This window comes from Leucopleurus acutus (genome assembly GCF_964270905.1).
Source record: "Leucopleurus acutus genome assembly, chromosome: 1".
In the NCBI taxonomy this organism is placed as follows: domain Eukaryota; kingdom Metazoa; phylum Chordata; class Mammalia; order Artiodactyla; family Delphinidae; genus Leucopleurus; species Leucopleurus acutus.
This window is the reverse complement of record NC_139142.1, coordinates 11,834,197-11,955,384: the sequence shown is the minus strand read 5'-3', so window position 1 is coordinate 11,955,384 and position 121,188 is coordinate 11,834,197. Positions and strand designations below refer to the sequence as shown.

General features: G+C 38.1%; 2 protein-coding genes across 7 annotated transcripts; both read right to left on the bottom strand.

The window, feature by feature from the left end:
- Positions 1-9,010: 9,010 nt before the first annotated feature.
- Positions 9,011-76,536, bottom strand: TRIP11 (thyroid hormone receptor interactor 11). 3 transcript variants are annotated; one of them, XM_082841847.1, is made up of 21 exons: positions 75,692-76,536; positions 70,444-70,505; positions 65,434-65,544; positions 62,181-62,459; positions 59,953-60,021; positions 57,946-58,111; positions 55,955-56,320; positions 53,188-53,228; positions 52,522-52,608; positions 48,986-49,198; positions 45,063-48,086; positions 41,777-41,917; positions 40,998-41,191; positions 37,361-37,524; positions 35,144-35,247; positions 29,558-29,657; positions 17,312-17,393; positions 16,391-16,505; positions 15,850-15,966; positions 14,535-14,679; positions 9,011-12,429 (listed from the first exon to the last, which is right to left on the bottom strand). In XM_082841847.1, exons 3-21 carry the CDS (start codon positions 65,464-65,466, stop codon positions 12,209-12,211), a joined length of 5,661 nt encoding a protein of 1,886 aa, XP_082697973.1. In that variant the 5' UTR covers positions 65,467-65,544; positions 70,444-70,505; positions 75,692-76,536; the 3' UTR covers positions 9,011-12,208. The 3 variants fall into 3 exon arrangements, with proteins under 3 accessions (XP_082697973.1, XP_082697971.1, XP_082697972.1); XM_082841845.1 differs by lacking the exon at positions 75,692-76,536 and adding an exon at positions 74,583-75,125; XM_082841846.1 differs by lacking the exon at positions 75,692-76,536 and adding an exon at positions 74,583-75,125 and having other exon boundaries at positions 70,444-70,502.
- A 6,654-nt stretch (positions 76,537-83,190) lies between these two features.
- On the bottom strand, positions 83,191-116,248 carry ATXN3 (ataxin 3). Of its 4 annotated transcripts, none has more exons than XM_082854173.1 (11): positions 116,200-116,248; positions 109,089-109,253; positions 108,817-108,861; positions 107,192-107,277; positions 106,700-106,766; positions 103,770-103,857; positions 98,231-98,363; positions 97,728-97,894; positions 96,332-96,428; positions 92,196-92,281; positions 83,191-87,755 (listed from the first exon to the last, which is right to left on the bottom strand). In XM_082854173.1, exons 1-11 carry the CDS (start codon positions 116,221-116,223, stop codon positions 87,661-87,663), a joined length of 1,053 nt encoding a protein of 350 aa, XP_082710299.1. In that variant the 5' UTR covers positions 116,224-116,248; the 3' UTR covers positions 83,191-87,660. The 4 variants fall into 4 exon arrangements, with proteins under 4 accessions (XP_082710299.1, XP_082710300.1, XP_082710302.1 ...); XM_082854174.1 differs by having other exon boundaries at positions 108,817-108,858; XM_082854175.1 differs by lacking the exon at positions 83,191-87,755 and adding an exon at positions 95,094-95,147 and having other exon boundaries at positions 92,223-92,281.
- Positions 116,249-121,188: the final 4,940 nt, after the last annotated feature.

Sequence of the window (121,188 nt, the reverse complement as noted above, 5' to 3'; positions counted from 1 at the left end):
GAGGACCTGTTGACCCTTTACTTCCCACCCGGGGAGGAGGTCCCCAGGCTGGGCGGTCGTGGCTGAGGCGGGGGTGGGGATCCAGAGCATCTGCACTTGGTCGTGGCATTGGGACACCCACGAAAGTTATTCCCCTCTGGGAGAGGAAGAACTTGAACTCATGACAAACACAGCGACAGGGACTAGAGTCTTTTGATTTATTGGGAAACCAGACCCAACGAAGCAGAGGCTTGGGGTAAGCGGCAGGAGACTCACGATTTTCCAGAAGAAGGGGTGGGGAGCCTGAGGGGATGGGAAAGAGGAGGAGGATGGAAATTGGCTGACACTTATTCAGGACGTCAGCTTGTGCAATGCAAACCTTGGGGAGGACACTCTCCCAGGCCCGCCCTCAGGCCCTGATTCTCGGGGGCCTGTTCTTGCTTTAAGAATTGTCCATGGACCGAATCAACATGTTGTACACCTTAAACTTACACAATGTTATATGTCAACGATATCTCAATAAAGCTGGACATTTTTAATTGAAAAAAAAATGTCCCTTGGCTTGAAAGTGATTTTAACAAGTAACAAGGTGATTTGAAAAGACAAAATGACAGTCAGGGAAACCAGAATGATGGATAAATAATAATAACAAAAGCTCTTTGGTAAGTCCTTTATATTTGTTGTATTGGTGGTTTCACACTATTTCTTTTTCTTTCTTTCTTTTCCTTTTTTTTAAAGCATTAGATCCCTTTTTATCAAATGAAATCTTACCAAAGACACTATTCTTTAAAAGATGAAAATGGATTGGCAGTAGTCCAGGCCCCTGCTTCCCCACCTGCACCTTCCTTTGGGCTCCACAACACAGCCCTACCTCCAGCTGGGAAAGCACTGGTGAGGTCCTTTCTCCTCATGATAGGAATTATTACCTCCATTGTACTGGAGGGGGTTAAGAGAGGTTAGGTAACTTCCCCATGGTCACACAGCTATTCACTGATTCTGCTGAGCCTCCAAAGTCTGCATATTTAGCCTTCCTAAAGGGCATTTTTTTTTGGAAAGTAAACGGAATCCTACTTATGAAAATACATTCAACGAGAAAGGCAAACTGTTGATAGTTGTTGAAGCTGAGTGTCTATTATACTATTCTATTTACTTTATATGTGTTGTACGTTTCCCATAATAAAATATTTTAAAAATATATTATATTTACAAGGTTATTCCTTGCTCCCATTGCTTGGAATAGCAAAGAGTATAAAGAGCCTTCTCATCCATCAATTAGGCATCGATAGGGTTAAAGTAAGGGACTTCCCAAAATAGACTATTGCGCAACCAATACAAAACAGTGGACATGTAAGAGGACATACTGGATGACACCTTTGATACAGAAGTCAAAATGAGGTAGTCACTGGGAGGGGGCACAAAGGACCTTCTGGGTGCTGGTAATATTCTAATTATTCATCTGGATGCTGGTTCCACAGGGGTGTGTACACTTAAGATTTGTGAAGTCTTATGTATGTTACACTTTATTTTAAAAAAGAAAAAGACTGAAGGAGTTCCTTATGGGCTGGTATTGAAAGACTTGCCATAAATTTTGTAGGTCAAAATTGTAGAATATCGGCAATTTCACATCGATCAAAGTAGCACATTAATAAGTGTAACAGTAAGTTGTAGGACTGTGTGTAAAGCATGCCACCGTTTGAGAATAATGTATATACACAAGTTCTTGCTTGCGTGTGTACAGAGAAGACCTCTCCAGAAGGATACAGGAGAAGCTGTTAGCATTGTTTGCCTCCTAGGAAGGAAACTGGGTAGGCGGCTGGGGAAGAGATGTGAGAGGAGAATTAGCCCTTCCCTGCTCACCTTTTACTATAATTTGAATTGTGTACCACGTACCATATTTTGTACCTATTCAAAATATGAGGTTAATTTAATAATATACTCTATTTGTGTACAGCTCTTTGGTGGGGTAAGGAAGAGGTATTTTTTGTTTGTTTTTTGGCGTTTTTAAAAAATATTTATTATTTATTTGGTTGTGCCGGGTCTTAGTTGCAGCTCGTGGGCTCCTTAGTTGTAGCATGGGCACTCTTAGTTGTGGCATGCATGTGGGATCTAGTTCCCCAACTGGGGATCGAACCCAGGTCCCCTGCATTGGGAGCACAGTCTTAACCACTGTGCCACCAGGGAAGTCCCTAGGAAGAGTTTTAAATGACTTAGTCCATTACTTCACTTATACTATCAACCCTTCTGAAGGATAAGGAGGGAGAGGAAATCAGTATGACTGTTCTCTGCATGAGCAAATGGAGAGCCTTGAAAGCAAAACTGTCCAGAGACCCATCTTGGACCAGAGATTGCTCCCACCTTAAAACTGTAGGGTTGGAAGAGGGGAGAGAATAAGAGTTCCAATAAAATTCTGAGTCTTGATTTTGCCACTTACCTGTTGGGTGACCTTGGACAAGTCACTTAACCTCTAGTCATCTCAGTTTCCTCACCTGCAAAATGCAGATACTATTTACCTCTCAGGGTAGCTGTGGGAATGAAATAAAAGTTAGTTATCCTCGTGATTGTCACTGTGTCTAAATTCCCACCCCTACACACTCCTGTCCCAAATATCTTTAATAACTGGTTAATTATCCACTTCTACGGACAAAACAGCCCCACTCACTGTTGAGCAGGTCAAATTGCTGGAAAAGTTCTGTCGTGTATTGAATCCAAATCTGCTTCCCTATGTGGAACTACCTTCCATGGATTCTAATTCTCCCCTCAGCAGCCACGGGCTAGTCCCTCTTCTACGACGCAACCAACTGCCTTTTCGTGAAAACAGTTCTACCCCTTGACCCGGCTGGTATCCTCTTCCCCAGGCTGAACAACGCCAACCCCAACCCTGCCCCGCCGGTGTCACGTGACCCTTGTGTCACGTGACCCCGCGGCAGCCTGGTCTGTCTCCTCCTCCCTGGGCTGCATCAGTTCTTGGTTTGCACTGAACTTGCACCAATGAAGCAACTTGGAGTCCACAGGCTGCTTAACACCATCTCCTCCATCCCACGGTTGGGTTGCAAATTCTTTTGAAGGGATAACAGGTTTTGCATGCATCCCTATTAAATTTTTGTTCACTGCACAAGATCTTTTTCAAGATGAATTCTCCTATCTAAAGTATTAAGTATCACTCCCAGCTTTAACAACTACAGATATGTTGACCTTGACTTCTGTGACTTTATCAGAGTTATCAATAAAAAATTTACTGGGACAGGCGCTGGAGTGAAGCACTTGGTCCAGGTTGGCACTGATCCACTTCTTTCTTCAACAATTTGGGGCCACTGCTGATTGTCTAATTCAGGGTGCCACCCACTCCACTCAGATCACATTTCCCCAACTTCTCCACAAAGACTGGGTGAGAGGCTTTGTCAACTGTCCTAACATCAAAATGCACGTTTTAATCGCATTCCCGATTTAGCAACTCTGTTTTAAAAAAGAAAATGCGATTTGTGAGCATGAACTACCAAGTGAGTCTGGTTAGTTTCTCAGCACTTCCCTTCCTAAGTTTTTTTTTGTTTGTGTTTTGGTTTTTAGTTGCAAAATAAGGATCCCAACCTCTGCCTCTTCTCCCAGCATCAGAATCAAATACAATACAACTAAAGAACGACTTACGACGTGTGAACTGTAGTAGAGGGAAAAGTTTTCAATCAGCAGTAATCGTGCCTCCGATAAACCTCGTTGGCTATGATACTGCCACTGTGCAAAGCTAAATTGCAGTATAAATGTTATCACCGGCTGAATGGGACTTTCCTGGCTCCAATGAAACTCAGTTTGCCCACAATGCCGTGGGTTGGAAGACAGATGGGCTATTTTTTTTTAAAAAGGTAATGCTTCTAATTGGAGGGAAAATTCACAAAATTCGACCTTTAATGATAGATTTTGACGATTAATATTAAATTTTTTCACTGTCCAAAAATAACTACATCGTAGTGCCTTTCTAGCAGTGAATGCAAAACGCGGAAGGGGACTATGAACTGTCTACGGTTATGCTGGTGTCTACACACACTCTCTCCTTTGACCCCCCACAATAACTCTGTCAAAGAGGAAACTCTCCATTTGGCAGAGGAAGAAACAGACCCAGAGAGATCAGAGCCACACCGACAATAAGCAGTCCAGATGGAAGCCCAAACCGAGCCTATCTGGTTCTGGAGCCCTCATTGCCTCCAGCTGGCCAAGCCTTGCTACCCCTGACTTACAAGGCTGGTTCCCGCCCTTCGTCTTAGCTCCTCAGGAACACTCCAGAACTCCCTGGGCCCTTCCATCATTACCTTCTCTTTCTACTTCCTCAGTACTAATAAAGTCTTTCACTTCTTATATTGTCCAAACTTGGCCCAAAGCAATCCGAAAACTAAAATGGCAGCCAACGCCGAAGAACGGTATCGGGCAGAAGCTCCACTACACAGGTCCTCCCACCCTAGAAGGCGGGAATTGTTGTCCTGATGCCCTAGCGGCTTCCACTGTCCTCCTCCCTCCATCAGGCCTCTCAGTGAGTATGTGTCAGTTACCACCTAGTCCCGCCTTAACCCTCTGAAATCTCACGATGTCCCCACCAGTCACCCAAGGTGGTGCTCCCTAAGTTTCCTAGTGATCTCATGGCCAAATACAATGCCCTTTACTCCATTCTAACTGTTCCTTTGTCTCTTTGAAGTGTTTGACCATTGATGACTCATCTTCTCTCTTGTGTCCATGACTGTTACCTTGTTTTTCCCCATGTGTCTGACTACATTTTCTCCAGCCCCTCCCCCATCCCCCACTGTTTCTCTTCCTCCCTGATAACCAGAGTCCCCCAAAGTTAGATCCAGCCTTTCTTTTTCATGTGGTTTTTGGTTTGGGGTTTTGAAGAGTGGTGGTTTGTGGTTTCTTTTTTTAATAGTAATAGCTCAACAGTTATGTTTGATGGCAAAATCATATATGTTCTCACACTACGTTCTGTTGGTTGGTGGTTAGGGCTAACTAGTATGGCAGCTGTCTCTTTAAGGTACCAGAGATTCAAGCTCCTTCCATCTTGTCGCTTGGCAGTCTCTAGACCTTCCTCTACCTAGTCCAAAATGGCACACCACAACCACACCCACAATTCAGGAGGCAGGATAGAAATTGACAGCTACACCTAGCTGCAAGGGATGCTGGGAGATGTAGTCTATGTTCTGAGAGATCATGAACCTACTTACCTAAAAATCTGGAGTTTACTTACTCTGAAAGCAGAGAATGGACATCAGAGGACAAGCAGCAACCTCTGCCAGAACCCTTAGGAGCATCAATTTCATGCTCAATTTCTCTTTCTTTTCCCATCTTTATTTCCATAGTGAGGATATTTCTCCATTGCCATTTATGTTGCAAATAGTTTCCTCAGTTTGTCTTTTGCCTTTTAATTTTGTTCACAACATTTTTGGAAACACACAGTTTTCATTTTTATGTATTTAGATGACTTAATACCATCCTTCAAGGTTTCTGCCTTCATTGTCATGCTTATGTTAAACATATAATGACCTTTAAAAATATTGGTTCTCGGAGACGCTTATGGGAATATATGTATACGTATAGCTGATTCACTTTGTTATACAGAAGAAACTAACACAACGTTATAAAGCAATTATACTCCAATAAAGACGTTAAAAACTATATATATATAGGTTCTGTTTCTCTGGAGAAGCCTGACAAATACAGGACCCTAAGCAAGTTTTTAACCTTGCTGGGCTTCAGGATGTCAGCTATAAAATGGGAGCAAAAATATATCATGGTGTTGTAACGGAGACAATATTCATAAAGCCCCTAGCAGGTGTCAAGACACAGTAGGCTCTCAGCAAAGGTTAGCGCGCTCTCTCTCTCTCTCTCTCTCTCTCTCTCTCTCTATCATGAGGCATTGACTGGTCAACAGTGCAAGTAGGTGTGCATAAGCCAAGGAAGGGCATAACATTGGTCAATTACCAGAGCCCCCAAATGGTTGTTTTTGACCATTTTAGTTTTTTTTTTTTTTTTTGCGGTACGCGGGCCTCTCACTGTTGTGGCCTCTCCCATTGCGGACGCGCAGGTTCAGCGGCCATGGCTCACGGGCCCAGCCTCTCCGCGGCATGTGGGATCTTCCCGGACCGGGGCATGAACCCGTGACCGCTGCATCGGCAGGCGGACTCTCAACCCCTGCGCCACCAGGGAAGCCCTGACCATTTTAGTTTTATACTTGTTTTTTGTAGGGAGGATTGACTGACCTCTTCACACTGCCCTGGCCGGAGGTCCCTCATAATATCCTTATTGTCTATTCTTAAATGTTTAAAACATTTCACATATACACACACACAAATTAAAGGATGGCGGCAGGGGTAAATACTTTTCACCCGCTAAAACTAATGTCTGAAGGGAAAAAAATAAAAGTGAAAAGACTTATAAAAATGGAAGTATTAATATCTCAAGTAGAAATTTTGTGGAGAATTGATGTTTACCATCATCAATATGTTTCAACACAGGAGCTACAGTTGGCAAGTGCAGTCCTAAAGGAAGCAACACAGTTTGAACGCCTGTATTCAGGCTACTCTAGTAGTAAATTTGCATGAGGCCCTGCAAATGCCTTAGAGAGATGACTTTGAAATGATTCCAAAATTTTTCCAAGACTGTGCATTCCATATAAGTTTTCAAAAATAAAAAATTACCTCATTAGTCTACAACTTGTAACTTTATTACCATCATTCCCTTTTTATTTGAGGAGAGTGCCTGAAAATGCCTTTTATAAAGGGACTAATGTGTTAGCTCCCATATAACACCGTGGTTCTTTAAATACAGCTAAATGGAAGGAGCTGCGTAGGAAACCTGAGCAAACTTATGTTACTTTCTTTCCAACTCTTTTCTTTAAATGAAATCATGATTCCCTTCACCACCTGGGATTGCCCTTGCCCTTTGGGAAATCTATGCGCTTTAAATACACACCCATTTACCCATGGGTCCATAAGGGCTTGAGACTGATTCACCATTGTTGGAGGAAACCTCCTCACAATATAATGTCTTTCAACATCTAAAATGCGTTATATTTTACAAAGTAGAATAATGTATCTTACATTCTTAACAGTCCAAGTATATCTAGAAAACTTTACCCAGCTCCTAAGTTACATTAGTTCACAAATATTTTCAATCACTGAGATTTAATTTTTGAGGGTCAGAAATAGTTCACTGAAGCCTAAGAATATTTGAGGTGAAAAGGAGAGTACTCTTGTAAAATAAAGTCACAGCTGAAAATTATCACGGTCATAACATCATTATAGGGCAAATTATTAATTTCTTAACCCGAGAAGGGCTAAAAGACGGATACACAGTAATAGCCAAGGCAGAAAACCAACTAAGGGTTCAAATATTTGCCTCAAGTGATCCATTTATTAACATTCTTAAATTTTTCTCTATCTCCAAAACAAATATTGTTGTAATTATAATGGATTAATAATTTACTGGATGTATTAAATTATGATAATAACATGCTGTAAAACTTTCAGATATATCGTATATTCACATGACCTAAATTCCAAGGACAGGAAAACAAGGTTCAGGTTAGTAATAATTTGTATTCCACTAGAACTGGTTAGAGCAAGACCTGTTTTTTACCTGACATTTACTTTGCTAGCTTGCTCCCTTCTAGGGTGTGCCAGTGGTACTTCCTCTGAGACGTGCTTAACCACCACGCCCCCCATCTGTCTGTCAGGCCTAAGTCAGGGCCCTCAGGCACTTGGCACGTGCCCACGAGCACTGCTCTAGTACCTGGACAAGCGTCTGTCTCTCCCATTTGACTGAATCCCTCAAGCCTCAGACCCTCCTCTCCCTCATCTGTAGCAGATAAAACTCCTTGCCAACCTCACAGAAGAAAATTTGCAGTTTTCTTGCTACCCGCATGTCCCCTTTCTTCTATCACTCCCGTCCTGGTAGGAGTCCTCCCTAACTGAGGCCAATCCCCCCATCTGTGTTCAGACTCTATCAGCTCCCCCCTCAGGAACTCTTCTCTCCACTCTTCAGCCTCCATCTAAATGTGTCCTTCGCACAAGCATTCACACGTGCTCAAGTCTCCCAGCGTGCAAGTGCCTCGACCCCAACTCTCCTCTCCTACTAACCCCTTTCCCCTTCACAACCTGATTTCTCAGAAGAGATGCCTATAAACACCATCACCACTTGCTCAGCACCTACTCGACCTACTTAACATGTTTTTTACTCCCACCATTCCACCGACACTTCTCTAGGTCACAGCCAACAACTTCCTGAGCCAGTTCCTAAATCCAACTGATTCTTCTTAAAACTCAGCCCACCAGAGCGGCAAGAACTTCAGGCGTTTGACCTCTCCTTACCTTTTCGAAATAACACTTGGATTCAGTAACATCCTGACATTCTTATCTACTTTTTGGCAGTAATTACCACAACTTCTAATATCTGTGTAGAACTATAGACTTTATAAAGCATTTCCACAAGTGGTACATTTATTCATTTAATAAATATTATGAATGAATGGGTCATTTCATCCCTATAACCCATAAGTTTAATAGGTGTGTGTTATTTCAGAGACAAGAAAAATCAGTCCCATAGTCAAAGTAATTTTGTTAAAGGTCACACAGAAAGGTTCAAAATCTGTACTCCAAACCATCTCTCAAATTTAAAACCCATGTTCCTTCCAATCCTACCACATGAACAGTTAAAAATATACAAGTTCCACATCTAAGAAAAAATGAATACATAACTGATTATTTTGCAGAAAAACAAAGAGCCCAATGATGCATAGTATCACCTCTGGAGAATAAAAAGGGCTGGCTAAACCTCTCAGATCCTCTTTTCACACGTAATCTTAAGCATCTATTAAATCGTTCATACTTAACATTTCCAAGGCTCAAACAGTATCCTAACAGACATCCGGTGAACATTTGAAGATATCAGCTTCAGTAGTTCATCAACTTCTGCTATAAACAACATGTGTAAGTCATTTCTCCCCCTTCTAAAGAAAAAGTCAGCAGCTGTTTGCTAAAAAGTTTTTTTTATTGTGGATGAAGACATTGCCAACTTACATATATCATTTTTATTTGGAGTAGTTTTTTTGCCTTGCAGTGCTCCTGAGAAATTCAGAAATGCATTGACTTTAGCTCTATAAAACACAACCCAATATTAAGGCTGGGCTGTAAATATCCCACTAGATATTTCCCTAAAAGTCAAAAGACAAATTATAAGTTTTAAGTAGAGAAACCTTAATAAGTTAAAAAGTAAAGACTGGCAAATAATCACAAATGTCAGATCATTAAAAGTACCATTATTTTTTCCATAGGAATATATAAATGTTATACTTAACTTGATATTTAAAAAACTAAAGATAAATTTTTGTTAAAGGAAGATGTCTTAAATAGTTTGATATATGAAAAACTTCATTAGCCTTAAAAATCAAATTTAAATGCCTTAAGTTTGACACATAATAGCTCTTTATCAATAATTCTTATTATATCTTGTCCCTGAAGCATAGTTGTTTTTTTTTTCCACCTACTGACTGGAAAAGTATTTTGACTTTTTCCCCCTTTCAATTACCCATTAAAAGGTTACAATAAACTAGAGGCTTTACTTGGGGGGGATATTTAGTATTTAGTTGGATGGTTTTAAGAAAGTCATTCCTTTTTCCCCCATGTTTTTGTCACTTAGTTTTGGTTTTGTTTTTTTCTTTCAACTCAATAATGGCAGGAACTAAAAACTCAACCATGAGATACAGTATTATACTAAAATCAAATCCAATGACTGGATGAATTTTCTACTACAATATAGCAGCTGAAAACCATTAGGAATGCTGTGAAAAACTGTGGCAGCTATGGAAAAATTCAACCACAAATTTTAGTAAGTTTATAGAGAAGTAAACAGCAAAATTACTGTAGTTAAAATACTGCAGTAAAATTAGTGTTAGCAATGTCCAACTGCTAACATTAGAAATACAAGCTTCTTCACTGTATGGTTCCTAAGAAGATTCTTTGAGCAGGTGTTTCATCTCTGACTCAACTTAGTTTCAGAAAAGCAGATGAGTTATGCCTGGTTTAGATCAACAAACACTTAGTATGCACACCAGTGAGCTATAGTTTCGATGAAGATACAACTGAAACATTAGGTACTACAGCTTTAGGACGAGGTCACGTACTTTTTAAAATAGCAGCCATGTAAGGTCATGTTGGGATGTTTAATATGCAATCCACCCATAACAGCTTTCCAACTTATGTTAAACTATGGGGTAATGGGGGGGGATAGGCTGTTTGGAGCAGGGGAGGAAATACTGAAAATGTCATAAAAGGCATTTAAAATATGATGACATGCTACTTATACCCACCATGCATCTCCTTTTCAAATTAAAAGAGGGAACTTTTTTCTATATTTCTTCAAAATGAAGGATCAAGTTGTCTTTTTTTTTTCTTTTTTTAACTTAGAAACTTTTATTTCGGATGCTCCACACTGAAAGAAAAATTCAATGGCAAGCAGCAAATAATTTAGGATGGTCAGTGAAAGTACCTTTTAAAGGACCTTATAAAACCTAAGAGTAATAATTTCGTAGAGAAACAATAATGGGCAAACCGGACAGGAGACAGTTGGATAGTTCTAATAAAGCACTTGTATGACAACTTCCTTTAAAGTATGCTAAATAAAGAATGGCAATATAAATAAATTAGCAAAGGAGACAGGGGATATTCTGAAGCAGCAATGTCTAAGTTACTAGATTTTTCAGAAAAACAAGTTTTATCCATCAACACATAAAGACTTCCAATCCTCTAAATACAGTACAAAGTATATAGTTAATCACAGCAAAATTTACAAACAACCAAATTTAGCCCTGGTCAGAGCCAGGTCTATTTACATATTTGGATTAGTATCGTTTTCACCTTTCCTTATTATACAGATGTTTCTATTTTAAAGGCATATCGAAATTTACAAAATTTGCAAAGAAATGTCTTTAAATGTACAACTTCAACAACTAATACAAACATGAGTGTCCCGACGTAATTAAATTCCAAGTCAGGAATTTTATGAGGGGTTTATAAAAAAATTAAAGGAATACTCCCTTCCCGCTAAGTTCCAAACACCTGGTGCTGGTGTCGTTGAAGTGATTTCACTACCCTCAGTGACCGTGAGGATGAGAATGGATGACTCCAAGGTGGCCGTACCTCTCATGTCAATACCTCAGATAGAGGCAGGAGGTGTCACGTCTAGTGATATTGCTAATTATAGTTATGTAAATGCAGCTGTAGAATTTAACACTTAGATGAAAGTTGTGAGTAGGTGTGTAGAAACAGTTTTAAGATGCTATCTTTAAAGAGACACCTTAGCTCTTAAAACTAAACCATATGTTCACAGTATGTACTCAACAGTAAAGAGGAACAAGTTTCCAATATATTCAGCGACTTAGAAGGATCTCAAGGGAATTATGCTGAGTGAAAAAAGCCAGTCTCAAAAGGTTACATACTGTAGGATTCCACCGAATGGCACTCTTGAAATGACAAAATTATAGAGAAGGAGTGTAGGGAGGGGTTTCCAGAGGTTAAGGAGACGGTAGGGAAGGAGGTGGCTATGATTGTGAAAGGGGAGCACAAGGGGTCCTTGACGAAACTGTTCTCTGTCTCTGCACTGTCATCACATGAATCTACACACGAGATGAAATTGCATAGTACCAAATACACACACCTTCCACCTTAGGACACCTGTGACCTCCCAGGGACAGCCTTGTTCTTAACCTGTCTACTCCACGTCCTCTTAAAGATGATTAATATATACTTTAGATCAATTTTTTGCACTACGCAGATAAGCCACCACTATTTTCTTCTTCCCTCTTTTTGGTAAATCTGTTGATTATCTTTAAAAGATAAACTACATGTCTCTAGCTTAAATGAGCTTGAAAAGGAAATAAAGAGCTGATATATAGCTACTAGTGTTTTCGTCTTTTAATTTTTCTTATTTTTGTAAATTAAAATTAAGAGTGAATATTTCTAGCTTAAGTTAGGTCAAATCAGACAGGGAAAAAAAGCAGATAATATAGCAAACACTTCCTCCTTTAACACCTGTAATTTCTAGAAGCATTAAGAATACTGCTATTAAATTTAGATAAAGTATAACTGTGAACAAATACATGACTTTTTCCAAAAGGCCACTTTGTGATAAACTACATACACATAGTGTTCACGGGGTTTTTTTAAAGTGCTATATATGTCATCTCTGGCTTGAGAATCACCTACTGCTTTAAAAGGTCTTTCAACACAACTCCGGCGCTGTTGTCAGGTAACACTGGCAAAGGCGTAAATGTGGGCAGTACGTCTGAGATGGGTTTCAAAAGGAGATGCCCAGGCCCTCCAGGTCCAAGTCCAGCTGGGTTAATGAGAGGCACAGCCGCAGAGCGGGGAGCTAGGAATGGATTCACATCTGTTCTTCTACCAGACCTGGGTTCGGTTGTATCTAAATGACAAAATATGAATGATTTAATCTCCCATATGTTATTTGGTCACTGTTATACATGTGTTTTAGGTTCCTAGATTTGGCCCCCAAATAAATTTAATTCATATGCTGCCGGGTTCTGGATCGGATAAACAGGTCTATGAAACACAGAAGGTGAAAGAGGATAAGGCAATAAATAGAGAAAGAAATGGAAGTGAGAAATATTTGTATGTAGAGCTAATACTTTATTAAACACATTAGTATTGTTGTCTTATACTTAATACCACTTATATAACTGATTAACGTCATTTACTATAACAACAGTTTTTTAAAAGATGTTTTCTATGTAACCAGGCAAACTCTATCTAACCACCTGAAAGATGGGAGGACTTGAGAACTTGTTTTGCCCAAATTATTATAATGGTCATGAAAAAAACCAGCATCCATATTGCAATGATAACAATCAGATTTAATATTAATTTACTAAAAGAAAAAACAACTTATGCATTACATTAAATGATCACCTTTTAGACGTTCAGAAGTCTGAAAATAATTCTCATTAGATTATTTCTCTGTAAAGTCAGGCTGAACAATTAAGTTTTTACTGGAACAGGCATTTGGTTTACGTACTCATTTCTTAGTGGGCAGAATTCTGCTTTATTACCCAAGATCATTAACAACTACATTGTTGAGAGACAAGCAACCTGTTGAAGGCACCCACTTCAGCAGTGGGAAACTCAAATAAAAGAGGCCTCCAAAACAAAGGGAGCATTGAGACAAATTCATCAAATCTTCTTATCATTGAGCACCCCTGGGTCCCCAAGTTGTACTTTCCTGTGAATGACAATTTTCCAAACTCTGAAAAAGCTTCTGGTGCTATGTGGTAAGCTCTGGCTTTTGTCTCTGATCAATACAAATGAAGCTGCACATGTGACTTGATAACTGAAGGTGGGGAGGTGTATGAAAGAGGAGGAGAGGGAAGAAGGGGAAGGAGTGGAGACAGGGGGAAGGAGGGAGAGGGAGGGGAGACCCTGCCAAAAGAAATTTTGGAATCAAAATTTAAATAATGTATATTTAAATAAAATTTAAATAAAATAAATTTAAATAGAATAAATTTTAGCTTCAAGATGCTAAAATCTAGTATAACAAGAAAAAGTGTTTTAGTATAGTCTACACATGTTAAAGTTGAGACTTTTCTAAAGACTAAATTTAGTAGACAAATCTTTTATCTAAAATAATTTTACCACTTTCTCTTTCTATAAAAGTTCAGGAAAACAGAAATATTCATCTAAATAAGAACTAAGGAAGTTATTTAAATTTCAGAATATAAATTCAGTATTTTATCCAAATTTAAGTATCTGGCATGTGACAAACTTGACAGTATACAATATGTTCCTTTACAGTCCAACTAGCAAACATGTTAGTCTGTATTAAAATATGAAGATTTCAGATAAAAGACAGACCTTCCAATAAAGAATTCATATATAGTCTAATGGATTATACTTTAATTTGAACTCAAGAAACTTTAGTACATGCCAATATAAGGGATATAAATAGCATAAGATCCTTACAACCTAGTGGGGTAGAAAACTATGTCCACATATTGATGAACCACCATACCATTTGGTTCCAGGCAGGCCTTTCAACATATAAGAACTCTTCATAATGTTCTTGGATGTGTAGGCCAGTTTACTAAACAGCTCTTGTACATATTATTAACACACTAACTTTGGTTTTTGAGTGTAACACTTAGATTATCATCACAGGGGAAAAATCTTTCTCTAACTATACACTACAATTCGAAAGGAAAATGTGTGAACAAGCAAAGGTTTACCAGTTCAACCACCGCTTCCACGAATAATTCAAGGTGTCTTATGCAGAGAGAGAAGAATTATTTCAATATATAAAGGGAAAATATTTCATATTGCTTAAATTAATCTAAGCTAATTAAATATCAGGTTGCTACAAGAATGTATGAAGCCAAAATCTAACGCCTTACTGGAATTTTCGAAAAGTCATTATTGCACATTTTCAAAAACACTAAAAATTTAGTTAATATCACTGTAAAACATAATTAAAAATTATCAATTTTTTAAATTGTAGAAAAAATAAGTATCTGATTTTACCTTTAAAACTTCCGGGTACACTTGTATCTAGTTTTCTCCTTCCTGGTGAATCTAGAGGTTTCATATCATGAACAGAAAGCTTGGGTGGTGGAATAGATGGATGAGATTCTGTTTCTAGAAATTTAACAAAAAGTTCTGAAAAAGACTAAGAAAAAATATTTGGGATATATTAGGCAGATAATAAAATTATATTCACTACAGCTAAGAAACTGTACCAGCTATTCTAATTAAATACTAAAAACTAGTCATGCTACCTGAATCATTTCTTTATGAACAAGCCTTATGAACAACTAAAAGTGCTAGCACTCTGATACACAGGTATCAATCAAAAACTTTAACAATTTAATCAATAATCTTTGATGACAACACTTGTTACAAACCTCATAATGAGAATTAGCCACCAGATAACAGATTTCTCACCATCAATGGCACTTAAGACATCAAGTCTTAAATCATTTTAGTAACCGTTTACATAGACATAAAAAAATTATATCAACAGAAAACAAGCATTAAAGTCCTATTTTTCTAGAGTAACACCCAATGAATGAGTACAGCAAAAGCTCACCAGTAATATTATCAGATTAAAATAATGTCATGTAGAACTTTCCTTTAAATTAAATTTTATGCCATCCAATTTGAGTTCTATCTTTCACCAGCTTTGGGTAAGTCACCTATCCTCAGTTTCCTCTTTAGTAAAAAAAAAATAAAATAAAGACGTAAACTCCACATTCTAACTCACAGTGCTACTCAATTCAATTAATACTCATCTTAAGCCTACTATATACCAGGCATCATATTTTCGTGTTTATTAACTGCCTCCTCCTACCAGAATGTAAGTTTGTTGAGGGAAAGCACTTTACCTATTTGGTTTGCACCTGCATCCTCAATGCTCAGAACAGTCTGGTACACAGCAGGTGCTCAATAAATATTCACTGGCTCAATGACTAGGTAGATACATACAGGCATAAAATAGAGCCTCTGTCTTCAAGAATCTCATAACTTAGTAGTAAGAGATAAATGATTGTGGGCTGATAGCAGCATGATCAAATACAAAGGAAGGAACAGTTAATGCTTTGAAAAATCAAAGTACCATGTAAACAAAATGTTAAAATAAAACCTACTGATATGTGCAATAAAATTATTAAAACTGGCTTATTATCCTTAAGTGAATCACCTCTCTGGATCTCAGTTTCCACAACCCCAAAATAAAAGGGCTGTATAAAATAACCTGAAAAAGAAGTCTAATTCTTTGCAAATGAATATGATGCATAATCATTTCACTGCTCATATCCAGCAGGAATAAATCAACTCTTACACTATTAAGCAGAGATTGCTGATTTGGTCTCAAAGGTGTGTTGGGAACACTTTTTGATCCTCCTCCAAGCCACCCAGTCATCCACCTGGTAACACCACCCTGATCTTCATTCAACAACTGAAAGATTATTTTAAAACAGAAAAATATTATCAACACAAGAAAAGAAAACAGAGCACTTTTACATGATTTCAGATGGTAGTAAACCATGTTTTCCAAGTCCAATTCCTAGTTTCCTACTGACAGAAGCTACATATACACTGTCATCCTAAGCACTATTTCAAATAAAATTTGAGGACTGTCATGTCTCAAACTTGAAGCATTCTGATATGAATGGCTGCATATAAGTTACAAAACATTTAAACTAATATTATACAAGCTGCACAAATCTGCTTCTTCTCTGTAGTATAACATGATTCCATTTCCACATTATTGAGAAAATTGCATTCAGCAAGTTATATAATACACAGTAAAAAAAAAATTTATATGATACCAAGCATTTTAGTTATAAATGTATTCAAAATGGCATTCAATATTCAGTTACCTGTTCCATTTCCTCCTTTTTGATACCTAGGATGCTTCCCATTAATCGTAACACTTCATGACGCTGATTTTTTGGTGTGTGGAAGTGTCCAGTGAAGAGGTTTCTCATTAGGACTCTATGAAAACGGAGGCAGAAACAGCTCAGGCTAACTCACCAGTTGTCTCAATATCTAGTGTATCCAAACAATAAACACTAAACATACAAATATTTAATCATATTTAAATAACAGTTATAAAAAACACTAAAATATTTTAAAGTAGCTTTAAAAATTTTTTGACAAGTCTAATTAAGAATATTGCAAACAACCCAAAATGTGTACCTTTAAAAACATCACTTACTAGTCACCAACTTTCTTCAACCAAATAATCAACTGAGATGGTACCTCATTAGTAATTCTCAGTGCCTGTCTGGGTTGATGTCTTAAGGAGACACTTCAGATTTTTCCCTCCGTATCCTAAATGGTGATGATAGTTCTTGTGCTTAACAGTTATGCTTATATTTCCTCATTCATTAAAAATTTGCTCATAATATCTAAATCTTTAAAATGTTAAAGATATACTACATGTATACCTAGGTTTCACACCTAATGCATTTGAGCAAGATATATCCACTTAAGGGCAGTAAAGAGAACAAAAAAGAATGGTAAGAATAAACTTTATATTTTCTAAGTACTTTATATTGTGGTGATGTTTTAACTCTTGCCTATGGTTTTAAGAAAAAGAATTTGAGCTGGGAAAGCCTATTTAAAAATCAAGAGAAGACAAGTTACTGACCCCTCATTAAAACTAACTGCAGTTCATCATTATGTAAGAAAAAGAAAAGGTTTTTTAAAACCTTAATCACATACATTTACATGTAGAAATTGTTTTTACCATAAAAGTGATCCCCATAAAGTACATAAAAGTAAAAGGCAGAGCATACTTGTCCACTTTTCCTTCTGTGCTATTTGCTAAATTCATCAATTTCTTTTGTACATCATCCAGCATTTCTTGTCGGAGCTCATCTGTTTTAAAATATGTGAATAAAGAGAGTCATTAACTGATTAAAATAGTCTGTATGAATATATAATGAGATTTATGACATCTTTAGTGATAATTTTGAATATATGTACTTATTCTAATACTCAATTGCATCCACCTCTTCTTTGGTTCAGGGAATTAGGTTCTCTGGTACAGAAATTACCTAGAAGCCAGAGTATGCATTAATTCACATTGTTTGCCCCCAATAAAATAATCAATTCTTTAACAGAACATTTAAAAACCAAAGGTTTTCTCATTCTCTTCAGAAACTTAACAACAAAGAAGAGATTTTTCACCACTGCTCCTTTGCACGAAACATCTCCAGAGCCACTCTTTAATGGGAAAATACCGGAAAGGACAATTTTAGATTTTCCTTTTTCCATTTTCCCGGCTGGAATCTTTTTTGGTGAGCTAAGAAGAGGAAGAGCAGCTAACGCAACCAAGACCATGGCTCAGAAGGCAGCTGATAGGGCAGAGTATCCTGGGGTAAATAAGCTGCCAGAAACACTTCAGATCACTCGTTCTCACACTAGGCAAGATACTATAGCTTATGACTGATTTAGAAAGATGTTTAGATTATTTTATTTTTAAATTCTTATTTATTTTAGAAGGAAGCAAAATCTGTAAAGTCTTGGCAGAATACTAGGAATGTGAACAGTACTAAAATCAAAGTCTAGAATTACAACAGGAGAGACCCTGTTCATAATCAACCATGCCATGGGACCATGGATTCCTAGACTAAGGAACTCTCAGCAAACCCATGGAGTTTACACCCGTTTCCTCAGAAATGGATAGTCTGAGCCGAAGGAGATGCTTATTAACATCAAGCTAGATTACAAATTTCATTCTGAAAGAAATTAGGAGAATGCTTTGCAGTACAGCTCAACTTTTCAAATCAAGAAACACTCACATCCCAACATGAGACAACTCTGACCTCTTTCCACAAACCTACTCTTTGAGTTATGCAGCATTTTCCTAGTGGTAGTGGGATACAGGTTTCCTTATCCAGTATACGACTTGCAAATATTTTCTCACACTCTGTGAGTTGTCATTTCACTTTCTTGATGGTATCCTTTGAAGCACAAAAGTTTTTAATTTTAATGAAGTCCAATTTAGTTTTTCTTTTGTTGCTTGCCCCTTTAGTGTCATATCTAAGAAGCCACTGCTTAACTCAACATCACAAAGATTTACTCCTATGTTTTCTTCTAAGAGTTTCACAGTTTTAACTCTAAAATGTACGTCTATGACCCACTTTGAGTTACTTTTTGTGCATGGTATGAGGTAAGGGTCCAACTTCGTTCGAGTACATGTGGATATCCAGTTGTTCTGGTACCATGTGTTGAAAAAACTATTCCTTTGGAATCCTTGTTGAAAATCAATTGACCAGAAATGTATGATTTATTTCTGAACTCTCAATTCCCACTGCAAGACCTCTGCAAACGTTTTTCCTTTTGCCTGGAAAGCTCTTTTCCTTCGGCACTGCCTATTAACTCCTCTTTACCATTCACATGTCAGTTCCCAAGTCCCTTCCTCAAAGAAGTTTTCTCTGAACCTTACAGATTAGGCCAGGTTCATCTGCTTTATGTTTTCATTCTGTCTGTACAGTACTAAAATTCTGATTTACAGTACTAAATGTATATACAAAATGTTCAGTTTAACTGTTTGCAATGGTTTGTGGTTTTTCCACATTGCAAAAATCTAAACTGCAAAATGTAATAGGCTAACTTTTACCAAAACAGAGATGGTTGTCATAACCATATTATAAAAGCAAGGTTTGTGTTTGGAAAATCTACTACAAACATTTCCTTTTCTGTCTTTCCAGGGAGGAATTTCAGCTTGGACATTAAGAGAGAGACAGACAGACACAGAAAGACAGACAGAGACAGAGAGAACAAGATTATTACTAAAGTCTGAGTCAGTAAAAGACATTTTTAGATTCTTAATGGGCACATATATACTACGAACCATGGTGCCACGTGGGCCTTTTCTAGTACTACCTTCTAAATTAAGTAGAACTCTTAATTATTCAGAGGAAGAACAGCAAGTAAGTTAATCTCTTGTTGATGTTCTGAATTAACCACCCCACTCATGAACTAAAGTAAGAGCTAGAGTAAAGATGGTCACAGTCTTCTCTTTCATCCTCCTCCACTTCTCTTCAAGGCTATACAAAGGTAGCAGAAGAAGAGGTCAAACTTAATCTATCCCCAACCTTCCGTTTCTCTGAGACTTCCCTTCTCCTAACTACTTTCTTCTAAAATTAATGATTTTTATATTGATTACATGTCAAAATGATAATATATTCTAGATACGCTGAGTTATATAAAATATATTATTAAAATTAATCTCCCTGTATCTTTTTACTTTTTAAACATGACTACTAAATTTATTTTTAATTATAAATGTGGCTTCCATTGCATTTTTATAGGATAGCACTGCTTTGGAGTATAACCAGGATATAACCATTATACTGTACTGTCTCTTATTAAAAAAAGAAAAGGAAGATAAAACTGAATGATAGATATCTTCAGAGTAAAATTCACAGAGCTGATTCTGATAAAAATGATTTTAGTAAAATTAATTGGAAAAATTTAACTTTGCTCCATGAAAAATTGATCAGGAAATCCATCTTAATAAAGTTCAAGTAGAAAATATTTTCTTGATGAAAATTCTTTAATATGGGTATAACTTTTATTAAAATCTCTGTGTTCTGAAAGGTCTGATCAAAACATCCTTAAGGCCAAAATAATAGGGTAAAATTTCTTAAACTCATTATCAGAATACAAGTTAGTCCTGAGCTAATGAGAAAGAGAACTGACAATGTGCATATCCTTGCAGACATGTAGAGGGCTATTTCAAATATGAGCAGTAGTTTAAATGGGTTCTGATATTTGAGTCTAGAAAACAACCTCAGAATTTGGGGGAAGGGACTGGAAGGATGGGTTAACTAGGAAAGATTTAGAAAAGAAAAGAAAGGCAAATACTGACTTTAAAGGTCCCTACAGATTTCTCTTTTTCCTCAGGCACACCTATTCTCCTCCCACAAAAGATTCTCAATATTTCTCCATAAAAACTGCACACTAATTCAAACCACAATTTGAAATCAGAATTATATTTATATGGGCAGGCAAAACATAGTTATTCAGAAATGGGGTTTTAGCCAAATACAATATCCCTGTGAAATAACCTAAAAACATGCCAAAATAATTGTCTGGAAGTTAGGCGGGAAAGAAAGGGCAGTGGGGGTACACTTTAAAGTTGAGCAATAAAGCAACTGAGGTTGGTCTAGTTTAGGGGAAGAGTTACTCTGAATATCTGACATCCTAAAACCATATCAGAGCCTCGTCTCTGTAATACCTAGAGATGGTACCATGATCTTCATCACTTGATTTAAAATCAAAATTTAACATAAAATGTAAGTGACTACAACAAATTAGTACATCATAATTTTACATTTTATTTGCAATTAGTAACACCGCACTATTAATACTGTCTTCACAGAGCATTGTACAGTGAGGTCACACTCCTTACAAAGTCATTGGCTATTTTATGACTAAGCTCCCTTGGACAAGATTCAAGTTTATTTAACAGTCACCTGACTGAGAAAAGAAAGATGGCTGGAGCAGGACTTGAGAGTCCGGAGACCTGCGTGTGAATTATGGTCTTGTCACAAGACCTGGATATGAATCATCGTCCTGTCACCAGGGCTGGACTCTGATGCCTATTTTGTAAAATGAGCATGCTTACCTCAAAGGATTTTGAGAGAAATCTACTGAGTGATTAAATGTGACATTTTTAACCAGTAAAGTTCTATATAAAGCATTAGTATTCATTCATCTGATTTTTTAAAATATCAGCTTTCAACCTAGCCCTAACCATTATCGATAATATGTACCACTTTGGTTAGCATTAACACTGATAACTTTTCCTCCATTTACCTTATTTGCCATCTTTACAAACTATGGCAAAGAAGTCAACGCAAGGAAAAAAGAATGTTAGAAATATGATTTTATTATAGATATGTCAGTAAATAAACTGGGTCTTGTGTCTTACTTGGACTGGCTACCTAAAAAATAAATTTAAATCTGATATATTAAATCTAATATAAGGAAATTTAGCCTCTTCAGTCAATTAAATATAATTAAAGCAAAGGCTAGAAATTTGACAGTCTTTTTATTACAGAATTTCAACTTATACAAGATCACTTTCATTATAACACCAAACGATTTTTTTTTTTTTTTTTTTTTCTAGCCCTGCCAAAGCAAGGCCTCAAAAAATTTACTGAACACTCAGATTTGTTTCTCTCCACGGAAATCTTTAGTAAAAGGCAAAAGATTTATTTGCTCTTGAGAGAAACCAGAGTATCCAAATGATATTTTTTAAAGGCACCTTGTATTTATTTATATTGGAAGTTAAGACATATTAGTGGGCTTCCCTGGTGGCACAGTGGTTAAGAATCTGCCTGCCAATGCAGGGGACATGGGTTCGAGCCCTGGTCTGGGAAGATCCCACATGCCACGGAGCAACTAAGCCCGTGCATGATAACTACTGAGTCTGCGCTCTAGAGCCCCACAAGCCGCAACTACTGAGCCCATGCACCATAACTACTGAAGACCACATGCCTAGAGCCTGTGCTTGCAACGAGAAGCCACTGCAATGAGAAGCCTGCGCACTGCAATAAAGAGTAGCCCCACCTTGCCGCAACTAGAGAAAGCCCACGTGCAGCAACGAAGACCCAACGCAGCCAAAATAAATAAACAAAAATAAATTAAAAAAAAAAGACATATTAACAACTGCTTTGTCTTTTAACTCAATTCCTTCCAACCATTTCAACGGAATTTTAAGGTCTAGAGTATATGGTGAATGCTTTCTTGTTCCATAATTATAATTATTAATTGCAGAGTAAAAAGTAATTTTTGAAACTCCACTTCCTAGCAATGAACTCACAGAAAAGAATTTTATTAATACAGTATAACCTCATTAACTTGAATTTCAATAGATTAGAATCTGTGATTAAACTGAAATATCAATGTTGAAGTCTACTGGATTATTTGTACAGTTAAATTAGAGTTACTATGTGCATATGAAAGAGATTTTATGTAAATATTTTTAATGTAACCAGATCAAATTTATTTTCCCTCTCCACCGTCCTCCCTGAATCCTTTAATACATTAGAATTCAGATAATTTGTACTGCATTTTTCCATATCAAAACAAATTTTCTTAAAGACTGAATATTATGAATCAAGTTTCTTTTTTTATTTTTAATTTTTTAACATTCTTTATTGGAGTATAATTGCTTTACAATGGTGTGTTAGTTTCTAGTTTATAACAAAGTGAATCAGTTTTACATATACACATGTCCCCATATCTTTTCCCTCCTGTATCTCCCCCTCCCTCCGACCCTCCCTTATCCCACCCCTCTAGGTGGTCACAAAGCACCAAACTGATCTCCTTGTGCTATGCAGCTGCTTCCCACTAGCTATCTATTTTACATTTGGTAGTGTATATATGTCCATGCCACTCTCTCACTTTGTCCCAGCTTACCCTTCCCCCTCCCCGTATCCTCAAGTCCATTCTCTAGTAGGTCTGTGTCTTTATTCCTGTCTTATCCCTAGGTTCTTCATGACCTTTTTTTTTTTTAGATTCCATATATATGTGCTAGCATACAGTATTTGTTTTACTCTTTCTGACTGACTTCACTCTGTATGACAGACTCTAGGTCCATCCACCTCACTACAAATAACTCAATTTCGTTTCTTTTTATGGCTGAGTGATATTCCATTGTATATATGTGCCACATCTTCTTTATCCATTCAACTTAGGTTGCTTCCATGTCCTGGCTATTGTAAATAGAGCTGCAATGAACATTTTGGTACATGACTCTTTTTGAATTATGGTTTTCTCAGGGTATATGCCCAGTAGTGGGACTGCTGGGTCGTATGGTAGTTCTATGTTTAGTTTTTTAAGGAACCTCCATACTGTTCTCCATAGTGGCCGTATGAATTTACATTCCCACCAACAGTGCAAGAGGGTTCCCTTTTTTCCACACCCTCTCCAGCATTTATTGTTTGTAGATTTTTTGATGATGGCCATTCTGACTGTTGTGAGGTGATAGCTCATTGTAGTTTTGATTTGCATTTCTCTAATGATTAGTGATGTTGAGCATCCTTTCATGTGTTTGTTGGCAATCTGTATATCTTCTTTGGAGAAATGTCTATTTAGGTCTTCTGCCCATTTTTGGATTGGGTTGTTTGTTTTTTTGATATTGAGCTGCATGAGCTGCTTGTAAATTTTGGAGATTAATCCTTTGTCAGTTGCTTATGAGTCAAGTTATATATTTAATTTTTAAAGGTTCACACAGACCTGCCATATCTCAAAAGAAAGGGCCACAATTGGGTCAGTGAGCAGTAAAGTCATTATAATAATTTTGCCACTTACTGAATATCATTATCACTATATACTTATACTGATATTTATTAATGACAAAGACTTTCTAGGCTACAGACTAAACCTCAACCCATTTCTGAAAGCTCACTGTTGCAAATTAGCACGGACTAAATCTGACACAAAGAAATGTTTTGTTCAGACCACACAGGGTTTTTTGAAAAACTTAAATTACACGTCACATTAAAAAACTGGAACATTTCACATAAGTCTACATTTTTGGTGACTCTTGAAAGACCTGAAGATCTGGCAACCCTGGACCCACATTCCTACACAACAACAGTTCAGTGAAGCTGAGAATTTGTTGCCCCCTATAAGAAGCTCTCCAATTCACCAGTCTCTACTTAGTCCTAATTGCTCCTTTATAATTTGGACCCCAGTTTACAATTTCTGTTTGTGATCCATACTTATAGTTTCATTTCTTCACACAGCAGCTCACTCCCACCTCTGCCTTCTCGGCACTCCACACCAATACAGCACACACACACACACACACACACACATGTTATTAGTCCACCAGATCTTCAGCCAGTTTCCAAATTATGACAGACAGTTTCATACGAATTCTTCCCTCTGTCTAGAATGTTCTTCCCGAACTCTTTGCCTGCTTCACTGTACGCATTCACCATTCAAGTGAGGGCAAGTATACCCTTCACTACCCTTTTTCTACCCTTCTATACCACCATCAAGAAGTAGAATGGATTGCTTCTTCCTTTTGAAATAGCTTGCTGCATGTATGTGACTACATGTAGTCTTCCCCTATTTCTGCTTGACTATAAACCTCCTGAAGGTAGAACTCTCGTCCCGTATCTTTGTATCTTTAGTACTTATTATAGTGCTTGGTACACAGCACAAAACAATGAATCTGTGATAAATGAAAGAATGCCTGACCTTTCTCTGGGAAGGGAGACTATCTGAGAATAGAACACAGGTCAGAAAAGAATAAATGATTTATATTATGAATTACTCATATTATTCATATGAGGAAAAATACACAAAACAAAGTCAAAAAATTCTCATATCTACATAATTTGCTTTTCCCTTTATATCTAGAAGAATTAATAAAATATACATTTAAAAGTACAACCATTAAGTTGAAAAGGGCCTAATTATTTACCTAATTGACATAGCTTTTTTCTTAACTAAAAGGTTGACATTTTCTAGTATACCCAGATGTTTATATCATCACAAATAATTTTTTAACTATTTATGGCAATTCAGAAAACTGCATCTGGTATTTCTTATATGTTTCCTCTAAAATCACCACTTCTGCCAAAAACATCTATAAAGAAATCCCTCAAAATGTTTGGGTAACAAAGCGTCTGGGAATGTATCTGGCCTATGTTCAACAGGACATTATATGTTTTCTTGTATAAATCGTGTCCTGGAAAACGGAATGTCTTTATTTAAAATAAAAACTCTACCATCCAACACCATAAAGGTGGTTCCATGAAAAACATTTTAAACTTCTTTTATATGTGTAGTTTTAAAATACATTTTTATGCTTCATATTACAGTTGGTTTACTGGGGCTTATTTTATACATTCTTCTAGATTTTCTTTAAAAAAACACTGTAAGGAAATTTTCCATTCTGAACTCATAGAAGACTTTTTTTTAAAAGCAGTCATCAAACCTTCTTAAAATAAGAAAAAATCAGTGATGGGGCCCTTTCAGATATGGCTATAAACTGGCACACAGACCAAAAGACTTCCCCAGTGCTAGAATCTAAACTTGTATTGCTTACGAAAATTTATTTTTCTTGGTGTACCATAAAATTTACCACCCTTTTGAAAAGTCATTATCGAAACAGTAACTCTTTTGTGCTTCCTATTTCAATTTTATCCAATCGTTTTCACTTAAGCAGGAATTTATCTCAAGGATGATGGTAGAGAATAATAAGCGAAAGAAAGAAAATGTTAAATTTGGCCATGAATATAGGAAGATAACATGTCTTTTCACGGTTCAGGTTTCCACAGGTAGTATATTTTCCCATGAACAACAATTCCATAGAAATTCTGCACTCTGATCAACTCAGAATAGTTAATGAAAGGCACTGTCCTATCTGCTTCATAGAGGACTAATGTCTTAAGTTTGAACAAAATCAATAAAATATAGGATGGCATGTGAAATAAGTCTTTGGAACTACACTGAAAAAGAAGACTTTCAGGTAAAATGTTGAAAGAATAACTTCTAAAAGGAAGGGAAGGAGTAATTCTTCTACCAGCCAACATTATCTATTAAAATATAGCACCAATAGGATCTTTTTTGTTTTTTTTTTTTAATTTTTGCCTTTGTTGGGTCTTTGTGGCTGCTCGCCAGCTTTCTCTAGTTGGCAGTGCGCAGGCTCCTCACTGTAGTGGCTTCTCTTGTTGCAGAGCATGGGCTCTAGGCGTGTGGGCTTCAGTAGTTGTGGCATGCGGGCTCAGCAGTTGTGGCACACGGGCTTAGTTGCTCCGTGGCATGCGGGATCTTCCTGGACCAGGGCTCGAACCCATGTCCCCTGTATTGGCAGGCAGATTCTTATCCACCGCGCCACCAGGGAAGCTCGTAGCACCTATAGGATCTTAGGGTTTCTTTTCATTGTTACTTTCCCTTGGTGTGTGGGTCAGGGGGGATGAGGGGGAGAAGACAAAGAACTACTTACATTTGGGGAGTAAAATCCTATTACTAGTTTAGAGCTCTGTCTGCTCAAGTTTCTTTCCTCCATGGAATGTCCCTAACCCTTCATGGGATTCTTGGAGAACTAAATATGCACTGTCTGACCAGAGTTGAGCACCACTGTCTTAAACTATGAACCTATGGTGTATCTATGTCATGTGTTACTTCGTTAACTAAGCTCCTTGAAAAAAAAGGGATCCTATCTAGTCTCTCACACAGCATCTAACATGAAGCCAAGTAGTTGGTTCTCATTAAGTATTTAATGCCTGATTAAGGCATCTTCATACTCTTCATACAAAGTCTGTAAATACTTGGAACTCAAAACCACAATTGCACATACACGGCACTGACAGTTATGGACTCTAAGAATGATTGAAATCATCGACAATTTACTATTTTAATACTGGTGTTATAAGCAATAACTCCCTTTTCCTAGGTTTGACCAGACTGAATCATCTCATCTCTGGTGGCAATTACATAATCAAGCATTTCAAATAAAATACCACTTTTTAAAATGAGTTTCCTAATATTGTTTAAATGTTGAAACTGCATATCAACTAATCATCGACAGTCTACAGATGCTTAGAAATAAAACAATACTTTGCCTCTACGATTCAAGTCTCTATGTACTTTCTAGCAACAAAAGCCAATCTGTCTTTTTCAAAATTGTTTCTCCTGGCAAATATTTTTGCTGTCTGGCCAAGTTTTGCATTAAAAATAAAGTACAGTATTACAACATCAATCAACATTTAAAGTACTTAAATGATCTATGAAAGAAAATATACAGTGATTCTTTTGAAACAACCAAGCCAATCAAAGTTTTATTTATATTATCAAATCAAGAGTGCAGCTTTGATAAAATAAAATCACATTTGTGTTTAGAGATCTAAAAGCAATATTAAGCACTTAGGTAATAAAAGAAAACAGACTGTTAAGAAGAGCTTAAATGGCAAGAATGACTTAAAGACATAACAGAACTGTCTGTCCTTTTACCCCCACTTCCTGTCTGTGCAACACTGGCCTCTCGTCTGCCCTTTCAAATACCAGTTGTATAAGCATAATTAGAGCTTTTTCTGTGGCTAATATTAACTTTACAAAATGAGTCCAAAGTTCCTATGTATTTACAATGAATTATTACTGGTAACTTTTTACATGAATAGGGGCCTAGGCCACCTAAGCCTTGCCATTTACAATCAAAATCTAAAAATATTCTACTACTGAGGATTTAAATGGGTGCCTAAACAACTTACTAAGTAGTGCAGGGACTCTGATAATATTTAGCAACTACAGTAAGTCATAGAATTTTTTATCTTACCATCATCTACTGGGAATGACACAGGTAGTTGTCTAAAAAGGTATGTGAACTTAAATATTACAGTAACATGACATATATAGCAACCTTGTCACAGACCAAGGAGTTGCTTCAGAATACTGCCTTTTTACCTTCATTAGTCTAGCCCTTCCCTAGGATATCAATTCCCTGGCTAAAACCTTGGGTGCTCAGTACGTCTCCTCCAGGTTGCCCGTATGTCTTCCAGATAATGTTGTAGTTACATTGGCTTTCAACCTAACTAGACTGTTTTCCCAACAAACACTGCCTGCGGGTAAGGGCAACCATTTCAATATTTAGGGCACAGCACAGTGGATACTGTCCTATCTTCAAAGGAGATATACAGAACAAAATACAAGTCAGATTATAAACAACTGTTTTCCTGACAAGAAGAAATACAGTAACATGGAAAGATTATGAACTTTGGTCAAGGATAAAAGATCAGTTTAAATCTCAGTTTCTTTAACTTATAAAATGGAACTAATACTACCTACTTTAGAGTTTCCTGTAAAGAGTAAATAAAATATGAGAAGACTAAATAATACAGTATATGTTATATAAAATGCCCATGATACTCAATATATAATTGTTTCCTTATTGTCCATTTCCAGCCCCTCTATTACATTTAGAGTTCTAAGGCTGGCCGAATCTTACAAAGCAGAGGACTTTTAGTTGGGCACTAATTTGCCGCAGAATCAAGTTTTCTTGAGGACAATACCTCACATGATCTTATTATTATTTTTTATTCCTAACAATCTCTCATCTCCTGTCTCCTGCTGGTTTTAGGCCAACTTCCTCAGCTTGTCCTTTGGTATCCACACTTCAGTGATTTGTCTACTTGCCTCCGTAATGTCCAAGTCACTGTTTTATTGTCTGATGGTATTTGTGCTGTACCATCTCCTACTTTTTCCTACTTCTAACTCTATTTCATGTTAGGGGGTACTTCTTAATTACTTCATTACGTGCCTTGGTACTATTGTGCCTAACCCAGACACCTAAAGTTGACACATTTCTAGGTTCCCATCACCTTTCCAATAACCTTTAATCATTATCTACTAAATGTAGCCCTAGAATAGCTTCAACTTCCTGGGGACTGTTACATCAGAGATTAAATGAGAGCATGCCATCTTTGTCAGCAGTTAAGAGTTAACAGAGCACTATGAACCACCTGATTATCTGAGGCCCAACTGATAATCCTAAACACAGGACTCACCCTCGGGAATTGACAGGGCCTATGAGATAATTTACAAGCATCAAAAAATACATGCCTGCATGGAAAGCACCATCTATAATCATAAACAGCTAGTTATAGCCAGACATTCATTCCACAAAAAGTTACTCTTTTACTTGAGAACACTGCCTTCTCTAGCATATCAGACAGCTTTAGGCAAGATGACCACGGACTGAACAGGGAAAAGTTATACCATGACAAGTCGAGTCAGTCGAATCAATCCCTTTGATGGTCAACAGGGTGACAGACAGCACAACTGGACTGCCTCAATATTCCGGAAAACTAACTGGACAGCCAGGGCCAACTTATGACTTTGGTTTCACTAGGACCAGATTGAAATCAAAGCAAACTGGTCATGGGAGATGGAAATGGAAGTCACAAACTAATGGCAGTTGGTCTCACTCGACTGTACCAATGCATGGGGGGAAACTACATCTGATTCAATACTAGCGTTGTAGGGGAAAAAGGAAAAGGAAAAGAACCTACTTTGTTTTTTAAGTTCTTCAATTTGTTCTTCCTTTAAATCTAACTGTTCTGTAAGTCTTGATGCTGAATCCAACGCAACATTTGCTTCATCCAAACGCTCCTGAGGAAGAAAAGTTCATTAAAAAGCAGCATGCAAAAACTATTTCACAAACTATAGGGCTGGAAGACATCTTAACGTCAATCAACCCCTTTCAGCTAAAGAAGCTGTATTTCTGTGACCTTGGGCAAGTTCATTTGATACTAATAAGTATCAAAGATAGAACCCACACTTCACAACACAATAATGTCTCTTTCAGAGAAACTAAATAAAAAAGAGAATGCTATTTAAAGACAACATGGTGACAAAAGTTTAAAAAATGACAATAATAAGAATAAAAACTACAAAAAAAATACAAAAAGTCAAGAAATATAGCAACAAATTTTTTTTTTTTTGCTGTGTTGGGTCTTCGTTGCTGCGCATGGGCTTTCTCTAGTTGAGGCAAGTGGGGGCTACTCTTCGTTGAGGTGCGTGGGCTTCTCATTGCGGTGGCTTCTCTTGCTGTGGAGCTCCGGCTCTAGGCGCACAGACTTAAGTAGTTGTGGCACGTGGGCTCTGTAGTTTGTGGCTTGTGGGCTCTAGAGCACAGGTTCAGTAGTTGTGGCACACGGGCTTAGTTGCTCCATGGCATGTGGGATCTTCCCGGACCAGGACTCGAACCCATGTCCCCTGCACTGGCAGGCGGATTCTTAACCACTGCACCACCAGGGAAGTCCCAACAAATGTTCTTTTTTAATTTTGGCAAGTCTGATGGGTATAAAGTGATGTTTCATTATTACTTTATTACTTTAATTTTTATTTCTCTAACTATAATACATACTAGTGAATTTGAGTAATTTTTCATGTTAATAGGACAGCTGGATCTGCTCTTGTGCAAAAATCTTTGCATATCTTGCCCATTTTTCCATTGAGCTGTCTTTCTCTCATCAGTTTGTAAGAGCACCTTATATAGTAGATATGAACCCTTTGTCATCAGCGCTACAAATACAGTCACACATGTCCTACTTTGATTCTTGAGTTTTAGTCTAGGTTAGGCTCCTCCCTGCCCTGAACTGCACACTTGGTTTTCTAGATTTTCTTGGAATGTATTTTTCTTTTTTAACATTTATATCTATAAAATAGTATTTCTCAGTAGGAGTTCTTTCAACATTCCTGGCCTCTGGCCACTAAACGCCAGAAGACCCACCCACAGTCACTGTAACAGCCAAAAAGACCCCCCAGATTTCCAGCACCACTCCCAGCTGAGAATCCTTGCTTTAATACAGTTGGAATTTACTTTTGTATATAGTGTAAGATAGGGGTCCAATTTCATTTTCTTCCATATAGACAGCCGGTTGTATCTACTGTTTATTAGATAACCTCCTACCCTTTTCCCCACTGAACTGAAAGTAGTTTAGGGTTTAGTTTTAAATTTAATTCTCAAATATAACCTGGGCTCCATTTCTGGATTCTCCTTCTGTTTCACTAATCTAGTCAATATGGTATTGATTTATGGCTCTATTTTGACATTTAGTAGGCAAGTCCCTCCTCATCATTATTCTTTCACACAATTTTCTTGGCTATTCTAGAGGATTCACCCACGTAAATGTCAGGTCAAGTTTCATCATCTTGAATCAGAGTGTGACAGCTTTTTTGATGTATCATCTTGGATAGGCTAGTCCCCAGTTATCCAGTCAAACTTAAGGTAGGTATTGCTGTGAAGGTATTTTGCAAATGTAATCAAAGCTCAAATCAGCTGAATTTAAGGAAGGCACATTATCCTGGATAATCAGGGCGGACCTAATTGAACCAGCTGAAATGCCTTGAAATCAGGACTGAGGTTTCTCCATAAAGAAGAAATTCCATCTGTGGACAGTAACTTCAGCCCATGCCCACAGAGTCCATCCTGCTTGTGATTTTTTTTCCTAACCACCTGTGGACAACAGCTTTGGCCCACGCCTATGAGTTCCAGCCTGCCTATGATGTGATCCTCCCATTTTGACTGCCAAACCTACCTAACTTGCTTAGCCAGGCCCCACAATGTTGCCAATTCCTTGTAACAAACCTCACAGGTATCCATATATGGTATATACATCAATGTATATGTGTATGTATATGTATGTGTGTATGTGTACATATGTGTACACACATACACATCCTACTGCTTCTGCTTCTCAGGTTGAACCTTAACTGATACAAAGAGAGACTGAAACAAAAAATTTTAAACAAAATCAACAAGATTAAATTTAGTGTAAAGGAAATTTAAATAAACTTTCAAATGACTTTGTTAACCTCATAGCATTTATATTTAAGAAATAAGTAAAGCTTAAAAAAACTACACTAAGACATTTTTGAAAATTAACGTTTAGATTTAATTATTCTTTCTACCACATTTTTGCTTTTTATTTCACTAATTTCAACTTTTACCTTTACTAATTCCCTTAGTTTCTTCTGATTTATTCTGTTGTTTTTCTAAATATATATTACATTAAAAAAATTTTTAAATAGAGCTAGTTTAAAAAGAAGATCTGGACTTCTAACAGTATGACCGGCTAGATATTTTGGCCCACTGAAAACAAGCACGTCAAATAAAATGTCTTTTTAATGTGTTAATGAGCTAATGAGAAAGTAAGCATAAATGGTGGAAAAACATATTAAAAGATGCTTGACCTCATTACTAGAAATGCAAATTAAAACCATAAGATAGCCCTTCCCACCTACCACACTGGCAAACACTTTAAAAAATTCTGATAATGCTAGCATTGCCAAGGATGTAGAACAAGAACTCTTAGTACCACTGGTAGGAGAAAATTAGCACAAGTGCTTTAGAAAACAATTTGCCCCCAAATCTAATAAAATTGAAATTGCCCATATATATCCCATGATTCAGCAATTCCAATCGAGATACACACCTGAAACTCTTATACATGTGCACCAGGAGATATAAACAAGGAAATTCATAACCACATTGTTTGTATGGCAGATAAGGGAAATGTCCTTTACCAGGAAAATGGGTAAATAAATTACATATTCACACAAGGAATACAGCAGTGAAAATAATGAAACTTCTAACACAGTAACTACACAGTTACGGCTGAAACTCATGAACATAATGCTAAGCAAAAAAAGCAAGCCTCAGAAGAATTCCATTTACATACAGTTCAGAATTCCATTCATACAGTTTAAAAATATGCAAAACCAAACAATGTACTGTAAAAAGATGCAAATCTATGTGATAAAACCATAAAGAAAAACAAGGGGGTAAAACACATAAAAGGTGGTAAGAAGGAGAGGAGATGTGGAGGGGTGCTTACGGAACTTCAAAGGGTGACAATCTTTTACCGGGTGGTGAGTACGTGGGTATTTGCTGTATTGCTATTCTTATATTTTATATGTATTATCTAAATATTGTTTTCCAGTCACTCAACATTTAGTAAAAATTTTAAAACATTATGGAAGTATGTCTTCAATTGTTTAGAATATTAATATGCCTAAACAGCATATTCACCTCTAACGACAGATACATAAATTTTATTACTTTCTACCAGCTATCACCAGAGTCTACTTATGACTCAGAAAAGTTTATCCTACATCAAACAGCAAGTCACTGTGGTGTCTCTTCATGGGGTTCATTTTATTTATTTCTTATATATAATATTTATAGGCATGAAATACAGCATAATAATAAAGAGAAAAATATTTTAAAGAATTAAGGTGCAATATGGTCACCTTATCTTTGATAAAGGAGGCAAGAGTATACAATTGAGAAAAGACAGCCTCTTCAGTAAGTGGTGCTGGGAAAACTGGACAGCTACATGTAAAAGAATGACATTAGAACACTTTCTAACACCATACACAAAAATAAACTCAAAATAGATTAAGGACCTAAGTGTAAGGCCAGACACTATAAAACTCTTAGAGGAAAACACAGGAAGAACACTCTGTGACATAAATCACAGCAAGATCCTTTTTGACCCACCTCCTAGAGAAATGGAAATAAAAACAAAAATAAACTAATGGGACCTAATGAAACTTCAAAGCTTTTGCACAGCAAAGGAAACCATAAACAAGACGAAAAGACAACCCTGAGAATCCGAGAAAATATTTGCAAATGAAGCAACTGACAAAGGATTAAGCTCCAAAATACACAAGCAGCTCATGCAGCTCAATATCAAACAAACAAAACAACCCAATCAAAAAATGGGCAGAAGACCTAAATCGACATTTCTCCAAAGAAGATATACAGATTGCCAACAAACATGAAAGGATGCTCAACATCACTAATCATCAGAGAAATGCAAATCAAAACTACAATGAGCTATCACCTCACACTGGTCAGAATGGCCATCATCAAAAAATCTACAAACAATAAATGCTGGAGAGGGTGTGGAGAAAAGGGAACCCTCTTGCACTGTTGGTGGTAATATAAATTGATACAGCCAATATGGAGAACAGTATGGAGGTTCTTTAAAAAACTAAACATAGAACTACCATATGACCCAGCAATCCCACTACTGGGCATATACCCTGAGAATACCGTAATTCAAAAAGAGTCACATACCACAATGTTCACTGCAGCACTATTCACAATAGCCAGGACATGGAAGCAACCTAAATGTCCATCGACAGATGAATGGATAAGGAAGATGTGGCACATATATACAATGGAATATTACTCAGCCATAAAAAGAAACAAAACTGAGTTATTTGTAGTGAGGTGGATGGACCTAGAGTCTGTCATACAGAGTGAATTAAGTCAGAAAGAGAAAAATACCATATGCTAACACATATATATGGAATCTAAAAAAAAGAAATGGTTTTGATGAACCTAGGGGCAGGACAGGAATAAAGACAGAGATGTAGAGAATGGGCTTGAGGACACGGGGAGGGGGAAGGGTAAGCTGGGACCAAGTGAGAGAGTAGCACTGACATATATACACTACCAAATGTAAAACAGATAGCTAGTGGGAAGCAGCCGCATAGCACAGGGAGATCAGCTAGGTGTTTTGTGACCACCTAGAGGGGTGGGATAAGGAGGGTGGGAGGGAGACACAAGAGGGAGGGGATATGGGGATATACATATGCATATAGCTGATTCACTTTGTTATACAGCATAAACTAACAACACTGTAAAGCAATTATACTCTGATAAAGATGTTAAAAAAAAAGATACAGCAAAAAAAAAAGAATTAAGGTGCAAAAGAAAAAGATCTAATGGGATAATACACATTATTTTAATCCATGTGAAATAAAATACCCAATATATTTTGTTGAAAACAGAAAATTATACAGTTAAAATTTTACACTAATTTTTTTTAGTGATCTCTAAAATGCCCACCTGTGCTAAAAATTTAAATCTCGTATTTGCTGTGTCTATTCTAAACTATAAGTAACATGAGGGAAATCCTGAATATCTTATTCACTGTTATGCCTCAGTGACAACATTTACTAAATTAACTGTTTAGAAAAAAAAAAATTAACTGTTTAGGAGATTATTTCCAAGACAAAAATTCTACAAGTAACTGTTTTGTGCATAATAAAATTTACAAGAGTAAATTATTTCAACCAACCTGTAATGATACAAGTTTTCCTTCCAGATTTTCTGCCTTTTTCTTCCATTCAGCAACAAGTTGGTTGTGTTTTTCTAGTTCAGCAGAATACATAGCTTTTTCTTCTAAAGAGGAAAAAAAAGTTATATTAGTATTTTGTAATTGTGTGATAAAATTAGAATTTTAAACCACTTGAAATTTTAATAATTCAACAAAAATAGTTCAAATGTCTTAACAAGAAAATTATATATGCCTTAGTGATGACGTTAACTGGAATTAAAGTAATGAGATCACTTTCCTCTGCTTAAATCCTTCTCCACCTTGTCCATCTTGCAAACTTTCCCTCCCTTCAGAACTCTACTCAAATATTTCCTCTTTAGCAAAGCTTTCTCTATGGCCTCAGTACCATACTATTTTGTACACATGTCTACTCTAGTATTATACAGAGCAGACCTAGAGAATTCTTACGTGTAAAATTCAAAATTTCAACCATAGGAGTAACCCTGACATGTACGTATGTACAAATGTAAAGTTTTGCTCAGGCACAAAACTGTAACTTCTTTTTTTTTTTTTTTTTTTTTTAACTGTAACTTCTTTAACTTCATTAGCCTCACATCCTCTAACCGCCTGCCCCTCACTAGCAGTTCATGCATTGCCAGTAATTACAGAATGTACGAGTTGACAAATGGATGGGTGAATGATCTAAAGGGGGTAAATCTGATGATGGGAGGTAGATGTGAAAAAGCATATTTGGTTATCGGGGTACGTGTGCTCTGGTCACTATTACTATGTGCCTAGAAGAGTACTTTCCACCTGAACTAGAAAAATGCAGTTACCTTCAAGTATAGATGAACAGCTAAGAACAAATTAATCAATACTTCAAAAGAGTAATTACTGATGATCAACTCTCTTTAGTGGATTCAACCTCCAACCAACATCTCAACACCTATCTTTTTTGTTCCTATGTGTGCCTCTCTCTTCCTTTGTATTCCCCTTTATCATGTGATCCTTACTATGTTACCCTCATACTTCCCTCACCTCTCGCCTTAACTAAAGTATCATAATATGACACTAAAATAATTTTTTTTAGTAATTAGTATATACAGTTTATGTTCTCTACTCTTAACTGTAAGAAAAGTCTAATTTGTTGATGGCTACTTATCTTCTCCCCCTACAAGTGGGTAAGCTTTCAAAGATTTCCCTATGCCTAATCTAAAACAGCACTCAAGTCAAAATTCCCAAAACTACAGCTGATCTGTGAACAACACAGGTTTGAACTGCATGGGTCCACCATATGTAGATTTTTTTCAGTAAATATACTGGAAACATTTTTTGGAGATTTGAGACAATTTGAAAAAGCAGATGAACCACATAGACTGGAAATATCAAAAACATTAAGAAAAAGGTTCTGTGACGAATGCTTGAAATACATATAGATACTAGTCTATCCTAACATAGGCAGAAGGTGAGTGATAATATAAATTTAACAATATGTTAGTTTTCTTACTGTTTTATAACTTTGCTTCCAAAGAATCACATTACCATAAGGTATGCCTCTCTCTCTTGTAATTGGAGAAACTGCATATCAGCCTATCATCACAAGTAAGCGGTTTTTTAAAAAAATGTAACGTTTCCAGTACTATATTACGAATATGACTATATTACTGTATACCATAAAAATTTTATAACCATTCATTAGTGTAAAGGTTAGGCTATCATAAAGCAATAATATTGCTACTTCTTCATTATCAATCACGAATCATTATACCTAAATATGAATTTCTTTTTCACACATTTCATTTTTGATGTCTAGTGTTAGTAATATGTATAATATCTACAGGGTTTTCTATCATATAAGAGAATACTGATGTAGGTACTAATAGACAAACAATTCATCTTGTAAACAGATGACATAAACTTATAGTATCAATAAATACAGTACAGTGAATGTATTTTCTCTTCCTTATGATTTTCTTAATAACATTTTCTTTTCTCTAGCTTCCTTTATTGTAAGAATACAGTATATCGTACATATAACATACAAAAAAATGTGTCAATTGACTATGTTATTAGCAAGGCTCCTGGTCAACAGTGGGCTATTAGGAGTTAAGTTCGGGGGAACTCAAGTTATGGGTTTTCAACTGCATGGGGGGTAGGCATCCATCCTAACCCATGCATTGTTCAAGGGTCAACCGTACAATAACTCTTCTTCAATGAAAGACTGGTCATACAACTGACCGTGCTGGAAATGCTCCAGGACCATCTGCAGGTTGGAGAGTGACAGAGCATACTGCTTTACTTGCTCCTGAGACATGGAAAGCTGTAGTGCAGTTTCATCCCTTTGCTTCGATGCCACATTCAACTGTTCCTGCAATGACTCTACCTGTAAATTGGCCTGATGGCTTTAAACAAAAAGAATAAAAGTCAAACTGTTTCTATCTATTTAGACACTTTGACAAGATGAAATACCTTCCCTACATTTTACTGCACTAAATGCAAGTTATATTCAAAGTATTTAGATACTTTAACAAGATGAAACCTCTTCCCTATGTTTTTTTTATTGTGGTAAAATACACATAACATTTACCATTTTAACCATTTTTATGTGTACAGTTCAGTGGTAGTAAGTACACTTGCATGGCTGTACAACCATTACGACCACTCATCTCTAGAACTTTTTCATCTTCCCAAGCCGAAACTCCACACCCATTAAACAATAACCCCCTCTCCGCCCAGTAACCACCATTCTACTTTCTGTCTCTATGAATCTGACCTTCCCTACATTTTATTGCATTAAATTCAAGTTAGATTTCAAAGAAACTTGAAGAGTTCCTCTGACCTTCGTCCTCCCTGCGTTTGTTAATTCAATCATCCTTCCTGTGAAGGTGACTTTGAACAAATGGTAGTCATTTTAAACACAGAACTGGGCTAAACAAGGTATGTCAGCTTAAGAAAAATTTAAAAATAGCCTGCAACTTTGTGTTTCGAGGCTAAAACTCTAAGACGTAATTTATCATAAACTTGTAAGTTGTAAGGGATCTTGGAAGTCATTTTGTCCAGCTCCAACCCAACAAGCAATGGATTCTGATACCCGCCTTGCTTTTGGCACTCACAATCCTAGTGAACTCACAACTTTCCAAAGGTTATCCCATCTTTTACTGTCATCTTTCTTTCTGCTTACATTAAATATAATAACCCCTACACCTGTCCCAAATCAGAGATCACTAAGAGAATTACAGAACATCTATCCAGGCTTATGTCACCGAGGTACTTCCTTAATGTACAATTATTACATACAAAATACTGCAATAGCCTTTCCTGGGTTTTTAATATCCAGTTAAGTTTTTATTCAGAGCAGGCCAATAAAACCCGTTAAGAGCAGCTCACTTTGAAGAAATTTTACCCAATAGCACCCTCTTTTGGAAAAGGCAGTAAACTGATAACCAGAGGACTTAACTCTCCCCTCTTATGTCCCTGGACTTTATTCAACTTTGCTGGTTAACAAATCACTCAAAGGGTGATTGTAAGGATGAAATGAACTGTGATGTCATTCACAAAGTTAATAAATACAACAAGATGTTACTATTGTTAAGGGCTCAAAACACCATAATCTGATTCTGTAGATTTGAGTTACTTATACACCAAATATTTACTGAACATCTATGAAACTATGTGTAAGAATGTATACTGTGGGAAGAGTGTGACATAAATGGCATCATTCCTACCCACTGGTGGCCTTACACTTTGTTGGGTGGGAGAAAGTGTAAAACAGCTCAACAATTACAAATACCCCTAAGAAAAATACAAGTGCCCTATGAAAGACTCAAAATATTATGCAGGTTCAAAGGAAAAACATCACACTAGGGATTGATTTTGGATTTGAGGAGTGGGGTGCTAAACAAATAATTCATCATGAAGTGCTATTTGAAGAATAGGTGGGATTAACAGAAAAACAGTGGGCCCAAATCATGACAGTCTAACCTGGTTTTGAAAAAAGGAGAAACAAGACCACAGCCCTACCTTCCGAAGGTTATTCTGCAGTTATTATGAATAGTAAACAAAAATAGGCAGAGATTAGAAACTATTTCAATTAGAGAAAATAAGGGCCTGAAAATTGAAAGGAAAGATGATCAATCTTATAGACTAAGGATGTTTTGCTATTTCTGCCAATGTGAAACACATACACAAACGTTCACTCACTGTTTTGATTCTCATTTTAAACAAGTTCTTCTGAGTCTGAAGGTACAATAATACATCCTACAAAGAGGGTAAGGAGTTCACCCTCAGAAATACTATCTCTACTGGCCTATAATCTCTTTGCAGAGATAATATCTACTATATCCTTATATTTCCCTCAGCACCATACAGTAAAAAGTAAAAAGATAAAAAGATGCACATACAACTAATGGGAAGATAAATGGACATGATTTTTTGGGAAGATTATTTGGCAGTACATTTCAAACGTTTTAAAAACAGCCTTTCAATCAGAATTTCCATTTCTCAAAATTTACACTAAGGAAATAATCTGTCATCAACACAAAAATACCTATTTTGGGTTATCAGAACAGCACTCTTGGGCTTCCCCGGTGGCGCAGTGCTTAAGAATCTGCCTGACAATGCAGGGGACACAGGTTTGAGCCCTGGTCCAGGAGGATCCCACATGCCACGGAGCAACTAAGCCCATGCGCTACAACTACTGAGCCTGCGCTCTAGAGCCCACGAGCCACAGCTACTGAGCACGCGTGCCACAACTACTGAAGCCCGCGTGCCTAGAGCCTGTGCTCTACAACAAGAGAAGCCACCGCAGTGAGAAGCCTGTGCACCACAACAAAGAGTAGCCCCCGCTCGCCACAACTAGAGAAAGCCCGCTCTCAGCAACGAAGACCCAATGCAGCCAAAAAGAAAACAAACTTATATAAAAAACAAAACAGCACTCTTAGTAATTCTGAAAAGTTCAAACACTCTAAATGTCCAATAATAAATGAGTGGGTTAAAGAAATTATGGCAAATCCAAATAATGGTATACTATGCAGCCACAAATGATATTGCAGGAACATATGGCTTAATGTGTACTCATATTCATATTATTAACTGATAGAAGCAGGTTACAAAACAGTATAAATAGTATGATCTCAATTTTGCTTTAAGAAAATAATATGTAATATATACACACATATACAGAAGCATACAAAGGCACAAAAAAAGATTATCTCTGGATGAGAGAGTCTGTGGCTTTATGTTCTTTTGGTTTATGTGAGTTTCCTGAAGTGGAAAATATGTTTTTGTAATAAGAAAAAAAACAACAACACATTTTATTGAGAGAAATAAAATTTAAAAATATATAAGCAGGGACCTGGTCACTCAAAAGTTCTAACAAGCCAAGAGTTAATTCACATTGACCTAGGCCTTTCCCTTGCTACTTCCTTTACTCTCTCCTTTATAATATCCAAACTTTGTTCAACCTTATATCACTTGATTAAAAATTAAATCACATAAATTAAATTAGTTCTTGGGGAACCTGGCAACGCTAATTAAATCAGTAAGAATTTAAGTCTAGCCTCCTAAAATGATGAGAAGCAATTATCTAGGATAACAATTAAGATCTGGAGGAACCTCAGTTTGAATGCCAGATCTGGATAAGGGTTACAAACCCAAGTGTGAAACCTACATGTGCACTTTGTGTGCCTGACCTTGGGAAGGTTATTAAACCTCTTTACCCTTAGTTTCTTAGTCTATAAAATGGAGATAATGAATTTTGTGAGAATAAAATAAGGTAGCATATGAAAAATTCTGAGTCTGACACTCAGGAAGTATTTAATTAACGCTAATACTAAAAAAAAAAAAAAAAAAGAAAAAAGAAAAAAGAAAAAGTTACCTTGCATTTTCCATTGCATTAGAGGATGAAACTAGCTTTTCCTCCAGTACTGTTACTTTCTTTCTTAGCTTAGCCTCTCTATCTTCTGCAGCCAAAACTTCACGGGTGTAAGAATCTTCTGATTCTAAAAGATGGTTACGCAATCTCTCTAGCTCCTGGTTTAAGCGTAATTCTTTGTCACGTAAATGTTGAACCTAGGTAGAGGATATTTCTTTTATTTTTCTTCCATAAAATGCTCCCCCTTTCCCCTCCTACAAGCCACTCTGTTATCAAGTCTTTCCCCATTATTGAAGTGTATTAATTGTATATTAATTTCTCATACTCCAAGATATATTTATGCTAAGAAAAAAGGCTCCTGAAATCATCTTAAATATTCATTTGGAAGGTTTACTTTGTAAGATCTCATTCCCTGTGGCTATAATAATTGTACAAAGTACTAGGCTTTTTGTGACAGGCCACTTTTTCAGTAAATCTCATTTTTTTCATACTTTGTTGGTAGGAAATTTTTCTTATATCCAAGATATGCCATCTTTTTCTTTTCTTGAGGTATAATTTAATTTCAGGTATAAAACATAATGATTAGATCATGGTTTTTGCTTGAAAACTGAAACAGGACGCACTTTGGGAGATCAAAATCCTACTAAAGCGCATCAGAGTAAGACTAAGAAAAAAATCACCTAAGAGAAATTCATTTTAATTGATAATCTTTATAGTTTTCTTATTTAAGAGTTATTAGACTTAAGTGTTTGAATCACTATTTCTTTAAAGTGAAAGTATACCTCATTCTGTACAGCAGTGTTTTCCATTTGTTTCTGTTTCAGGGCCAACATGACTTGATCTCTCTCCTGCTGAAAGATAACTGTCTTCTCCTGCATTGACTTAACTGCATTTAAAAGTTGATTTAACTCCCCAGTCTTGCCCTTTTGGAAAGAAATAACTTTAGCTTTAAAGAAAGACACATTTAAAAAAAGACATTTCTTCATTAAATAATTTAAAAATTCAGTTAACTATGTCAAGGTCATCCAAAACAAGGAAAGTCTGAGAAACCATCACAGTCTAAAGGAGCCTAAAGAGACAATGACAACTAACTATAATGTATCCTGGATGGGACCACGGAACAAGAAAAGGACATCTGCTAAAAAATTAAGATAATTCAAAGAAACTATTAATGTATCTATAAAGGTTCATTAGTTGTTGCCAATGTACCATAGTAACATAGTTGTTAAAAGGGAAACAGGGTGTGAGGTATATGGGAATGCTGTACTATCTTTCCAGCTTTTCTAATAATCTGAAAGTATTCTTAAAGGAAAAGTTTATTTAAAATGCTTTAAGAAGAACTCAAAAGACACAACCTCTTCAAACTTACCCTACACAACAAAGCATACACAAACCCCCAAATCACCCAAAAGTAAGAGAGAGAGAGAGAGAGAGGGAGAGAGGGAGAGAGGGAGAGAGGGAGAGAGGGAGAGAGGGAGAGAGGGAGAGAGGGAGAGAGGGAGAGAGGGAGAGGGAGGGGAGGGGGGGAGAGAGGGAGGGAGGGAGGGGGAGGGGGGGAGGGGGAGAGAGAGAGAGAGAGAGAGAGAGAGAGAGAGAGAGAGTGTGTGTGTGTGTGTGTGTGTGTGTGTGTGTCTTCATCAGGCATATGCAACTGTTGTTAGGGAAAGTAACAGTGTGGAGTTGCTGTCACAGGAGAAAAAGGAAAGTCATTTCACATGCACAGCCTATTTTAAAAGAACATTTTGGCAACAATTTAACGAAAGCAACTCTGGAATGTTATCTTTCTAAGACTGTTAGGAAAATTTATTCCTGAATGCCTTCCATGCAAGAACAATATATTAAAGCCGGCAGGAAAAAAAAGATAACCTTTCATTGCAGAAGTAGGGCCATGAATTTAAGATGACAGCTAGAATTCTAAAAAGCACAAAAAAGTGTCAGACTGTTTACAGCCAATTCTTTTCTGTGTTTGAGAAGTGCATATCGTCTGAATCTATTTATAGATTGGTATCATTTTTACATTTTCATGTAAACTTTCCATTTCTTTAAGAATATATAACACGTCCCCCAGGACAAATCATTGAAACCAAAACATAAAACCATCTGTTCCTTTTATCTCAACACCCCCTCCTGGAAAAGAAGGCCAATATCATCCAAACAGTTTTTCAGTTAAACATTTTTTTCATATCAGAGAAATGCTTGACAAATAAAGAGCTGAAGATCTCCTGTTGAGAACACTCCTGTCTCCCTAAAGAAAAATGCTGTTATACTCAAAATAAAGGTATTCTTCAATTATATAGAATATCATAAGAAATCAATTAGTTTATGCCAATTACCCTCAAGTAATACAATACTTAAGTACAACTTAACTAACTTAGGAAAGCTTCCTGAAAGGTAGGTGAGCCTTAATTAAATCTGCACACTTTGGATCTATAAATGTCAATGAAATAGAATTAGACTGTACAAGATGCTAAAACTACAATAGGAAAAAACATATAAAAAGAATACTTTATTGTCCTCCTCTCCTCCATTATACTCTTACAAGCCCTAAGATGCTACACCCAATTTTGGCTAGTGAGCAATAGAAAGCTTCTACCCTCTACCAGTCTTTTTTATACTGAATATATATCAGTACCATAAGAAGCTAAGAAGCTATTCCTGAAAGGAGGAGCACAACTCAATACATCAGTGTACCTATTTAATCAGATGACAAAGAAGGGGAAAATGAGGCAAGACTTTTCTTATCAAGCGAAAACTACATCAAGCATTCACAAACTTTAATCCGAGACTTTTAAAATAGAATTTAATTGGCAAAAGAAGTTAAATCATTTTGTAACTCGTGCCCTGCAGCATGTAAACACTCAAGAAGCAGTTGTTGGGGCTTCCCTGGTGGCGCAGTGGTTGAGAGTCCGCCTGCCGATGCAGGGGACACAGGTTCATGCCCTGGTCTGGGAAGATCCCACATGCCGCGGAGCGGCTGGGCCCGTGAGCCATGGCCGCTGAGCCTGTGCGTCCGGAGTCTGTGCTCCGCAGCGGGAGAGGCCACAACAGTGAGAGGCCCGCATACCACAAAAAAAAAAAAGAAAAGAAAAGAAGCAGTTGTTTAATATTCCATTGTTCTGCCTCATTTCTTTGCTAAATTTCCACCACTAAAAGTATAGAAATAAGAGTAAAAAGGCACTACATCAAAAGAGCCCATAGCTTTGATCACAGCATGATGTACTGGGTCTTCAAAACATTCTTATCAAAATCAAATATCAACTGAATGTAAACATTTAAATATATCAAAACTACTGACACTTTTAACCAATACAACCTTCCTTTTTATGGGTGAATAAACAAACCAATAAAGTCAAAACACACCCAAAGTCACACAATGACACAACTGGGATTAGAATATTTATTGAGTCTACTTATGTGAAAAGTACTATTCATAGCTAACACTTTTCAAATACCAGGCTGTGAATGATTCATAAAAATCAATTTAATGGGTCACCCAGCACTTCCTTCTTTTAAGAGAGCATCACATATAGTAAGGGTAATTTCTGATTCCTGAAACTTTTGTTTCAGTTTTACACACACACACACACACACACACACACACACACACAAGTGCTTATTGTGTCACAATGTAAAATGTATTTCGTACTTCAGATCATTGTCAAAGATGTAGCATGTATTTCACAGAGCTCCCCTTTATATATAAGAACCTCTAAAACCAGCAGTTACTGAAATATGCCTAAAATGTGATTAAACTGCAGTAACCTCAGAGTTCTTATATCACATTTCTATTTTCTAAAGAAAAACATTAACTGCTTCTAAACTTTTTCTACTTAGACTGTAAAAAAATTAATCTAGAACTAAAAATATTTGGAAATATCTAGTAATTTGGGGGAGAAACTTGCAGATGCCTCTGAGGAAAATTTATTTTGAATGAATCACAATACCTTGAAATAAATATTTCTAAATGAACAAATGCATCTTCCCCTTCAAAGAACATCAATAAAGTAGCACACTAAAAAATCTCCTCCACCCCAAACTTCCCTCCACAACACGCCATCCAGAACATACCTGCTCTTTTTCTTTCAGTAGATGCTCAAAAGCCAGAGCCTTCTCCTTCAATGAATGGCATTCAAACTCTTTTTCTCGAAGCATCATAGAAAACTTCGTATTAGTCTCCTGTAATGCTTGATATTCTGTTTCCTTTCCCCTGGATGTTTCTATTATTTTTTCATTTTCCCCCTTTAGTTTACAAATGTCCATTTCTAAGATTAATGTTCTCTCCTTCAGGTTTGTTACTGCCTGCCTCAAAAGTTCATTTTCATTCACCTTGTTAGTGAAATTTTCATTCAAAGCAAGTAACTGATCACTTTTGGCTTTGATTAAGAGGTCTTTTTCCTTAAGCGACTTTTGTAAGGTATCTTGTTTCTCCTTGAGCTGCTTAATTTCTGAATCAGTTTGTTCGTGTTCTTTTCTTTCTAGCTCTGAGGAAGCAGCAATCGAATCAGACAATCTGTGATTATTTTCCTGGAGAGTTCTAATTGTTGCATCTTTTTCCTGCAGTGATTTTCTTAGCTCTTCTATTTCTTGTTTAGAAGACTCACTCAATACATCAGACTTAATTGTTCTAAGAGACTCTGCTGACTGGGAAGTAAGCGACGATCCAGAAGAGAGCTGAGGTGAAATAATATCAAGTTTTCCTAAAAGAAGATCCTTGGTATTGCAAAGCTGCCCTATGCTGTGCTGAACTTGTGCTAATTCCTGCCCAAAATTTTTGAGTTTGGTTTCATTCTGCTCATAACTTTGGATCAGGCCAGTATAGTTCACTTGCAATTTAGAGTTGTTATCACTGTCAACCAGAACTTGTGCCTGAAGCTGATGAAGCTCCTCCTGGAGCTGGGCTGACTCGTGTTGCATATTTTGTACTGTAGTCATTACCTGCTGTTTCCACTCTTCCATTTTCTTTACTTGTTGTTTTAACTTATCGCGTTCCTGTAGAAGCTCCTCGAACTGATTACTATTAACACCTCCAACCTCATTTTCAGTGTTGGATGTTTGTAAAACTGTCAATAAGGTCTGACATTTCTGACTTAATGCATCTATTTCAATGTCTTTTTCTCGAATGATACGTGATAAATTCTGAATAGTTTCTCTAAACATATCTTGGCCACTACTTTCAAACCTCGTGGACAATTTTTTATTTTCATCTTGCAGCTTACTGAGAGCTGTTTCTTTTGCAGCAACTATATCCATCATCTTGTGATATTCTGTTTTTAGATGGCTATTCTCCCTAGTCTTCTCACTCAAAACAGCTAGTACCTGTTCTCGTTCCATAGCATAGGCCTGCAGCTGCTGTTGAAGGTAAACAACATCCTGGGGGTAGGAAGCTGCAGTAATTCGAGCATGAAGAGCTTGTATCTCCAAATCTTTCTGCTGGATAATCTGAGTTAGTTTACCAACCTCATCTCTGGAAAGCTGATCAATCTGTTTAGTTAGAGATATATTCTTTTCATTTAGAAGCTTAATCTCCAATTCTCGTTCTTTTATTCCTTTTACTAATCTTTCGGTTTCAGCTTTAGATAAATCATGCTTTTCACTTCCATTTTCTATATTAAGGCCCTGAACTTTTGTTTCTTGAAAAATAACAGAATTCTCTGTTTGAACGTCCTGTCTTTCTTCCTGCAACTGGGTTTTGATTTGTTCAATTGTTTTTTGCAAATTCTTAATTTCCTCATCTTTCTCTAAAAAGAGCTGGGTGTGTGTGGCGTTCATTTGCTCATGCTGGTATCTAAACTCATCCATTTCCTTCTTCTGCTCCTGTAAAGACTGAAGCAGCTGTATTTTACTCTGGTTTTGATCTTCAATTACCTTTTGATGATGTTTTATTTCCTCTTTAAGATTATCCTTTAATATATTCAGCTGATTCACCTCAGATTCTAGTTCTGTAATACTATCAAGGGTTTTAGGCTCAGCCACAGGTGCAGCTCGACTCTGCTGTTCCCTGAGTCGTTCCAACTCTTCTTTCAGATGATTGTTTTCTTCTTTCATGGATCCAAGACTTCTGTCTTTTTCCTCTATGGTTTGCCTTAAAATTTCATTTTTTCTTAAGGCCTGAGTATATTTATCTAATTCCTCCTGAAGCTCTGAACTTCTTGCTTTAAGTTTTTCAATAAAAATTTCGTTCTCATTTACAAGTTGGGTCAATTGCTTCTGCTCTTCTAAGCTAGATGACAAAATTTTCTTCGTTTCCTTATGATCAGTATCCATCTGCTTGATATTCTTTCTGAGTTCTGCTATTTCAAAGTCTTTCTCTTGACTGAGTTTAATTAAACGCTCATGGTCCAGCTGTAAAGCAGAGATACTCAAATTACGTGCATTGGACAGTTCTTCCATGGTTTGCTCATACTTGTTTGCTTCTTCCAACAGCCTCTTTTCAGCCCGACACAATTCTCCTTCTAACTGTTCCTTCTCGATTTTTAGAGCCTCCACAATAGCGTTTTTCTCCTGAGAAATCTGATTGTTACCAGCAATAGACTCTTCCAACTGATGTCTTACATTTTCACATGCTAAATTCAACTTTTCATTCTCCATTTTGAGATCAAAAGCAACTTTCTTTAAGTTTTCATTGAGCTGCTCTATTTCTGAAAGATTTTGCCTTAAGTCTCTCACTTCGGCTTCCCTTTCGTTAAGTAAGTCATCCTTAAAATTACTGTTAGAGTCTCGCTTAAGAGACTGCGTTATTAACTCATCCCTGACTCTAGAGAGCTCCTCCTCCTTTTGTTTAATATGTTCCTGAAGTTCAAAGTTCTCCTTCTGGATGTTTAAATTTTTTGTGTGCAATTTATTTAGCTGATCTACTAAATCTGCTACTTTATCCTCAAGCTTCTGCTTGGTTAAATGTAAATCACTTAGTACCAGTTCACTCTGAATTAACTTTTCTTTCTGCACGTCTAACTCTTTAGTAATGTTCATTTTATCATTTTCAAGTTGATGAACTCTCTTTTTTTCATCATTTAGATCTTTTTTCAGTTTACTGATGACATTATCTCCCTCGTTTTCTTGTTTTGATAGCTGATCTTTGATCAAAATCATGTGCTGGAAGAAAAATTAATTTGCATGAACTTTAAAACATTCTCTCATTTTAGTACCTAAAGGAAACTTTATAAAATGTCATACATAATACAAGAATAATCCTCAGACATTTCTAATCCTTCTAATTTTGTTGGGAACTTTTTAAAAATTCCCAACAAAATTATTTACTAATTATCTTACAGCAAATCTATTTAATTGTTTTAGAGATTAGAACTTAAAAGCAAATAAACACTGAAGCAGGGAGACAACAAGCTACAGCCCATGGGCCAAATAACACCTGCACCTGTTTTTGTAAGTAAATTCTTACTGGAACAGAGCCAGGCTCGTTCGTTTACATATGACAACAGCAGAGCTGAGTAGCTGCAACTGCAACTACAAGGCCTGCAAAGCCAAAGATATTTACTATCTAACACTTTACAAAAAAGTTTGCCAACCTCTACAACTTGAGCATCAATTAACTAAAATATTGATTAAATCACCGAAATTAAATCACGCCAGTTTTGCTTATTAATCCAGTGTTCAGTCTACTGAGTAGAACATGCTGCTGCACTGTCTTTAATATATCATAAAACAGGGCTTCCCTGGTGGCGCAGTGGTTGAGAATCCGCCTCCCAATGCAGGGGACACAGGTTCGAGCCCTGGTCCGGGAAGATCCCACATGCCGCAGAGCAACTAAGCCTGTGCACCACGACTACTGAGCCCACGCACCACAACTACTGAAGCCTGTGCACCTAGAGCCCGTGCTCCGCAACAAGAGAAGCCACCACAATGAGAAGCCTGCTCGCTGCAACTAGAGAAAGCCTGTGGGCAGCAATGAAGACACAACGCAGCCAAAAATAAAATAAATAAAATAAATTTAAATATATATATATATCATAAAATATAATTTAATATATTGTTACCTTTGTAGCCTCTTGGTTCTGTTTATCCAATTCTTCTAACTCAGCTATTAGTATTTCCTTTTCAGTAATGCTCTGATTGAGTTCTTGTTCCTTTGCCTCCAAATTACGTCTTAAATCACATAATTCTGAATCCAAATCCATGTCCCTTGCAGCTGTACTTTTAATTACTTCATATTCATTGTTCAATTTTGAAAGTGATATTTGCAGTTCTTCCTTAAATGAAAAAAGGGGAAAAAAACAACACATACTATCAATTGGAAGAAGAGACACCAAAAGTTTAAAAATATACATATATAAGCAAAACTTGGGAATGTATTTTTAGATGCTCTGTGTTGGAAACATTATTGAATAATACCTCAGCAATAATACATAAAATTGAACAAGCCACAGCCTTCATTCATGTACAATTTTATTTGCAGCTTCAAGTAAAACATTTCTATAGTCCTAGACAAGATGCAACAACTGTAAGTCTGTCCTCTAGCTCCAACTTCTTTACACAAAAACTTTCCCATTTGAGAGCCTTCCCACTCCCACTCCCACTGCTGCTTCCCTTCCATCTCCTCCTTCCCCCACACAACACACATAATTTTCAAAACATCCCGAGCCTTCCAGCTCCCTTCACTTCCATCCCTAACATCACCACCAACAGCCCCAGGCAAAAATGTAAGCTATCCATATTCATTTGCTCTGAAGTTTGTCCTCTCTAATTAGAAAATAAAAGGCTTCTTCTCCCTCATAAAAGTAATTTCCCTTATAACTGGCTTGTCAGAACATGAAACCTTTTCTTGACCCAAGAAAGAACGCTCCTTTCCTTCCTTTACCTTCTAACCTAAGCACAGACTAGGTTCCCCTCTCTCAGACCTAACATTCCTAAAGATACACCTGTATGTGATTTTTTAAAGCACATTCTATGTTCTGTTCTATTTGTATTTAATGCTTTTCCTCCAAAATCCCAGACATGGGACAGTTCTCTATGCTTCAACATTATTTCAACCTCTATCACTATGATGGTTGTGATAAACCCTCTATCACTGTAAAGACATCTTTCATTGACAGAGATTTTTTGGACCCGCAGGCTCAGCGGCCATGGCCCACAGGCCCAGCCGCTCTGCGGCATGTGGGATCTTCCCAGACCAGGGCACGAACCCGTGTCCCCCGCATCGGCAGGCGGACTCCCAACCAGTGTGCCACCAGGGAAGCCCGACAGAGATTTTTAAAAGCAAACTTCTATGGAATCTACTTTAAAGTAAATAAGAATCTCAAATTTTCATAAGTAGTCTAATATATACCTTACAAAAGAGACCAATGAAAACTATATTGGAACATCTGCCTTACAATTCTCATTCTCTTCCAATTCAAAAGTTTATTCTGAACCGCAAACGAAAGATGGAAATATCATTCTCTTATGCCTTTCTAGAGTTATCTGTTCAAGTAAGAGAACCACAGGGACTTCCCTGGTGACGCAGTGGTTAAGACTCCTCGCTCCCAATGCCAGGGGCCCAGGTTCGATCCCTGGTCAGGAAACTAGATCCCACATGCATGCCGCAACTAAGAGTTCACATGCCACAACTAAGGAGCCCGCCTGCCGCAACTAAGACCTGGCACAACCAAATAAATAAATATTTTTTAAAAATTAAAAAAAAAAAGAGAACCACAAAAGGGACTTCCCTGGTGGTCCAGTGGTTAAGACTGCGCTCCCTCTGCAGGCGGTGCAAGTTCCATCCCTGCTCAGGGAACTAAGATCCCACATGCCGTGGAGCGTGGCCAAAAATAAACAAATAAATAAATAAAATAAAATTCTAAGAAGAGAACCACAAAATTTTTTGTCATGTGGATCTTAAGAATACACATGACCAGGACTTCCCTGGTGGCGCAGTGGTTAAGAATCTGCCTGCCGATACAGGGGACACGGGTTCAATCCCTGATCCGGGAAGATCCCACATGCCATGGAGCAACTAAGCCTGTGCACCACAACTACTGAGCCTGTGCTCTTGAGCCCACAAGCCGCAACTACTGAGCGCAAGAGTCACAACTACTGAAGCCTGAGCACCTACAGCCCGTGCTCCACAACAAGAGAAGCCACCGCAACGAGAAGCCCGTGCACGGCAACCAAGAGTAGCCCCCGCTCGCCACAACTAGAGAAAGCCCGTGCACAGCAACAAAGACCCAACGCAGGCAAATAAATAAATAAATAAAATATTAAAAAAAAAAAGAATGCACATGACCTTGCAGGTATTTTTGGCATTCTTAACCAGTGAGCAGACCCATAGCAGACACAATTCAAGCAAGAGTTGCAATGGATTACCTAACATCAAAAGAAAGGAGATACAGCTAATCGGGAATAGCTACAGAATCCAAAATTATCATGAGGAGGTTACAGGCCCTATCAGAATACATGCAGAGATTTGCAAACTACAAAATACACTTAGACCAGTTAGAGAAAGGAATAACTGAATAAGCAGAATGCAGTCGAAGCAGAAAAGAACATAGGAAACATATAATATAGTAATTTAAAAATGACTGGGAGACACTACTGGCATTTAGTGGGTAGAAAAAGTGGGGCAAGGAACCTACAATGCAGAGCACACAACTAAGAATTCTCCCACCTGAATGCCAATAGTGCCCCTTTGAGAAACACTGCCTCTATACTAATGTGCAAGGATACTGAAAATATAATATTAAGGTATGTATGAACAGTATATATAGTATGCTAATATTTGTATTTTTTAAAGATATTTATATATATAAAATTATATATGCATAGATATAGTCTGGAAAGATACACAAGAAACTGGTAAGCAAGAACATGTCTGAGGAAGAGACCAACCAACAGAAGTGTGAAGGATACTATATTTGTACTGTCTGAAGTTTTTCAGGATGCATTACTGAATATATACATCAGGAAATATGTGTTACTTTTTTAAAAATTAAGATTTTAAATTGAGTTGAGACACTGGCCTGTAATAATAATAAATAACACCAGCTTACAACTGTTCTATATTTAAGAAGCTGCCTTAACCAAGGACTTACCCCCTAAATGGTACAAACATAAAAATACCTTTCCCCATTTCCAACATTGCATTACAGAATCTTATTCCATCCTTGCTACTAGTATACATATTTCTACCACTGAGAATGTCCCTCTTTACCTCTCACCATTAAGAAATTCCTGTCCATTACACCAGACATATTCTGGGGCATATAAGTAGTGCATAGTTACTACAGTATGCCACTCCAGACTCCCGACCCACCTGTGTATGTTGCTGCTGATAGGACCTCATCTGAAACCAAAACAGAGCTACTACCTATCTTTTCTGCTCATATCTGTATGCCTACTGGCTTATCTTTAAACGTAAACTCTGCCCAGCCTCTCATACTCTGAACCTTGCCCAAGTACTTCAACCTGGCCTGACCAGCATCAATGAGATCAGCTTTATCCTCAGGACTCTCAAGAAATAAATATTCCATTTTGATATAAACTGGCCCTTAGCTATGACCTACAATTTTAATTCTGCCTCCATATTTATTGTACCCACCTTTTCTTGATTCAGTAATGAATTCTCTTTTTCTAAAACTTGGACATGTGTTTTAAGTTTCAGATTGTCTTCAGCAAGATTGTTATCCTATAAAAATGTTAAAACACTGTGTTTTCAAATAACAAGAAATTTAAAGTTTACAAAAAAGCAGGCAAGCTATACAATTGTGCATTTCTACTCTTCAGTGATATATAAAAATTATAAGCATAAAACACTGGACCATCTAAAAACAATCATTTTATAGACATTCTTAAAGAGGATTTCTTTATTATATTTGAAAAAATATGTAAATATATTTACAAAATAACTTGTAATCATTTAAAAAATAAAAAAAGAAACTCCTTGAATTCTTTAAGGGAAATCAAAATGCATTCCTCACTTTGGTAGAGGATCTGCTTCCACTGTCTACACATACGTATCATTTGTCAAATTAACCTTCAAAGAAATATACTTGCATTTTTCAATTATGTACTTTTAAAACTATATCAATTTATGATGCAAAAAGATTCTGTTACTAATCAGCAAACATAAAATTACTAAGATGAAAGTTCCTTGGATAAGTTCACACGAATTGTAAAAAACACAAAATAAGTAATTATAAATAACCAAAATCCTTTTTCTTGGTAAACCGAAGACAAAAGCTTTCTCTCTTAAAAATTAGTTTACCTGGTTTAAATTACTCAGTCTCTTTATTTCATTTTCAGCATCTGTAAAAACAACAATGGATCTGACATTAAAATTCTTTAAAATAACTTAGTAATTATCTCCTATACTAAATTCACAAATGAAATCCAATTAAAATGTTATTTATAAGCATAATTAGCAAGCCCTAACAGTGAAACGTATTTTTGCTATTTTGTATTTCTATTTTGACTATACTGAAGAAGTCATAATATAAATGTCAGTCAGAAACTATGTTAAAATCCAATTCTATGGACTAGTATAAGAAAGAATGTATAACTGTATTCTGGATGAGTCATAAGTTCTTGCCTGGATAAAAACATTAACAACAACTGCATTTCAAAATGAGCTGATTAGTCTGTGTATCAGGAAATAGTATAAGGACTAAGATTAGAAAAAAGAAAAAACAATGTATATTATACCACAATATGTTATACCACATATTGGTATGTTATACCCCAATATGCTATATGTATGTTATACCACAATAATAAAATAATCTCTCAATTTTCTAAAGTGACTTAGACATGACTACTAATAAAAAGACCATTCAATCTGGTATTAGAGATAGATCCACAAATAGAAGTAGTTCTAGAAGAAGAACACAAAGACAAAATACCATGAGTTCAGCTGAAGTAATTCATTCAATGTTCACTCAAGAAATATTGTGAGTTGCTAAACAAGATGGAAAAATTTAGTCCATGCTTGCTCTCAAGAAGCTTACAATTTAGAGGGGAAGATAAAAAAGGAAGCACATGAGAACAGTACAGTGTGATATAGGGAGCACAGGTGCTACCAGAGCAAAAGGGCCAAACAACTCATCCAAACTAGGAGGGCCGGGGGAGTGGGGTGAATGGGGTCAGGGAAGCAGCAGTGCTAGGTACCTCCCGGTGGATGCAACACCTCTATTGAAGCTTAATATACTAAGAGTTAGTGGGGGGAAAAAACAGAGACACTCCACACAGAAAAAGCAACAAATGCAAAGGCAACAGAGCTTAGAGACAACATTGCTGGCTTTAAGGAGCTATAGAGAAAGTTCAACACGGCTAAAGCTTAGAATGTTAGGAAAATGGGAAGAGTTGAAACTGCAGAGGTAGACAGAGACCAGATCATGAAAGACACCGTATGTCCAACTAAGATGTTTAGACTGTATCCTGAAATCCACAGGGAGCCACAAAGTACTAAAATCAGGGAAGTGACCTGCTTTACATTTCTGAAAAATCATTCTGGCTGCAGAAAGAAAACATATTGATTGAAGAAGGAATCATGGACACCAGAGAATAATAGGTAACACTTTTATAATGCTTATTATGGGCTAGACACTGTTCTAGAGAGAACTTTGCAGCTAGTAACTCATAAAATCCTACTACTACAACCACGAATGAGATAGTATTATTATCCCAACCATAGAGATGAAAAACCCAAAGTATAGGGATGTTAACTGTCCAAGGTCAGTTAGTTAGTGCTGGAGTTGGATTTCAACCTAGTCATGTTCTTAACCACTATGCTATTCTGCTCTACTAAGAGACTGCTATAGTTAAACAGGCAAAAAGAAATTATAATTGGCTGAAGTTATTCAGTGGCAGTGGAAATGGAGAAAAGGGGAAGGACTAGGGCAGCAGGTTTGTTTTTAAAGCAAATCAACTCATATGGATCACCCAATATATTAAGAAAATAAATTTATTTTGAGAAGAACAGAGCTACTCTGAAGTCAAATGACAAAGTCATCCAGAACCCCACCACACAGCCTTCCCTTTGTCTTCATGGCAGTGCCAAGACTGAGGCACCTATGAGAAACCCTAGAGCTCCTCTGGGACACAATCCTGAAATAGCACTGAGCCAGAGAGAAGTCAAGGAAATAGAACCTATAGGACTTGCAAGGTGATAACTTCAAGTTTTCTGTTTTGGGAGAGTGGTAAATGCTACCAATCACCAAGGTAGGGAAAGGAAGAGGGGAGGAAGAGGGTCACTCTACTTTGAACCTAACTCTAAATTTACTCCAGGTCAGGAGCTCACGATAAACAACTAAGTAAGGAACACAGAAGGGGCAGGCAGGGGGTATCACAAGCACATAAGGGCTAGAAACCTCTAGAGCAGGAATGAGTTCATAAAGTGAAAGTTCATATTGTGAGAAGAGGACAGAGTGAAAAATAAAATGCATCTTTTCAGTGGAAGAGCTCCCATTATGTTTTCCTGGCATAAATAAATGCTGGTGTTAGGCCTATTTCATTCAATATTTTTTTTTTGTAAGCTACACCACTGGTACGGTAACTAAATATCATCTTGAGCACAGTAAGTGGTGGAAGACCTACGGCTCTTATTATTCTTAGGTCTGCTTAGGTACAGATCATTTTGAAAGGTAATATAGACTTTTGAAGAAGATAGACTGCATTCTCTAACTGGAGGGTCTGGGCCCTAACGAGTTACAGGAAGTACTTGGTAACCTCCTCCCAACAAATGTTTACATAAACATTTCTCAGAAATCTACATAGCCTCCTAAGTCAATGAGTTCCATGTAAATACTTAAAGGATGAAGAAGGGAGGCTGAAAGAAACCTAGCCGATTCTTAACCCTTTTAGTAGAAATATCCTATTTGTGATCTATTAATTATGGCACTGAATCCAAAGCAAGCAATTCTATTCAAATTCCACATAGTCATTTCCATAGTGTTCAATTATTCAAGTGTTTGTCTCTGAAAACAACTAGTATGAAATGAAACACCAATCAGAAATAAGTTCCAAACATTTTATACCAGACAGTGCTTGTTGCAATCTGAACACTTCTTCTTCTACTGAAGAACTGTGTGGAAGAATTATTTCCTTTTCTGTCACAGTATCACTTTGCTTCGCAGCATAAGGCTGCAATTTACTACATTCCAGTTTCAAGCTTTCACATTCTTCAAGTAATTGTCTGTTTTCCACACTTAGTCGTTCTTGTTCCTTCTTCAAAACACCTCTGTCATTTTCTGCAGAAGATAATTTTTTATTTATGCCTTTTATTTTATTCTCAAGTTCTTCAATTTTTTTTGTAGACTCTACTTTTTCAGCTTGTAGAACTTGAATAGTTTTTTGCATCTCATGGATTTTAGAGTGATCAGTTACTGCAATTCCTGAGCCACCTAGAACATAAACATAAAATCAGGGACACATCAAATGTCAAGTACCAAGAGACAAATAGCCTGCTGTATACAACTGAAGATTTAACAGACTTCAGAACTTGGAAGGCTTAAAAAGAAAAGCTAAAATAACAGTGAGATAAAACTACTCATTAGAATGTCCAAAATCCAGACACTAACACCACCAAATGCTGGTAAGGAGGTGGAGCAACAGGAACTTTCATTCACTGCTGGTGGGAATGCAAAATGATACAGCCAGTTTGGAAGAGTTTAATGATTTCTTTCAAAATTAACAAATATGATACTCTTATCATATGATCCAGCAATCATACTGCTTAGTATTTACCCAAAGGAGCAGGAAGCAAATCCACACAAAAACCTGAACAAGAATGTTTATAGCAGCTTTATTCATAATTGCCAAAACTTGGAAACAACTGAGATGTCCTTCAGTAGGTGAATGGATAAAAAAACTGTGGCACATCCAAACAATGGAATATTATTCAGCGCTTAAAAAGAAATGAGCTATCAAGCCATGAAAAAACATGGAGGAAGTGTACACCTGAAACTTATATAATATTGTACATCAACTACACCTCAATAGGGACTTCCCTGGTGGCCAGTGGGTAAGACTCCGTGCTCCTAATGCAGGGAGCCCAGGTTCGATCCCTGGTTGGGGAACTAGATCCCACATGCATGCTGCAACTAAGAAGCCCACATGCCGCAACTAAGGAGTCCACATGCTGCAACAAAGATCCCGTGTGTGCAACTAAGCTAAAATAAATAAATATTAAAAAAAAAAAACTACACCTCAATAAAAAATAAATTAAAAAAAAACATGGAGGAAACTTGAATGCATATTACTAAGTGAAAGAAGTCCATCTGAAAAGGCTACATACTATATGGTTCCAAGTATATGACAATTTTGGAAAAGGCAAAACAATGAAGATAATAAAAAGATCAGTGGTTTTAAGGGTGGGATGGGGGGAATGAATAGGCAGAGCACAGAGGGTTTTTTCGGGCAGTGAAAATACTCTGTATGATATTATGATGATATACATTTGTCCAAATCCATAGAATGTACAACACTAAACGTAAACTCTGAGATAAATATGGACTTTGGGTGACTATGATGTGCCTTGGTAAAAAAATGTACTATTCTGATGAGTGATGTAGATAGTGGGGGAGGCTATGCATGTGGGGGAATGGGGTATAAGGGAGATCTCTGTACCTCCTCAATTTTGTTATAAATTTAAAACTGCTCTAAAAAAATAAAGTCTTTTTTTAAAAAAAGTTAAATTACCGTAATACACAAAACATTTTTAAATAAATAGTTAAGGAAAGATATTACTTGAATCAAATACTAAGAAGCCTTTGTATCTGAGTTTGAAATAAAGTAAAAACACACCAAACAATGCAAAGAGATCTCTGTATTATAACTATTTACCACAAAGGTAAAAGGACTTTTCCATTTTTGCAGAATCTTGACAATAGTGGTGCCGCTGTAAATTTCTGGCAGATGAGCAGAACCAGTCATTTACTCATTCCTTAGAACTTTGACCAAGTTTACATCAGCTAAGTCTATCATTTAATTATGTCATTTAATACACTAAACTAACAAAATTAATAACCTTCTTGTAACAGATTTTCCAGTTCTTCAATCCGTTCTTCATAGTCACTTAATTCTTCTCGATGCCGACGAGTTATTTCTGTCAATTTCTGTTGATGTGCATTCTGCAATACTGACATTTCATGTTGATGGTTGTCAATTTCCTGACTTCGGTTCTGTTTAAGTTCCTTAAAAAATAAAAACGAAGTTAACCATATTTAAAATAAATGAATTTAACTAAACTATTTCATTGTTGTCCAAAAGTCCATATTATTAAAAATAATTCTCTGAACATACTCAGGCTGAAAAAATTTAAGTACAGGCCCCAAATCTGGACAATTCTAAAAGACCCCACCCTTTCCTTTCTTGGGCCTTAAAAGCAATTTTTCTACTTTTAATGAGGGAACACCAGCAATAAACAACTGAAACAAAATGCAAGCAAAAATATCTTTTTCTCTTTAGTATCTGTGACCATGAACTTCTGCTAATGACATATTCCACCAATATCAGTGTCCACCTTCTGGCCAATCTGTTCCTGTTGTCCTATTATACCTATCTTTTTGCTCAGTCTTTCCTTCTCTCAGTTTTGATAGGACCCCTAAACTGTCAACCAAGGTGTCTCGCTACCCAAGTTGAGACCACTATCTCTCTCCTAGGAACCTGGATATTCAGCTGCGTCTTTCAAAGAGGGAAACTGGTTAGACCAGAAGCATTATAATAGCTGCACCCTGGAGAGCCTATCCACTGTGTCCCGCTACCTAGATCTCTGATGCTGGTCTAATTTCTACCCTTCCTGAGGCCAAAATGCTCAATTTTTCCTTCAATCCTGTGGACAGAGTACCTGGCTCCTTCTAATAAACCCTCTTATGCTTTACTTAGCCAGAGACCGTTTTTGTTGCTTGTAGCCAAGAATCCTAATCAATAAATTAGCTTCTATTTCCTGAGAAGAGAAATAAAGTTATTCTTTAGTCCTACACACTTAGTTATGCTTGACAAGGAAGTTTACATTTAAACCTCAAAAACAATCCTACAAGAGAGGTATTATGATATCTACTTCACTGATGATAAACAGAAGCTTGTAAAGGTTAAGTAACTCGCACAAAGCAGCACAGCTGGTAACTAGTACAGCCAGGATTCAAAGCCAGGTCTGAATGAGGAACCCATCCACACTGGTATTGTAATAAAAATAAAACCAAAAACCAAAAAATTCTAACATAACAATAATTTACATACTAAAAACAATTCACTGCCGTGCTAAGTATATGTAACTGAGACTTCTCTGGAAGGAAATAACTGACACAAACTAGCAAAATTCCACCATGAAGGGAAAATAATTGTTTACAATAAATAATATTAACATTGTATTTTGTCAGTATCTTGATATTTCAGTGACCCTAGAATTGTTTTAATAAAGACTGTTTTATGAGATACAATAGAAGATAGAAACTTATGAAATATAAACTACCTAATCAATATTCAAAACCAAATGATTTTGGAAAGAGAGATATTATTATATACTTAAGGTGCCATAAAAAATGGAGAAGATATAAAAACAGCAAAAAAAGTGAATATCATAATCTATAAAATACTTTTATAACTGAGCCTTTTATTAATTTAGGCTTATACTTTTTAAAAATTTATTTATTTAATTTATTTATTTTTGGCTGTGTTGGGTCTTTGTTGCTGCACGTGGCCTTTCTCTAGTTGCAGCGAGCGGGGGCTACTCTTTGTTGAGGTGCACAGGCTTCTCATTGTGGTGGCTTCTCTTGTTGCGGAGCATGGGCTCTAGGCGCATGGGCTTCAGTAGTTGTGGCTCAAGGGCTCTAGAGTCCAGGCTCAGCAGTTGTGGCACACGGGCTTAGTTGCTCTGTGGCATGTGGGATCTTCCCGGACCAGGGCCCGAACCTGTGTCCCCTGCACTGGCAGGCGGATTCCTAACCACTGCACCACCAGGGAAGCCCCGAGGCTTATACTTTTAATAAGCAAATTTTAGATGTATAACAGCCACTGTTCCAACAATCCACCTTACCTTAATGATATTTTGTAGTTTGCAGATTTCACTTTGATCAGAGCTATCTGATCCTTGTGCTTTAGAAGTCTAGATCAGAAAAACACAATTAGAAAATAGTTGTACTGATTTTCTTATAAAAGAGAAAGTCAGTGAGCTATTTGTAATGAGGTGGATAGACCTAGAATCTGTCATACAGAGTGAAGTAAGTCAGAAAGAGAAAGACAAATACCATATGCTAACACATATATATGGAATTTAAGAAAATAAAAATGTCATGAAGAACCTAGGGGTAAGACAGGAATAAAGACAAAGACCTACTAGAGAATGGACTTGAGGATATGGGGAGGGGGAAGGGTAAGCTGTGACAAAGCGAGAGAGTGGCATGGACATATATACACTACCAAACGTAAAACAGATAGCTGGTGGGAAGCAGCCACATAGCACAGGGCATAGCACAGGGAGATCAGCTCGGTGCTTTGTGACCACCTAGAGGAGTGGGATAGGGAGGGTGGGAGGGAGGGAGACGCAAGAGGGAAGAGATATGGGAACATATGTAAAGTATAACTGATTCACTTTGTTACAAAGCAGAAACTAACACACCATTGTAAAGCAATTATACTCCAATAAAGATGTAAAAAAAAAAAAAGAGAAAGTCAGAAACTAACTTTATTAGAAGATACGTTTTTTTCAAAAAGGGGCATTTGCACAGGGAATACACCCAATATTTTATAATAACTTTAAACAGAGTGTAATCTATAAAAATACTGAATCACTGTGTTGTACACCTGAAACTATTATAAATCAACTATACTTCAATTAACAAAAATTTAAAAAACAAGTAAGAAAAAATGGGGGGCATTTATTTCCCAAATTCTTATTAAAGATTGCCAAGCACCCTTTAAAGAACCTAGTCCAATAGTGACTAATACACAATAAATACAAGATACCATTCAAGAGTTTGTTAACTAATTAGGGAAGACAATACTTTTACAAAATAAGAAGGAAAACACCACAGAATATTTTTCTTGGCTCAACAAGAAAGGAGATCTTTTTTTTTTTTTTTTTTGGCGGTACGTGGGCCTCTCACTGTTGTGGCCTTTCCCGTTGCGGAGCACAGGCTCCGGACGCGCAGGCTCAGTGGCCATGATTCACGGGCCCAGCCGCTCTGCGGCATGTGGGATCTTCCCGGACCGGGGCACGAACCCGCGGCCCCTGCATCAGCAGGTGGACTCTCAACCACTGCGCCACCAGGGAAGCCCAGGAGGTCATTTTAATTGGGAGGATTTCTCCTTTACACAACAAGATTACACTCACAAAAAGATAGAAAATAATCTCTTTACTTATGTACTTTATTTTTCTCCACACTGATGGAATAAAGTCTATATGAACAATGTTCCAGTTTATTTCAGGTCTCATGTGTATTGGCAACCTCAGTAATAAATAAAATCTGATAAAGAAGACAAAAAAAGGGATCCTTGGAAGAAAGTTTACAGCCCAAAATAGGAAGGACTTAATTTCTATTCTAATGTGTGAGAAACAACACATAATAGTTTATGTGTTTTATAATACCAATTATCAGATTTTTCATTTTACATATAATTAATGCAAAGAAGAACCTCAGACAACATCTAAGCAAGTAGTTTCAAATCTGGTGTCTTGGTTCCACCAGAGAAGTCTCAGGGACTCCAGGGGAAGAGGTGCTGGTTCAACCACAGCAACTCCATTTTTGTCTCCTTTAAGTGCTGGACTTGTAGCTTTTAATTTTATTTTAAAGCATGGTTCTCTTGCTTTAAATTTTTTGGAAATTTCTTCCAAATATTGTACAGAAGGGGAAACTGAGGCTGAGAGAGAAAGATGACCTGACTAAAACCATTTAAAAAGTCACTGGCTGGGGCTTCCCTAGTGGCGCAGTGGTTGAGCGTCCGCCTGCCGATGCAGGGGACACAGGTTTGTGCCCCAGTCCGGGAAGATGCCGCGGAGCGGCTGGGCCGGTGAGCCATGGCCGCTGAGCCTGCACGTCTGGAGCCTGTGCTCCGCAACGGGAGAGGCCACAGCAGTGAGAGGCCCGCGTCCCGCAAAAAAAAAAAAAAAAAAAAAAAAAAAAAAAAAAAATGTCACTGGCTGAATCAGAATACAGGTTTCTGACTTCCTAGTCCAGGGTTCTTTCTGATACCAAGACTTCTACACACAGCATCGTTACTTTTACTCACTCACAGTTTTCAAAAACTCATGAAAATTCTACCTACCTGAGCAATATGCCTCCAGTGGCCAACTTCAGACTCAAGTCTTGAAACTTCATTTGACAATCTGTTTATTTCTCGTTGTGATGAAATGATGTCACCAAAATCCATGTCATCATCGTGGAACGCTGAAGCATGATGACTTAAACCGTAACTGAATGAAGGAGATGCAGCGGTTGCTGGTACACCACCAGCTCCTGAAATCACTGACTGAGCAGCTGACTGTAGCTTCAGCAACTGATCCTGCAGCGCAATCTGTCTTGCTTTAAGATGGCTGATTTCTACCTATATTTATAATCCATATTTTAGAGAAGGTACTTCAAAATAACCATAGTGACCCTTTTATACATTCATAATGTTAAAAGTTATAATAGTTTAAGATTACCCAACGACAGTACTCCATCAACTGAATCCAAGTTGTCTATAACACCCCAACATAACATTTTTATTTCAAAACCATGATTACCATAGAGCATAATGTTCCGATTAATATGAGCAACAGAATTCCACTCATACATTAACTAAAGCAATAAAATGCTCAGTTAAACATCAGTTTACCACCTTCTACATACCAGGTAGTATAGTATATACGCAATTTCTTAGGGTTCTGTTTGTGATTATCAAGCCTCAAGAGATGAGAAAATAAAAGCTGCAACAGTCTATGCACTGTAAGCTTCCTTAGAACACCTGTTGGAAGAGTCTTTGGTAACTGATTATGTATGGCTGGATTTACGCTTAAAATGCACCATGAATCAGGTAACTCTGTACTGGTCTACACAACACAGCTAGAAGGAAGCTTTGATTTATTAATCCGATCTTCACAGTAAGCCTATGATTAATAGCCCATTAGCCTTAGAAGGAAATCATGCACTGAAAGAGGCCTTGGCTTTAGCCTTGGCAAAGAAAGGCCCGTGAAAATCTGACTCTATTCAGGGAGACAACAGTATAAAAACCGTGAAACCCCGAGTAGAGTTTTGACTGAAGGCTTGCAATACCAAGTCAATGTCCAAAAGAAGTTATAAAAATAGGACTTACCATAATGCCACATCCATTCCAAGTAAAAGATTACTCAAAACATAAAAGCAAGCTAGAGAAAACTGAAATAAGCTTTCTGTAAAATACTCAAGCTAGTCCAAAAGACAACCTGCCACAACGGAGGAAAATTTGATACTGAGGAGACAGTCAGCAAGTAACAGTATTTCTAATGTCAAGCAATTAGACAAACAAAAACCAAATACAATTATGTTAAATGTCATAGTAAACAGACATTTTTTCGTATCAGAGCCCCTTCTCTAATGGAGATTTACAATAATGTACAAATTTTATTTTCCCATAAATGACATGAGACAAATTGCATCTCTGGGCAGTATGAACATCACAACGAGAGCAACAAATAGATTCAGAAAATAGCAGATCTAAAGTATATATTATCTTTCAGTCTAGTAAAAAGTACTGAAATCAACAATTCTTTTCAAATGTAGCTATAATGCAAAGAAAGTTCTCATTATACAACAGACATTTATATCAAGTTGTAGAGTTAAAAAGTACAAACTCTACTAACAAAGACGTATTCCTAAACTTGAATTCTTAATTTGCCCTCTAATATCCATAGTGAAGTAGAAAATAAAATGCCAGATTATTCCACAGCAGTTTTTTCAACTAGGATGTAAGCATCAGAATCAGCTATGGGGTTTTCAAAAAATACCAATACCAGAGCCCCTTCCCAGTACGCTAAATCAGAATCTCCTAGAGGACCTAACAATGTGTATTTTTTATGATTCAGCTGTAAACCCCTGGGTGATTCAGCTACTGCTCTATTGGAGTATCTGTAAATCAGTGCTGCTCAAAGTGTGGTCTGTGGACCAATGCCATGAATGTTTGCTACCAGTCCATGACAAGATAAGTAAAGAAACTGAAAGAGTAAGGCTTAAAGACTTTTAAAGCAAGTTGACAGGGGCTTCCCAGGTGACGCAGTGGTTAAGAATCCACCTGCCAAGGCAGGAGACACGGGCTCGAGCCCTGTGAGCCACAACTACTGAAGCCTGTGCACCTAGAACCCGTACTCCCAACAAAAGAAGCCACCGCAATAAGAAGCTCGCGCACCTCAACAAAGAGTAGCCCCCGCTCGCCGCAACCAGAGAAAAGGCTGCGCGCAGCAACGCAGACCCAACGCAGCCAAAAATAAACAAATAAATAAAGTTTAAAAAAAATAAAGCAAGTTGACAGAGTAATTTTACATCTTTTGAATCTTTACAAAAAAAAAAGTGGGCTTTTAACTTTAATTTGAACTTGTAACTGTGCTTTTTTACATTCATTTTATTTTTGTAGTAATTCATTTTTATTGTATTTTATGAAATCAATTCCAAACAGATTGGAAATTTAAGTTCTTCTTTAAATGTTTATATTTATCTTCAATGTGGTTTATTTTTCATCTTAGTATGTCACTAAAAGAACTTGAAATCAATGCATCTAAATTTTAAAAACCCAAATATAAAGTGATGGTAGAAATGAACATTTAATCAACAAACTGAAGAACACCCCAGTGATCTGGATAATTAAACAAGAAATTCTGTGGCTCAATTCCACAGAATCATTTACTGAATTCCACTTACATACTAAACACTAAAGAGAATTCAACGACAGAATGAAACATTAGGGACATAGTCTATTATTTTAAGGATTTGTAGTAACACTGGTTAAATTATATAATATTATCAAAACTGCAAAGGAAAGATAAGCTACCTCCAAAATAACCATTTCTATCAAACTAAAGGGGGAAAAATTATAGAACAGTATAAGTCAACTACAAAATACCTAATATTCTGTTTTTCCATGGAAAATCAAGTAAACACTAGTAAGCATATGTTAACACTTGTAGTTAAAATCATTTTTTTAAAAAGAAATGTTATTAACAATCACAATGATTTAAAACAAATTTAGGTAAAGAGATGAGAAATAAGTTTCATAAAATCAGAAATTATAAGCAACAAATGCCTGAAGATATTGTACACAAAGACTTTTCTTCTTTTGGAAAGTAGAAATTAAACTCCACAAAGGTTAGTTTATGTAATATAAACGTAAAAGCTTTCAGAGTTCTTGTTAAATTAGTGATATCATACTGAGTTGGAAATTACTAATTTCAACACCCTTTTGATATTTTCATGGATCTAAACAGAGCTTGATTTATATTATAACTCTTAGAAACCATCCTAAATACATTACAGTGAAGTAAACATGAAGTAACTGTAATAACCTTTACCTCTTTCTGTTGCAGTTGATTTCGATAACTCATAGACTGCTGCTTTATTTGAAGCTCTGATGCTTCATGCTTCTCTTCCAGATCAGTACAAAGTTTTTTGAGTCTCTCATTCTAGAAGCAACGAAAAAAGTGTTTTCAACAAAAAGACTAAAAGTAAAACATGTTAGTAACAGTTATGTGCAGGGCATTATGAAAAACATATTGCTTCATGCACAAAAAAGATGTACTATAGTAGGTCTCAGAATTCTGACCTTTAAACCACAATTTCAATTAAAGTTACAAGTGCAATAAGCATGTTTATAGAGATTATGCATAATTCTGAACCAAAGTTTTTTAAAAATCTTGATCAGTTTGATTTTCTGCTAAGGAAAACTCACTGATCAGTGTTTCCGCCATCTTTGTACACCCAGTGTCTAGCATACAGTAGGCAATAAGTGTCTGGTAAATGAATGACCTAGAGTACATGCTTAAACTTTTGTTTTCTCCCTGAACAGTAGAAGTTTTTTAAAGAAACCTTTTTTAAAAAAGACTTATGGCTGACGTATAGGTAGGAGGACAAAAACTGACATTACTTGTCTGACTGAACCCTAGGCTCCTGAGTGAGGCACCTCTGAAAAATCCATTTTAAAAACCACTAATAGAACTCAGTTTGGAAAACTACAGTTAGAAGTACAAAAAAATACTCTAAATATAATTCAATGAATCTAGACATCACAGTCTTTTGTTTTAAGATGCTGGAAAAAATTACTTAAATTTTATGTACCTAAGTATTAAATTATTCACCTAATATCATCCTTTGACATTTGAATGAATAAGGGTATAATGGAGCAAGAGAAACGGACACTAAAACTTTCTGCAAAAAGGAATTTACAAATTATTACAGATAATAATATACTAAGAATTCTACTAATGTATCTGCAAGCAGAGTTTAACAATGATAACTGAGAATAAGGAGATTCATGGTGGGAAAGAAAGCTCCCGCTAGAAGGTGAAGACTTTTTCACTTTGAGGATGTCATCTGTTTTCTTCTTAGATTCTAGGAATTTCTTACATCAACATATGTGAAAATTATGAACCAGGGAGATTAAATGAATTCCCAGAGAAAATCAATGGTGTAAAATAAAGGAAAAATTATCACACACACAAACTCTAGTTTTGGGAGTCTATCTCCAGAAATCTAACAGACCTTGGTTATCCTGCAGAAATATGAATAAGAAACAGGATCAATGGTCACATAACTAATTACCTTCTAATGTACTGGCTGCATTTGCACGATTTTCTGTGAGCTGTTCACATGAAAATACCATACATAACTGAAGCAAGAGAATATACTAAAGTCAAAACCTAGTCGTAAAGTCCACTCTAGGCTTTTTCACATAAAAATACCTAAGGCTACTTGTTTAACGCTGATGAATAACTAGAACTGGAAAACTTTCAATTTGGCCAATAACTAATTGGTTGTCTTTCCTCATCTCCCTAGTCATGTAAGGGTCAGGTTGATAAAGCAAATGAAGGACAGATTCTCTTCATGTGGCTGACCCAAAACATGCCAGGAGTTGTCCGTGGTCATATTTTCTATTATATGAAATATGAAGCAGAGGGGGCTGGTCTGAAAGGAAAAAAGAATAAACACACACAAAGAACAGAGAGGAATAAAAATGAGACAGATGGATTCCTGATGGCATCCAGTTCTGGTTGAAGCCCTTTCCTAAAGACTGGCTAAAATTTATGCCTTGGAATCCATGAGATACTCATATCCTTAAATTATTCCATTGTGCTTAACCCTTGTTATATCATCAAGGTCTACTGGAACCAATTTTAGTTTGTGAGTTTCTTTTTTGAGTAGTATTAAGGACTGATATTTAAAACATTTATTCTTTCCTAGTAGTCTTCCAACAAACAAAGAGAAAATACACTTTAAAAAAAAAAAGATTAAAACTCATTCTATCTTGCAATTACCATAAGGGTACATTGGGCCCTTTTACAATATGAATCTAAGAATAATCATGAGGTCACAATGATCTTGTTTTTTCTGTATCTTGAAATGTTTTGCTATTTTATCATCCTAAGAATTAATCATTAATCATCAATTATTTACAACTATGTTAAAAAAAAGACTTAAGAAAACAGAAGAACTGATGGAATCACCTAGAAGAATGATGCAACAGTGAAATAACCAGTTTTCTGACTGCATTACCCAAAGTACTGCATCATCTTTTAAAAAGGAAAAAGCCAATCTGGAGACACCATCTTTGCAGTGGTTTTTTTGTTTGTTTTGGGGGGAGGTTTTTTTTTTTTCACTTTCATTGAACACAATTGAAAATTCAGAATTTTCACTTTTCAACAGAGAAGAAAACTGACAGAGGAAAATATTCCACAATTAGACAACTGAGAAGATAAATGCAAAGAGACAGAAAACAGCATTAGACTCTAGAGTCTAATGGTTATGGTGAAAATGAATGTAGGAGCAAAATCTCAGACAAGTCTTCGAATAACAATATCCTAGATGAATTTCTCAAACTCAAGAACTGAGGAGTGAACAACATATTTCTAAGAGCAAAAAGGAAATATGGTGTTCTCATGAAGTTAGTCATTCTATAAGAAAAGATTTTATCTCACAATATTTTGTGACAAAAACCTGAACCATTCATGCCACTTTACTAAATGGATATGTAACAGTATTCTTTCATTATACACATTTGTACACCAGCATTTACTTGATACAGTCCCTACATGGACAAATGCTGAAGGCAGGTGTATACACAGGTGGCTAGGAGGAAACAGATGACACAAAAATGAAAAAACTCAGTGGACTGATCACTCTAATTGGTATTTATAAATCTAAGAATAAAAATGCTTTGTAATTATGGAGCAAACAGCCATGCATTTAACAAAATCATAAGCCGTCAAAGTTTTCATAAGTATTGGTTTTAATGACACAAGTCAGGAAGAAGAACTAGAAGTAATAATAGGTTAAAATCTATTAGAGATGTAATTGAAATCTGGAATCAGTATTCACAAGATACATTCCAGTTCACAAAAAGAGTTAATAAGCAGTTAACTGCATTCAAAGAACATTGCCTATTCTGAGCATATATGCTTTCAAAAGCAGAAACACATGGAATAAAAGTCTGAATTTGCTATATATAAGTTCTTATTAAAATTTGTAATAAAGTTTTTCACTATCACTTTATTCTTACTTCTGTAAATTTTTTATAAAATAACTTAAAACAAAAAAATTAAAAGTACATTGGATCGAGATGGTAAATGTGAAGACTTTTTCTTGGCACAGATGGTTAAATTAGCTTAGATTGGTTGCCATTAGTTGCAACTGAGGAAACTTAACTAATTAAGTCAATTTCAAATATTAACATCTGTAAGCAAATCTAATTTCCTCTAGAAAACATACTGCCCTCTGTCTATACTAAAACTTTCTAAATAAATAGAATTTTCTATTGTAATCTCCTAGTGGTTTCAATCATATGTTCACTTTCTCCTATTGCAGTCACATAAGGCATTACTTTTATGAAGTGCTTATGTGCTGATAGAAGGCAAGAATCATGTATAGTCAAAATCACCTTAGAAAATAAAGTCTTTGGAAAGTCCAATAGTCTGTTTTCCTCTAGTATTGGGTTGGCCAAAAAGTTTGTCTGGGAACCCAAACAAACTTTTTGGCCAACCCAGTATTTGAGTAGCTCACGGTACTCTGAATAAGCACCAAGCAAGGAAGTTGGCTTTCATTTGGGGATGTGTTATACCAAAAATAAATATTTTTGCACACTAGAACCATACTTGCCACAGTCCAAAGATAAAATTAGGAGAGAGACTAGAGTTGAAATCAACAGAGGGACAGAAGATTTCTATCTCTCTTCTCAACCTCAGTACAGAGCAGTCATTCATTAAGCAGGTTAACCCCATTTGCTTCCCCCCTCCCCCAAATGTATACTGGCAAATTTAGCTTAATTAATACCATTACACACATCTCTGCCATCTAATTTTCCTGGGTGGGCCCATCCTGAGTGCTTTCTCAAGGATTTCTCTAGGGACTATAGGGACGATTTCCTATCTCAGCCTTACAAAGAAAGAAGCTATTACATTCATCTGTCACTGAAGTATCTACTAATTAGGTAATTACAGCTAAGGTCTCTTAAGTGCCACCAAATTGCCATCTTCTATTGAGGCAGAATACTTCAATAGTCCCTCTTGAGAGATCCCTCTACTTTCAAATTCCACAATCTGACCTTGATAATCTAGACCAGAGCTCAGTCAGAAAGTATTTTCTTATATTTAAATTCCATTTTCTCTTTTATGGGCTTAGCAAGGGAAAACATGCTTACCACAGTCCTCTAAGAATACTGTTTGCTGAAATACTATTAAGTGTTCCCTTGCTGTTCTTATCCAAAGGCTAAATAGTTGGGTGTCTTTAGTACTTTACAACAGATCCCACTTTAAAACCTTTCATTTTCTTTATGGCTTTCCTTTGAACCCTTTCCAACATTTCCTCATCCCTATTAAGTACAATGTCCAGAGCTAGTTACCATGAGGCACTGACTAATAATGAAAAAAATGGTAAAATTAATTTGCTACTCCTATATTCTACATTCTCTGTATACAAATATCACAATTTTTTAATGTTAGGGGATTAAAAAGCTCTAGATTAAACAGAATTGCATTCTTCACATTATACTTAAATAAATGTACTACTGCAGTTTAGCATACTAATAAAACATAGTAAATCCTTGATAATGATAAACTTGCCAATGTTATTTTCTAAATTTGGCAGATTTCCTTCTTCCAGCATTCAGAAGCAGCGGTGGGAATATTTAATAGCAAAGTGCAGTAACATGTAAATATATTCTTCATCAAATGAAGATGACAGGGCTTAAAAAAAAAATTAAGATAAAGGGAAAGAGAGAAAAAGTGCATTAAAAAGAGAGGACTGAAATAAAGTATGAATAACTTTCATGGCTTCAAAAAAGAAAAAAATCTAAATCTTTAACGTTTCCTTACCTCTGATCTTAAGATTGTATGAATGGCTTCAACTTCCTTTCTCCTAGCATTAGGTAATTCTGCTACAAAAGAAACAGCATATACTGAATATATACTCAGTCAACACCATGTGAAGTAAACAGGCATTTTAAGGGAAGCATATTTCACTGAGCTTTAAACAGAATGGTATGCTGATCTAAGAACAAATTCAGAAGACAAACATCACTTGATTGTTATCACAACTTTCTATTGTCACAAATGTTCTTTATCGTCATGTAAGTCATTCTTTGCCTATCTTCTATACCCTAGAGCATCTACCTTTACCCCATGGAAGTGTTCATTAAAATTTTGTTACGGGGCTTCCCTGGTGGCGCAGTGGTTAAGAATCAGCCTGCCAATGCAGGGGACACGGGTTCGAGCCCCGGTCTGGGAAGATCCCACATGCCGCAGAGCAACTAAGCCCGTGTGCCACAGCTACTGAGCCTGAGCTCTAGAGCCCGCGAGCCACAACTATTGAAAAAGTGAGCCTAGAGCCCGTTCTCTGCAACAAGAGAAGCCACCGCAATGAGAAACCCGCGCTCACCGCAACTAGAGAAAGCCAGCGCACAGCAACGAAGACCCAAAGCAGCCAAAAATAAAATAAATTAAAAAAAAATTTTGTTATGGAAAATTAATCTCTCTCTGTTGGCTTAGTATAAATTTTGATGAAACTTACGCAGCTGGGGTTTTAAGGGCATATTTCTTTTCTTTTTTTTTTCTTGGTTTGGCCGTGCCGTGTGGCTTGTGGGATCTTAGTTCCCCGACCAGGGATTGAACCCAGGCCCTCGGCAATGAAAGCGCCAAGTCCTAACCACTGGACCACCACGGAATTCCCAAGGATGTATTTCTCTTATGAAACTGGGGTTTAGAGGGCCTTTTTCTACTCCCAGTACTACCAAAAAATTAATGACCTACAAACAAAGAATAAAAATGCAGCAAAAGAACACTTATTTCAAGTAACGTGGACACAAGTTATTTAAAACGTGAATGAGCTCAGTCTTGTTTTGTACATTTTCATTTAAAAGGAAAGTCAAAGGCCCACAGTACCAAAATGGCACAGCTGATGCTGCCAGATAATCATCATCCACAGAGCTAGATTTCTTTTCTAAGTACTAGTATTCTTCATTACTCACAGCCCTTTAATACTATAAAAATAATTTCTCTGAATTAGTTTAAATCAACAGAAAATACAAGTGGCATCCAATAAATAACAGTGACAAACCCACTCTTCTTCTTTTGAAAATCATCAGGTGGGGATGCTTGGGTGGTTGTTTATACATCTTGCTTGAAACTCTGACAGGATTGTCTAATTGCTATTCAGAAGGGAACAAATTATAATCTAATCTGTTTAGGAAGGTCATTGTTAGAAGCAGCAGTTGTTTCAAAGAGGGATTAAAAAAAAAAGTCATGAAGACTTTTCCCCCCAGAGACTCCCCCACAAAATCCTGGTCTTTTTAAGAATAAATGGGAGATGTTATGCAGACCAAAAAAGTTTTCCTAAATGAGGGAAAACAAAAATAACAACTATCATTTATTGATGCTTACTATTTGTTAGGCACAGTGCCATGCATTTTACACTCATGATTTCATTTAATCCTCCCAACTTCATGACAGGTATAATTATCCCTATTTAACAGATAAGACCACTCTGCTTTTTAAAGGTTAAGTATTTAATAATTTTCCAAAGATCCCACAATTTGTAACACATGGAAGTGGAATTTCAATCCATGTCTGATTTAAAAGCCCAAGCTCCTAAATCAATATAGTGTTTGGTTAAAGAGCAACTTTCTGATATTGTAAAGATGGATAATTTTCAAGTTGTATCAACAGTGCTATTTTGGAACGGTTCTTGTTCACTGCTGGCACAGGGTAGACACTCAATAAATACTTGTTGAATGAATAAATGAACTGCACTCTGACCCTATTTTTAAATGAGTCACAAAATCAATAAATTGGATGTTAAGCAAGTCCTATTTTAATGCAAAGGGAAAACAATAAAAGCAGATTTTTAATCACTCAGCAAATTTTTTATTGAGCATCTACTATGTACCAAGGAAGGGACCACATACTGGTAATATAAGGATAAATGAAATAGAGCTGTCAGAGAGAGATCCACAAAGTTCTGTTAGACACAACTCAGCCTGCCATGGAGTGAGAATGGTTTCACCAGGTACCTGACATGTGAGTCATACAGGGTCATACAGGGTCATACAGGAAAAACTGTTTTCCAGGCAAAGGAGGGTAGTGGAGGAAGTAGAAAGGAAGGGCTTTCCATGCAAAGGCCTGGAGCTGTGTAGGTACCTCACAACGTTGCCTGTGCAGAAGCTCTGGGTGTAAGCATGCTTGTGTATATGAATGTGCATATATGCGGCTATTGGGAGAAAAGGGGAGAGAACAAGAGGTAAGACTGGAAGAGGTAGGTTGAACCCAGATAGGATAGGTTTCTGGTCTCCCAAAATTGAGAGGCTTGGATTTTATCCTGTAAGTAACAGAGTCAAGAGATTTTAAAGCACATTTGTTTTTAGAAAAGTAATTGGCAACACAACAGGAAATGGAGTAATGTAAGGAGAAACAAGTGACAGGACATGAACGAGAAATAGTGTGTGGGAGAGATAATGGGGATCTGAAGTAAGGAAGTAGGAATAATAAGGAAAGGACAAATACAAACAATTCAGGCACAGGATGAACAAGATTTGGTGACTAATTGGAAGTAGAAGAACAAAAAGAAAGTCGCAAAACAAAGTGACAAAGATTTCCAAGTTTAGAATGGGTAGATGGTGAAACCATTAAAATTGAGAATACAGGAGCACATTTGGTGGGAAGAACAAACTGAATTCTACCTTAAGCCTGTAGGACATCCAAGTTGGAGGCGGGGTGCCTATTTTCTGGCTTAGGGTCAAAGGAACAGTCAACTGTTTTCCCCTATCTAGGAAACAAGGAGAGACTTGGCATTTCCCATGTTATCTAGCCCTTCTCTGCTTCTGACTGCCCTCAGGGTCACATGAGCCTTTCCTGAACACAGGAAGAATCCCTTTAACTCCCATCCCCAACCTGTCCCACCTGATGTACCCCCAAGCAGTTAAATGGATTTCGGCAGCTCCCCAATCTTCCTCCCTTCTAAGTAGACCCCACAGAAATTCTAAATATAGATACTATTTTTCTAAATCAAACCATCGTTCTCTATTTCAACCAAATAAACATGAAAACTCAGTTAAATCAGTATTAAAAAATTAAACCAGAATTCTAATTTATTTACAACAAACTGCCAAAGAAACTGCTCTCATCAAAAGACCACCCATTATCTCTCTGGAGGCAGACTCACAATTAAATTTAAAAAGTCTTTTGATCTAAATACTACTTGCTGAAAGAAATATCAAGAAATCAAAGGAGTAATTAACTTAATCAACGATTACCATGTAACTCTGGGTCACTATTCATTAGTAAAACAAAATGAAGACTTCAAAAATGAGTGAAGTTTGCTAAGGGTACCCAAAGAACAGGGTTATCTTACTTGTTCTACTGTAGAAATATGGTGTGGGGGGGAGGCAGTGGGCAATTAGGCACAAAAGTACACTTTCAGCTGGAACGCTGTAATGTGTCACCAGAATAAGCAAAACTATAAAATAATAGGAAAACCATACCCATGTTTCACTAACAATATATTCAAGTGAGAAAGAGTAAGAGTCACTAAATATCTTAATTATGAGTTACTTCAATTGTTAACGAAAATCGAAGAAAGAAAACCCCCAAAAAGTGACGTGTCATACACAAATAATTTTTTAAACTGTGTCAGTATAAAGGAAGAGGATCAAAATCAGTTCCGCCCCCAAGTTAAGGGCAAAGGAAGAGGTGGGCGTGGATGAACCAAACAAAAATAAACTACGCGACGTAGGGGCAGTTTCTACAGCTCTGAACTATCCTGGGTACTCAAAGGAGAAGAACCAGAACTCTTCCCCCACCCCCCGACCCCCACGGTCTCTCACTAGAGAAAATCGGTTAAGAGGCAAAAGGAGTGACACTCCTCTGGACCTGCCTGCGTCTCGTGACAGATGGACTTGGGGACCAAACGGACGCTCCCAGGGTCCCAGTAAATCCCTCCCTCCCATCGCCCCAGCGGTTACCTTCCACATCCTCCGTGCCCTCCATCAGCATATCCTTCGTGAAGTTTGAAATCTGGCCAGTGAGGGAAGCCAGGCTGCCCCCGACTTGACCCAGGGACTGGCCCAAGCCGGAGCCGAGGCCCCCAAGCCAGGACGACATCGCTGCGGGTTAGAGAACAACCTGCTCCGCTCCGAGAAAGGCGGCCAGCGTCGTCGGACGACCTCGCCAAATGTCCTTGAACCGCTGTCTCCGGGGGACTGGCCCAAATCACAACACTCAGGATTTGATAAGACAGGGGTTCCTAGACAACGCCGGCTTCGGAGACCCCCACCAACCGCCGGGCTCTGACTAGAAACGCAGAGGCCTGGCCTGGGACTTTACCAGGGGCCCAATTCCAGTGACATGGGCACCCCCGCGGGGCCTCCGCTCATTCTCACGACTTCCCACAGTCCGGGTTAGGCCACTTCTTCCTCTGCTTTAGTGACTTTCCCCAGTTCCGTTGGCAACTCCTGCCAACTCAACGCCGGCAGCCATGACACCCACCTTGAACGCGGCAATGGACCATAGAGAGGCGCCGCGATGGCGTAGAAAGGCCCTGCGATGGCGTAGAAAGGCCCTGCGGAGCCGCCGGACGTCTCCTTGGCGCAAGGGAACATGGGATCTAGGAGGACCAAATGCGGCCGCGGTGGCCGCTGTGCCTCCAGCCCAGGACAAGGTTGTCTTCCACGTAGCCTGCCCGCTTTGGCAGCAGGTGGAAGAGCGACCGAAACCTGCTGCGACGCTGCGCTTTCGGCCGACCGCGGCTGGATTTCAGGTAGAGCCGACCCTCGGTGGGTGCTCCCCAAAGCCGGCGTGGCCTGGGAAGGGAACCCCGTGGACTCCTACTCTGTTGGTGAAACCTGAGTGCTTTAATTCTGACTGCACTCGCGAAGGCAGCGGTGCGAGGAGACTGGGCGGAGACCCTCCACCGGACAGGAAGTGGACTTTACATAACTTATCACACGTATACAGTAACGATTATTCTACACCCTGTCCAGGGCAGCTCTGTGCCCGGCACTACGGTATTAACTAAAGATACACAGAAGGGATGGGTTGCAAATTCAAGTGTCCAGGCAGCAAACATACTTACATAGATTATCTTCATAATGGAAATGTTCTCTGCTGGCTTTCCAGCTCACAGTTGATACCCTGCCTTCTTTAATATACGAAGAGCTTTATTCATGAAGCCGACCTAACCCATGAAGTTGAAAAAACAGACAATTTCTTTTAAAAATAACTTTTTAGAGGACAGTATGCCAACTTAATACGGAAGGAAAGCTCTTCTAATGTGAACTCTCCTAAGGTATTGGTGGCACTAGCCCTGCAAGGCCCCACCCCTCCCACGGCCGTCAGTTACACAAGTTGGTGCACACACCTGTGTCCTGAATTGCTTGGTTTCCTCCCTAAAGGAAAATAAGTCACGTGACTTACAGGCATTTGCTGCAGTGGTATGTGGACACACACTACCTGGCCAGAGAGACTGCCACAAGTTTTACTTTGAAAAGAGCAGGATAGGTCTGCAGGTCTTTTAAGCATAGCACCAAATATACCAGCATCTTTCTCTTCGATTTTATTCACAGCAGGGGCCGCCACAGATTTCATTTCATTTCATTTGTGAGTGGAACATTGGGAATGCCTCCAGTATTTGAACTCTGATGGCACATAGGAATAGTAGCCCTCCCAGAAATCTGAATGCTTTTCAAATAAAATTTGCATCTCGTTCTGGAAGTTTTTATTAAATGTTTTCCATGTAGCTTTTTGAAAGGAATCATTGCCCAGGGGTTAGATGTGCAGACTCTGGGGCCTGACTGCCTGGATCTTTCATTTATTAGTTGTATGACCTTGGGTAGGTTACTTAACCTCTCTGTACCAGTTTCTCATTTGTAAAATGGGGAATGATAATAATAGTATCTACTGGGCAGGGTTGTTTGGAGGATTAAGTAAGGTAATTTTTAAGTGCTTGGAACAGTGCCTGGTACGTGGTGAGTTCTATTAAGTGTAAAGTTTTAAAATTGTGACATAAAGGTGACCTGCAAGTTATTAATGTGTCTCCCATTATTCTGAGCACCAGGGATACAGCAGGAGAAAACACACACACAAAGTCCCTGATCTCGTGGAGCTTGCGTTCTACTGGGAAGGAACAGATGAGAAATTAAATGTAATAAATATAAGACAGGTGGTGATGGCTGCTATGGGGAAAATATAAAACAGGGTAAGAATGATATGGAAGGGATGTGGGGAGAAATGGCACTTGTAATATTGTAGATGGTGGTCAGGCAAGGCCTCACTGGTAAGGTGATATTCGAACAGAGACTTGAAGGAAATAAGATAGTGAGACATGTGGGTATCTGGAAAAGAGCAGTCCAGGCAAAAGAAACAGCTGATGCAAAGGTCCTGAGGCAGGAGAATCCTTGCCAGGTTAGAGGATTAGCAAAAAGCAAGGATGGCTGGAGGAGAGTGGGCTGGGGAATGGTGGTAAGCAGTGAGGACCAAGGAGTAAGAATAGGAGAGGGCAGATCACATAGGACCTGGTAAGCCAGTATAGGAACTTAGAGTAGGTTGAGGGATTGCTTTGAGAAAAGGAGCCACGTGAACTTAGGACCTAATTGGGTTCCTGGATGACAGTGAAAAGTTTAGTGTAAATCAAGCTCTTATTTCCTACAGGTGTAAGTTCTCTGGAGTGCCATTTCCATAAACTCATGTTATACCATAAAGATACTGCAGTTAATGAAAACAACAAAATATATGTCTTCACATCATGTATTAAGTTATTAACATAAAAGCTACATCCTGAAGTCCTCCTTATGGGGAATTGTTTATAGTGCAATGGACTATGGTCTGAGAGACTTAAAGTTTGGTTCTGATAAATAGCATGATATGATGTTTGGGATGTGCTTCAGAAAAATGGGGACAGGGTAGGTGAAACAAGAATTGTCAGGACTTGATCATTGTTGATGCTGGGTGATGGGTACATAGGGGTTCATTATAGTGGTCTTTTACTTTTGCATAGATTTGAAAGTTTTTATAATCAAAAGTTGAAAGACATACAAGTTTGATGAAGTTTGGGCTGAAGACACCTCTTCTTTTTCCTACCCAAAACCCCTGTAGCTAATAAGGGTGTTCATCATCACTTAATGAGTAGCAAAATCAGCCCAGCAATATCAAACATACCACATCAGACAGAGCCCATGAACCTGCATGGCTCCCCGTGGTGGGATCCAAGCTGCCCAGCTGAAATTCTGAACTTAGGATTTTTGTAACCTCAACAGGTAGAAGATTTTTTTTAAAAAGCTAACAGCAACAACAAAAAGTACTACCAACTGCAAACTGGTTTCCATTTCTCAAGGCAGCATCACCAATACTTCTCTAGGGAGAACAGTTCCTTTGTTCTGATGAAACCATCCAAATGTTTTATTTATGCAAATGTGAAGGAAAAAAACACATTTTTTAAAGTAGAATTTAAAATATTAGTCTGATCTTTCCCTCTGAATTTCTAAATATTATGCTTATAATTGCCATTTTCTCATTAATTTTAGACATTACCTTCTCTCTATTACAGAACATAAAAGATTTAGCAGTCTTGTATTACCACATGCCTCTATTTCCCTTCCTTCTGAGCTCCCAATAGAGTGATATCATAATTATTGGTGACATCGCTAATTAAAGTTTACTTTATATGACTACATAAGTGTTGTTCATTGCTGAGCCACATGGTATGCTAAGATAACATTTCCTTTATTTTTCAAACTTCTGTTCTTCCTGAAGTTAACAAATTCCATCTTTTAGATTTGCACAATGTTATTACAGAATCACTAATCCTTCTAAAACTTAGCAACAGAATTGTAAAACATGCTCCTAATTCTTCAAGAAAGTATCAAGAATTCTATTATTTGCTTAGACTCAGTCCTTTCTACCCGGAGTCCTCTGTTTCCCTGCTCCACTCTCCCCTGACCTATTCTCTGGGCCTTGTTTTTCTTTCTGGAACCTCGTAGACGCTTCCCTTTATCTGTGATGCTCTGAAATTAATAATGATGTGCCTTGGGGTGGGTTTGTTGTTTCATTAATTATGTTGGGGACTCAGCAAACCCTTTCAAAAACCATGTCTTTTAGTTCTGCAAATGATTTTAAATACTTTTTATTGATGAATGGCCCCTCTCTAGGGAAACAGCTGTTTTTCGGATATTTTTAATCAATCCGCCTGGTTTCAGTCCACATCTCACCCCCACCTTCCATGACAGGTGTTGCTTCATGTCCTGGGTTCTGCTGGATGTCCTTCTCTTTAATACTTAGTATGCACCTTCCTCAGTTCTGCTCATTCCTGTATCAACTTTCTCCGTCTTCCAGAGAAAAGTTCGCATCTCTCTTCTGCTGTTGCCTCAACTGGCAGTGACTGCTAATTGTTCCCCAAAGTCTGTTCTCCCCTTTGGGCATAGTAATTGAACCGTCACTTTTTTTTTTTTTTTTTTTTTCGGTACGCGGGCCTCTCACTATTGTGGCCTCTCCCGTTGCGGAGCACAGGCTCCGGACGCGCAGGCTCAGCGGCCATGGCTCACAGGCCCAGACGCTCCGCGGCATGTGGGATCTTCCCGGACCGGGGCATGAACCCGTGTCCCCTGCATCGGCAGGCAGACTCTCAACCACTGCACCACCAGGGAAGACCGAACTGTCACTTTTTACCTGGACAATGGTACAGTAAAAGATGCCAGTGCCCCTTCTGAGCCCGTCACCCCTTTACCGTTGTCATGCACACCTATCTTTGGGGGTCATATAACTGGAAGTGGTGTGTGCAACTTTAAGGAGGTGACCTTAAAGGGCACATGGCCTTTTCCCACCCTCCTTTTGCTTTCTGATTGCTGGAATGCAGATGTAAGCATGGGCACCATAGCAGCTGTCTTAGATCCATGAATTGACATTAGCAATGGAAGCCATGTATGTAAAGCAAGAATACAGAAAGCAGATTCCTGACACTGTGTGATGCCCTATCAGCCCTGGATTGGCAATCTCTACATTTCCTGAAGATGAGAGAGAAAAAAATTTGTAGCGTGTGAAGTCACTGTTATATTAGGTTTTTCTATGACAGTCAAATCTAATCTAATGAATTCATCTCTTCTGCTGGTCTCTCTGTACTTATGAGTTTATATTTTTTTCTTTACTTTCATTTATGTAGTTCCTTTTTTTAAAATTTTATTTATTTTTGGCTGTGTTGGGTCTTCACTGCTGTGCGCGGGCTTTCTCTAGTTGTGGCGAGCAGGGGCTACTCCTCATTGTGGTGTGCAGGCTTCTCATTGCGGTGGCTTCTCTTGTTGCGGAGTACAGGCTCTAGGCACGTGGGCTTCAGTAGTTGCAGCACATGGCCTCAGTAGTTGTGGTGCACGGGCTTAGTTGCTCCGCAGCACGTGGGATCTTCTTGGAGCAAGGATCGAACCCGTTTCCCCTGCACTGGCAGGCGGATTCTTAACCACTGGACCACCAAGGAAGTCCCTTTACTTTCATTTAGGTGGGATTTTGGAAGGGAGTAAATACAGTGATCAATCCTATGTCTTTTTTATTGTGAAAAAATATACATAAAATTTACTGTTTTTAATTATACAGTTCAGTGGCATTAAGTACATGCACATTGTTGTGCAATCATCACCATCCATCTCCAGAACATTTTTCATCTCCCTAAACTGCAACTCTGTACCCATTAAATAACAACCCCTTAGTTCCTACTCTACCCAGCCCCTGGCAACCACCATTCTATTTCCTGTCTCTATGGATTTGACCGCTCTAAGGACCTCATAAGTAGAATCACACAGTAATCCTCTGCACTTAACTAAAAGTCCCTGGGAGACGATTCAGATGATTGTTCCAAAAAGCTAAATCTGCTTTGGGCCTGAGAATGTTTTCAGTGTTGGAGACAGGGCTACCCTTGTGCAGAAGAGAAACACAGCTTTTGGAGAAAACGTATCTTATTTGGAGAAGGCATGAAGGGTGTGGGATCAGCTCCTTCCTGGCCTCTGGCACTGGGTTTGAGCCACTTTAGAGGGGTGAATACCAGAACCCACTGAACGATTTTCTGAGAGACTCAGCAGGACCCTGGGTACCAGCAGAGCTTCTCAGGGCCTGTGCGACAATGTGTGGTTTGGGGCTGAGACAAGGCCATTCCACTCACCTTTGCTTGGAACTTAGGACCCGTCTGGTGCTCCAAGGATTAGACATTGTTGAGCGTGGTACTTTTGCGTCTTATTTTCTACCAGGTTATTGCTGGTATACAAACAAGCTATTGGTTTTTGTTGACTTATTGACCTCCCTCATTAGTTCCAGTAGCTTTTCAGTTAATTTCCTTGTGTTCTCTAGGTGTACAATCATATCAGCAAATAATTAGGCATCATCCTTCCCAATATTTACACATCATTTCATACGATAACTTGTTGACAGTAATGAAGGTTCACTTAAAGGTAATGGGAGTGACAGGCCTAAAGAGCTTTGGGAAAGCTGGTTTCGAAAGAGGCCAAAGGCCAAGTGAACGGGTAAGGTGTTATGGTACATGCTTAAATGTGACATGATGATGTCCTGGACTAGAAGTGGCTGAGAAAGACCAAAGGGAGCTACTCAGATATTAATCACTACAATTGATGATGTGGATTGACAAGCAAAATATCAATACAATGCTAAGTTTTCAAAACGGTAGTTTCTGACAGTGATGAAAAATACTGCATAAATATAACGGGAAGGAAAACAAAATGCACATGTGGGAAGTGGGAGCCTTGCCTAAAATTCTGATCTGAGAGAGGTTAAGCAATATACCTTTAGTGTTAAAAATTCAGTTTTTCGGGTTGCTTAAGGTGGACACTGGCATGGAAGGCTCTTTGGTAGAAGATGTAGTTAATGGGCCTTTTAAAAGATTTTTTTTAAAAAAGGCTTAGGATATTCTATAGGAGAGAATATTCTAGAATCAGATTGTTTGGTGTAATAAAATATAAATACAGTTCAAACTTATCTTTATAAAACTGTACATAAGATTTTGCCTACATCCCAGTTCCAGCTTTTGTTCATTACCTGCTAGCCTCTCCAGCTCTCTCTGTTCTTCAGAGACAAGCAACCACCTCTGTCTGCCCCAGAGTCATTGTGCTTTTTGCTGTTTCCCCAGGCAGTATAGCGCCTCCTCATTTTTCGGGTGTCTGAAAGGCACCTCTGCAGAGGCCTTCCTTGAAACCAGTCTGAAGCAACACTCCCTCCCAGTTACATGCTATCACATCATCATTTTGTCTTCCTATCTCACAGAACAAGCATAGCTCTTAACATGTTATGAAGCCATGCTCAGTAATTCAGATGTTTCCTCTGCCTAATGGCCAATCAGAATGCAAGCACCAGCAGAGCAGAGTATCTTAATCATGGCTCTGTTCCAAGAACCCAGAACCATGCCAGGCACATGGTGAACGCACACAGGTCTTGCTGAGTGAGTGAATGAATAAGGAATTGGTTTTCTCTTGTAGCCCATGAGACAAAGGGTGGTTGGGGATCCTGACCCAGGGAGAACTGGAACAATCTTGAGAGAATAAGGTCCAGAGAAGAGTGGCAGTCCAGCTGAAAGAGAAAGTCCTCATAGCAGGCCAATGACCTTTAGGGACAGGGATACCCAAGGGGCAAAGGCAAAGGGGCAAACGAGAGTGTTAGGGTGCCTGGGGGTGAGAAAGAACTCGGCTTCTTTGAAGACCTATAAGGAGCCCTGCTAGGACCATAGTGTGAAAAGGGGAAATGTCAAGAGTAGAGGCGTAAGAGGTCAGCTGGACCCGAATTACCTATAAAATTAAACGATGAGCATTGGCGATGCAGACACAAAATGGATGAAAGGATCCAGAAACACGCAAATCTTCAGGATAAGGACAACCCAGTTTGCCTATCCTTTATAAAAGTTCTTAGCTAACCATAAAATGGGCATTCAAATCAACTTGTACGTTTCATAGGGCCCACAGGTGATGTTGATGACATCAGAGTCATTTGGTGGCATCCAAATTCAAAGGATTGGTCCATCTGAGGACTAAGCTATGAAGTTATGCTAAAAAGATGCATGTGATCAATTTGAAATTTTTGTTTCAAAATTTGTGCCCAACCCTAAGTAAAGCTAAAATGGATATACAACGCTCATTATAAAACCTGAGGATTCTATAACCCTCAATCAGTCCAGGTGGATTCCAATTGTTAGTCTGGTGTCCAGAGTTAGATAAAATGAGGAAAAATGGCACGCTTAAAACTGTCACTAATGTGCTCTGCTTGGCTCTCAGGGTTAAAAAAGCAACTGAGCCAACATTTTAAAATCAGATTTCAAATAAAAATATGGACTTCTTAGCCTCTCTTAGAAAAGATCAGAGGATCCAGTAACAACGGGCCTTCCGGCAGCACTTGCTGTAGCTGGAATGGAGAATCAGTGGCTTCCCCAGACCTGCTTCATTCATCACCACAGCCATAAAAAATGCTTCTCAAATTCACTCTGCATGTGAATCCCCTGGGGATCTTGTTAAAAATGCAGGTTCTGATCCAGTAGGTGGGAGTGTGGCCTGAAACTCTGCATTTCTCAGAAGCTCTGAGGGTGTAGATGCTCCAACCATACTTTGAATGCAAAGCTATAAATTAACAATAAACACAAATGAAAACAGAAGTAAAAAAGCAAACATTATCTTTATTTAATAATCTTTGATATTTAAAATACAACTCATCGAACATCCACATTAACAACAGTATCCTCAGTGTTCAACAGTGCTTTGGAAGCCTGGCTTTTCTAAGGACCAGACAGGAAGGCCTGTGTGTGTATTAACGGCAAAACAACTCAGACAGAGGAGCACACACAGAAGGGCTGCAGAGTTGGGTCCTGAGAAATGGCACTGCCACAGTGCACTTGTGTCATGGCCAAAAGAATGCTTTTTACTTCAGATGTTTTTTGGTAGCTGAATTTCAAAGTTTATTTGTACAGAACAGTGATTTTTAAAAAGTTATTCCTAGTAGTCCAGTGTTGTAGAAATTAGATAATCACATTCAAATGTATGTTTTCCTCTTTAAAAAAAATTCCTGAAAACATTCACCTTTGAAATATGAAGGAGCCAAGTGAAGTGCTTCCTAAATGAATCAGGCATTTCCACATATATTTCACTAATGCTTCCCATTCCTAGTCTATGAATCCATAGTCTTTAAAATATTTATTGATACACTATTATAATTAAACATGCCAGTTGCTATAAATTTAGAAGTGGTTACTAGCATTAATTCTTAAAATGCCAGACCATTTTGCAAAAAAATTAAAATAGCAGAGGTTTTCTTCAAATTAAAAAACAAAAAGATAAAAATTCAAGAATTAACCAACCATGTCAATAATCTTCTCATTCATGAGAGCAAAATGGAACAAAAATATTTTATGTATAAGACTTTAAAAAACAAGTTGGTTCATCTCTTTAGCAAAAGATGACGGTTATAAATGGACCAGAAATGAAGCAAAGTTTTTATTTTGAAAATATGAAAAATTACTTATATTGCTGAAATGATTAGTTAATCAATCTGATTTTTCTTAATCAAGGTCACATCTGTAACATCTCCATGCTTGTTAGGGCCCAGCTACAACAAACAATTTACTTTGAAAGTAGTGGCCATAGACCTCTCCAATTGCAGATAAAGTTTTTAATAGAAAGTCATCAATATTAATAATTGAATCCTCTTAAGAATTTAAAACATCAAGATTTAGTTTTCATTCTAGGCTATTTCAATTATTATCATTATATTTTGCTTATGCACTGAGAATCAATCTTTTTTGAATTTGCACAGGTCCAGTGGGCCAATTTTAAGACATTTAGTAAATCTTGGCACTAACTTGATACTATTTAAAAATAGTATCAAACATGCAGACATTAAAAATGTGACTTAAGCTCTTACTGGCATAAAATTTACTTTATTTGACTTAATATTAAATGAAACAATGTAGACTATGGGTAGTTTTGCCTATAGTGATCCTCAACTAGTTGAGTTTTTCCTCGTTAACTTTGGCATGAATAAAGTCTTAATTAAGAAAAATTAAGTTTTAAAGAAAAAAAGCACCTCCTTAAATATTCTGCAAATTGTAAACTATTTGGCCAAGATCTTAGAGCTGATATACAGTTTACCTGCAGCAACCTTTTCAAACAATTTTTTTTTTTTTTTTTGCGGTACGTGGGCCTGTCACTGTTGCGGCCTCTCCCGTTGCGGAGCACAGGCTCTGGATGCGCAGGCTCAGTGGCCATGGCTCAGGGGCCTAGCCGCTCCGCGGCATGTGGGATCTTCCCGGACCGGGGCACAAACCCGTGTCCCCAGCATCGGCAGGCGGACTCTCAACCACTACGCCACCAGGGAAGCCCCCTCAAGCAATTTACATTACTGAAATATTCGTATGTTAATTACTATAAAAATGTACATTGATGGTTTAGATCAGATGTTAACTTCTCTGAATTTTTAAAACATAAATAACTACTTATTAAATCTATGACATCTATAAGTATGAAAGTGTTATTTCCAAAGATTGTTTAAACTTTACTTATAATACTAGCATTGTCATGGTACGTATTTTATCCCGGTAATACAAATTATACATTAGAAAAATGATACCAATAGTTTAAATATTAAACATTAAGGTGTTCCCAATTGGTAAAACAGAATGGAAATCTTTATATAAATAAAGTTCTTAGGACAGTGAATTGCATTGTTCCTGACTTGCAGGTGGTTTAAAGTAAACAGCACTTCCTGATGTGTGAACTATAGCTTTGTGTAACTTTAAAATTTTCTTACTGTGGTTATGAGCACTGGCATCTTTTCATACTGGCCAACTGATTAAGAAATGGAATCTAAATGTTCAGTTAAATATATGCCAATCCACACAAGATGGCAGTTCACTAGTGATTCTGAATCTGCCTGCCAAATATAACAATTTCACAACTAAATAAACACATTCAAATATATCCAGTGTGTGCTCGGCCCTGCTTTAAAAAAATCCCTAACAAACGAAGGTCAACATGCCACATTTCTTTAAGTGCTTTAACAAGGGTGTGTAATATAAGAACTAACCCTAACTCTTAAGGTTAAAACTTAAATGCATATTCATTTTCTCATTTTTATATTAGGTAGCTCATCAATTCAAATATATGAAAAGTTTAACATAATTTTTCAATGGGAAAAGATACAGGCCGAATATCCATGGAAAATATGACTAGCATACTTGGGATAGCTACAGAAATGTCCAGTCTCAAAATATTTTGGTTTGTAAATCATAGGGAGTAGTAGGGAGTAGTATCAAACTCCAACATCCCTTGTAGTTCTAAAGTTCTGTAATTCTTCTAAAACATTTTCAATTGTCAAAAGAAAACTTTAGATTTTAAAAGAAAACCATCTAATTTTATGTAAGGGAAACTTCAGAAAACTTACTTGGCACAAAATAATGACTAAAAAAAAATCTGTCTCTATCCAAGAAAAAGCTATTTCATAATCATAAATAAAAGGCAGTTTTTCCTCTCTTTTCAGTTAGCAATAAATCCTACATCAAAAATTTTTCCCTGATAAAATGTGTGTAGCCATACACCAGGGTATGGCAACATATCATACTTTAATTTTCTAAGTTGTCCGCTGAAATTTCTTCTTAAATTTTAGCTTATGAACAATTCATCATTCAAAGGGGCTACAAAAGGGGATGGAGAATGAAGGGGAGTAGATGACAGAATTGAAAAGGCCCATTTCAGAGAGACATGGTTAATTTTCACTGAAATCATCCCACTGCATTGACCCAGCAAGAAACTCTGCATCCCAATTAAAGAATGTTTATCAAAACTAAAGACTTTCTTATTTACAGACCCAGTAAGTACTGTGACTTCTGTAATTCTAAGCTATTTAAACATGATGCACGTGTTAAATCACAGTATAAATTTAAATGTAGTTTTGTTGGTAAGTTATTTTCATGTTCTAGATCATTATCTCTGGCAAACTATACCTACTAAAAGATGTACAGCAGAAGCAGACATCTGCACTTCATGACTCAATTGTAAACAGAACAGACAGCTCCAGTCACAAGAGGAAAAATAAAATGAAACTCCTACTAAAATTGAAGGCCAAATTTTATCTATCATACATTCATGGTGGGCACTGGATGTTGTTTTATAACAGTAGGAAACTTGCACACTCCTATTTTTCTCAATTGGAAAAGAAAAGGAAATAACAAGGTGCAGGAAAGAGGGTTACAGCAAACCTATACAGTTCTGACATAACTGAGAAGACATTCACAAAGCATTTGGGAAAGGATGTGCTCACACATTAACAAAATTCTCATTTATTCTCAAATACTTGTGCAGAGCTGATTTCAGAGTTTAGGAATGCACCAGAATCATGAAATAATGATCCCATCTTAGAGGGCTTAAAAAGCAAAACCTCAAGAAACATTACCATCTTTCAAAAGAGTTGTAGAAAGTAATGAAAACCACGTAGCAGAGAAACTGTGATCAGAGAAAATAACATGAGAAAACACCCAAGTGCACAATACATAGTCGGAGGGTAAACAGCTTATCCTTCTGGAACTGTTACTATTATCAACACAGAGGAGACACTGTCCTAAAAGGTTAATTTGGTTAAAGAGAAATAAGAGCAACTTTTAGATGATGAAAGTCAGCCAAATTCCCTATGCAGAAGGGAGGAAAAGAAGATAAAATGTGGGGGAAAAGTTCTGTGGCAATAGCTGGTTATAATTAGTTGGTCTGCAAAGAGAGCCAAGAAAAATGCCCTAATTTTAAACATGTTAGATATTGCACACTCAAAAAAGAAAAAAGAACAGTTAGAAAACTATTTTAAATTTCTTTAATTGCTGAATGCCTCTTTGGCTAGTGTTTGGAGGATCGTTATTTAGTCCTACAACGGATGTATTTTTCACCCTCTCAACTTTTTGTTTGCAAACCACCTAAGTCTTATTTCCTCTGTTGAAAATTGTTCTCTTTGACACATTACCAAAATGGACCCTATGCTGTAAACACACAGGACAATATTGGAAAGACTGAATATCTAAATGATTTGTGAAAGGTATTATTTTTTTCCTTCCGTTTTGAAATTACTTCTAACAGTTTCTAAAGACATGGTCACAGCTGCCTGAAGCATGTCTTCTTCACTCATAGCATCACCTGTTGGGGATAAAACACATATTTCTTAGAAATTTCTAGAAAATTTCCAAAGTCATCAAAAGGTAAGCTCTTAGAAACTGTTTGACTACTATAGTTTCCTTTGTTGATTTTAAAAGTTTACATACAATAAAATCCACTTTTATAATTCTGTAAGTTTTGACAAATATATAGAGTGGTATAACCATTATCATCACCCAGCTACAGAATCGTCCCACTGACCAAAAATATTCCCTCGCCCTGCCCCTTTGTAGTCAATCCCCAAGCCCTAAGTCTAGGCAACCACTGATCAGTTCTCTGCCCTACAGTTCTGCCTTTTCCTGCATGTCAGCACAAATGGAATCATCATTATGTATGTAGCCTTTCAGTATGGCATCTTTCACTTAAAAGCATTCACCTAAGGGGAAGAAAGTTTAACTTTGTGTCTATCGATGATGAATTAGTTTAAAAAAGTTTGTTCTGAGAAATAATTATTTACTCACAGGAAGGTGCAAAGATAGTTCAGAGAGGTCCTGTGTACACTCTGGCTAAATTTCACCTAATAATTAAATCTTACATACCTACAGCTCAAACCTAAATCTGAATATTGGGACTTCATCATACATGTAGCTTCGTGTAACCACCGCCACCGCAATCAAGACAGAGAACTGTACAGCACCATCAAGATCTCCCTCCTGCCATCCCTTTTGAGTCACACCCACTTCTCTTCCCCCCCACCTTCCCTAACTGCAGGCAGCCACTAGTTTGCTTTCCATCTCTATAAATGTCGTTTTTAGAATGTTACACACATAGAATCATACAGTATAAGATCTTTTGAGATTTTTTTTTTGCAGTCAGCGTAATGCCCTTGAGATGCATCCAAGCTGTTGCATGTGTCCACAGTTGGTTCCTTTTTAATCCCGAGTGGTATCCATGGTATGGAGGTACCGCAGCGTGTTTAACCATTCACCTACTATAGGACATTTTTTTTTTTCCAGTTTTTGATCATGACAAATAAAGCTGCTATGAACATTCATGTACAGGTTTTTGCATGGATGGAAGTTTTCATTTCTCTGGTATTAAATGGGAATATAACTGCTGGTTGCATGGTCAATGTATGTTCAGTTTTTATAGAAATTACCAAATTATTTTCCAGAGTGGCTATACCAGTTCAAATGAAAGTTAGAAGTCTTACCTCCCTTTAGTTTCCCCTGTTTATAACTGCCTTAAGTACTTCCTATATTTTACGCTAAAAACCAAATCAATGTTACAATTCTTCCTTCAGTTATCAAATGTAATTTAGAAAACTGAAAAGGAAATTCTGTTGTGCTTACCCATATTTTTATTCTTTCTACTGTTCTTTGTTCCTTCTTGATGTTTCAAAATTACTTTTTAACAGTTCTGTTTAGAGAACTTCCTTTAGCCATTATTTTCCCCTTCATTCCTGAAGAAAATTTCATGAATTCTGGGTTGAGACTTCTCTTCTTTCAGCACTTGAAAAATGTCTGTCACTTCCTTCTGACCTCCACGATTTCAGATGAGAAATCTGATGTCACGCAAATTGCTGTAGGCAAGCTGTTTCTAGCTGATTTTAAGATTTTTTTTTTTTTCGTCTTCAGTTTTCAGAAGTTAGACTACGATGTGTTTTGGCATGGATTTCTTTGGGTTTATTCTGTTTGAGGTTCACTCAGCTTTTAGAATCTGTAGGTTGGTACCTTTTGCCAAATTTGGGGAATTTTCAACTATTATTTCTTTAAATACTCTTTCAGCTCTACCCTCTTTTTCATCTCCTTCTGGAACTCTCATGGCACAAATGTTAGATCTTCCCCACAGGTCTCAGGCTCTGTTAATTTTTTCCAGTCTAATTCTCTTTGTTGCTCAGAATGGGTAATATCTACTGTTCTGTCGAGTTCACACTGATTCTTTTCTCTGTCCTTCCATCCACCTGTTGGGTCTGTCCACTGAGTTTCAAAATTTCAGTTATTGTTATTTTTCAGTTCTAAAATTTCTATTTGGTTTTTCTTTATATCTTCTATCTCTTTCCTAAGGCTATTTTTTTCCGTTGTTTCAAGCATGTTCATTACTGCTCACTGGAGCATTTTATGATGGCTGCTAATTTAAAATCCTTGCCAGATAATTCTAACATCAGTGTCATTTTGGTGATGGTGTCTACTGATTGTCTTTTCTCATTCAAGTTGAAATTTTCTAGGCTCTTGATATAACAAGTGATTTTTAAGTGAATCCTGGATATTTGGGGTATTATCTTATAAGAATGTGAATCTTATTTTTTTTAATAAATAAATAAATTTATTTATTTATTTATTTTTGGCTGCGTTGAGTCTTCGTTGCTGCACGCAGGCTTTCTCTAGTTGTGGCGAGCGAGGGCTACTCTTTGTTGTGGTGCATATGGACTTCTCATCGTGGTGGCTTCTCTTATGGCGGAGCATGGGCTCTAGGCGCATGGGCTTCAGTAGTTGTGGCACACAGACTCGGCAGTTGTGGCTCGCGGGCTCTAGAGCGCAGGCTCCGTAGTTGTGGCGCACAGGCTTAGTTGCTCTGCGGCATGTGGGATCTTCCCGGACCAGGGCTTGAACCCGTGTCCCCTGCATTGGCAGGCGGATTCTTAACCACTGCGCCTCCAGGCAAGTCCCGTGAATCTTATTTAAATCTCCTCTTTCAGCAGGCCTCCTCTGACATGAGCACCAGTGGCAGAAAAGGGGTGGTGCCCTGCTGCTTCCAGATGGGGAGAGGGTGTGTGTGACCACTACTGTTAAACATCCGTGGGAGTTCCGGCTTCCCACTGATACCTGCCTGATTGGGAGGGGTTGGAATGCCTCGTTACTGCTTCTCACTGGCACTGTGGGGGTGGTCTCCTCATTACTGCCTCAAATCAGTGATGGCCTGACTCTCCACTACACCTCTTCTGACATCACCCAGGCGACAAGCCAGAAGGATGCCTCTTTATTGCTGGGTGGAAGTCCAGGCTCCCTAAGCCCACTGACACCATGGGAAAGGGGGCATCATTGTCTCCTGGAGAAAAGAAAATCCCAGCTCTCCACTTGGCTTTTTCTGACACCACTCTGGCCCAGAGAGGCGGGAGATGTGCCTCATTACGTTACTTGGCCTTTGTCAATGGGGTAGGGTGGCAGTAGGACCAGTTTATTTACCTAGTCCAGGCTGGCTGGACTAGAGTGTTTATTATCTAAAAGTTTTTGTCTTGCCAAGTATTCCCTTTTCGCTCCGTAGAGCAGGCGTTTCTTGGGGCAAAAAGAAAATCCAGAATACTGACCACTATGTCTTCCTCTAGTCCTGAGCTTCTCAGCCCGTCTGTCTTCTACCTTTCAGATTCTTCTTATATTTGTTTTATACAAATGTCTGGGGTTGTTAGCTATACTTAGCAGAATGATTAGGAAAAAGTACCCATTCATTCCTTTTTATTGCTAATAGTAGTCCACTGTTTGGATGTAGCACAGTTTCTGTGGCATGTACCAGCTGAAGGACAATATGCAAGCAGTTTCCAGTTTGGGGCTATTACGAACAAAGCTGCTGTAAGGACTCATACACAAGATTTTGTGTGAACCTAAATTTTCTTTTCTCTTGGTTATATACCTAGGAGTGCGACTACTGGATCACATGGTTAAGTATACGTTTAAGTTTTTAAGAAAATACTAAACCGTTTTCCAAAATTGCTGTACCATTTTACGTTCCTAGTAACAACGTATGAGTCCCAGTTGCTCTGATTCTTGCCGCATTTGGTATTGTTAATTTAATTTTTTATTAAGCCATTCTTGTAGGTGTGTAATGGTGTCTCATTGTGGGTTTAATTTGCATTTCCCTAATGACTAGTGATGTTGAGCATGTTTTCATGTGCTATTTGTCATCCATATATTTGGTGAAGTGTCTATTCAAATCCTTCACTCATCTTTTTGAATTGTTTTCTTATTTTAGTTTTGAGAGTTCTTTACATATTCTACTTAAAAGTTCTTTGTCATGTACAGTTTCCTTCTCACTCGATTTCTACTACCAATAATTGGCCAAAGTTTAAGACCTATTATTAAACCAAGGCCTGAGGAGTAACTCTAGATTTCTTTGTTGTAATCTGGACTACACTCAGGTGTTTTCAGTTTTCCCAGTGGTAAAATGAACTTATTTTCCACCTACTAATATTCATTATCTCTGAGAAACTTTTGGAGAATGTACGAATTACTGTGAAGTTGCAAGTGATGTTTACAATTTTAAAGCAAAACATTGCTTAAGTGCTTCAAGGGCACTTAAGGATACACACTAAGGAGTTAGCCTACTCCTTAAGCCAAGAAAGTTTGGTACATTACCCATTCCTTCAAGAGTTTCAATATAATGAAAGCGAGGAGAAAAAAAAGCCTATAAAGCCAAAAATCACATGGAGTCTGGGTGTCAAACAGAGTGTGCAGGTAACAAATGGGATATGCGATCAGAGAGGCGTACCTAGATCACTGTCAAGTGCTCCTGAAGTTGTGTTCGGCTTTTCACATGGATGTCCTGGGGGATCTTGCTGCTGCTGCTGCTGCTGCCTGAAACATTCAAGAGTGAATGTGTATTTAAAAAACAAAACCTATTCACGTGGAAAATAAACGGTTCCACACAACAGAAGAGTCACTGGCATGAACACCCCAAAAGAAGGCAAGAGCAAGCAGTCTGATAGAAAACAAACTTATGGTTACCAAAGGGGAAGGGGGGGGAATAAATTAAGAGTTTGGGATTCATAGATACACACTACTATATATAAAATACATAAACAAGATCCTACTGGATAGCACAGGGAACTATCTTCAATATCTTGTAATAACCTCTAATGGAAAAGAATCTGAAAAAGAATATATATATCTAAAACTCAATCACTTTGCTCTATATTTGAAATTAATACATTATAAATCAACTATACTTCAATTTAAAAAAAAAAAGCAATCAGTCTCATATAAATTACTGAAAAGCATCACAGTTCTGATCCTAGAAAATTTGAATTTATCAGGCAAATTAATGGGTAGGTATTTTCACCACAAAAATAACACATTGTACAAAAGGAGTCACTGGTAGCTATTTCGGGTATTTTGGTTTTTTTTCCGGTACGCGGGCCTCTCACCACTGCGGCCTCTCCCGTTGCGGAGCACAAGCTCCGGACGTGCAGGCTCAGCAGCCACGGCTCACGGGGCCCAGCCGCTCCGCGGCATGTGGGATCTTCCCAGACCGGGGCACGAACCTGTGTCCCCTGCATTGGCAGGCAGACTCTCAACCACCGCGCCACCAGGGAAGCCCTGTTGCTTATATTTAAAACACAGGTTAAGAGGGATCCCGGTCCGGGTCTGTAGTATTCAGAGCTGGAGAAGGCATTAATAACACTGACATATACCTGTAGGCTACTTCACAGTTTACAGAACAGTTTTACACACTGCCTCATCTGATGCACGTAACATGTGAGTTAAGGTTTTACAATGACATAGCTGACACAGCAGAGTTTTGCTCAGGGTTTTATGATAGGTACCATGGATTTGGAGATTACCACTGGAAAAAATTTCATGGCTATGAAAATATCAGTTAACAACTCTTACTCATAAACTATGAATTTGCAACAGGTAGACTTTCAACAGCATTTTCATGCTTAATGCATGAACACTGTGGTACTATATTAAGTGTGAAGCTTCAAACACTCTACAGGAAAAAAAAAAAAAACTATACATTTCAATGAAAAACAAATTAGCACCAGGGTCAGTTTGGAAAGAATCAGAGGGAAGAAACGGCTCCATAACCTTAGAGCCAAGTCCTCCAAAATAGAAGGTATTGAGACAAGGACCCATATAGGTGTAGTAATCAGGAATTCTACTGAAAGGCAAAACTTAGTTTCTCAGCTCCTTCACTAATGAGTCCTACAAGATTCTGAATGCTAGCCAAAGTTAAAAAGAAACCCCAAGAAGTTAGCTCTTAACTCTAGTCAGCAACAAGTAACTGTAAAATATTCTCTAGTTCCACTCAAGTTCTCACCAGTATTTTCAAGGCCAAACCAGGAGGCAGAGGATAGTAAGGCGAAGCTGGAAACCATCACAGTACTTTCTTACCCAATCAACTGCCCCCAGTCAGAAAGGAGACTCAAACATTTAAAAAAGGGTGCAACGTTGAATAAAACACCTGCATTAGTTATAGCTGGCATTGCGCTTGTTATAACTTACTTAGTCATCATGGAATGTTACTGCATTATCCTTCGTATTCTAAAAAGTTTAACTCATTGGAAATTCTACATTTTTAATCCAAAAAAATCTAAAAACCTTTTTTTTAAAAAAAGAGGGATTTGTTTTTATATTTTAAAGACATTTTCTTTTTCTTACACGTACTTGTGAATTTTATAGTTTCTCTATAAAGTATGTCTGTTTGGACCATTTTATTCTGGAAAAAATTGAAGTCTGAAGAAAAGCACGGCAGAAGTATCACTTGGAAACTGTTCTGGAGAGCAGTTTAGAAATCTGTACCAAGGCCTTAAAAATGTTCATGTCCTTTAACTTAGTAATCTGAAATTCTCAGAATAATTAGCAGAAATGATGAGAGATTTGAGGCATAAAGTCAATACAAGGATTGTTCATTGCATTATTAATTATAATAGCAAAAATCAAAAGGTTCATAAACTGTGATACATAAATTCATTTTATGAAATATAACATAGCCTATAACAAAGAATAGTATCATGGGAAAATGGGTATAACTGATATACAATATATGGGCGTTTGTGTGACTAGAAGCGTATGACTGCCAAAACACTCACATCAGTTATTAAAGGTAGGATTATGTTTTTTTAATTTAGATATCTCTAAAAATAAAATTTCCAAAATATTATTTTTTATCGAATTAAACATTTAAAGCTATTTTTAGCAATAACTAGATAGTTGATGATATTATAGAACTACCATTAATAATCATCATGTGATAATTATTCCATTATTGTATGACAAGAGCATTTGGCTATATTAAGAAAAAAACATATATTTTAGAGACACACACAGAAATTAATACAGATGCAGTATGATGATTTAGATTTGCTACAAAATAATCCCACCCTGGGGCTGGGAGAGTAGAAAGCATGGGAGATGGGGGTATAAAAAAAAAACAAGATGGCCCATGTGCTGATATCTGTTAAATCTGGGCAACAGATAAATAGGGGTTCCTTATGCTGGTTTCTCTACTTCTATATAAATTTGAAGTTTATCATAATTAAAAAATAAAAAAAGTTAATTTTAAAATTTAAAAGGGAGTGACAAGCACTAATAAGCACTATTTTGAAATTTTATACATAATTAAATCCATTAATCTATCACTGAATAAAGACTAGAAATATCTCACATTAAGAGGATGTCAGTTGATCAGAACTTTCCTTCATATACTTCTGAGCTGTGACTTAAAAAAAAAAAACAGAAAACAAAGTAAATATTATCTTCATTATACCATCAAATGTAAAATGCTCTAACATTCTATATACTACTGAAGTACTACCAACTCTGATGTGTACGAGTCTTCTGAATTGCAGAGATGTTGACATGTGAAAAAATGTGCACCTTAGAATTGTTGAAATATAGTAAATAATAGGCCAGACTCAGCCACTGGCCTTTGTTTTCTGACCTGGGATCAGAGGATCTGAGTATCATTATAGATCTTGTGATCTTAAGATGAAGTTGTATCATTAAAAAAAGAAAAAGGGATGAAGACGTGAGTGACAGTTACTGGAAAGGATAATTTTATAGGTGAAATTTCTATTTTGAAAGTACTTATAAACCTGGGCACAAAGTTAGGTTTTAGGAGCTGATGATTCAGATTTACGGTTACCCTCATGTCCCTGATGCTGATGGGCCTGCAGTACCCCGCTACTGTGGCAATGAGTGGAGCAATTAACCATCACTTCTATTTGGGGATGTGTTCCCCTACCGCAAATGCTGTTTTTTCCTATTAATTCACAGGAGAACTTCGCAGGGTTGGTCCAAGTAACCAAGAAGTACATTCAAAGGATCATTAGGCTTTGCTCTTGCCTTGACCCAATTCCATTTTCCTTTTGATGATGAATTTTACAGGGTTTCCTTTACCCTATTTCATGTAAATTTAATTAGTACTGGGGCAAAGTTTTCCCCTAAAACTATATTGGATTTCACAGTTTATTAGCTACAAATCTTTATTTTTATTTATTTATTTATTTATTTATTTATTTATTTTGCGGTACACGGGCCTCTCACTGTTGTGGCCTCTCCCGTTGTGGAGCACAGGCTCCGGACACGCAGGCTCAGCGGCCATGGCTCACGGGCCCAGCCGCTCCACAGCATGTGGGATCCTCTGGGACCGGGGCACGAACCCGTGTCCCCTGCATCGGCAGGCGGACTCTCAATCACTGCGCCACCAGGGAAGCCCTAGCTACAAATTTTTAAAAAATACATTCAAATGCTCATAGGGTCAGGCAGTAACCAGTATTTTAAAAAAGGAGAGAACTCTCAATAAAATAAATGGTTTAAGTCAAAGCTGTATGTTTACAAATAGACAAAACAGCCAAGGTAAATATTAAATATGCAATTTTAATATTGTACCAACTACTTTACTTTTCAAAGTAGGCTTCTCTTCTCTTCCGTAGCTCTTCTGAAGTAAGATGTGTACCTGACGTCTGTGGAGTATCTTGACATATATTTCTGGAAGTACCTGAAAACAAATAAAACAGAACAAAAAACTATTTTATTTACCAATTCAAGCAATAATATGTTTATACTTATGTGAAGGAACTTTTGAAAAGTTTTGTTCACAAAAATATTCTGTACCATTCTGTAAATGTAAGAAAGGCTCTGAAAGTCTCAGGGAGAATCTGAATAAGGCAGTTCAAATCTAACCTGTGTCCACTGCAGCCAAAGCTGTTACCCATCTGTGATGTAGTGGATGTGAGGAGGTAAGCCCAACGACCAACTTGGTAGGAGAAGTAATTAACGCCACACTTGTGTGCTCTCTTATTAGAAATGAATCTGCACTTTCAAAGGCAAAGAATTCCTAGAAGCAACTCAAAGCGGATGATCATAAAACAAACCCATTCTCTGTATCCCTCTATCCTGAAACATTTGGGTACAACAACTTAAGTATGTTTCCATGTTCTTACTTCATTATTGCACCAATCAGAGATTCTGCACAAACTGTGAAATAAAGTGGGAAGGAAAGGAAAGTACACAGAAATATCTAAAACTATTAAAGCTGGTGTCTGTCCATTACTGTGCTAACCTAGCAAGGCTCTACTAATCCAAAATGGGCCTGCACACCATATGGACTACTCATGAGCCTCCTGGCACACCTGTGAATTCCTTATTTAGATATTTAAGGAATTCAATTGACAAGTAATTTCATTAGAAAGTAGAAGGCAAATTCACATTAGACAAAAACAAAACTATCAAAAAAAAAAAAGAAAAGAAAACCCCTCACACTTTTAAGTAAGCCCCTTTGAACAACATCCCAGACAACTCCCTCAGCTTGGATTCCCTGAGGGATGCATCTTTACTCTCAGCTGATGGGCTTATATCACTAAAAAAGTGGGCTCACCAAAGTGGGCTTAAGCTGTAAGCTGCACAGCCACTAATTGTTAGAGTTTTGTAAAATCAATTTACTTTCTCTGTCCAGGCCTTCCTTCGTGTGCACTAGCATACATTTTTAGAACAGTTGGTCTGGGCAAGGGCCCACTGACCTCACAATGATTAACCTCAGTTTGCTACTGTGTTAGCACAGTATTATAACCAAGTGGAATAACCAGAAATAAAAATAAAACTAGTCCTAATATAACACAAGTCGTAAAAAGTTGTTTTAAAAGAAATCTAAAAAACAATAACTGATTGTACATAGCTATTGCTTCTGCAGTGATTGTCCAAGAACTTCTACCAATAGTACATTAACTTCCAGAAGAACTAAGAATGATCTGAATCAATTCTTCAACAGTGAATAAAGTATGTGTTGGAATGTCCATACCTTGCATGCTGAGCTGAATGGCCCTGCGGAGATCTGCTTCTTCATCTTCCAAGTCAATTTCTTGGCGACTTAGTGCCAGAGCCCTCTGCAAATCCTCCTCATCTTCGTCTAACATTCCTGATCCATCGTTTGCTTCTAAGACGCGTTCTAGATCTGTTTTCTGGACTCTAAAGAAAAAAAGCACTAAAAATAACTGCAGACCACTCTTCTATTTTAGATATAACAGAGACATTTATAAACCAAAGATTTTTATGTAAGTCAAAACTTACACATTTTCTGGCAGACAAGGTCTAATAATATAAAGGTTTTACTGTGATGTGAATCTAAGTATATTTAAATAATTCAGAGTTGATCCATGGTTAAACCAATAAACTTCACTAAAACATAAAGGTCTAAAAAAAAATCACCAATAATAAAAGGACCTCATCTTCAGTGTAAGCACGAAAATTTAATTTTTGTAATGAAATACTATCATATATTCCATACTGCAAGCTCAATTTTACCTCTGTTCTTTGAGTTGTGCTAATTCTTCTCCAATAAGTTTTGGTCGATGCATCTGTTGGACCCTGATCATCTGTAGGAGTTGGTCAGCTTCACAGTCTGGCAGATCACCCTTAACAACAAATATAGAATAACCTAAAAAAAAAAAGGCAAAAATAAACTAAAACAGTTAGCAAGTGATTCAAAATTGATTAAAAATGACAGCAGATAGAGAGGCAGCACAGAACAGTGGAGTGAGGACACAGACTGAGGAGTCAGGAGTACCTGGGTTCAAATAATGATTCTTATGCTTACTAGTGGGGTGATCTAGAACAAATAACATAGTCTCTGAACCTTGCTTTCTTCGCTTGTAAATGGGAAGAGCCATCTCACAGAGTGACTATGAGAAGTAAGCGAATCTGTAAAGGGATCTACTAAAACAGTGCCTGACCAAGTAGGTTACACTAAATGATACCAGAGAGGCAAGGAAAGGAATAAGGAAGAGCAAGGAATCTGGAATCAGATGACCTGGGTTTTAATCCCCTATCTCTTCTATTTCCTAGCTGCCTGGCCTCTGGTAAACCCCTTTACCCATCTAGGTCTTGGTTTCTTCAACTGCTACATAGATTATACTGTACCTTCCTCGGAGGGCTGTTTGAGGACACAATCAGAGGATGTGTGTAATAATGTGTAATATGGGTAAAATGAGTCATCTGTGGAAATAGCTGCCCCTGACCCTGACACTGACACATACACATCCCTCCAAACGGAAAACAGGAGCTGGAAAACCAATATCCCAAATCTAGTCAAGGTGTTGAAGATGCAGTTCATGTTTTGAAAAAATTACACCGGCCCAGTGTAATTTTTTATAAATACGATTCTAGAAAGCCAGGGTTTTCCCAGCTGGATACGCCACACAATAGCTAAATAAGGGTGGGCTACACCTAAGTCACTCTAATCAATTTACGTTTTTCTTCATTTCTTATTTTTGGCTGCACCACGTGGCATGTGGGATCTTAGTTCCCCGAACAGGGATCGAACCCGTGCCCCTGAATTGGAAGTGCAGAGTCCTAACCACTGGACCTCCAGGGAAGTCCCTCAATTTACATTTTTCTACCATAAATTTTCTTCAACTTTGGTGCTTGTTATGGATATTCTTTGTGAACATTAACAGATAATGAAACAAATGAACAAAGATGAAAAGGACTGTTAATGGAAAAAGTCAAAAGAGTAAATCATAATACACTTAACATTTGTTTCTCACAAGGACAAGTGTGCTCAGAGTTCAGATGGTTTAACATGTTTTACACCAATAAAATTGTTTCTAGATTCTAGAATAAACTATGTCAGCTCGCAATGCTATTCCATGAAGAGTATCAGGAAGGGCAGAAACTGCCTTATGGAGGTGGCACTGTAAGGATCTTGGGTTTCATTCAAGATTAGATCTCATTCTAAGTGTGCTAGGAAGCCACTGAAGGGTTGACGAATGAAGGTGTGCCATTATGTGCATTACATTTTAAAAAGCACTCTAGGCTGCTTTATCCACAAAATATATAGGAACCAGTGTGCAAGAAGAGTGGGTCTTACTAAAATGGAAAACCTGAGGGATAGCATATATGGGGAGAAAAAAAAATACGTCTTTTGTAGACGTGTTCAGTTTAAAATGCTTTCTGGACTTCTGAGTGGAGATGTTAAAGTTAGGAGTTTGGAGTTCAGTGTAGATGTCTAGGCAGAAGATAAAAGTCTAAGGAATTATTGGCAGATAGACTTTATTTAGAGATGATATTTAAAATAATGGGAGAGCGGTCAAGAAGTTGTCCAAAGACTGAACTCTGGGTCACTTCATTAGTTAGAGATTGAAAAGAGTAAGATCCATAAAAGGAATCTGAAAGAAGCAGCCAAGCAGCAGGTAAACCTCCATAGAGGCCTGGAAGCCTTGTGTAGACAGTATTTCAAGAAGGGAGGATATAGCTAGGAACAAAGGTTTTAGGCATAAAAGAAAAGGGATACAACTATATAAAGTCAAAGAAGTTACAACGCTATGATCCTACATGTAAACTGGAGAGAGGTACATGACAACCAACCTGGTAGCAATAAGCATGCCAGTGCCCAGACTGTGATCTCTAACCACCATTACTAAAAGGGCAGGAAATATACAAGATAAGACTGAAAATTCTTATTATGTGAGAAAGAAGGGCTTCAAAAGGCTAGAGTGGTCATTTCAGAAGCTTGGGAGTCAAGTTCAAAAGGTTCCCACTCATCCAAGATGGGACAATTTTGTGTATCAACATGAATAATAATTACAATGGACTAAACCAAATGAACTATGGTTTTAATGGATTTGTTTACACTGACACTTCAGAAACAAACCAATTACCTTTGGAGGAAGGATACTATGAAACCGACTCATTTAAAAAACTGATAAAAGAAATATTTATCCTGCTTTTTCTATATGAACTATACTTCAGGATAACCAAACAGTTGATGAGGGAAAGTTTATTTGTATAGAAGTCCTCCAACTAATAAATGAAGGAATGACAGGAATCTGATATCACCATTTTGCAGTCTTCAATGAAATAACGGACTAGGCATTGATCATCAATAGCTACCCAAATCACAAAAAGAGAGCTAACTAGACACCACCATCTGTAAAGAGAATTCTGTCCTCCCCAAATCAACCGAAATCTGATCCAGCCTCTAGATATAAGGACCAGTCTATTGGGCATCCAGGGCTCAGACGAAAAAAAGGATGCAACCAGCAAAATCTAGAATGTGGGAAAGAGAACAAAAGATCCATTTTCTTCAAAAGAATAAATCAAGGAAAAAAATTAAGAGGAGAAGAAACCTATAGATATATTTTAGAGACACAGCAATCCAATGGAATCAATTAACTTTATTTCAACCTGCTTCCACTGTAAAAAAAAAAAACAAAAAAAAAACCCAGAAGAATTAACCAAGGAGATTGGAGATTTGAACACTGGCTGGCTAGTTGATGTTATTAGTTGATGTTATTACAGAATTGTAATTAAATTTTTATGTGTCATTATAGTATTGTGACTATATATTTTTTTTAAGGAGTCCTTGTTTTTTAAAGATTTTAATGAAAAAGACACCTACAAAGAACATAATAAGACAATTAGTATTTTCTCAAAATAAACTGGAAAAGGAAGTGGCTAGGGTAAAGGTAAAACAAGACTGGCCGTGAGATATTTGTTGAGGCGGGGAGAAGGGTACGTGAGGATCCATCACATTATTTTCCATACTTTACACTTGTTTGACATTCTTGGTAAGAAAGTTTTGTTTTGTTCTGTTTAAAGGAGGATATAATCAACTATACCCTCAAAAAAGATGAGGTCAAAGGAAGACTGAGAATTGAATACTGGCAGTGGCAAATGTGGAGGTCATTGGTGACACTGAGAAGAGGGTTTTCAGTGACACATTGGTTATGACAGTGTAACTGGAATGAGTTCATGAATAGGAGACAACACCCTAGAGATGATTCTAAGGAGAAAATAAAAATGGAAGACAGCTGGAGTTTCCTGGTGTTAAAGATGCTTTTTCTTTTTACTCAATGGAGAGAAAAAGTGTATTTCTCTGCTGATAGAAATAATACAGAAAAGAGGGGGAAACTAATCACACAGGAGAGTGGAGTGACAAAAGCAGAAGCAAAGATCCTGAGTAGGTGGGAGGAGCTGGGATCTAGCCCCAAAGTGGAGAGGTTGGTCTTCGTTAGGAACAGGGGACAATTCATCTATTTTAATAGGCTCAAAGCACAGGTAGAGATAGAAACAAGGTGATAGATTGCTGGTAGAAAAATGAGGACATTCTCTTTTAGTTGCTCCTGTTTTCGTAGTAGAATATAAAGGAAGGCCATAAGCTAGGAGTCAGGAAGGGGGAGGGGAGTGGTTAGATGTTTGAAGGCAGAAGTTGTGAAATCATCACCTTGGACAGTGGTAAGTGAACTAACCGAGAGAACATAGTAGGGATGTCAAGCAGCACTAAAGGCTCATTTGAAATTTGTGATCATATAAAAATTAAAAAAAAAAATTTGTGATTATAAATTTAAAGCAAAATAAATCATATTTTATCTTTAGTCATGTTCAGCTGTTCTGATGGAGGACTGCACAAGCCCAAGATTGGGTTTTAACAACGGTTGGGATTTTGTCTTAAAAGTATGATGGAGGGGGCTTCCCTGGTGGCGCAGTGGTTGAGAGTCCGCCTGCCAATGCAGGGGACGCAGGTTCGTGCCCCGGTCCAGGAGGATCCCACATGCCACGGAGCGGCACGGCCCGTGAGCCATGGCCACTGGGCCTGCGCGTACGGAGCCTGTGCTCCGCAACCGGAGAGGGCACAACAGTGAGAGGCCCGCGTACCACACACACACAAAAAAAAAGTATGATGGAGGGAGAGAAGGACAAAGGAGTTGAGAAATGCAACAGAATTATTATAATGATGGATTACTGGAAATAAGCAGGGTAATACAGGATTTTAGGATGTAAGGGGAATGTTTAGGTTTGTAGTAGGGTTTAAAGAATTGTTGGAAATAAAAAAAACCAAAAATATGGTGTAAACATAGGAGGCAATAGTCTAAGAGTAGGATGCTTATAACTGGGATTTGAAGGTGGTAGTTAGTAATGGCAAGGCAAGAGTGAAGAAAATGATCTTTGAAAGTAAGAAGAGGTTGAATTGGATTGATTTTTGATGTAGAAATCACCAAGAAAGATGAAAGGAGTTGAAGTAGAGAGATGACAGTGAGTCAGATCCTAAAATCTTCAGTGGAAAGGAGGAAGATCAGAGTGCAAAAGACTACAAAGGAGCATGGGGTAGAGTTTAATCTCGCGACATGTATTTCAAAGCACCTGGAGTTTTTAGGGAAGAAGAGTGGCCAAGAAGGGGCAAAGAGGAGCAAGAAGAATACCTACACCTCCCCTCGGCTCTGTGGTATGTGGGGTACGGAAGACAAAAGAACCATTACTGTAGAAGGGCCGCAAAGGAATCAGCATCCCCAGGGGAGGGCCAAGTGTCAGCAAGAATGCTAAATGAGCAGTTATCATCCAAATCACAGCCTAAAGCTCACCACGTAAAACATAAAAATTATATCCCTGCCGCTGCCATGAAAACAATATTGTTACACTCACTCCTTTTTTTAACTTTTTAAAAAAATTAATTAATTAATTTATTTTTGGCTGTGTTGGGTCTTCGTTGCTGTGTGTGGGCTTTCTCTAGTTGCGGTGAGCGGGGGCTACTCTTCATTGCGTTGTGCAGACTTCTCACTGTGGTGGCTTCTCTTGTTGCGGAGCACGGGCTCTAGGCACACGGGCTTCAGTAGTTGTGGCTCGCAGGCTCTAGAGCGCAGGCTCAGTAGTTGTGGCGCACAGGCTTAGCTGCTCCACGGTGTGTGGGATCTTCCCGCACCAGGTCTCGAACCCGTGTCCCCTGCATTGGCAGGCAGATTCTTAACCACTGCACCACCAGGCAAGCCCCTTGTTACACTCACTTCTAAGGAAATAATTTTATTTGGCTACTTCAAAAGGTAACATAAAATGTTCAGTCTTTACTTACCTTCCTGTTGTAACTGAGCCAAGAAAAGTGCAAGGTATGTGTCTGATATTAATTCTGGACCCGTCAAGAGAGAATTCAAGTTGAACCACTGGAAAAAAGTTGTCAATGTTTAAGTTAGTGCACATGTAAGTAATAAGGAAGTTTCACATGTTAAGAGTAGATATAACCCATCTAAACTTAGTAAGACTGTCTAAAGACTGAAAACATGTCAAATCAAGATTTTTTTAAGTAATTAAATAATGTGATTCTAAAAAATTGAAATAGAATGTTGCAAATTTATCACTATTAAATGTTTTAAAAGTTTGCTTTGAGCCATAAGCTTTAAATCCCTCCTCCAAAAAAGAAAAGAAACTGATAGCCAGTATTTTAAAGTATCTTTATTGATAGCGACAATTAAATCTTTTTTCAAAGGAACAGCCCAACAAAATCCTCATCTAATCATATTATATTGATGGTGGAAGAAAAAGGAAAACTACCCAGTTTTCCCACTGCTGATAATCTTGGTCAAAATAGTTCAATTGAGAGAAAGCCAGACATTCCAGGAAGAGAATTTATAATTGCCAACTCATTTTAAAAAGTAAGCCATTACTGCATGTAAGTAACATCATTTGGTCACTACTTCATGGGCCTCCTAGTTTAACCCACAAAAGTTTCAGAAGTTACTGTCAGCAACATGACCAACTACTTTTCCTGGATTTTCACAGAGATAATATTTTTCTCAGTCATCTTTTTCTTTATACAGGGACCTCAGACAAGAGTCTATAGGGAAAAATACAATTTTAAACAAAAATACAAATTAGAACCAAAGATGATAAGCCATACTTTGACATTTCATGTATTTGTCAAAGATAATTTGAAATGTGTAAATTCAATTTTGAAGAACTAAAATTTTAAAAATTTCTCAAAATAGGGGACTTCCCTGGTGGTCCAGTGGGTAAGACTCTGCGCTCCCAATGCAGGGGGCCCGGGTTCGATCCCTGGTTGGGGAACTAGATCCCACATGCATGCCGCAACTAATAAGTCCACATGCCACAACTAAGAAGCCCACATGCCGCAACTGAAGATCCCGCATGCTGCAACAAAGATCCCGAGTGCCACAAAGAAGACCCGGCGCAGCCAAAGTAAATAAAGAAATACAAAAAAAATTTTTTTTTCTCAAAATAATAACGTAAGTTTACATGCAAATCAATACAAAAGAATTTCTAGAATTTAAGTCTTCAGATCTTGAAAGTGAAGAATACTTGATCATATTTTTAAAGATCTAAATAAAACCCAGAGGTTAAATAACCTTGGCAGTTGTCCTGCCCTGGTTTTTCCCAGAGTTGATTCCCACCTGGGTCAGTCTTTCCTGCATCACACCACACCTCCTTACTTGCTCTTTGCCCCCCCCAGGAGAGACCTTAAGAAATAATCAGTTATGATGAAGCTGCTTCTAGGCAGCAGACTTAAAAGGTAATAGCAGGGCTTTTGTTTTTGAATTATCTTGTATTGATTTAATTCAACTTTCTTGATTTCATTTCCTTTTTTGTTTTGTATTAGTTTATTTTTTAAAACAGCTTTATTAAGGTATGATTGACATGCAGTGAACTGGCCATATTTCAAGTATACAATTTGAAAAGTTTTAACATAGGTATATACCCATGAAGCCATCACCACAACCAAGAGTGAACATATTCGTCACTGCCAACTTTCCTGCGCCCCTTGTAATCCTCCTCTTTCACTGCTCCTTGCCCTCCTCATCCCCAGGCAACCACTAGTCAATCTGCTTTCTGTCACTACAGATTAGTTTGCATTTTCTACACTTTTATATAAATGGAACAATACGGTATGTAGTATTTTGTGTCTAGGTTCTTTCACTCAGCATAATTATTTTGAGATTCATCCATGTTGTTACATGTATCAATAATTCATTCCTTTTTACTACATTAGCCTGTTTTCAATAATCCTCTTTCCGGACTTCCCTGGTGGCACAGTGGTTAAGAATCCCCCTGCCAATGCAGGGGACACGGGTTCGAGCCCTGGTCCGGGAAGATCCCACATGCCGCGGAGCAACTAAGCCCATGCGCCACAACTACTGAGCCTGCGCTCTAGAGCCCACAAGCCACAACTACTGAGCCCACGTGCCACAACTATGGAGCCTGCGTGTCTAGAACCCAAGCTCTGCAACAAAGAGAAGCCACTGCAATGAGAAGCCCACGCACCGCAATGAAAAGTAGCCCCCGCTCGCCGCAACTAGAGAAAGCCCACGCACAGCAACGAAGACCCAATGCAGCCATAAATAAATAAATAAATAAACAAGTAAATAAATAATGCCAAAAAATAATAATAATCCCCTTTCAAAGTGTCAAAATTCTAAGAAAAAGGACTTTAACTCTGTTTCAAAAATGGTATCGTGTATACAAAGATCACTGGCAATTATTTTAAAAAATAACACTTTAGGTACTTTTCTTGATCTTAGAAAAAGCCTTGCTCAAGACACATTCCATGTCCTTTTTTTAGAAAAAATAGAAATGATTTATGCAGATACATGTATTACATGGCATTTTGGAATGCGAATAACCTTGTTAAGCAAAAGCAAACATGACTGGAAATTTTTATTCATGCTAGACACTATTTCAGGCTTTGTGACATTGCTATGCTTAATACAAACCCATGAAAATAGTAGTTAACTGACAGAGCATCTTTACAACATAAAAACTCATAAACATATTAAAAGTAACCACGGCTGTATTGTCTTATTAAATAGAGAATTTTACTTATGTCCTCTCTCTATTGAAACCAGGCCACATACACACATTACTGGTGAGTTTCATTTGCAACTGAAGTGAAAGGGACAGGTGCCTTAAAGACGAAGGCACAAATCCCTTACACTTCAGTTGCAAGTGAGCTACAGAATGAGGAAAAAGACAGGGGAAGAGGGGAAGCATTACCTGTTTTCCTAATTTTCTAACTGTAAACCAGTGCTCTTTATAATTGCATATAAATGATCTTTCATTTCTAGAAACAGGAAAAAAAAACATACATAATATTAAGTTGAAATACTAGAGTTCATATTCATTTAGTTTGTCTATTGGAAAGTATTACACAAAACCTATGAGGATTTAGGATTATATTCACAGTTTTAAGTATCACTGATTTTTAAAAAATTACAAAACAGTATGAATCTCTGTGCAGATAAGTGACGCCGTGCAAAAGCGATGGCACCACACCCCATTCAAGGATCAGCTCTGCACTGCCAGACACTGAGGGGTCAGGAGGGCTCAGTGGGCAGATGTTCACAGACAGCCGCAAAAGGTGAACTAGGAAAACCTGAGGGATTGAAACGGGCAATATCAAAACAAAAGCATGCAAGATGTATTTTTCTCCTTTAAGAAAGTATAAATTTAAAAATCAAATGTAGGAAAGGCAAAATAAAATCTTACATGGGATCGATCCTGAGCCTCTGATACTCTGGACTGTTAAACAGGATTAGTTCTAAACCCCAAACTTTCAAGGCATTGCTTATAACCTGTTATAAAAAAATAACAACTTTTAAAAATTCCAAATTTAAGTGGTGTAGCCATGTTAGTTGTATACACAATTGTAGTTCATATATAAATTTCCCCAGAAGGTTATGGTTTTTAAAGTGTGTGTGTGTGTCTAGATATATCACTAAGTCCATAAATAATATACAAACGTAACATTAAAAGAGTACTTTTTACACTAAGTTTCTGGAATGTTCCAGAGAACCACACAATTCCTAGATAAAACTGCCTCAAAACTCCAGATGTATTTTCTATCCAGTAAGTGCTACTCTTAAAACTAGTCCACTGCAAACGTGATAATTTGGCTGCTACGGGTCCTGCTTTAGAAAACTGATAGTCAACTCACTACCTGATATGTAATAATGATAATTTTATGTCTATTAAAATGAGTTATTTCTGGGGATTTAAACTGAAGCTTTCATAAATTTTAAACTTCTGTTATCATGGGTTTGTGATTTGTAGGAAAAAAACAAAAGATAAACCTGATTATTTCAAACTGAGAAAAAAAAGGGAAATTTCTGCAAATTCACTACCTTCCCTCCAAGGTAGCCAACAAAGCAGTAAGTGAACCAGGCACGAATACAGACAAAAAGTGAACGCTATGAGGTGCGCAAATGTGAACTGGCACCAAGAGCAGCGCTGCAGGGACTTCCCTGGTGGTCCAGTGGTTAAGAATCCACACTTCCACTGCAGGGGATGCAGGTTCCATCCCTGGTTGGGGAAGTATAATAAGATTCCGCATGTCACGGCCACGTGGTACAACCAAAAAGAAAAGAGCAGCGTTGCACAAACAGGAAATGGCAAGCACTGGCCCTGCTCAGGCCTCTGCTCCAAGCCGTGCAGTAGCTGTCACCTGGAACGGTCCACAATAAAGCACTGGTTGGAAACGCTGGTGACTGAGGAGTCCAGGAGGACAGTACAGCAGAACACAAGCAGAGATATCTGCAGAAAACGTCCCCCCAAGAGAAGTTCTAAAGAACGCTGGATATGCCTCACAGGTGTTAGAAATGGAATGAAAGATCCACGGATGAAAGAATCAATCTCACAAGTACATATATTCACCCACAGAATTCAAGGGGAGTGACAAGATTTAAAAAACGAAAAAGGCAAAAGCCACAGACCATAATGAAGGAATCCAATCCTAGTGGGCTGATTTAAATGGAAGGTAGGAAAGTTGTATTTTCTCAAATTTACACAGGGGATGGTAAGTTTGAAATCCTGCGACTTACTGGAATTACGGTTATTAGCATCTGGATGCAAATTAACAACCTCCTTTGAGGAAGCCCTCCTCTGAGATGAAGATCCTGTCATCCTAATTGTCATGTTTATCTGCATAAAAATCTAGTACTCTGGTATAGAATCTTAGACATAATCTACTGGAGGAACTTCTGAAGGTTACATCATTACAGTGACTATGAAAGACTGTGAAAAGCATACCCTGAGCTTAAACAGTGCCTGGGACATAAACAACACTTAGCAGATGTGACTACTTACTTACTTACTTGAATACTGTGACTACTTACTTGAATAGAGAAAAAGCCACTGTCATCCATATTTCCAGAAGGCTGCTGTTTAATTTGGATAGGTAGTTGGGACAGGGGTTGAGGGTGGGAAGAGAAGGATAGTGTCATTAGTGTGCATATTTAAAGTAACATCTTGTGCATTCCCATCTACAAAGACGAGAGCCGATTTATAATTAACAAGTCAGATCCCCATAGGAAGAGCGGTTCATCCTTTTCTAAACAGCATGCACATTTCTTTAAGAAGTGTGATTTAGTGAGTTTAACATCAGTACCTGCAAAAATGTGCGATAGTCTTCACTAGTAACTCCTCCTTCTGCCATTCTCATCCTCTCTTCCTCATCTAGCTGGTGTGCAATTGAAGATAATTCCACAGGGCTGAAGTATTCTCCTTGTAACAGGTTATTCAAGCAATGCTGAGCACAAAGTGAACCTTCTTGCTAATATTTCCAAAAGAAAAAATGCAAATGGGATTTGTAAAACAGATTTGTACAGTATCTTCCCCGAAACAGAAATTTAATCATTACTTTAACACAGCCAAACCAAACATTTTTAGCTTTAGACAAGCATGATTAACACGGGTACATGCATTTTCATTTGTTAACATTTATTTTATAATTCTACCATTAATGAAACTACAGTTATTTAGCTATATGATCAAAAATTTAAGAATGATTTATACTAAACAAACATCATCTGTCAAATACACCAAATCCGATTTTTATTAAAAACTACTCTATTATAATAAACATTTAGCCTCCTTTGTTTTCAGTGGCCAAAATAAATACATTTTTGGAGATTCCATGGTAAATTACTAATGCTGAAAAGGAATTTTAATCCCTAGAACATTTTTTCTTTTAACAAGATAATCTCTAATCCATCTAAATGTTCGTTCATGGAATTTCAAATCCATGAACAGATGAAGAATCTCAAGAATTGATATAGTAAGAAAAATTCTGTTCGATGTTTATGAAGACTTATAGCTACAGAGCCAAGGTTCTCTTCAAGAACTCTGCAGATAATGTACACAGTTTTGGTGCATGAGCAAAACTGTCCAAAAACCACCCCTGGAGTTCACTTCTGGACAAACAGCAAGGGGGCTGCATCCAAGCTCAGTTCTCCAATTGGGAACTGGGATCACTGGCTTCCTGTTATGGGGGTGGGGAGAAAACAACTTCCCACAGGCCCTTCGCGGGCTGGGCAGCTGGCTTTCTCACACAACTGGCACCCCAAACCTAAATCCAGGCTTCCTCCAACTAAGCAGCCTGTGTATCACCCCTCTCCCCTCAACACTGCTGCTTTCCTGTTTCCCTATAAGAAGGGAGACTAATGGGTGGATGAGATCCCTCCCAGTGAACCCAGCCCCGGGTTGGTCTTTCTGTAGTATGATGGCAAATGGGAGAACACCTTCTTCTCCTGCTGATAACTCTGGCCCTCTAAGTTCTCCATTTCCTCAGTAAAGTCTGTTCATTAACCCAACCTGTCTGACATCCTGCAGTTTGTTTCGAGCTATGTCACACAATAGGTCAGACCCCAAAGACCAACACCTTGCAAGGTACATCTTTTTCCTGAGTTAATTTTCTAGGAACAAAATTCCGCTGCTGAAGAAGATACAGGATATATGTATATAATGGAATAGGAATGCAGCACTGAGACAGTCTGAGTGTGAGGAAGGGGGCCGAGACAAGTTTATCTTCATATTTTGGTACAGAATAAGTAACCTGAAGTAAAGAAGACACTATCCATCCCTCAAGTCATAACTACGATGGTGAGAGAGTACTTGTCTCCATTTCTTTTTTCTTCTACTGTATTCCTCCTGCCAGAAAGCCAGTCTCACTGAACAATATAATGTGAATTGGAGGGATACACAGATGTCTACTTATATTCTATTGAAAAGTGGGCAAGACAAACAAGAACTCACAAGAGGATAGCCAAATGGATAAAAAACACAGAGGGGGGCTCAACTTCATTAACCACCAGAGAAACCTATATTAAAACTACCAATGTGTTACTACTACACACTCCAGAGTGGCTAAAATGTTGGAGACGATTAGAGACATCAAAACTATTATATACTACTGATGGAAGTGTAACTTAGTTTAACCACTTTGGAAAACTATTTGAAATATCTACTACAGCTTAACATTTACCTACCCTATGATCTAGCAATCCCACCGCGAGGTACATAACATAAGCAACAGAAATGTAAACCTGTATTCATCAAAAGACATGTATAAGAACGTTCATAGAAGCACTATTTGTATTGGCCCCCAAACTGCAAATTACCCAAATGCTCATCATAGTAGAATGGCTAAATTGTGTTACATTCACAAAGGACTACTATGTAACAATGACAGTGAGTTAACTACAACTACCTGCAACAATATGGATGACTCAATCAATGTTAAACAAAAGAAGACAGACTCAAAAGAGTACACTCTATATGATTCCATTTACAAAACTTCAAAAACAGACAAAACTAACTAATCGATGACGTTAGAAATCAGGGTAGTGGTTACCCTTGCAGGGGTGGAGGGAGAGTTAGTATCCTGGAAGACGAACGATGTAAGGGGGCTTATAAGATGCAGGTAAATGTTCTGTTAATTGATCTAAGTATTATTTACACACTTGTGTTCACTTCATGAGAATTCATTAAGCTATACTCTTATGATCTGTGTGCGCCTACACGTGTTATCCTTAATAAAAAATTCAAACAACGATAAAAAAGTCTCTACTAAGATACAGGTACTTCACATTAAGAGCTACCTAATACAGTGACCAGACACTGGATTATCTTGGAATTTTCTGTTTGCTGTCAGGCTACATGCTTCAGTTTGGGGCTCTCAGACTATGGTCACCATATGTAATAACATACATAGAAACAGTGAATCGAAATATTTGATTTTAAAATACTCTCTATAAAAAATTAGCTTTAAAATACAAAAAATAAGCACTTGAAATTAAACCTAATTGAAGTAATACTGTATTGCTTTAGGAAATTATATCAAGTTCTGTACTTCTAAGATAATTTAATAGAAGGAAAGAACAAATTGTACAGTCAAATTTAAATAAAATTATTTTTTAAAGTCACAAGATGAGTCAAATTCTACATGGACCAAAAAAATTGTAAAATGGTCCCATCTAAGATTATGCATTTCCCTGCCTGCCCATCCCACCCCCTAAACTATCCCCAACCACTTCATTCATTCATTCATTCATTCAGCTATGCCGGGTCTTAGTTGCGGTACTCAGGATCTTTGCTGCGGCGTGCGGGCTCTTTAGTTGCGGCATGCAGAATCTTTTTTGTTGAGGCATGTGGAATCTTTAGTTGCAACACGTGGGATCTTTTGGTTGTGGCATGCAGGCTCTTAGTTGCGGGATCTAATTCCCTGACCAGGGATCAAACCTCGGCCCCCCGCATTGGGAGCATGGAGTCTTAACCACTGGCCCACGAGGGAAGTCCCCGCAACCATTTCTTTTCTTTTTTTTTTTAATTTAGTAATTTATTTATTTATTTTTGGCTGCACTGGGTCTTCGTTACTGTGTGCGGGCTTTCTCTAGCTGCAGTGAGCGGGGGCTACTCTTCGTTGCGGTGCGTGGGCTTCTCATTGTGGTGGCTTGTCTTTGTTGCAGAGCATGGGTTGTAGGTGCACAGGCTTCAGTAGCTGTGGCGTGTGGGCTCCACAGTTGTGGCTTGCGGACTTCTAGAGTGCAGGCTCAGTAGTTGTGGCTCACGGGCTTAGTTGCTCCGCGGCATGTGGGATCTTCCAGGACCAGGGCTCAAACCAGCGTCCCTTGTATTGGCAGGTGAATTCTTCACCGTGCAACCAGGGAAGTCCCCCAACCACTTCTTTCTCATCAAACTTTAACCGAAGTTGGACAGAAGTTCACTTTGCTATAGTCAAAGTTCAGTGGTATTGAAATTCCATGATTTCAAGCCCAGACTTTATTGTGTTGGGATCCAAGGATGAACAAAATGCATCTTCAGTTTTACCAAGATATCTTACAAAACCACCAAGGGTAACTTCAACCAAATCATTCCCTCACTGTCCCCAGAGTCTTCAGGACCTCCCTGAAACTAGTTCAAATTCCCAGAGACACTACTGCCTCCAACTGAAACTCGGCATAAACCCAAAGGTGTGCTCAGAAATGGCCTAACTGGGGCCACACAATCAACCTAGCAGCACTTGTTCATCTCATCTTAGTAAGAATAAGGTCCCACCCCTTATTATGAAGTTTGGCAAGCACGAGCATCTGAATAACAACAGTGGCCAGCACTTGTCCAGCACTGCGTGCCAAGTGGCATTCTAAGCACTCATAACGCTGAGACAGACACTTCAAAACCCTCAAATACGGCGGAGGAAACTGGAGAACAGAGATAACAAGTAACTTGCCCAGGATCACACAGGTAGTAAACGGCAGAGCTGAGATTCAAACCCGGGCAGAGGTTTCGAGTCTGTACTATTACCACTTCCTTAAGCCACTTATTTGGAACTTGGTGATTCTTAAACTTCAAATATCCTGAAGATGGTTAAGAACCACCAATCACAAAAAAAAAAAAACGTAACGAATGTCATAAAGTCAAATCTCAGCATCTTTCCAGTATTTTCACTAATTTTAAATATAATCCCAACAAGTTTGGCTATCATTCACAGCTGTAAACACATAAAAGTACCAATTCAGATGGCACACCAACCTCACCAAGAGCAGTCAGCAACAGAAGGGATAACAAAAACGACAGAAATCAGGCACCAGAACTAAAAAAAAAAAAAACCCAAACAACAAAAAACTCCAGCAGTTGGTGGCCATATAGCACTAGGGTTTAAGTTAGGGATGGGCAAACTCTAGCCCTTGGGCCAAATTCAATCTGCCCCAGGAGCTAAGAATGGTTTTTACATTTTTATATGGTTGGGAAAACACACACACACACACACACACACACACACACACACACACACGAATATGTGAGAACGTAAAAAACCTGCAAAGTCTAAAATATTTAGAGAAGGACTTCCCTGGTGGCGCAGTGGTTAAGAATCTGCCTGCCAACGCAGGGGTTTGATCCCTGGTCTGGGACGATCCCACATGCCACGGAGCAACTAAGCCCATGCACCACAACTACTGAGCCTGCGCTCTAGAGCCTGCGAGCCACAACTACCGAACCTTCGAGCCACAACTACCAAGCCCGCATGCCGCAACTACTGAAGCCTGTGAGCCTAGAGCCCGTGCTCCGCAACAAGAGAAGCCACTGCAATGAGAAGCCGACACACCGCAACGAAGAGTGGCCCCCACTTACTGAAACTAGAGAAAGCCCGCACAGCAATGAAGACCCAATGTAGCCCCAAAAAATCCTATTTTAAAAAATAAAATATTTACAGAAAAACTTGTTTACTTTAGATAAATAGCACCATATACATCTTAGATGCTCAAGGAACACTCTTGATTCATTCAAATATTTATTGAGCACCTGCTATGTGCCAGGCACTGGGGATATATCAATAAACAACTGTTGAGTTTACATTTTAATTTAACAAAGGGCACTCCAAGAGACAATTCTGAAAATGGAGAAACCAAAATTCCAAGAGGAAGTGGTTGCAAAGTCCTTTGTAGTCAGATAACCCTACATGCACAGCTTCCCTAGGGCCAAAGTTGGTTCTCCGGCTCTCCAAACCCAGGACCTAGAGTTAAATGTATGTGGAGGAGGGGAAGGGAGTGCTCTGGAAAATGTCATGTTGAGCTCAAACATTCCCAGAATGGACAGTGTATGAGATGGACAATGGGCCCTATGGTTACAGGTGCTTTCCATACTATTGAAATATGCCTGAAGAACTTTAAGTCTTCATTTGCTAAGTACCTATAAGTTGATAAGGGTAAATGTGTTCTTGAAGTAGGTTTAAGTCTACATTCATGCTGATAATTCAGAGTGACTGCTTTCAGGTAAGTAGATTTTCATTAGGCTAGCGTCCAGCTTCTTTTGATCCCATGGTTAAGCAGCTACCTTCGCTGAACTCTATCCAAACTAGGTACCAATCATTACTGTTAAAAAATATATATTGTATAATTCTCAGGAAGTGATGTGCACAAATTTAAAATCTTCAGTGTTGAACCATCTGGTCCTACAGCAAAGCTTTTGAAAATCAGTCATAAAAATATGCCCACTGGAGGTTCTCTTCATCCAGTCTCCTTAGCCAAGCAGCTAAATTTCTCTTGTCCAGGATTCATATAACATGTCAGTCAAGTCAAAAGATTGGTGATAACCGTACCACTGAGACCTTCCTCACCCACACATAAAAACTGGTCTATTCTAGTACCAAACTTTCTGAAATGTTTTCTATAAAGAAAAGCATTCCATAACAATTTGGTTAGATTTATACTGCACTTCCTTTGTCTTCGATTGCTTTATCTGATTGCTGTGTGTGTATTTTTAAATGGACAAGTATTTAACAAAACAAAACCCCTTCGCTCCTACTAAATAACAGCCTCACCAGCAACCCTTTCTAAACACGAAACTATTATGAAACAAGATATGTGACAAAGTTGTCCTGAGGAAGGTTTCACTCACACCCAAATGATTTGATAACTGCGAAAAAAGACGAGTTTCTCCACATGCCACAAACATTATCTTCAAGCGCATGGTCATGGAAGAATCAAAGCAAAACAGGCTAGGCAGACAAAAACAAAATTATTCCTGCCCACTCTTAATACCTAATAAGAAAGCTGGCCTCCTGATCCGGAAAGATGCCACTACCAAAAGAAACGAAACCCAAACATCTCATAACAAAAACTCTTGTGACGACTTCCCAGTTCAGGGGCGCACTGGGTTTCCTACTTCACTTCCCTAAGGGTCACGCCCTCCGTGGAACAAGCCAAGGTCCCTGCCCCCGGGATGCTCACGGACCCAGTGCAGAAGGATCTGAGTGTATGAGAAATTCCAATTTAGAATTGAGGGGCCCAGAGAAGGAAAAGTTAATTCTTCCAACGGGTAGGACTGGGAGAGCGGGGTGGAGCTGGGAAGGGTAGAGGGACGTGTCCAAGAGGTGACTAGCTAGAACCTAGGGAGAGTGGGGGAGAGGAACTGGAGGACTCCCACGGAAAGTGGAGAGAAAGCGCGGAAGTCACCTCCTCTCTCGTGCCGCCGGCCCTGCCCTTATTCCCTGCGGGCTTCCCAGACATCTCAGGCCCGGGGCTCCTCCGGCTCCTCGGGCACGGGCCTTAGGGTGCAATGGGGGCATCGGTGAAACTCCCCTCCAGGTGAAGCTCCTCCCGCCCGGCGAGATCGGGATGGGGGCATCTCGGGCCCCACCCAGCTCCCCGGGAGGCAGCGATGCCGCTCCCCACGCCCGCCACCGCGCTGCAGACAGCTCCCCACCGAACGCGGACACTCACCTTTTCATGGAAGATGGACTCCATGTTTATTTGTCTGGAGCCAACGGCCCCCGCGCCGAACCAACCCCCTCCAGCTCCGCCCCCAGCCCGACCCCTCCACCCAGCATGCCCCGCCCTGCCTCGTGCCACCCCCGCCCACGTGTCTCGTGTAGACCAATCACCCCCGAGGATGCGAGTCACGTGGATCGAAGAGGCGTGAACGCCGGGGCGGTAAACTCCGGAGCACGTGACCTTTGTAGCGCGTCCTCCCATCTCCTGTTGTGCCCCCGGCTGGAGGATGATGCAGCGCCCCCTGCCGTGTGGAGGATCATCTCCGCTTCCCACTCATTGCGGTGGATTCTTAGGCTTCAGGGGGATTGGATAAGGACCACCTGAATTCTATGTTCTTTTTGTTTTCTATTTTACCTTGTACTTTCTTTTTATCGCATTTGCATACAATTATTTAATATCTTTCTCCTCCTCCTGCGCAGAAATTCTCATTACATCCCTGAATACTGAGCACTTGTGTAAAAATAAGAGTTAATATTTACGTAGGGCTTACTGTCGGTGGGCACTCTTGTAAGTGCTTTGCATGTATTAACGAATTTAATACAGCAAACTTTGATGTAGGCGTTATTATCCTTATTTTATACATGAGGAAGCTGAGGCATGAAGAGATTAAGAACAGCACAACTAGATAGGTAGACAGATAGTTTGGCTGTAGAACAGAGAGCTGTTGGCGTAAAAAAGGGAACTGAAACCACAGGAGTGGATATAATCATCTTGGAGAAAAGGAAGAGACTGAGAAGAGGATCTCACAGAGCCCTGAGGGTAGAGAAGGCATAGCCTAGGAGAAGGGAGGAAAAGCAGGAAGGTGTAACGTATGGAAGCCCCAGGAAGGAAATGTTTCAAGGAGCAGTCAGTGTCAGTTGCTGCCCAGAGGTCCAGCAACATAAGGACTTACAAGAGCCAACTGAACTGTGTTGCTATGGAGACCACTGGTGACCTTGGTGAGTGCAGGTCCAGAGGGACCGAAGGGGCAGTGGGAGGGAAGGAAAGGAGACTGCCAGCGAGGACCAGGTTCTCAAGGGGAGGATTCAGTAACCATTTATCCAATGTCTCTGCATATACAGTCCTGTATTGGAAATACAGTCCTGTATTGGAAATAGTCTGTGTTCTTAAGAAATTGTGGCCTAACTGGGGAAAGAAACCATGGTCTCATGAAGCAAAAAATATGCAAACCAGTTTTTCTGATTTTTTTTTTTAAAAGAAAATGTGTCTGTATAGAGAAACATGTATTTCTTTTTTCATGCATATGCATTACAAATCTCTGGAAGAATACACAGAAAACCCAGAGGTTACATGTTTGAGTGGTAAGGGAACTAAGGCAAATGGGGAAAGAGTGGGAGGGAGACTTTTCACTGTATACAATTTTGGTCCTTTTTTTTTTTAAATAAATTTATTTATTTATTTATTTATTTGGCTGCGTTGGGTCTTCGTTGCTGTGCGCAGGCTTTCTCTCATTGCGGCGAGCGGGGGCTACTCTTTGTTGCTGTGTGCGGGCTTCCGGGCTTCTCATTGTGGTGGCTTCTCTTTGTTGCGGAGCACAGGTAGGCATGCGGGCTACAGTAGTTGTGGCACGTGGGCTCAGTAGTTGTGGCTCACAGGCTCTAGAGCACAGGCTCAGTAGTTGTGGTGCATGGGCTTAGTTGCTCCGCAGCATGTGGGATCTTCCCGGACCAGGGCTCGAACCTGTGTCCCCTGCATTGGGAGGCGGATTCTCAACCACTGTGCCACCAGGGGAGTCCCTAGTCTTTTTTTTTGAGCTAATTAATGTATTACTAATTCAGAAAAATATGTGATTTTATTCATTTCCTGAGGCTGCTGTAGCAAATTACCACAAACTTGGTGACTCAAAACAACAAAATTTATTTTCTTATTCTTCTTGCAGCCAGAAGTCTGAAACCAAGGTGTCAGCAGGGCCATGCTCTTTCCAAAGCCTCTAGTGGAGAATCCTTTCTTGCTTCTTTCAGCTTCTGGTGGCTCCTGGTGTTCTTAGCTTGTGGCACCCTAACTCCAATTTCTGCCTCTTTCTTTACATGGCCTTCTTCCTTCTGTGTCTGTTTGTGTCCTCTCCCCGTATAAAACACCAGTCATTGGATTTAGGTTCCATCCTAATCCAGAGTAATTTCATGTTGAGATACTTAACTAAATACATAAGCAAAGACTGTTTCCAAATAAGGTCTTTGGTTCTGGGTGGACTTGAATTTTGGAGGGTAATGATCCAACTCTCTACAGTGACTAATTGCTTATTAGGATGTAAATGACCCCAAAGGACCGTATAGTTTTGTTCATTTAGCATGTAGAACAGTGCTTGGCAATATTTAGTAGTGTTGAATTACTACTAATCGTTTCGTTAGGCCTTCCGACCTATTGAGTATGTGATTAATAGCAAGCATCATAAAATGAAAAGATCAGTGCCTGGAAGTCAGAATGCAAATTCTGGGTGTGGCTTTGCCCCTGAAGCCATGTGTGAGTTGGGTGCCATGTGTGAGTTGGGTATTAGATTTGTTGCATTTCCTATTCTGATAACTCCACTTGATATTCGGCACATCCCAAACTTGAACTTCATAAGTGAACTCGTATTGTTCATCAAAACTCAATGACCGGGTTTCCCTGGTGGCGCAGTGGTTGAGAGTCTGCCTGCCGATGCGGGGGACGTGGGTTCTTGCCCCGGTCCGGGAAGATCCCACATGCCGCGGAGCAGCTGGGCCCGTGAGCCAGGGCCGCTGGGCCTGCGCGTTCTGAGCCTGTGCTCCGCAGCGGGAGAGGCCGCAGAGGTGAGAGGCCCGCGTACTGCAAAAAAAACCCACAAAAAAACCCACAAAAAAACCCAAAAACAACTCAATGACCACACTCTCCAGGAAGCATCCCCGGCTCTTCAACTAACTTAAAAGTTCCTGTCCCTCCTCTGAGCTCCTGTATCTTACTTGGTACCTTTTACATAGTATCATAACAGTTGGTTTGACCATACATCTTTGCCAATACCCTATAAATGTCTTGATGGCAGGGTCCATGTCTTATTTGACTTTGTATATCTTGTAGTCAAGGCCTTTCAAATGAATTAGTGAAGCTAGCATCTGAGAATCATTCTTGATTCGTTTCCCCCCATTCTTCTACTTCACATTTTGTTACAATCAGTCCTCAAATGTGCATGTTCATGGCTCTTTCCTCTCTGTTTGCCTTGCTACTGCTTAGCCTTCTTGGTCTCTTGTGTATTCCAGGTCCAGGATCTCTGAATTGGTCTTCTGATTCCAGCTTCAGTATGTTTAATTCATAGTGCTGTCAGTGATCTTTCAAAAATGCAAACTTCACCAGTTTATCTTTGTCTTTACAAATGGAATGTTACTACGTATCAGGCACTGGGACTATAACCATGAGAGAGACAAACAGTCCAACTTTCACAGAGCTTATATTGGGGGGGGGGATCCTTAAATAATTAGACGATATTACTCTATTTGAAATCTTTCAGTGGCTTCCTATTGCTGGATTAAAAGGTTCTTTGTGCTCTGGACCTGTCTGGCTTTATCTCCTGGAATTCCCTCTGCTCCAGTCACACCAGCTTCCCTTGACTTCCAGAAAGTCCTCTGAAGAAAAGTCGTTTGTGCCACCACTATACCTTGCACCTGCCTACATTAAAACCCTCATTACAACACACCAGACTTACTACTTTATATGCCAGTGGACTATCAGTTTTTGAGGGTCAAAGGAGTCTTACTCTTTATAACAAGGGTTGGTGCATAGAAGTGAATAAATGTACAAATTTTGGGGGCACAGACAAGTATTACAATAGTTCAGTAGGAGACAGTGATTACTGAGCCAATCAAGGAGTTCCTGGAGACAGAGGACATGAAATAGATGCACTTCCAGGAGACTTCTATTTCACCTTGGACAGTTCAACTTATCTCTAAATCTACCTCATTGAAATTTTATGTTAACAAGCAAGATGGCACAAAGTTGTATCTATCTTCTTGAACATTGTCTCTTTTAAACCAGCCTAAATTTTGTTACCCCAAACCAAATAGTTGAACAGAATTTCAAACTGAGATTTTAAAATTTATGTGTGTCATCTTTAAATGTCCTGAGTTCTGAAAAGAATCAGTGATAAGGGAGTATCATTTCATTGTAATTTCACTTCTCCTAAATTCAAGCTTACCTGAAACAGAATTTGCTTTCCAAGAAGAGGTAGTTGAATATAACAGATGACATATGTACATACCCAAGAAACCATCACCATAATCAAGAAAATGATTCCTCCAGCCCCTTCCTGGACCTCCCTGGCAACCACTGATCTGCTTTGTGACTATGGTTTGCAGTTTCTAACATTTTATATAAGTGGAATCACAGTGTGTGCTTTTTGTCTGGCTTCTTTCATTCAGGATAATTAATTTGGAATTCATCTATGTTGTATCAATAGATCATTTCTTTTAATTGCCGAGTAGTAATATTCCATTATATGGATTTAATACAATTTATCTATCCGTGTTGATGGACATTTGGGTTGTCTCTAATTTTTGGCTATTACAAGTAGAGCTGCTATGAACTTTCATGTAGATGTCTTTGTGTGGACATATGCTTTCTTTTGGCATATATGCATTTCTTTGAGGTAAATACCTCAGAATGGAATGGCTGGGTCGTATGGTAGGTGCATGTTTAACTTGAAACTGCTAAACTGATTTCCAAAGTGGTGCAACTTCTGGCAGCTACATTTTCCATTCCTGCCAGCACGGTGTGAGTTCTAGTTGCTCCACACCCTTGCCAACACTTGGTAAGATCAGCCTCCTTAATTTTAACCATTCTGATAGGTGTGTAGTGGTTTCTCATTGTGGTTTTAATTTGCTTTTCTCTAGTGACTACTGATTTGAGCATCTTTTCACATGCTTGTATGCCATTCTCATATGCCTTTTTTGGTGAAGTGTCTGTTAAAATCTTTTGCTTTTTAAAAATCGG

What these genes read in the sequence shown, in the direction of transcription:
- ATXN3 (XM_082854173.1), bottom strand. Translation starts at nt 116,223, where the DNA reads ATGGAGTCCATCTTCCATGAAAAG. An exon ending in AGTCCATCTTCCATGAAAAG is followed by an intron (nt 109,254 to 116,199) that starts GTGAGTGTCCGC and finishes TGGAAATATTAG; the next exon opens with CAAGAAGGTTCACTTTGTGC. An exon ending in AGAGAAGCCTACTTTGAAAA is followed by an intron (nt 92,282 to 96,331) that starts GTAAAGTAGTTG and finishes TGAATGTTTCAG; the next exon opens with GCAGCAGCAGCAGCAGCAGC.
- TRIP11 (XM_082841845.1), bottom strand. Translation starts at nt 74,721, where the DNA reads ATGTCGTCCTGGCTTGGGGGCCTCGGCTCCGGCTTGGGCCAGTCCCTG. An exon ending in GGGCACGGAGGATGTGGAAG is followed by an intron (nt 70,506 to 74,582) that starts GTAACCGCTGGG and finishes TTTCTTTTGTAG; the next exon opens with CAGAATTACCTAATGCTAGG. An exon ending in GGAAAATCTGTTACAAGAAG is followed by an intron (nt 56,321 to 57,945) that starts GTTATTAATTTT and finishes TTTATGTTCTAG; the next exon opens with GTGGCTCAGGAATTGCAGTA.